Source organism: Gracilinanus agilis, chromosome 2 (genome assembly GCF_016433145.1).
Source record: "Gracilinanus agilis isolate LMUSP501 chromosome 2, AgileGrace, whole genome shotgun sequence".
Taxonomy (NCBI): domain Eukaryota; kingdom Metazoa; phylum Chordata; class Mammalia; order Didelphimorphia; family Didelphidae; genus Gracilinanus; species Gracilinanus agilis.
This window is the reverse complement of record NC_058131.1, coordinates 324,165,643-324,290,096: the sequence shown is the minus strand read 5'-3', so window position 1 is coordinate 324,290,096 and position 124,454 is coordinate 324,165,643. Positions and strand designations below refer to the sequence as shown.

At 36.8% G+C, this 124,454-nt stretch overlaps 1 protein-coding gene across 1 annotated transcript; it reads right to left on the bottom strand.

The window, feature by feature from the left end:
- Positions 1-2,845: 2,845 nt before the first annotated feature.
- MEGF9 (multiple EGF like domains 9) lies at positions 2,846-113,031 on the bottom strand. Its single transcript, XM_044661508.1, has 6 exons — positions 112,494-113,031; positions 44,902-45,109; positions 22,411-22,550; positions 7,827-7,970; positions 5,377-5,646; positions 2,846-3,297 (listed from the first exon to the last, which is right to left on the bottom strand). The coding sequence occupies exons 1-6, from the start codon at positions 113,029-113,031 to the stop codon at positions 2,846-2,848; spliced, it is 1,752 nt and encodes a 583-aa protein (XP_044517443.1).
- Positions 113,032-124,454: the final 11,423 nt, after the last annotated feature.

The following is a 124,454-nucleotide window of genomic DNA, read 5'->3' as shown; positions in this document are numbered from 1 at the left end:
TGTCAAATTATAAACTTTCAAGGCTTCTGACTTGATAAAAAAATTTCGTGCATACTATTGCAATTAGTGGGTTATGTTTTAATTAATTATTGCAATAAAGAATCATTTTTAAGAGCAAGGCTAGGAGATATTAAAAAATATGGAAAGATAATCCATTGGCTGGTGTTACCTATACAACAAGATGGTGTGGTGATGGTGGAGGGGGAATAATAGGGGAAACTGCTGATAAGCACATTCAGGTTTTTACAATTCCTTTTAAGGACTTTATTCCGGTATCCATATGCAGATAAAAGTCCTGACAGCCTGGATCACACTTTTATTTCTATTTCCTAACTGGTTTTATTCTATTTGGCAAACATGGAATTCCTCCCAGCATGTTTTGATTGAGTTGAGCATAAGCTGGCAAGGCTGACATCTTATTAATGTCACAAATAGAATCAACATCACTTTCAGCAGAGTCCAACAAAGACTGGAGCTGATTGATGACCCATTCTGCTAAAACAATGGAAAACCCTTATAGATGGCTTCATCTGTCTGTGCAATTTCCCTCTATTTCTGTTGGTCATGACTGAAGGTACTAATTGAATATCTGCTCTTCCCCACACAACCATTATCAGGTCACAAAGAGTAAGTAACCAGACTAGGTACCAGCTACACCACCAGCAAAGTCAAGAGACTGAGCTGGAAGTCGCTCTAGAGTGGCATCTTTGTGCTAGATTTGAACTAGCCTTTAACTCTGATCTCATTTAGAGAAACAAATCCACTTGAATTCCCTTTTGCCATACTGTTCATTCCATATTGCTTATTGATACCAATACTTGGAATCACAGAATTCCAGACCCAGAAGGGACATTACAAATCATGTAGCCTAATTGTCTTATCTTATAAATGGGCAAACGGGTTCACAGATGTTTAGTGACTTAGCAAAGTCATACAGCTAATTAGCAGCAGAGCAGGAACCAGGATGCAGGTCTGCCAACCCTTAGTCCAAGACCTTTTCATGTATACCCTGCTGCTGCTTCCTTTAGCTTTTGGTATTTCTTTTTTTTTTTTTAAATCAGCTTAATTGATGATTTTAACCTGTGTCCAAATGGCTTATGTGCAGGCAAAATTTCGCTTCCTTGTAATATGCTTTGAGACCTGGTTTCCAAGGATGCATTATATCTTAAAGTGGGGACAGTGCTTGGCCACCTTGCTGCATAGCTACTTCATGCTTATGGTCACTCTTGGAAGGTGTGTGAAGAAGGGATATATGTTTTAGTTACTGAGCACTGCAAATCCCTCTAGGCCCATTTAACCCCTCCACTATGGAGCATGAGAAGTAGAGAGCCTATGCAAATCGAATAGCTAGTTATATATCATCAGAAGCAGATCAAAATTGGCATGGTGATCCAACATTTGAGTAAGAAAAACATTTTTTGAGGGTGAGGATTAAAAGATAGACATTTTGTAGACAGGAAGAATAGGGGCCCCTGGTGATGTGACAATAACCCTTCATTTTTTTGAAATGAGGATTTCCTCATTTCCTTTGGAAGACTACCATTTACATTCAGGAGATTACTAGCAAAATGAAATTTATATATCAACTATCATTTTACATTCATCTATATGATGTAAAATTAGATACTTATGAAGGTGAGATAGTATTTCATTAAGTGAAGGGTGCCAAGATTTTGCATTCCAAGGTAGCCATTGACTTCAAAATCTACTGAACCTTATTTCTTGACTATATTTAATTATTCATATTCTTTTAAAATCAAAAGATGGGCAATTCTAAGGCTGAATTGCAGGAAGGAGGGACTGAAGGGTGAGAAGATAATAGAAAAGAAATACTCGACCTCTTAAAAATTGTCCTTGATGTCCATAGAGGGACTTAAAACGATCGATATTCACCAGAGTCCCAGCTCCAGCAATATTGCCATCTATTTTACAGTATTTTAACCAATTCTTGTATTTTCTTTTTACAATGCCACTAACTTCTGCTGTACAAATAAATTCTAGATGATAAAATATGACATGATTTTTTTTTACAAATAGTTACAAATGCAATGTTGATAAGATATGTTACAATATCTATATACACACTGTTTCTAAAAAGGCTGGGGCATTAACTAGGTCTAACTAGGTAACAAACTGAGACCCCAAAAGGGACCATCAGCTTCCTCCTTGTGACTACTACTTCACATTCTCTCTTCCAGCCCAAGAATCTCAACCTGCACTTTATTATATCACTAGGTGATAATTCACTAAGGAGAAACTTTCCAAGAATCTCTGTAGTATTCATTTGTCCCCAAATTCTAGAAACAAAAGAGAACTGCTTATTGCGATGCTTGTGGCTCATCAGTTTTTTCTCATTGCTATCTCTCAGAAAAGTAGAATGGAGAGAGATCCATCCCTGCCCCACCTTGAAAAGAAATGTGTGTTAGGAATGTATATGAAGACTTCCAACAGTCCTTTTCCTCCTAAACATACATCAATCATCCTATGGCAGACTGCTTGGTGGAAACTGGCTTCCCCAGGTGCTTCTCAGGAAGTTGGATACGAGATTCACTATAGAGTTTGGTCTTGCTACACACTCCTGCATGGCTGGGTACAAAAATATATTTTGCTTCAAGTCCTTAACAATGGTGAATTCAATAGATCTTCTTGGGGAAACAAAGGATGACAGGCTGAAGGCATTACAAATTTTTACCTGAAATTTTGGGATGTACTACACACCTTTGCTTTTTCAGCAAGCAAGGCCAGGTTCTGCCCCAGGTACCATTGCTGCTGCTGCTGCTGCTCCCTTTAGTAAGCACTGTGGCTTTAGCAACACTAGAGGAATTTGGTTCACTCTATTCAGGCTTTAAGCTTTGTAGTTATGTATGGGAGTTGTGAGCGTCAGCTGTCCATTGGGGGCCACCTCATTGCCATCATCTTCCAATAAGCCGGACACGTCAGCATTAGGGATGCTGTCATGGTAACTGCTAAAGCTGATGTTGTCCTCTTTCAGTTCAATGGTCCAAAAGGGGGCATTGAGTTTTCGGTTTTGATACTCTCTATATGTGTATACGGCCCCTACAAATCCCATGAGCAGGACCACCACAATGATGATGACTGTCAAAATGATGATGTTGAATTGAGTCCATGATACATCAGCTAATGCTGAGGTGCTATTTTCAGATGATCCTATTGAAAAGATAGGCTGCAGAGTGGTGGGGGTAAATGTACTATTTGCAACTGTAGTGAGTGGTGATGTAGACAAAGTAGCATTAGAAACCAAAGTGGCAGACCCTTCAGTCGTGGTAACAACAATTTCTGAAAATAAAGAGAGAAAATGAACAATAAAACACAATTAGCTAGCTCTGGAGAAGACTACAAACAATATCTAAAAGAGAGCTTAGGTTTCAAAAAAATAAGTATCATGATAAGGATGAGGGCCTAGAAACCTAGGGCAATTCAAGTGCCATATATGTGGCTGGCTTCTAGTGTGAACATATGTCCACCTAAATATATTCAAGAGAATTCCACAGTATCTTTCATCATTCCCTTGGGTGGAAGTGTAAATTCTTCCAAGTCAGTGAATATGCCATTATCAAGACCTAAAGCATAAGTTAAGGTAGGTAATGAGGGATGTATCTATACAGAGTTCCATGGTAAGCACTTGAACTCAAAAAATGCTAACATATCTAGAGGTTTTTCACAAAGGCAGTCTCAGATTTGTCACTTATTAGTTATACAAACTAGTAAAGTGATTTCAGTTCTCTGTACCTCAGTATCTGTCTCTGTAAAATGAAGATAATATTCATACTACATACCTCAGAGACTTGCTATAAGGATCAGAGGAAATATTAGAATTAAAAGTATTTTATAATCAAACTATGTAAATGTGGGCTATTGATCTAATAACACCTTGAGCATCCTTTCTGAAGACGTTATACGCCATCCATCAACTTATCTAAATTCTCTATGACTGTTTTTATTTTCTGCGGACAAAAAAAACCTCTTTTGTTACATGATAACAACAACAAAAAACCCTCATCTTCTGTCTTAGAACCAATACTAAGTATTAGTTTTAAGGTAGAAGAGCAGTAAGGTCTAGTTCAAGCTAAGTGACTTGCCCAGGATCACAACAGCTAGGAAGTGTCCAGAGGCCAAATTTGAACCAGAGCCTCTTGTCTCTAGACCTGGCCCTTTATTCACTGAGCCACCTTGCTGTCTTCTTTTCTTCCTTTTTTTTTTTTTTAAACCCTAACCCTCTCTTAGAATCAATACTAAGTACTGATTCAAAGGCAGAAGAGCATTAAGGGCAAGGCAATTGGCTAAGTGATTTGCCCAGGGTCTTACTGATAGAAAGTGTCTGAAGCCAACCAGATTTGAATCCAGGACTTTTTGTCTCCAGGAAGGCCCTCCATCCGCTGTGCCACCTTGCTGGCCCTGAGGATATCAATTATTACTATGGAAACGTAATAGAGGCCAGGTGGAAGTGTGAAACACATATTTTTATAAAAAACCCTTACTTTCCGCCTTGGAGTCAATACTGTGTATTGGCTCCAAGGCAGAAGAGTGGTAAGGGTGGGCAATGGGGGTCAAGTGACTTGCCCAGGGTCACACAGCTGGGAAGTGTCTGAGGCCAAATTTGAATCTAGGACCTCCCATCTCTAGGCCTGGCTCTCAATCCACTGAGCTACCCAGCTGCCCCCATGAAAACCATATAAAGGCTGTCTGGGTCCCAAAGTGAGTCTCAAATTTCCTGAATTTAAAATGGAGGTTTGGGATGGGTACAAACAAATTAGAAAAGAGAGAGACTTCCCCGGGGAATCATCTAACAAACTCCACTTTTAGAATCCATGAGTACAGAAATCTGAAAGGCTCATTTTGCTGCCACCAGTGCTCAGATAAACATTTAGAAAGTGGAAATAAAGTTTTCCCAAGATGGAAACAGCAGTCAAAGATGCACTCATTTTCTGGTTTTTCTTTTCCTTTTAAAGAAAGTCATATGGGTTAAAATTGGTTAGAGACTCTCTGAAGTCTAATCCTTTCTCTCTCTCTCTCTCTCTCTCTCTCTCTCTCTCTCTCTCTCTCTCTCTCTCTCTCACACACACACACACACACACACACACACACACACACACACACACACACACACCTCTTCAAATATATATATATATAAAAATATAATATGGGTAGTCAAAAGTCAAATCTGGAGATATGAAATCTTGTAGTAGCCCTGGCTGAATTGAGGTGGGAAGGGCTAGTGGTAACAGAAATGAGGGGAAAGTGTTCTTGGGGCTAGAGAGGAACTGTGGTTGATTTTGCTGTGAACAAGGCTGAGTGGGCTCCTCCAGTAGGTGTTGCTGGAGGGCTTATAAATTCTGTTCTTGGATGAGGGCTTACCTTTCTTGATACAGCTTCCCTTGTGGTCTCTGACATAGCCTTCCTGACAGTTCTCACAGTGAAAGCCAGTAGTATTGTGGAGGCAGTCAATACATTCACCGCTCTCTGGCTTGCAGATCTTCGGAGTTCTGATGGCATCCACATGTCCGAAACACTCACACTTCATACAGATACTGTCAGAATTGTAATAGCCATTTTCACAGGTATTGCAGTTTGGGCCTGTGTAACCAGCTTTGCATTGATCACATTTAGGCACCAACTCCCCTGAATCTAAAAAGGATTCAAAATATCAACATGCTTTAATGTGGGCCTATAGACAGGATACTGCTAATTCTGGAAAAAAAAAAATTTAAACCAATTTCTCCTACTTCCTACAGTTCAATACCAAGAGATATATAGTGCACAATGAATGAGATCAGCATTAATTCTAATGCACCTGAATTCTAGATCAGTTCTGCCAATAGCCATTTGATCTCAAGGCAATTCGGCCTCCTTCTTTGAATTTCAATTTCACAGAATTGCAGAGTTTGAGAGCTGCAAGGAACCTCAGCAGTTAACCTGTCCATCTCATATCCCAAAGGAAGTCCCACTACCACATACCAGACAAATAGACATCCAGCCTCTGTGAAGCTCTAAGGAGGGCAATAGATTCCCATCCAAGGGAGAACACATTCCACTTCTGAACTGCTCTAATTGTTAGGAAGTTCTTGTCATCAACTCCAATTTACTTCTTTGTAACTTCTACCCACTGTTCTTGGTTCTTCCTTCTGGGGACAAATGGAATAAGTCTAATTCCTCTTTGTAGATGACAGCTATCATGTCCCTCCCGCTCCTCTTTGCACCTTTTCTCTTTTTCAAGGTAACTGTGCCTAGCTTTTTTCCATTGATATTCTGACCCAAACTCAAGAACCTTTGTCATTTGGGTTGGACAATTCTAAATACTTTCCAGTTTATCAATGTTCTTCTTAAATGGTGGCACCCAGAACTGAAATGTTGTGTTATAAGCAGGAGTACCATGGGATTATCATCTTATTTCTGGAAGCCATGTCTCTATTACTGTGGTCTAAGACTACATTAGCTTTTTTGGCTACTACATATTATTGTTGACAAATGAGGAACCTGTACTAGGTAGTTTCTATAGGATCCATCCATTCAGCCAAAAAGCATTTCTTAAGCACTTACCTATGTGAGAAACAATGACACAAAGATTCTGACAGCTTACTTTGTTTTTTTTAAACCCTTACCTTCCATCTTAGAATTAATACTGTATATTGGTTCCCAGGCAGAAGAGTGGTAAGGGCTAGGCAATGGGGGTCAAGTGACTTGCCCAGTCACACAGCTAGGAAGTGTCTGAGGCCAGATTTGAACCTAGGACCTCCTGTCTCTGGGTCTACCTCTCAATTCACCTAGCTGTGCCAACAGTCTACTCTGAAACCTCTTGGATCTCAAACTTTTTATGCTGTAAGGTCCTTTCCAATTTGAACATTTTAGGATTCAGTTATTCTACTAGCTGCTTGGCTTCCAGAGAGTATAAGAGAAATCTGAGGTATCTATTTTGCTAGGAAAGGAATGATATATTATATATTATAATAGTTGATAAGAGTAGTGCTTAGCTTCACAAACCCTCTGCAGAAACTGTTACTGTTTATATTGAATATTTGCCAAACTACCTGTTCCTACTAGGCAATAAAATAAAGCTTTCAAAACTTTAAAGTAACTGACAACGTGTATGTGTAATCATGTTAAATAAGTTGGAGAGCATTCCATGGTTTACTTTGGCATAATAAAGAAATTAGGAAGGATATGGTAAGTTATCAAAGACTTCTTCATTCCAGCCAGGGAATGCTTCTAAGGCAGAACTCTAACATGGGGACCATTAGCCATTTTGCAGGGTTAATGATGTTACCCTTAGTAGTGTGAGAATATGGCCTAAATAAATGTCTTGATAAAATTATCCTGTTATGGTGAGTTAATTATTATATGAAGTCATACCTATCTATTCCACATCTGCATTAATTTTTATTTCTGAATATATTCATAGTCTTTTAGATTTAGAAATAATATACTTTAGAAGCTGTCTATTTTGTTCCTTTCATTTTGAAGACAAAAATTTAAAATGGCAAAGCAGTTTGTTCCACAGGCAGCTAAGCAATAGAAACAGACTCAACATGACTGTCCTAGGTTCAGACTCAGTATTCTTTTCCCATACTGGGCTGGCTTCCAACTGGCCCCCAAATAGCAAATAGTTTAGTTTTAATTTAAAGTTTAATCACCATTTAATAGTCAAACTTACTAGTTATCCAAGTTGGGCATATCACAATATTTGGCCCCCATTTTTCTTATTAGAAGATTAGACTAGATATAGTAGTATGTCAATGAATGGTTTTCTACTATAAATGTTTGACTGATCAAACCTTTCATTCCAATATAGATTTATGGAAAAGCCTTACGAATGGAACAATTGCCTGTAGATGTCACTGCTGAGCATGGGCACCGAAGACATTTATGAAAGGCAGTGGGACTCTTATAGAAACCATCTTTGCATCCTTCACAGTGGTCTCCTTTGCTGTTTCCTTGGCATTTCAAACAGGTACCTGAAAGAAATGATTTAAAATGCTTAGAGGTGTAGGTGCCTCTTGTTTGTTTTACTCAAAATAAAATTTAGTTATTCAATTTGACAAGCATTTATTAAATGTCTATTACGTGCTGGGGCAGCTGGGTAGCTCAGTGGATTGAGAGCCAGGCCTAGAGACGGGAGGTCCTAGGTTCAAATCCAGCCTCAGACACTTCCCAGCTGTGTGACCCTGGGCAAGTCACTTGATCCCCATTGCCTACCCTTACCACTCTTCCACCTATAAGTCAATACACAGAAGTTAAGGGTTTAAAATTTAAAAAAAAAAAAAAAAAAAAAAGTCTATTATGTGCTAATGCTGTGCTTTGTCCTGGGGATGGGAAGAGAATACACATTTTTATATTGCACTTAATTTACATAATTAATAAGTGTCTAAGGCCAGATCTGAATTTAGGTCTGTCTGATTCTAGACCCAGGGCTCTATCCACTGTGCCAAAGAAAAACTAAACAATCCCTATCTTTAAGGAGCTTATATTCTACTGTGATGGCAGTTAGGGAAGGATATGAATCATAAGATTATAGGATCACAGATGATAAATACAAAGTAATTCCAGCAATGAGAAAACACTGACAAAACCAAAGAGACTGAGAAAGAGATTTTGAAGGAAACATCAGGTAGTGAGAAAGGAGAACATTCTAGGAAGAGTTGACAGCTTGGGCAATTGCACAGGAGTAAAAGAAGAGTGAGCTTTTTCTTGTACGTATTTCCAAGAATTTATACTCATACATTGATAAAGATTAGCTGAACTTGACTGAATTCTAATGCTAGCCTACATAATCTTATTGTCCCTAAACATGGCGATTTACTGGTATAAATGAACCAATAAAATTAAAATTTTCTGAAAGAAAAGACATATATAGTATGATAATGAGATTAAATCTACCCTGCCCATCTTTAGATTTAATCACCAAAGGTGAAAGCATCTCTACTTAATTCAAAAGTTGGGAGCTCTGTAACCCAGGTGTGTTAGAATGATTGACAAATCAGAATTTACGGTCTCCTAGTCAGTCCTAAGAAAAGCATCTGTTGTGATTGGACATGTAAACTAAGAGGGAGGCACAGAAGTGATGCAAAAGAGGTCCCTTTTAAAAGAGAGTTCAGGAAGCTGAGAAGCTCTTCTGGTTCATGAATGGGACCTGGGACCCTGAGACCTTGGTGAGACTGTTCTTAATTCCCTCTCTTAGAACTACACGTGGTGAGTGAAGAAGGCTGACTCCTTTAACCTCCCAGGAGGTACTACCTCCGAGAGGCTCCCTTGATTGGGAGAAGCCCTTGTGGCTAAAACCCTTGTTAATTGACTTTAGGCTCTAGTTGGGCCTCTGGAGCCCTGTTGGAGTAAAGCCCAGACTTAAATACAAATCTCTTATTTTACCCTCTTCTCATCTCTCTACTTCCACTCTCTCCTATATTTTGTAAATAAACTTCCATAAAAGTCATTTTGACTTGAGGTTATTCTTTAATTGGGGATTGATAATTGTTCAATCCCCTGGCGACCAACCTATTAATATTTACCCAATAAAAAACCCCTTTTCACCCCTTACAATAGGTATACACTGAAAAAATAACACCAATTATGGATCACTCTCAGGTTGCACTTGAGCTAGATTGGGGAGAAAGTACAGACTACACATTCAGTTCAGTGAGAATGTATTTGCTTCTAGGGATCTACTTGTGTGTATGTGGTGGTGGTGGTGGTGGTGGTGGTGGTGATGGGAATCCAGACCTCAGCTATCATTGATGCAAGATCAACTGATGTGGAAACTCTTTCCACAAATGCAGCTTAGCAACTCACATGAAATTTGTTGTCTAGTCCAGTGATGGGCAAACTTTTTAAAGAGGGGGCCAAAGGAAAGGAAATTCTCATCTGTCAGTCTATTTCTAAGGCAACTCTTTTGAAGTTTCATTGTATTGTATCCTACTCGTTGTATTCATCATATTAGGAATAATGTCCCACTGCTGGATAGAACATTTCAGGGGGCCGCATCTGGACTGTGGGCTGTAGTTTGCCCATGACTGGTCTAGGGCACTGAGAGGCTAAATTACTTATCTGGTATACAAAGTGTCAGGGGGAGGGGGCAGAATAGAATTTAAGTCTTCCTAACTATAAGAATGATATCTATTTACTCTCTTTTTATTGCTTCTAAACAACAGTTAGAAAAAATGATTTTAGTTCTAATTCACACTTAATCTTAACTTTCAATTTTTTCTGTTATTTGGATAAGCAGAATGCATTACACTGTATAAATTTTTTTTCTCCAAATGATGGCCATGTGTGCAGGGGGTAGAAGAGGTGGGGCAGGATGAGTAAGGGGAGAAAAGTGGTCAAAGCCAGAGGTAAAATTTTGAGAAGGCCCTTTTGGAGGGTGGAGGGTAAGGGAGATGGGGGAGCATTGCTTTTCTCCTAATGAATAGTTGTACTATCCTCTCCCTGTCTTTGAATTCAAATAATGCAGAAACATTTAAAAAATATTTCCAGGGCAGCTGGGTAGCTCAGTGGATTGAAAGTCAGGCCTAGAGACCGGAGGTGCTAGGTTCAAATCTGGCCTCAGACACTTCCTAGCTGTGTGACCCTGGGCAAGTCACTTGACCCCCATTGCCCACCCTTACCACTCTTCCACCTATGAGCCAATACACAGAAGTTAAGGGTTTAAAAAAAAAAAAGAAAGAAAAAAATATTTCCATTATGATAAGTTGCTGGGCTACTAAGTCCAACGCAATCTGGCAAAGCCCAAAGGCTGGTGCTCAAATAATGAACCACTGGGAGAAGTTTCTATAACATCCCATCACTTTGGCATATCTTTTCTAGTCCTGTCTAGAAAAAGGCAGGCTAAGCAGCCCCCAAAAGACAATCCACAGAATATTAAGCCTAAAAAGTGACTTTAGAGATCATTTAGTCCAATCCTATCCTCATCTCCATTTTAATGGAAGGGGAACTGAAAAAAGGAGAGGGGGAATGATATCCTTTCAAATTTACATAATTAGCTAGTGATGGTCAAAATAAAAACCCAAGTCTCTCAATGACTAACTCAATGCAGTTTTTACTCCATTAGAACTTACAGTCAAGAAAGACCTTAAGAAAATAATTCCTCTAATTTCCTTCCTGGTTCTTTAAAATTTACAAAACTACATTCCTAGTATTGATACATGTATTTCCTTTACTTTATAGAGGCTCAGAGAGGTTAAATAATTTACTCTGAGTCATCCAGATAAGAAATGGTAGAGCTTGGACTTGAACATTCTGGCTCTAACTTTATTTATTTATACCACATTGTGCTTGTAATAAAATTTCCAGGGTAGAGGGCTGGGGTGAGGAGGGGAAGGAAGAGATATCTAAGCAGTTTGGTCATTCATTAATGGTCACAGTCCTTTAAGAGTTTGGCAGGAGAGCCATATTTGATACTTTAAAAAGATATGCATATGTATCCATAATAAATGCTTTACCTGAATAGTATATGGAATCCAATCAGGCTCTAAGTTATTTGAATTGCTTTATTTTTGTGTTGACTTGATAATAATGGGAGGGGTTGGGGGAGGTGGGAGGCACAGAGCCTTTGTAAATATCATAATGAAGTATCCATTCTACATCACAACTTTCCCCATTGCCATTTTGATATATCATGGTTTGGCATAAGACATTAAATGGTAATTTGGGGGGAGTTTTGCAGAAGTCACAAATGACACATAAAGGCCAGCAAATAACACAGAAAAAGTTTAGAAATTTAGAAATGCATAAAATGTATAGTACTGTATAATATCATATTTTAACTTTTTTTTTTTAAAACCCTTACCTTTTGTCTTAGACTCATTACTATGAAGAGTGGCAAGAGTAGGCAATGGGGGTAAGTGACTTTCCCAGAGTGACACAGCAAGGAAGTATATGAAGTCAAGTTTGAACCTAGGACCTTCCTGTCTTTTTAAGCCTGACTTTCAATCCACCGAGTCACTCAGCTGCCCCTCCCCCCATTTTTTACCTTTTAATACCATAAACAAACACAAAGTTAAAATAAGTAAAAAATTAAAGTACAAAAAGAATGCAAAAGCCAGCGGATGACATACAATGGTTGAAATGTTAACACTGACCTATATATAGCTTATGATGAAATACTTAACCTAAAATTTATAATAAGGTATTGCAAACACTTCATTAAAGGGGAAAAAAAATTCAGATTTCTTCTGTTACGGGGGGAGGCACAACATTTTACAGATTTTTCCAGATCATGAGGGTACCCCAAACCCCTGTGACATGGAAAGGATAGCTATACTTTTATTCAATAGATTAATTTCTGTCAAAATATTATAAAGAATAGTATCATATTGCTGTTTTGTTAGCATTATCCTTCATACCTTACAATCAGAACCCCATAAAAAAATATACCCTGTATATTTACATATGAAACAGTATAGTGAATATGTCAGAACTTAAAACCCAAGGTTTATAGGGAAATGATGTGTATTAAAGAGTGTGTTTGTTTGTAGTGGTTTTGTAATTTTGTTTGCTTTTTGGTCCAGGTCTACAGTTTCATGAATATTCATGAACAGGGGAACTCTTTCCCCTGAGGTAGGATGACAGCAGTTTTGTAGCTTATACTCTTATTGAGTTGTTTGGGAAACTGAGAGGTTCAGTGATTTGCTCAGGGGCACATAGCCAATATGTGCTAGAGGAAGGATCTCTATTTCACCAAGCTGCTTCTCTTTGTGGTGGTATTCGTTCTTAAATTCTATACTATCAATAAGTCTCACATTCTGTCTGTGAAAAATGAACAGATAATTCATGATAAGAGATTATTCTTTAGCACACAAAATTAGAGACCATCAAAGTTAGAACAGTTAATAGTTAAATGATCATAACTAATTTATACTAGAAAAAATTTTAATGGAAAAAATAGATGTATTATCTTTAAATAGTTGAACTATGTTATTATATGACACTCATATAAGTCCCATGTTTATAACACAATGTGAAATAAAAAAAAGTTAAAAAATCAAATAACGACAACTGTTTTTAACACTCAAACTCCCTTTGCCCATAAGGCTCATATGGTTCCTAATTCAGTAACTTTTTATTCATGGAAAATCACAGTATATACACAGCCTTTCCCTTCCTCTTGGCCTTATAAGGATGATATTAGGAAATAAGTCTTATTATATTAGTTTAGAGATAAGAAGTAGAGAAGCTGGCTTGAGGAAGAATTGCAGTTTCAAATGGAGCTGAGACTGTGTCAATTTCGAATGTTGACAGTTGTAATGGTTTTTCTCTGGTAGTTGGTCTCTGGAAGTTGGCAGAGTCACATACAGAGACTCTCATCTGTCTGAGGTAGAAGGAAAGGAGGGAAAAGACCAGAAGGAGCTTAGCGTTTTCTTTTTCCAACTTGGGAAACACTATTGACTATCTATTACTGTTTTTATAGATTGTTTTAACTCTGAGAAGACCAAAGAAAAACCTGGTGTTTGGTTTGGACTCTTGAGTCTGTTAAGGCTCAGAGTCCTAACTTGATTCTTGTTGAGACTCAATCCGCTAGCCTTTGCTATTTTTATAGGTGAAGTTAAGAATTATAAGGACAATAGTGGTAGTTTATTTAGAATAGTAAAAATTTGGATTAGTCAGATAAGGAAGGATTAGTGTAGCCTGTGAAAACTAGGGAGTTTTATTTGAGTGGAGTTAAAATCCCTTCAAGTTAGAAATCCTTTTATCCTTATATATTTTCAATAAATAGTTTATTTTTTATAACAAGAGTTTCTTTATTATCCTTATGCCTGGCCCTGATTGTCCTTGTGCCTGGTTCATTTATGAGCTTCACTTCACTGATAGAAACTGAAGATACTTTGCAAGCACAGCAAGCAGAGTATCTAAAATTAGTTTATAAATAAATAATCAATCCATTGCTTATATTATTTTACAGTCACCTTTTATTTTTACAGTTTGGCGAGCCAGATAGGAATCAAACCTTTTAAGCTTTTCTTTGGTTCTGTTCATATTTATGCTTATGATCTTCTACAAGTGCACTCAAGTGCTTCAAATCTCTTCTCATTTTCAGATTTAATAGCTTTATTTTTATCAGTGCAAGGTAGGAAATACTTCCAGCTTGTAGTGGTTGTTGGTCAAATCATTGGTAGTGGCATCTACCTTTGCTATAATCAGTTTTTTTTTAATGCTTGTATTTCATCTCCAATTCAGTGTACACAGATCTAGCTGCTTACAGTGTCTACACCTTGGGGCATAGAATTCAATGAGGATGTCTGACTTAGGGTCCACTGCTATGGAACACAATCATTACAAGTTTTCTGCTTTTTGGGGGGCCAGGCTGGGATTTGACAATTGACTTTAGTTTTCCTTTTTTAAATGCCAACATGAAGTCCTTGAGTATAAATCAGAATTAAATTCCTCTGGTTCCTATGGCATACTCCTTGCTACCCTTGGCAAAGATAGCTACATTGATATTTTTACCACTGTTGCTAAGTCACTTCAAAGGAGTAGTCACCAGCAATGGCAAAGGTGTATTCAGGGGAGTTCTTTTTGTTGTTGTTTCACTGTATCTAATTCTTTGAGATCCCATGAACCATACCATGCTAGGCCCTTCTATCCTCCACTATCTCTTGAAGTCTAAGCATAAGTTTACTGCTTCCATGTGTTAAGAGAGTTTTTATTAATTTCTCCTTTTTTATATTCAAAAGGAAAAGGAGCAATAATATTTTTCAATAAGGGCCCCCCTGCTGTGCAGGTTATTAGTTAGAGACCCCCTGATGTGCCGCTTGTCAGTTAGTGACAGTTAGAAGGGTGTGGCCAAGGGGAGTTAAGTCAGTTGTAGAGAACACTGGAAAGGGCTTTTTGTCTCTGGGTCTCCTGGGAAGAGGGTGTACTGCTAGCACTCTCTCTGGTTTGAGACAGAGAAACGAAAATAAGGGTTTAATAGCCTTATTGATTATTAATAACTTAAATAGATAGGTTATATTATTAGATAATGAGAGTAGGAGAGTAGGCAAGGGCTTCAGCCTAGCAGAAGATACTGCCCTTTGAAGCAGATAAGATTTAGGGTTTTTTGGAAAAATTTAGTTAGGATTGGGATCTGGGTTATAGCTACAAGCTATTGTGAAATTATTTTCACTTTCCTCCTTCCTATTTCCTAATAATAAACTAAGTGTTTTGCATTTAATAAACTGCGCACTGGCTTTTGTTCAAATCCCTCCCCCCCCCAAAAATTTAACCCTTCACACACATACTATCTATCTTATCCTCTGCTGCCCCTTCTCCTTTTGACTCCCTTAATCAAGTCCTTAGTAACTTTCCAAGAGCTTGTTTCTCCAGTACAGAATAGCAACTTTAGAGTCAAAACTGAAATCTATGGCATAGGGGACAACCATTAGAGGATATTTAGCATATCTCTTGGCATCACTAGAAGCTGTTGGATGACCAACTAATGACATAATATGCCTCACTACCTGATCCTTCAGTAGGTTTCCAAATGTCTAAAACATTGGATTTTTTGGGTTCATATTTAGAGTAAAATTTTTTTCAGTTGCATCATAACCAACTCTTTTCAGAAAACATTTAGGAATTTTCCAACTTCACTATTGAAAGCATGGTGGAATCTGTACTCATGTTGATCACCAAATGTTAGAATTGTAAGGGACCTTAGAAATCATCTAGTCTAATCCCTTCATCTTAACAGATGAGGAAACTGACTTAGAGGGGTAAAGTCATTTGTTCAAAAACACATATCTCCTTAGTAGGACAACTAGAACCAGAGCGCTCATCTATGAAAACTATTCCACACACACAGGTGTTTTTTTTTTTCATTTGCAATAGCTTATTATCTGTAGGGAAGTGTTGGAATAAGGCTAACCTGATTCAATTTCTTTTCCCAGAAACAATGCAAATATCAAAATTTTAGGAACCCTCCAGTGTGGCAACAAAGCATATTTAAAAACAAACAAGAAGCCTCAATTGGTTCTGTTCTTCCCATTAAATATACCACTCATTGGTCATCAGTCCGGATGTTCAGTGAGGTACTAATATTAACCCTTTCAGGTCACAAATGGGCCAACAAATGCAAAAACTGTCCATCTGTGATACGAAAGAGTTAATGTGCTTCCTGGAAACTGAATCTGCTACCAAAGAATTATGCAAAGCAAAAGAGAATTTAGCTCCCTGAATAAAGCTCTTGTTGCTTTTAGGAAGTCCAAAAAGAATAATTACTCATCAGTAATTCTTACTAATTAAATGGAAAGCTGTTATAAATTGCTGACAAATTTAACTTCCAGAGAAATGCAATTTTAACAATTTCAAGTAATCTTCTGACTTCTTCTGGAGTATTGTGTCCAGCGGAGCTATGTTTTATGAAGAACTTCAGCAAAATAGAACACATGACCTAAAGATGGTGACCAGATAGTGGGAGGATCGGAAACCAGAACAAGTGAGAATCAATTAAGGGAAAATCATAAATGAAGAAAGATTCATGGGTAGACATGCTTTCTTTTCTTTTCTTCTCTTTCTTTTTCTTTTTAAAATACAAATGATTGAAGGAAAAAGGACTTACTTGTTTTGCTTGACCCAGAGGGCAAAACTAGGACAAATTGCTAGAACAATAAGGAGGTAGATTTTATTTTATTTTTTAAAATTTTTATTTTGAATATTTCCCCATATTTCATGTTCTTTCCCTCTCCCCCAAACCCACTAACCCTCCTTAGTCAATGCACAATTCCACTGGGTTTTACATGCATCATTGCTCAAGACCGGACTAGAATTATCATTTAGTATCTACATCCCCCGTAATATCCCCATCGGCCCATGTGTTCAAGCAGTTGTCTTCCTTCTGTGGTTCTCAAGGAGGCAGATTTTAGCTCACTATGTCTAAAAATGAAAAGTGTCTTGGGAGTCAAGAGTCTACTTCTATTAGAGATGTTCAAGAAAAGATAATTTATTAGATATACTAGTAAGATTCTTGTTTCAGGCAGGAGAGGACAGAATGGGGTAGTGGAAAGTACAATGGCTTCAAAGATTTACTTCACTGGACATTTCAGTTAACTGCTCTGAAATGTGAAGGGGAAAGACTGCATGATCTCTAAGATCCATTTAAAACAAATCTGTGATTCTAATTATTAGGGGTAACTCAAATTGCCAGGAAGTTTTGCCAAGCAAAAGTTCCTAGAAAACATTCAGCTTCATTTCTATGTAATTCATGTATTATTAATTTGTATCATGTGAATTCTTTTACATACAAATGGATATAGTTTGATGAGTATCTTAAAGTATGTGAATATTACCCTATAAGTATGTTTGTGTTGTTAATGAAATGGTATCTTTTATTTCATATTAAATGGCAATTAGAAGCTTCAGAATAGCCAGTTCATGGTAATCTCAAGGTCAATTCATTCAAGTGTCTATGATAGAAAAGCAATGGAAATTTCAATATAATTTAACACTTGCTCTAGATTTTGAGAGTCTGTTTCAAAAAATTTAGTGATAGCATGCCATGGCCTAAAATTTGATAGAGGAAGCTCATCCAAGAGATATGAAAAGTTTTAAAGGGCAATATTCAGAAGAAAAAAGTACAAATTAATCTGATGGGGATAAAAGGAGAAGCTATCTTAAAAAGACCCAAGTCTTGGACCTTTAGTCAAGAAACTAATAGATAAACTTAGATGTGAAATACATGTATAAAAGATGGAAGCAAGGCCAACTTAAAAACTTTAGTGCAAGAGCTTATTAAAGCTCAGAATGAGCTGAAGTTGGTGATGGTTGAATGGTGAAGTTGGTTGAAGATCACAAAAAAGTTTTCTAAAGCTATACCTCATGCAACTAGTACTTAAGCTTTTTTTAAACTCTTTTTTATAGTACACTCAATTTCTGGAAATACCTCTTCTTCTTCTTCTAGATTAAACTCGTAACAAAGAAAAAAACAAATTAAGCCAAGACAAACCAAGTTTCAAACCCTTCTGAAACCATCCCAAATAGGTTGCCCAAGTGGACAGGATAATGACGAAATTGAAGACAGAACTACTCCAACTTTTAGTTTGCTAAAGAATTATTTTCAAAGTAGTGATAAAACAAAAATGATTAGTAAGGAGTTAAAACTCAAGATAAGTGAGGGAATGAGATGTTGTGGTGAAAAAGTCTCAATGAGTTTAAGTCAACAGATTCAGAAAAAACAGATCATAGGGATTAAAAAGGAGGTGTATTTCAGCTCTATCTCTGTTCCACCCCTCCCCCAAAGAGAAGGTCTTCCATACAGTTTTTAAAGTGAAAAAGAAGAGATATGGGACAGATAATAGTATTGTTCAAAAGATTCAGAAATTGTTAAATAATTTATGGAGAAAGAGAAGTACTCTCTGATAATCTTATAAAGGACCTCAGAGGCCATATAATCCAACCATCTAATTTACAGATTAGGACTTTTAGGCAGAGGAAAGTTTAAGTGCTATACACAAAGTTATAATGTCAATATTTGAACTAAATTGCCTCCAAGATTCTTTGGCTCTAATGATCAGTGAATGAGGACTGACATGCCAGAAAGCTTGAATCAGTGGAATAAAAATCTTCTTGATAATATATTTGACTAATTAGCAGTACTAAATAAAAAGAGAATAAAGTTGAGGTATAAAAGATATGCTTCTAGGTCTAGCGTGATCACTCTCTGACTATGTAAATAGGGGAAACTTATCAATGTCTTAGTTGTAAAATAGGAATATAATATCAGCTAGATGGTATTGTGAGGGGGCAGCTGGTAGCTCAGTGGATTGAGAGTCAGGCCTAGAGATGGGAGGTCCTAGATTCAAATTTGGCCTCAGACACTTCCCAGCTATGTGACCCTGGGCAAGTCACTTGACCCCCATTGCCCACCCTTACCACTCTTCCACCTATAGCCAATACACAGAAGTTAAGGGTTAAGAAAAAAATTAAAAATAAATTAAAAAAAAGAAAGACTAGGGCTTAAGTCTTAGTTACATATACCTATTAGCCCTGTAACTATGACCAAGTAGTTGAAACTCTATGAGCTATAGATTCCTTCCCTGTAAAATGGGGATTATACTTTTTACTCCATCAGAGGATACTATTAAAGACAAACTTTAAATATAAACTGAAGTTATTATTAATACTACAAACAATAATAATGCTTTTTGTATGTTCATATACCATTAGGCAAAATCCTAAACAACATTTGCTGCATTTAAATGTCTTTGTCCACTTCATCTCCCCACATTCACTGAATAAATAAATAAATAAACAAACAAATAAATAAATAGATGTTAGTGAGGGTGGGGCTGTTTCAGGTGGCTAAATGTATAGATAAAATGGGAATTGTGGTGTTAGCAGTTTTTATGGTGCTTCATAGAATCATAGTATCTCAGATCTTTTTTTTTTTTAACCAAAATTCCCCATTTTGACTTGTGATACCAATTTTTTCAAACAAAATATAATTTTAAAAATTTATTCCTGACTAGATTTGGCCCAACATTTTAGCCTATCCAGAAATATTTTGATTCTGACATCCAATATGCCATTCCTTCCTAACTTTGTGTCATATGTAAACTTGGTTAGTAGGTCATATATCTGAATCATTTATAAAACTTTTTTCTCTAAAAATTCATTAATTATTCCTTTAATAATGGATCCTAGAATTTTTGCCAGGAATCCAGCTCATTGCTTTCTACTGTGGACTCCATTTTTCTCCCTTAAAAAAAAAAAAAAAAGGACAATATTTACCCTTTTCAGATCTCCCACATCATGTATCAGAGATCATTCATAATAATTCTGCAACTGCATCTGCCATTTTTTTTTCCAATATCTGGGAGCTTCATAACTTTTTCCTTTTTGATGTGACATTAAATTCTTAAATGGAATTTTATCCATAATCTATAATCATGCCACCAATTTAACAAGTGAATATTGTTAAGATAGGTAAGATAAAATGGGATACATGAAAGTGTTATAAGTTCTGAGTGGGGAAGACATTAGGTAAGTCCAAGGCTGCAAATTTCTTTCCTCTGCTTTTTTAGCCTAGAATTGAAGTGTATAAACAAAGTTTTTTAACATGGTGACTGGCCACCAGGGGGCAGCCATAGCACATCCATAATGGAAAAAAATCGCAGTGATGGTGATGGGGAAAAAAAAAAAAATTTTTAGGTAAAGCTAGCAGGGTTGGGAAAAGTTCAAGTGTTACTTCATCTCTATCTTTTGGAAATTCTTTAATAAAAACCTAAACTGCACGGACTTCACCGGATAGTTGTAGGAAAAACAAATTCCTATTTCCGTAGGTGTGGTGTCTGTCTCCCTGATAGGACTATACTGGGAATTTTACAAGTAATTTCATATGGGAGAGATCTGCCATCTTGTTCATGATCTCCATGGTAGTGAGTTAGTAATATAACCTTTAATAAGGTTATTATTGTTATTGTAAATGTTATTGAAAGGAAAAAAATCAACTTCAGTTTGTAATCTAGACCCTAAAAGGTTCCCAAAGGGCAGCCTTAGATATATGTGTCTAATCCTTCCTTTACAAAACCAGAATATGAGAGCTAGAAGAGATATGGAACATAGAGCTCAAAACTATTTCATAATATTTCTTAACTAGATTATATATTGTGTATACATAAAACAATTCAGACATGTATACATGAAATTATTTAATACACAAAATTATTTATGTATGTATATATGTAATATATAACAAATATATACAACCAGCTATAATCTAGTTAAGAAATATTATGTGAACTGTAAGAAATGATTAGCAGACTAATTTTTTAAAAATGGGGAAAAAACTATGAGATAATGAAGAGTGAAGCTTATAGAACCAAGACAGCATTATATACAGCTACATATTTGACATTTGAAGAATAATTTGTTAATGTTCACCTCCAGAGAATGAAATGAGAAGTGGAGCATGAAAGACATTATATGTTTTGCTCAGTGAGTGATGCTTTCTGTGGTGTGAGGAAGTTTGGGAGGGGCTGAGTTAAAAAAAAGAAAAAAAGAAAAAAAGAAATATTAACTCATTGATTCATTTACCTTAAAAGGATACTTCCTAATAGACCATAGCCTCAGCACAAGAAATACTGGTAAATGTATTTTTAGTTGCCTTAAGAACCATATATTGTTTTAATCAATTTTAGTGAGATGAGGCAGAGGAGTAAAAGCAAAGGATTACATATTTGTATTTGTGTTTGTGAATTGCTTCTAAAATAAAAACAGTATTTTCCCTCCATACTGGTTTTATGTATATTCACTAATCTGCTCTCAACCTGATTTACAGTAATAGAGTACAGGACTATAGGTAGCAGGATTTGGCTAAAGTATAGGGGTCCTGCAACTTGGTAAAAGTATAATCTGCATTAACTACCCAAAACGTACTAGATAGGTGCATTGTTTTAATTATATAGTTAGCAATGCTTTTCATTTTTGAAAGGCCATTTTAAAGAAAGAATTTTCTGTTATTTTTGAAATGCCACTATCAATCTTCCCAATATTCCCATGGTAGTTATGCATATTATATGTGTTATTTTAACTAATAGGGATTAGGTATAAAATGACAATGCAAAATAAAAATCAAGAGTAGAGAATCTAACTTTTAGCCCTTATTAACATATTCATCAACAAATTTTTAATGAGCACTTACAGAGTCCTTGAGAGGCAGTATTATACAGTGGACAGAGACTAGCCCTGGGGGGTTAGGAAGATCTAGGGTCAGTTCCACCTCTGAGATATACTGGTTGTATAATCCTGGGACAGTCACTCACTCTCTCTGCCTCTCCTAGACAACTCTCAAAAATTCTAAATTGCAGAACATTTGTAGATTTGCATTGGTAGAGTTACCTACTCTAATGAAATCTGATACCCCACTCCCCTCCAATTACTCTATGGTACCCAAAGATTCTTACATTAACATAAGAAGAGGTCAAATAATCTCCTCTATCCATAAGGTAAAGCCCAAGAATCATGTAGGTCAAAGTTAGTAACTGCCAATATTATTTAAATGCCTCCTATGTACAAGATACTAAGTATTAAAAAGAGGGATAGAAATGAAGGCTAAGAGATTTCACTTGCCCTGCTCCTTAGAATCAGGCTGAGAAATACTATGAATGAAGTCATTGATTCAGTAATTAGGTACTTATAAAGTAAAAAGGCCTATGATGGGTACTGTGAATACAAATATGGAAAAACACCATAGTTCCTGCCCTCAAGCACTTTGCCTTTTGTCCTAAAATTGACACTAATTAGGCAATTGTGGGTGACTGACTTGCCCAGAGTCATCTAGCAAGAAATGACTAGGGCCACATTTGAACCCAGGACCTCACATTTCCCAACCTGGTCCCAGAGCCATCTAATGTTCCAAGAAGTTTATAATCTAATGACACAGAGAACAAAAAGCAAAAGATCACACCTTAGAAGGAATATAGGCTTTACCTGAGAAGGTATCACATATGACAGAATGATTATTGCATTGGCAGGGCTGACAGCCAGTCTCATTGAAGCCATAATACCCATCTTGGCAGTGGTCACATTTGGAACCTCCAACACCCACTTTACACTGGCACTTCCCAGAGCTGCAAAAAACAAACAAAAAGAGAAATTAAACAAAAGCTAACTCATGTCAAATATTTTTTACTGCCAAAGAGAGACCCATACCAGACAATGCCCTTAATGGAAATGAATTTAACTAGGAGTATTAGGAGTGATTTTCATGAACTGAGAGTATAGAAACTCAGTGACTAAACACATTCAGTTATTATGGTGCTGATCCCAATCATTGCTGACATTATCACCCTTTGCATTCTGGGATAGCTTAAAATGAATGGGCATGGAACACAAAGTGTCCATTTTCCAGAAACATTCCTTTTTTTTTAACCAAACTATAGTTTTGATAAGTAGTCATTTATTTCCTGGATTATCCTATATTTCATTAGAACTCACTTTTCAGGACTTGGAGAAATTCAAAAAACATCACCTGGTATCTATTCTATAACATATCTGACAAGAGAGAAAGAAGAAAGAGATTTCATATCTATTAATATGTTTAGATACAAATGAAAAAGCACCCTCTCATTGGAGTTTATATCAAAACACTATGTTATAGACTGTTATAACCATCAGAGATGGAAGATACTTTTTTTGGGGAAAAAAAAAAGACAGAACATTTCATGCTAGAGCTAGCAACGAACTATGGAATGTGAGCTGAATGTAAATGACTTACCATACTTTTTCTAACAGTTAACAAGTTTCAACTTTAATAGAAAGCAAAACTAACATACTTCAGAAGTTGGAGATGAATGGACAAAAGGAGTTAGATATGTTTAAATATGGATAAGAAAATGAATGTGTGTGATTTTATAATCATAGAACATGTGATTCTATTATCTTAATCAAATCAGTGTGATCCTATAAATCACAGAGCTGGCCAGAAGGGATTCAGTCCAATCACTTGGCCTTCAGGGAGAACTATTTAAACCCTAGATTTAAACCCATTTAAATCTAGATAGATAAGAGCTGGTCCTATTGAGGAAAACAAATCTAAACTTTTCCTTTGTAATTCATTCCAGTGAGACAGGATCTTCATTATTAGGTAACTAAATTTAGATTCTTAACACCTAAATTCATCCCTTGTTTTGTTTAGCCCTCAATAGAGATAGAGAAGTTAGTCACTATTCTCTTTATTTCTGTACTTATTAATGGAGAAGATGTGTTTCTGATGACACACTTATCAGTAACTTAATTAATGAGAAGTAGGTATGGTATAGTGAAACAATACAGGCCTTGGGAGTCAGAAGGACTAGATTTGAGACCCAGAGTTCAGTCATAATACTGTATGACCTTGGGCAATTCTCCTTACCTCTCATCTATAAAATAATGCCAACCCTGCCTTTCTTTCAGAGTTATGGTATGGTCTAAATGATATCATATATAAAGTACTTTATAAGGAAAATGCACACTATAAATATGAATTTGTTATTATTGTTATTGTCGGAGAATTAATACTAGCTCACATCTATAGAGAAGTTTGAGTTTACGAGATCTTTTCCTCAAAACACAAATAGTTATCATTACTGCATAGGGAGCAGAGGCGCGTATGCCAATAAGAGATTCCCTCCCTCCCTCCCTGTAGGGATAAAGTGGGATGTAATGACCTTCCCCTTTGGGAGAGGCTGACTACAAGTTCCTGGTCCTACTGGGGCATTCCCCCACTAAAGGACCCACATTGAAAAGGTAATACACCTGTTCCCAAAGTGCAATACTATGTTTTAACTCATTTTATTTGTAAAGAGGATTCAAATTGGCTTTGTGCATTCATTCATTCAACAAATATTAAGAGCCTGTGTATAGAAGGAGAGATATAAAGGTTACATAAAATATGGGTCCTCCCATCATGGACTTGTACAATATAGTTGGGGGATAAGACTTAAACATAGATAATTATAAAACATAATACAACATGACAATTGCATTAGAGAGGTATTAAAGTGCTTTGTGAGGTCTGAGGGAAAAGGTCATTACCAAGGTAGTGGGAGAAAGATTAGGGAAGGTTCCCCAAAGAAGGTAGCTTTTGAAATTAAAATATAGAGTGTAATCCAACTTTGCTGGTTCAAAAATCTGACAGCTTTTAGCCAAAGAGCATTCTGCAAAATTATCAACACAATCGTTATATATGTATGCCAGTCTGATTTGTGGATTAGATATTAAGAGCCTTACAGGGAGCCTTTTGCAATAGGAAAGCATGCAATTAGTGGCAGAAACAGCTAGCAAACTCTGGCTTTTAAGCTTAGGAAAAAACCATCTCTTCATTCACATAGATAAAAAATGTTGAAGGTGCATCTCGTTACAAACATTAACAGAGAAGGCTTGAGGATGATTAAAAGGCTGCTGGTGAAATTTTTTTTTTGACTGACAAAAATCTGACTGAAGACAAAATACAAAAAATTACTTTCTGGAATTGTGTTATATCTATTAAAAAAGAAGTCAACTGGCTATGTCATGTCTATAGTTCTTTGAGAGTATTGAAGCTGGTCATTCTAGCTTTCTACCAATGTGGTACAGACACTTCCTGACCAATACTCCATATATACGAATGGTCACTGCTACCCTGCCTCTGGACCCAATATCCCTTCTCAATTGCTACTGAAAAATGGGATTGGCCTCCTGTCCTGTCTCTATTCTCATCTCCAAAATTTCAGGTATCACAGCCCTCACACTAAACAACAAATGCTGACAGAATTAATCAGCTTTGCTGTCATGAGACCTGCCTAGTTCTCAATCCTCAACTTTTTTCACTTCCCTTAGGACATAGAAAAATTATTTGGGCTTTAGGCTCAAAGGGCTCAAGATTTTTAAGGGCTTTAATAGGATTCTGACTTATGAGCAGTTCAGGCTCACCAAGCTTCAGAGAAACACAGGATTTTGACTCAAAGTGAAGAACGAAAACAACAAAAATAACATAGTCATCTAGCAAAGTGAGGGAGCATCACATAGTGAGTATAGAGCTGGCCTCATACCCAGGAAGTCTTGGTTATGAGGTTCAGATGCATTTGGCTTCAGGTCCTGTTTCTGACACACTAGCTATATGGAAAAGGGCAAGTTATAAAAACTTTTGGTGTTCTGGGTAACTCTCTAAGATGATAAGTTCCAAAGAAGGTGCTAAACTGAATTGGTAGTGGAATCTCCAGAATCTATACTGATGAAATCATAAGTTCTTCCGCATCTTTATTTGTTTGACACTTTCAAGTTTGCAAAGAACTTTACATATTATATGTACTATTCCAGGCGTATTAAGGATTAAATGGCTCTTCAGGGACTGGTCTGAAAAGTTATTCAGCAACCAATTTACAAAAAATACGTTGGAGCAAACTTCCAAAAATTGGAAGCAACTACTCTTTTGCTAAGGACATTTTTCTATTTTGTCAGTGATTGATCAACTTTGGTGGAAAAATACCAATATAACAGAGTAAGATCTGTTCAATGAGTCAGTGCTTCGGATTGGCTTTTATCTATTCATGCCTGCTCTCTCAAAATAATTTTGAACATAATGTAGTACATGCTGAAGTAAATGTGAAGCTTTGACGTGTATATAAATGGGTCTCAAGAGGCAGTATTGTAATGGATAGAGGAACTATCCTTGAAGCCTGGGAGATCTGAATTTTAGTTCTACCTCAGACATTAGCTATGTGACCCTGAGTTCGGTGCTCTAGGCAACTCTAAATTGCAGAGAAGGTACCCAATTGCTTTAGTGGAGGGTGTTTTCCATCCCAAAAGATCTCTAAGTCAATGAAAATCACAGGTCTAATCTCCATCCTTATTTATTTTGGGTGTCATTCTCCTGAAAATGAATTAAATAAGACTTCCTCCCTAGGGCAACTTCCTCCTCTATAAAATGCAAGAATTAGGCCATCAAAGAATCATAGTTATGTCAGGACCCTAAGTGATTCTCTAGTCTCATCCAATCATGGATCATTTAACCTACACATCTTGTTTAAAAATAGTCATTTTAGCCTTTCAAGTCCTCTAGTGACAGAGAGCTCTATCTTTAAAGGCTGTTAGTTTCACCTTCAAACAGCTCCATTAAGACATTTTTCCTTACACTGAACCTAAATCTACCTTTCCACAATTTCCAACACAGCTTTTATTTTTTCCCTCTGAGATCAGGCCAAATAGATAACCTTCAGATCAGATCCCTTCAAATACTTGATAGCCCTTCAAATACTTGAAGTTAACTATCATGCCACATCTAAGCCATGTATTCTATAGCTCCAAATCACCATATCTGTCAAATGATCCTCATATGGTATGGTGTCTGGTCTATTTAACATCATTTTTACTCTGTTCTAGTTGTGTTCCAATTTTCTTCCTAAAATGTGATACCACATATATGATGGTGATGGAATACTATTGTGCTATAAGGAATGATGAACAGGATGATTTCACAGAAAACTTGAAAGACCTACGTGAATTGATGCAGAGTTTTCATAAGCAGAACCAGAACATTAAACATGGTAACTGAAACACTGTGGGATAAACTTACTACTAACAGCAAAACAATGATCCAGGACAATTCACTATCCACCTCCAGAGAAAGAACTGCTGGAGTAGGAATGCAGATGAAAACATATGATTTATCACTTGCTTATTTGGGTATATGTTTTGGGGTTTTGGTTTTATAAGGTTATTCACTTATAAAAATGAATAATATTGGAAACATATTTTGTGTGATAATACATGTAAAGCCCAGACTGAATTGCTTGTCAGCTCTAGGAGGAAGAAGGGAAACAATATGGATCACATAAGTTTGAAAAACTTAAAATGGAAATTGTTACCAAAACAATTAATCCAATTAATTAATTAATTAGAGTGCGGTGCCACAGACTATATTATGTTAGTTGTGGTAGACTACAAAGAGACCACAACCCCCCTTGTTCTGGACCTCATGCCTCTGTTAATGTGGTGCTTTATAAGTTATTTGGGTTAGTCTGGGCTCTGCTAATGCCTAGCACACTAGCAAACTATCCCAGCTCTTGTGCTTCAGTTTCCCCTTCTAAAAAGTAATAGAGTCAGACTAGATGACTCATGTTTCCTTCCAGTTCTAATATTCTATGTCTTATAGTCCTTTCCAACTTGAACATTCTATAATGCTATGGTTAAGTCCTTAGCATGACTATTTCATAGTTCTAGAAGTGTACTCTTGACTGGTATTTTTCATTTGCCATAAAAAGTTTTATTCAAATTATCTTTTAACTTTCAAATGAACATTTTAAAAATTATTTGACTCTGTCAAGATCAGTTATCAGAAGTCATCTTTGATATTATGGTATGTTCTTTCAGAACATGAATTTCAGTCAATAGATGGATTCCCTCTAAATATGTTTTAGACTACTCACTCTCAAAAGAGCAAAGAATGTTTAGCACAAAGGCCCAATGTTTTCAGTGATAAAGCTACCCTTTTTTCCAACCAAAGAAGCTTTGCTGATTACATAATGATTTCTGAAGTATGTGTTGTGCTAGTGGAGAGGACAATACTAAAAGCAGATCTAACACCAAAATGTCAAATCATGGAATTAAAATCCCTTTTTAGAGGAGAACAAGGCTCTAAAGAAAAAATATTTTGTATGAAATCACAGTTAAAAGAAAGGATATGAAATCAAATATTTGCTAACAATCCTTGATTTTGTATACTTCCCTAAATATCAAAGCTATTTAGAATCTGTGACCCAAACACATATATTATCTGGATTATGGTTAAGGTAAGGGATAAGAGTAGAGAGGATTGGTGCTTCAAAAATTATGGAATATTAGAACTTAAAGAGACCTTGCAACATAAAATGTTAGAAAAAGAAAGAAATTCAGAGATCATCTACTCAAAACAAATTGCCCTGAGGAAGAAAGAAACAAGCCTAGAAACAAAGTGACTTGTCTACATTAATAGAGGTAGGTAGGGGCAGAGCTTTACAAAGCACTTTGTAATTCACAATGCATTTTTTTCAATAATAACTGTATGAGGTTGATAATAATGCAAACATTATATCCAAATGAAAATAAGACTAAGTTAACTTTGATAGCCATGTTAATGACTTCCAGTTAATAAGAAACTGGAAACTATTCTAGGAAACAATTTAAATTACTGTTCTAATAAAAATGTCACACGTATTATGATATTAAGTGCATTTTCTAACTCATTAATATACTAACCAATATCCCCAAATCATCTTAGAGAATCAACAGTCTGAATCACAGGATTCTAGATTCTAGAGCTCAATGGGATCTTAGAAATCAGAGGAAAAAACAGTTAAAGCTTAGAGGGCCCTTAAAATGCATTTTATTTCATTTCAGAATTTTACCAGTGAGGTAACTTAAAACCCAGAGAGAGGTAAAGTGCTTTGGACTACATGACTAGTAATTTTCAAAGTAGGACTTGAATTAAAGTTTTGACTCCTTCCAATACTAACATTCTATCACTCCAAGGAAGGTGAAACAAAGGATCTGAATTATCGTAAAAATGAACTAGCTCCTGAATAACTGAAACTACATACACTGAATTCATCTTATGATTTTTCCACAATTCAGTGATCAAAGATTTTTTAAATCTATACACACAAATAATGAGTCAAAGTTATGTTAGTCATCAAGTCATAGCCAGAGTCTTCAATGAGCTGAACATCCAAAAAACAGATTCTATCTCAAATCTTTTGTTTCTTACTCTCAATTTTCTAGATTTCTGGCTTCTCATCAAGATCCAGTTCAATCCTCCCTCTCCAAGTATGAAACTGAAGGTCTTTTATTTCAAGCTTGTGGATTTTTATGAGCACAATTGGTCTGTTAACAGGACTTTTTTTGTGGCTTCATTGCATTTATATCACTGACCTTTGCTTCGAGGAGTGTTCAACAGTCTCTAATAGAGGCAGAGAATGAAAGGGGGTGTTGTAAAGGCTTTATTCTATAAAAGAAGTGACCACAGGCAAAGCTTTCTATTTGCTGAGTGATTTAATTCTTACACATGCAGAACTTGGCCCTGGGCCATGAGTAACATGTTGAGAAAGCACTACCAGTGCAGCTTTACAACAAACAGTCCCCATTCCCCTCCCCCCCCCACCCTCCCAGACTCCTTAAAAAAAGAAAAGAAAAGAAAAAAATCCTTTTCCTGTTATTTTAAATCTACCCAGGAAAAAAGTGAAGGGTGGTATCCAGACTGTTCAACTAGTTTATCAGCCTGTGTGTGTTTTTCCCTCTCTAGGCAGCTGTTGAAAAGGGCAAGCTCTCAAAGGAGAGGGATGCCCACTCAAATCAGTCACTTGAGTGCCTAGAGCAGAATTACAAAGGGAATACCCATCTCTGGGAATGGAACTCTGACTGTATTATGATTAAGAAAGTCACTGCCAGCTAGAGTAAGGAGGTACTAATGTTTTTCCTATTGAGAATCAATATGAACTTGTTTTAGTTTACCCTCTTGGGCAGTGAGTTTTCTAAAATCTTCCTCAGAAGTGTTTAGCATCAAGAAAGCTTTAGGAAAGTGGAAAGAATATTAGATTGTCAATCAAAATACCTAGTTACTAGTTACGGTTCTATCAGTAACTCAATGTGTGACCTTAGGTGAATCACTGCCCCCTCTTTGAGCTACTGTCCTCAACCAAAAAATGATGAAACTGGATTGGAAGCTGTTTAAGGTCCCTTCTTAGCTATCATATCCGCTATTCTAAGGTTCATCCCAGCCTAAACATATGATTGTAGAAGGTGTAGCAATCCTACTAAAAACACTTTACAATTTTAATAACACTAGTCTGCAAGGATTTGGGATGGCTGATTCCTTCCTGTGCCACCATTAAGCAAAATGAAAATTTGAAATTACTTAATTACAATATATTTCATTGAATGGGTCTTTAGGCAAGTATCTGATATACCAGGGAGTATTTCTTAGTGGATTTTTGTTTCTATTTTGTACTTCTATTTACAAATGATCCATATTTTACTAGAACTAGTTTTAAGAAGCACCAACTGAACATCAGGTGACTGTTTTAGAATTATCTATTTTTTGACTCTTCTCAAAGGACTTCACTAGACTGCTTTTTCTCCTAAAAGACAGGGAGTTCCAAATTTTGGTTAGGGAAGAAGTGAGATATCTTAGCAAAAAACCTTGTGATTCTCCTGGGTGTACAGGGATCACCACTGCTGCAAGACAAATTACAGACCTTTAGATAAGCATTCTAGAAAAGAGGGAGTGGGACAGACAAGCATGTATTAAGCATGTGACAAGCACTGTGCTAAATGCTTTACAAATATTTTTTCTCACTAGAACTCTGTAAAATAGATGCTATTATTATTCCCACTGAACAGTTGAGAAAACTGAGACAGAGAGAGAGGCTAAGTGACTAAGTGTCTGAAGACTTGAACCCAGGTCTTCTGACTCAAGGCCTGGCATTTACTGTATTTAAAAATTCCTCAAAATAATATCATACTTACAAATCTAAACATAGCACCACCTAGCTGTCCATTCCCTATTCCCAGAAAGCATTTGGGAATAGGAAATAGAATATTTGTTATAAATTGGAGGTCAGAAGTTAATATCTAGAAATGCTTCTTATGTTAAGCTTATTAAGAGAATAATAATGATGTTGATGATGTTTCTCAGGTACAATTCACTTATGGATTTTCAAAAACTGAAGCTCAGGAGAAAAGAAGTGACTAGTCCAAGGTCTCACCATTAATGACAGAGGTGGGACTAAAATGAAATTCTTGACACCTAGACCAGTATTGTTTCACTATTTTAATTTTATTATTGAAGTGACAGTGAAATTGTGTTTGGGGGGTGGGGGAACCTCAAAGCCTTCAATTCCTCATATTATTTATCACATTAGTACCTAGCCTTAACATTTACCTATGATGGGATCTTACTACAGTTAAAAATAAACAGGCCATAGAATAAAACAAACATCAAGTGAACCCAGAATCATTACAATATGCCTTGCATTAGCTCATGTTGTTCAGAGACTACAGTTTGCTTGTCAACTCTGGGCCACAAAAGATGTATCCATCCCTAGAGAGATATAGCTGACAGTCCATTAGTTCAATCATGATGGAATACTACAAGTTTTGCTCAATTTTTCTATTAAAATGGACACTGTCTCTTATTATATACATATATAGATTTTTTTTCAGTTTATGACTTTTAGAGATCAACTTCAGAGCACCTGCAGTACATAGCAGAAGAATCTGTCAAAGCAAGTCCTCTTTTAATATCTGAAAATATAGTTTGTAGAATAAGCTAAAAAACAAAAACTCATGAAATGATTGGGGAAAGGATAAGGAGGTGACAGAGAGAGAAAAGGAAAGAGAGAAGAGAGTGAGGAAAGAGAATAGGGGGACAGCCCTTACAAAGTACGAAGTCAGGACGTGGAGTATTGTGGGTGAAGAATAGCAGTGGCAGAATTAGTGGGTTGGTTTGTGTATAGGAGGGAGCAAAATGGACAAAGATCTGAAAGATAGGAAGGAGCCATGTTTTAAAGAACTTAGCTCCACATATATTACCAACAACCTCTATTGCATTACCCCAAAATTGGATATCATATATGTATCTCAAACTTAAGATGTCTCACAACTCATCTTTCCCTCTTCTTAATTTCCTAATTATTCTCCTAGTGACCGTGGCTCCTACTATGGGTGTCATCCTGGACTCCTCTCTTACACTCATTCCACATATCCAATGTGTTGCTGAGCCTTGTAATTTCTACCTTTTTTACATCTCTTAGACAGTCAATAAATATTTATTAAGCACCTACCTCATGCTGGCACTGTGCTAAGAGCTGGGGATAAAGCAAGAGGCAAAATGCAGTCCTCAGCCTCAGAGAACATACAATCTAACAGGGCAGTAGACAAACCAGGAAATACATACAAACAAGTTACATACAGGACAAATAGGAAATAAAGAGGCAGAAGACATTAGAATTAGAAGGAATTCGGGAAGCCTTCCTATAAACAAAGTGGGATTATAGTTGGAATTTGAAAAAGCCAAGGAAATCAGGAGGCAGAGTTGAGGAGAAAGAGTATTCCAGGGATGAGGGACAGCCAAAGAAAATGCCTGGGGCCAAGAGATGGAGAGTCTTGTTCATGGAACAACAAGGAGACCAGTGTCCCTGGATTAAAGAGTATATGACAGAGAGTAAATGTCAGAAGACTTAAAAGGCAGGGGTATGAGATTAGGTTATGAAGGAATTTGAACATCAAAAAGAGAATTTTGTATCTGATCCTGAAGATGATAGGAATTAACTGGAGTTTATTGAGTAGAGTGACATGGTCAAGCCCTGTGCTTTAGGAAAATCATTTCGGCAGTTGAATGGAGGATGAACAGAAGCAGAGAGGGACTTGAAGCAGCTAGATCAGGGGTCAGCAACCTTTTTGGCCGTGAGAGCCATAAACGCCACATTTTTTAAAATGTAATTTCATGAGAGCTGTACAGTGCTCACAGTGCGCACTCCTGTAACAGCGCTTGAAAAAAAATTGACTTTATGGCTCCTGCAGAAAGAGCCAGATATGGCTCGAGAGCCATACGTTGCTGACCCCTGAGCTAGACTGAAGATAAGTTATAATAAAGTGGGAACAACAGAGAGGGCAAGCTCTCTCCCTTGTTTTCTCTATTCACACAGCCACCATAATAATTTGGGTTTTCATCAGGTTATGCCTGGACATTGCAATAGCCATCTGGTTGGTCTCTCTGCCTCAAGTTTTCTCTCCTCTGCAATCCATCTTTCACTGAGCTAGCAAAATTATTTTCCTAAATTATAGGTTTGACCATGTTACATTCCCCTCCTACGTCCCCCTCCCCCACCAGTGGCTCCCTATTACCTCCAGGGTGAAATATAAAATCCTCTGTGTGGCTTTTAAAGCCCTTTACAACCTTTGAAGCCCTTGCGACCTTTCCAGTCTTCTCATATTTCCCCTCTACCTACTCAATGATCCAGTGACAGTGGTCTGGTTGCCCCTTGGATTTGACACTCCATTTTGTGACTGTGCCTTATCACTTGAATCCCCCCATTTCCAGAAAGCTCTCCCACTCCAGGATTCCTTCAAGTCTTAGCTTAAATACAATATTTTGCAATCACTGCCAGTGCCTTCTCTCTACTATGGCCTGTTTACACTGTATTTCTCTTGTATGTACATACCCATTTCTGTGTTTCCTCCCCCATGAGAAGATGAGCCTATAACTGCTGTGGATTGTAAAACTCGGACAACTTTATATTTCATTTTCTATTCAACTCCTACCTGACACATGTCTTTCCTCTATAGTTGATAGATTATCACCCAATATCTTCATGAAGTCTTCTAATGACAAGAAACTCTCTACTTAATGAGGCAGCCCATTCTGCTTTGGGACAATTCTAATCATTATGAAGGTCTTAGATCAGAATATAAAGCTATAAATCCATAGCCTGTTTTTGATATCTTTTTTATCTTCAATTCTGAAGGGGGCCTCTAAAACTGATATTGGTAGGCTCAGGCTAGAACAGAAGGACCCTTGTTCTTCAGAGAAAGCCCTAGCTCTTGCACTTCCATTAGAAAATCTAATCAGTGCTCCTTTTTCCAAGGGCAGCTGTGTTTTTCAGAACATGAAATATGTTACCTAGAGGGTGAAGCTGACCAAAAACACTGTTAAACCCTTCTACCTAATTCAGTGACTGAATTGTAACATTGAAGCATTTGGCCTTGGGTTTCCCCTGGTTTCCCATAAAAAAGTATAACTGTTTCAAGTCTTATAAGCCTCAAACACAAAGCTTAAAGAACTCACTTAAAGAGCTATTCATGCCATTATGATCACCAAGTATGGACAAAACACATTCTCTGATATAACCATTATACACATTCCAAAAATTGCTCCATTATAATACTGTACTTATAAAATCAATGTATTTCTAGGATGTTTCATGATAGATTAATATTTGAAAGTCAAAGTAGCTTCTCATATGAAGCATTTTGGATTTAGAGCCAAGAGACTTGGAGTTCAAATCTCACCTTTGCTACCTAGTAGTGATCTTAAAGTTTAAAAAGACTTTGGGGATTAGGGCATGTTATTAGCTATTTTCAAATGCCTAAAGGTCTGTGTGATAGAATGGTTAGACTTGTTCAGCTCAGTTTCATAGGGCAGAATTAGAACTAAGAGATTTAAAAAACAACAACTAGAAGGAACATGATTTAAGCCCCACATTTTGAGTCATCCAAAAATTAAATTAATTGCCTCAAAGTAGATGCTAAGCTCCCCAACACTGAAGGATCTTCAAGACTAGGCTAGATGGCTCCTTGCTGGGACAATACAGAAGAGATTCATGATTCAGATAGAGGTAAAAGTGAAATTATATCATGTTTAAAGCAGTGAGCCATCCTGAGAGAGGGTAAAGAGGCATCATATGCCAGGCCACACAAATTACCACTATCATCTTAACCAAACCCCTCTTGGAAATTGATAGAAACAGCCCAGGTTGTTGAAATCCATAGTCTTAGGAATAGGTTTTTGACATAGTGCTTGGAGCCATTATTCTGGGAAGCAGTTTCTGTGGCGATGTAACCTGTCAACTGCTCCTAAAGATGCTAAAGCCATAGCTACCGAAGATCCAGAAAAGAAGTTCTTGCCACCAAAGATTTTGGTACTGTCATGCATTAGAAATTTCTAATTAGAAATTAGATATTAGAAATGGGTATTATGAAGTGGAAATGACATTAAAGAGAAGGTATTATCTGCTTTGCTATTGCACCCTAAGGATCCTTCCATCTGATGCTGCAGAAACCCTTCCATATGTATTATGTCCATTAGAATGTGAGCTCCTTGAGAGCAGAAACTGTCATGTTTTTCTCTTTTCATGTATTTCTATATTCTGTTATCACCAGCAGAAAGAGTGCTTTGCACAGAAAAATGCTAAATAAATACTTCATTCATTCATTCATTTACATTCCTCACAACCCAACAAACTATGATTAAGACCCTTAAGCTTTCTGAGTATTCCCTAATTCTAAAAATGGGATTAATACCATCTTCTTTTCCTTCCTCATAAGTCAAATTGTGTAGTTCAAATAGACTAGCATATAGATGACGGGTATTATCTATACTTAATCCTGTTCTTTTTTTAAAAAAATTTTAAAAAGCATTTTTCTATGATTATATGATTCGTGTACTTTCCCTCCTCTTTCCCCCTCACTTCTCCCCCCTCCCAGAACCAGCAAGCAATTCCACCGAGTCACACTCAATACCTATTACTTTATCCTGTTTTTACAAGGTTTTTATTTCTTTCCCAAGATTTCTACATTTTGAAAGTTTCATTTAACATAGCTTGAAGATACTGTAATAAGCATTGGATTAGGATGACATCCATTAAAAAATGTTCTTAAATTTGTATGGGTCAGGACTACAGATAACGTTTGATGAAATATGTTACCCACTTCCTAAAGAAGGGGATGATAATCAGAAGGTACAAAATATGAGACATAAATTTTTGACATGGCAAATGTATTTGTTTTACTTGGCTATATTTTTTATACACTCACAAACACACATATTTAAAGAGATTTTGTTACGTTTAGGCAATTGAGGGCAATAGTTTGGTCTGGGATAATGTTCCTATTTCAAACTGTTGAATTCTCAATGATATTTTGAAGTCTGTACTTATAGTGTGGGGATTTGTCATCTGTTAGTTTGTGAATGATAGGGTTACATTTCTTTAACATTTTCAAAACATTTTTACATGCATTATCTCATTTGATTCTGACAATAATCCTGTGAGATAGGTGCTATTTTGATTGCCATTTTATAGATGAGGAAAACAGGCTAAGAAAGTTTAAGTGGCTTGCCCAGGATTACATAGCTAGTAAATACTTGAGGTGGAATTTGAATCTAGGACTTACTGACACTAAGTAAGTCTGGTAAAGTCTGGTACTCTATCTACAAAGCCTACTATTTGGGAAAATATGTAAAAGTAACCACAACAGCAGCAAATAAGTCTACAATATTAAGAAAATATTTGGCAGCCTTAACCTAGAAAACTCAAGTATCTCAGCAACTAATATTGTTGTAAAACCATAGCTAGTTATTCATACTTTTTCAGAATATGATACTATTAAAAAAAAGAGGACATTGGTTTTATTTTAAATTTTTAGAAAAGTTGTTGAATTTTATTTTTTCTATTACACACAGAAACAATTTATGACAATTATTTTCTGACATTTTGCAATTCAGGCTCTCTCCGCCCCCTGCCCCTCAAATTCCTGAGGCGGTAAATACTCTGATATAGGTTATATCAGTGCTTTCATGCAAGACATAGTTCCATAGTCCAAGGATATTGGTTTTAAATAACATTTAAAACTCTCATACTGAATGATGTGTCTGATTTCTTTCTTTCAAAAATATTTTTATTGATGCTATTTAGCTAAACTGCAGTCATTTCACTGCAGTTAACTCCCTTACAACAAAGAAAAATATTTATGCAAAAGCATCTGACAGAGTGATGTAATCTGATAATGTATACAATATTCTAAGTAAGCTCTCCAACTCTACCTGCCAGGATGAAGAAGGTCTATCATTCAAGATGTTCACTGCTTTTCCTGATTACTGAGGCTTCCCTTTCTTTCTTAGTAATCTTTTCATTTACATTGCATTGTGTATATATTGTTTTCTTAGTTCTTGTTTATTTTTTGCTCTATTGCAGTTCATGTAAGTCTTTCCACATTTTCTGAGCTCCTAAGATTTGTCAATTCTTCCTGTAAATTAATATTCTATTTCATACCCATCCTATATGATTTCTACTATTCCCCATTCATTAGAATGGGCACCCATGCTTTATTTCCAGTTCTTTACTACCAAGAAGAATTCTGCTGTGAATATTTTGGTATATATTTATTAGATCTTTAGTTTTGTCTCTGACTTTCTTAGGACATGTGCCCAGTCATGGATTTCTGGGTCAAAGGATAAGTAAAATTTGTGAAGAGTGAATCAAACTTTCTTTGTCTATCAATCAGCAACTTTTAACTTAATCAATCAAAAATTTAAGCACCCATACTTAACACTAAGTAAGAGAATTCATAGTCACTTAATAGAGTAAGCACACACCTCCAAAGTCTACTGCCACCCCTCTTAGGCAGTGCTAGGCAAATTGAAAGTCTGCAATTGGTTCCTGTAAAGTGGAGGAAGGGACAGGAAGTGACATGGAAAAAGGACTATAAAAAGTCCTGAACTTCGTGTCCAAGAAGCTTCACCTTTGGACTTCTTCTTTGGAGGACTTCACCTTTTGCACTTTCCCCTTTCCCTGAAAGGCAGCCACTGGGCTGGGGAGAACAGGGAGAAGAGAAAGAGCAAAACCCAAAACTACAAAGAGTTGCGTGGCTTGGTAGGTTATCAGAAAAACTGAGAATTACGTTTCCAATGTGGTTTGCCAAACTGTTATGATTAAAATGGATATAGACGGATGTAAATAGAAGTATTAATATTTTAATTAAGGCCATGTTGGGAAAATAAAGAAGACCACAGGCCTGCTAAGATCTAATTCAAATCCCCTGTCATTACCTTCTGCCCACCTGGCTTCCTTGTACCAAAGAGAGTACATCTAATGACCTCAGGAGTCTTATACTGTTCTTTTACATAATCACACTTTCTGTCTACCTGCATTACAAGAGGAATCATGGGAAATGTAGTTTCCAAGTCCCCTAAATGTCCACAGGAAGTTTGCCATATATCTAAATATTTAAAACTCAAATGAACCCCAAATAACCCTCAAAAGAACCCCCAAAATTCCAAATAACACAATCCTTACCTTCTACCTTAGAATCAATACTATGTACTGGTTCCAAGGCAGAATAGTGGTAAGGGGTAGGCAATGGGGATTAAGTGACTTGCACAGGGCCATACGGCTAGGAAGTATCTGAGGCCAGATTTGAACCTAGGACCTCACCTCTACGCCTGGCTCTCAATCCACTGAACCACTCAGCTTCCCCATCCAATTAGTTTTGTTACTCCTTTTATTTATGTGAAGAATATTTTGTAGTTGTATATTTAGTTTATTTAGTATATTTATATATATGGTTATATATTATAGTATATTCATATAAACTTTTTATGTTCTGGCAGGCTAATTCACAATTTATGGACCAGGAACAGCTTAATAACCTGAAGTACAAAATAGGAATCTTCAATACAGAACAATTTAGAGAATTTATTTACAAAACCACAAAAGAATAAGAGTGATGACTGCAATCACAGCAATAGCATTTCAGGCCAATGTTCACTAACATCAGTCAGAGATCTGGAGAAGAGTTTTCCTCTCTCTTCATTGAGGTGGCAATAGCAGATATCTAGTTAATAATTGGTAGACTGAATGGAAAGGTTATGCATTATAAAGGAGAAAGTGCTTTTAAGATAGAATATATTAGAAGAAAACACAGGCTTTCTGGATTTTTAACCATGCATCATTTAACCACGAAATGTGTTGCTTTTTCCTAACAAAAGCCAATAGGGCTCTTTACTTACTTTGGAGTCTGAAACTATAAACTTAGTCCAGTTTTGCCTTAAACTCATACTATGAGCTCAAGTTGGAAGGGGTCTTAGAACACAGAATTTAAAGTTAAGAAAGAACTTCTAGGGCGCCTGATCTAAACCACTAATTTTACATAGGTAACAAAAACAGGGAGTTGAAGCAATTTATTTGCCCCAAGTTGCAGCTAGGACCAGAACTCTTAATCTCTCAGCTTCCAGGCTAGTAACCTTTGTACTCTGTCTGGCTTGTCACAGTGCGTGATACATGTATTAGAAATATTTTCTTTGACCCAAATGGAATGAATAATGAGATTATTTTGTTTATAGTTTTCAAATTATTATGGATATTTTTTTAAAAAATGAAACCTACATGTTGTTATATTGGTAATATTATCTTAATTGAAAATTAGACATATGTATAGGTCTTTAAAGAACTTTTTTTTTAAAAGTTTGATAAGGCAGCAACCTGTGTACCTTTGCACCATTTTCCTTGAATAAAAGGTAAAGTAAGATTTGTTAGTACTGGTGGATAACATCCTATAGAAAAAGGGGGAAAAAAGGTACTTGAATGAAATACTTGTTTTTGGTGTTAAATTTTTAATGGATGTTGGAGCTGAACTAGGCCTGAGATGTGATCTAATTAAGCTCTTTCCAGTTCACATGAAACAATTCTATGACATCTCTGAAAATTCATTCAACCTCTGCTTGACTACTTCAAGTAATAAGGAATTTATTATTTTATCAAGCAGCCCATTTCAGTTTTAGACAGCTAATGACTCATGATAAACTCACATAATTAAAAGTTTAGCAAGAGATGAGTAGTGAGAACACGAGATGGCAATCGATGACCTTTAGGGTTAATATTGGAGGAGGAAAGTGAAGGGGGCAGCAGCATGAAAAAGTACTGAGTAGTAGAGGGTTTATAGGTCTCAAAGAGGGGAAAGAACAAATTTATGAAGGCATAGGGAGAAATAAAAAGATAGGCAGTTTAGGTGAGGTAGAGTGATGACAGTTTCTAGTAAGGGCAATAGAACTTTTGTGGGTAATGGTGAGATCTAGTGGCTGAGGGAAAAATTAAGGAAGACAATAATACAATAATATGCAATAAACATCTATTAAGTGCCAACTATGTGCCAGGCATTGTGCTTAATCACTGAGGTTACAAATAAGAAAATTAAAAGACAGTCCCTGCCTTCAAGGAGCTTACAATCTAACAAAGGTAGACAACATGCAAAAAGAAACTGTAGAACTGAAGGGGTGAGGTAGAGAGGAGGAGGTAGAAGAGGATATCCAGTATAGGACCATGATAATAGTAAAGTCAAAACCAAGAAGCACAGCTGGTGAGAAATAAAGGACAAGCTAGATATCTGACCCCTCTTTAAATGGAGACTTTGAGAGGTGTTTTTTTGATCCATCCTCCAGTTCTCCAATCAGAGGGCAGATGCAGCTGAGGGTTCTGATGAAGAAAAGCTCATGAAATCTCTATGATGATAAGTTTCCTTAGCCAGAGAGAGGACAGGACAGGAGATGCAGATAGGTGAACAAAACCAAGCAATATAGCTGGTGGAAAGTAAAGGTCATATGGTTTAGTTTGCTAAGGAATTGGGAGGATAGGAAGTTTGAGGAAATATCAATGTGAATATTAAAGTCTCCTAGTATAAGGGTGAGGGTGGTAGAGAGAATTGGAAAAAAAGAGAAAACTGGTAAATCAGGTGCTTAACCTTGAGAAAGATGGGACTGTTTCTTTCCAATAAGCTCAAAACATTCTAAAGACAATATCTCTGGGAGGTTGTTTCATGTTAGGATTTTTAAAGCCTGTCTTGTAGAGGGAGAAACTGAGGCATAAAGATTGACTATGATGTGTAATTACTTGAAGGAAATGAAAAAACCCAGACTGTGTATTTAAGGTGTCTAGACTCTATAAGGAAAGAGAGAATACATAATAGGACGTATGTAAGTATAATACAAAATAGAATAAGAGAGATTAGCAGAACAGAGGTATCTCTATCATCTTAGGGCAGGAAGATCAGATAAAATTTCATGGGGGACATGGCATTTGAGCTGGGTCTTAAAGGAAGAGTAGATTCAATAGGCAGAATAAATCTATGACAGTGTACTAGAAAATGGGAATAAATCCAAAGCACTAATCCACTAAATTAAATCTAATTAAAATTCCAATTTAAATAAAGTATTAGGCCTAATTCTGTTCTTTTCCTTTTACTCATGCTGTTCAATCCCTAAAAGTTAGCTATTATATTGAAACCTATCTATGAGCCACTTCAGGTCCCTTCCAACATTTAAGTGTATAGCTGAGGCAGCTAGGTAGTTTAGTGGATAGAGGAGCCAGGCCTGGAGACAGGAAGTCTTGGATTCAAAACTGGCCTCAGACTCCCTAGCTGTGTGACCCTGGGCCAGTCATTAAAATCCCATTGATGAGCCTTTAACACTCTTCTGCCTTTGAATCAAAACATAGTATTGATTCGAAGATGGAAGGTAAGGGTTAAAAAGAAAGAATATAGTTTAGGATAAACTATGCCTCAGATTTTATGAGAAAGCCAGTTTACCATTTAAATCAGGAAAAGGGTTAAGTCATCAAAAAATAAGTTTCCTGAACTCCAACAATATGTTAACAACATATAACAAAAGTCTTACAAACAAGCCTAAGTTTTCAACACAGCAGATTTCTTTTCAGTGATTTCTTTCAGCAAAGTTCAGAAAAGTCATCACCAAACCACAAGGGGAAAGGACTCTCAAAGTTAGAAATCAGTGGCTTAATTTGTCTCTCCCAGAGGATCTAGTTTCTAACCAAGATGAGGAAGAACAGTAGCAAATAGAAGGATTGGAAATGGAAACAACAGATAGTAGTTTGATGCTAAATGAATTGCATCCATGCTCCCATTTTTGTGAGTTTGTCTAACAATTTCATGGTATAGTCAAAAGAGCCAAAAGTCAATGAGATAGAAGACCTGTACTTCAATTTGCCACTTGCTGTGTGACAGGGGACTCACAACCACTCTCAACTTCATTTTCATGATCTATAAAATGGGGCTAGTAATCCTTAGTTATCTATAATGCTATCCTAGAAGACTCACCACAATAAGTAGCTATAGGAATCACATGCCTCAGTTTGCTAGAGTAGCAGTCCAGGTTCTTGACTGATGGAAATCACGGAGGCCAAGAGGTATGACATAAGGGGACTGAGCTGTGGATCTGGGGGAAGGGCTTAATTGCATGAAGCTCACAAGTTCGTTCTCGTTCTCTCTCTCTCTCTCTCTCTCTCTCTCTCTCTCTCTCTCACACACACACACACACACACACACACACACACACACCTTTAATCATCCTGGCAGTGCTAATCTATGTAGCCATCTCTGGCAAGGGGCCATGTGGCCCAGGTTCTTTTTAAGTTAGAAAGGCTGGAAACCTTATTTCTCCCCCTTTTTTCTCTTTACTAATACTTATAAATATAGCATAAAGTCTCCAAGATTAATTTTAATTCAAAACATGCCAAATTACATGTAGATAGGCAGATAGACAGACAAGATAGATATAGGTAAATATTCTAAGTTATTTTAGATAAGAACTACTTTAGAATCTCAGAGTTGGAATGGACCTCAGAGGCCATACCTAAGCAGGAATCCCCTCTACCACATCTCAACAAGTAGTTATCCAAACTCTTGCTTTTAATTTTTTGAAAGCTATTAGGAAGTTTTTCATCATATTCAGCCAAAATTCACCTTTTTAAAACTTTAGCCCTTCGCTTCCAGTTCTGTCCTCTAAAGATAAGTACAAAAATTATCCCTTTTCTGTATGTCAGCTTTTTACACAGCTGAAGATCAGATCACCCTTATCTCCTACATTGTCTCTTTTCCAACCCAAATAACCCTTTGTTGTATAGCATGATTTCTAGGCTCAAATAAGCAATTCAATAGAATGCAAACTCCTTCAGAGCAATGTTGGATTTTGAATATACTACATATCACCAAATGTAGTAAAAGTAAAAAGGGTATTTTATGTTAAACATGCAGAGAGCCCCTGCATAGCAAGCCTAATGAAGAATTTCCTTTCCGGCTTCCCATCCGCACCCTCTGTCATTTCTTAAACCAAAACCCATGTAAAAGAAGTAGTCATTTCAATGCTGCTCTGACCCTCTAGGGTTTCATTGTCCTTTGAGTGCCTACTAGCTTCAATTCTAGCCACTGACCTCTGCATTTCAAAGCAAACAAGCTGCAAAATGATGGAGAGATCCTGTATTCCACATATCAAGCTCACACTATTGCATTTGTAGGAAAGTTTGTTAAAGAAGTAGTGATGAATTTGCCTTCGTCTTCCTTTAAAGTCATAAATTCATGGACCATCAGGACTAGAAGGGAATTCTGGGAACATTTAGTCCAACTTCATTTTTTTTTTTAAACCCTTAACTTCTGAGTATTGGCTCCTAGGTGGAAGAGTGGTAAGGGTGGGCAATGGGGGTCAAATGACTTGCCCAGGGTCACACAGCTGGGAAGTGTCTGAGGCCAGATTTGAACCTAGGACCTCCCTTCTCTAGGCCTGACTCTCAACCAACTTCATTTTAATAGGCAGGAAGACCGGGACTCAGAAAGATGAAATGACACTTGTCGGAGATCACATAGTCAATTATTGGCAAAGCTGAGACTAGAACTCAGATCACCTAACATTTAAACAAGTTATTCTTTCTGCACAATGCATTTATAAAGTGGCTGGCAAGGGTTAGAGGCATAGTCTCTGGCTGGAGAATAGAGGGATAAAAGTCAAATTTAAGGGGGCAGCTGGGTAGCTCAGTGGAGTGAGAGTCAGGTCTAGAGACAGGAGGTCCTAGGTTCAAACCCGGCCTCAGCCACTTCCCAGCTGTGTGACCCTGGGCAAGTCACTTGACCCCCATTGCCCACCCTTACCACTCTTCCACCTATGAGACAATACACCGAAGTACAAGGGTTTGAAAAAAAAAAGTCAAATTTAAACATAAGCCCACATTTACACAGCATCTTAATTAAGTCTTTTTCTCATAACATATATAGAGAAACTAGTGGATAAATGTATTGTTGCCATTTTATAGGTGAGGAAACTGGCTCAAAGAGCCAGTGACTTGCCCAGAATAAATTAAGTTAGGAACTGAATCCAGATTTTTGTCTAATTTCAAGTAGAGTGCTCCTTCTTTCAAGTTTCATTCATACTGTATTTTAAATAAGAAGAGCACTGGAACTACTTTCTGGGGTATTTGTAACTAGAAGTCAAAGGGGCCAAGTTCTTATACCAGTTCTGCTAAAATTGATTTGTTATTTGCCCATGAGCAAAATACCTAACTTTTTAAAAAAAAAAATTTTTTTTTAATTTTAAACCCTTAACTTCTGTGTATTGACTTAAAGGTGGAAGAGTGGTAAGGGTAGGCAATGAGGGTCAAGTGACTTGCCCAGGGTCACACAGCTGGGAAGTGTCTGAGGCTGGATTTGAACCTAGGACCTCCCGTCTCTAGGCCTGGCTCTCAATCCACTGAGCTACCCAGCTGCCCCCTAATACCTAACTTTTTTGAACTTTAATTTCTTAGTCTACAAAATGGAGATAATATTTTCATTACCTATCTCATAGGTGTGCTGTGAAGATCAAATGAGATAAAAGATGCAAAAGCATTTTAGTAATGTCAAATAGCCATCATTACACATTAAGTAGTTAATAGAAAGAAAAATAGTAACAGGGGAACTTTGATTAAATTAAGTAGATTATAGACCAAATGTGGGGTCTTCATTACTATGTCTCACATTGGATGTAAAACAAACTTTCTTCTCCCTGTGAATAGTAAGATTCCATATGGAAAATCAGCTAAGACCCATTCCAAGAGATCTCACTTTTCTGGGAAGAAGAGACTCCTTTCCCCCAAAGTTACACCTTCATCTGCTTACCTGTTACAAGTTGGGCTGATAGAGCCATGGGGTTTGCAGTCACAAGACTGGCAGAGCCCTCGAATGTTGGTACTGGATGGATAAAAGCCCTCCTCGCAGAAATCACAGTGAAGCCCTTTGTATCCTGGAAGACACTCACACTGCCCTGTAGTTTGATTGCATCGATTTCCATCTTGGCTTCCAACTTTACTACAGTTACACATGTGTTCTGCAATAAAAGAAGGAAAAAGTTTTCATCAAGGATCTACTGCTTTCTACATATGGCTTTATAACAGGGTTGTGAGAAGATTTTAACTTCAACCTCTTATGAACTCTCATCCTTTGGGCCCTGTGTGTATTTGCACTTTTTGTTTCTTTGGAATAGAAATACCAGAAACAGAGCCTTCATTTCTTTCTGTCACAGGCAGTTCTCTTTACAGTAAGTGATGAACTGAGTTTACTCAGTAACTCCAATGCACAGTTACATAAATGTCCACAAATGGTTAATTAGAGTAACTGTAGCAGGACACAGAAGATGATAATGTAGTCACATTTACAGTGTGTTTTATGACTTACTGAGCACTTTGTCCACATCTACCCTATGATAAAGGTAGTAAAAGTAGTCTCGTCTGCATTTTACAGAAAGGGAAAATGATGTGCAGAGAGAAAAATTGAACTATTCGAATAACTTGCCACCTACTTGGTAAATGATACAGATAGGATTCAAATCCAGCTCTTCTGCCTCCCAGTTTAATGCTTTTTTATAGTATAATCACAGCTACTCTTACAAAATATCTCCACTTAAAGTCAGAAAATGTAGCTATTAAATTTCTAGTTAACAGTTTAACATTTTCTGTGCACAAGAAATACAAAAGATAGTTCAGTATTCAAGGATTAGTATATCACAAGCTAAAATCCTCTATTGCCTTATGTTAGAGTGAAGGTAGCCGTTAAGTTCTCAAAGGCTATGCCAGTAGAATGTAGGTCCTGGCAGCACCTACCATACATGAATGAATCCAGTGAAGAACTACTATTCTGTCACTCAAGCACCAATTTAGCCATGTTCAAAGATATTCATCACTGAGCTGGTCACAAGATGATAATTTTTTTTTTTTTGTGACAGCACTTTTTACAGACCATTAACTAAGTATCCAAACAAATGAAGTGACATATCTCTGAAATATATATCACAAGCAATAAACCTCTAGTAAGGTATTCAGGTTCATCTTGAATAATATTTAAAGATTACCCAGACTACCTAGAGATGGGAGGTCTTAGGTTCCAATCTGGCCTCACACACTTCCTAGCTGTGTGACCCTGGGCAAATCACTTAACCCCCATTGCCTAGCCCTTACCACTTGACTCCAAGACGGAAGGTAAGGGTTTAAAAAAAATTAACCAGACTAATCTGGGACACTAGCATTGACCATATAAAACATGTGAATCTTTTGTAAAGCAAACCTTTTATTTGGAAGCATTTTAATGCAAACATCTGTAGAGTTAAAACATTTCCAATTTGAAAGTATTCATTCATTTCAGTAGAATACAATTGGTAAGGGAAAAGGGGGACAAGGAAGATTTGATAGTCAGGATTCTTTGGGGCTATTTTTGCAAATACATCGGCCCTTTGTGTCAAGAGCATTTCCAAGGGTCATTAGTGCAGTTAGGTATACACAAGTATTTTAAAAGACTTGTTACTAAAACCAGGGGTAGACAGGCTTCAACCCAACAGATACAGGCAGTGGGACAGAATTGAAAAAGACATTATTTAATGCTCATGATATGCTTAAGAGTCAGAAAATTTGGATTTGAGTCTATGCTCTGTCACTGAGTAGTTGTAAACAAGTCTTTCAACCTCCATGAGCTTTAGTTTCCTCTTTTGAAAAATAAAGATAATAACATTCATGCTACCTATGGCTTTATGATTCTATGTGAGATAGTGTAAAGTTTATTCCAAGCCTGTGTCTGAGCTAGACCACCAACTTCCTTCCACAATGAGGATTATTATGGCTATGATTACAATACCTACATATGGCATTTCTTTGTGAGAGCTCCCTTTTTCAAAGTTTTCATTGCAATCTTTTTTTGAATCTGTGGCTTTCTAGATAAAACCATATTTATTGACATGGAAATCTGCCAAAGGTAGTTTTGTGGCAAGACTCTCACTCCAAAGAATGAAAACAGCTCTGAAAAGGACACTTTTTATTTCTTCTGGAAATTGGCAGAAGCACCCCATACATTCAAGTTCCTTGTGCTTGACCAATTTTACCACACGTTAAATTAACAACTGGACTGCCTGTGGGTAAGCCTATTTCAAATGACAAAGACCATCAGACCCTATAATCAGTATGGAGTATTTTATTCCATTATTGTACCAATGATGCACTTCCATCTGGGAAACTGAATCATTTTCCCAAGTGGGCAAGATAAGATTAAGAACTGTTCTCCTCCGCCCATTGCACCAAAAATAAAAAAATTAAAAATAAAACTAAGTGAGCTTAGGTGCTCACTTAAGTGAAGGTAAAACAACAATACAAAACACCCAGACATTCAAAGCTAATGGATAAACCTTCAGTAGTAGCCAACACTATAACTATTTAGTAAAATTCAAAACTAAAGCCTACTAATACATTTTCCCTTTTCATAGTGTGTAGAGGTCAGAATGGGCCATCAAGCAAGACTCTTTCCTTATAATCTTGATATAGCCTGGAAAATGAGGGTTATAGTGGGAGAAAAAACATGGAATAAGAGTAATTAGTCATGTTAAACTTGATAAAAAGCATGACATCAAGTTCATCTGTATTCTCCTTTTAGTACAAGAATAACCACTTTGAAGGCTGTGAAGAAAAAGGTGATGATGTATTGCTTTACATTCAAAAGATCTTATTGCAACAGAAGCATAACATCATAAATCATTTTCCTGCTTTCCACATAGGCTGAGTATTTGCTCAAGGCCAAGATGCTTCCAGCAGCTTTCAGCAACTGGAGGAGTCCTAATCTGATGTATTTTCAGGAGAAAAAAAATCTGTTGAAAAGTTACTGTTGATGAGACACAGAAACTGCTTCACTTATGTAGGGTTATGCCAGAAAACCCAACTATATTGAGGGCAAGAGAATGGGAGTAAATTTGAAAAACAGCCTAGGAAGAAAAGCCAAGAACTCCAGAGTCAGCAATGCAAATACAATTTCAGAGGTTGCAATATCTATATGTACCGTACACTGAGCATCTAAAATGAGAAAAAATTTATTCTGTTCATTACTTTGACAGTTTTAGACAAATCCTAGGAAACAGTTCTGTGTCTTACAGAAATTCAAAGGGAGTATCAATTTATGAGAGAAGTAACATCTAATACAAGGAGCTCCATATTCATATATATAATAAATCATATATTTATAATATAACACATTACATTAATTATTGTTTTATTATAGCATAATTATTAATGGTAATATAATAAAATATAATAAATTAAAATATATGAATAAAATATGAATTCTTATATATGGATATATATAAATAATGAAACTATGTGTATACATATATACTGTTTTACAAATTGAGACAATGTGATGAAGAGTACAGGTTTAAAAACTAAGCTCAAATCTTGACTATGATATTTATCAGCTGTCTAATTATATAGCCTGTGTGATCACTTACTGTTTTGAAACTAGTTTTTTATCTGTAAAATAGGTATAACTGTCACAGTAGAGGGATGAGTAAAGTGAACTGAAAATTTTTATGCACTATGAAAATAGGTTATTACAATAGAGTAAGGTTTCAGAGATGGTTAAAAAAAAATGAGTCAACTCTTGGCATACGTCTGCCTTAAGAAGAAATGAGGTCATGGGCAGATACTTAAGAAAGGAAGGTAAGTAATCTGGAAGAAGGACAAGATGTACAAGAGTAGTCAGAGGCAAAGATCCCTATTCCACCTTTAAAATCTCCCAAGACAGATATAGTCACTGCCAATTTTGTTGGCAACTTCAACATGAGATGCACCTTGTTAATTATCTAAGCCAAACTAGTGTTAGCTGAGATAATGCAAATCACAGTGCATAATGTGGCAGAATGGATATTTATTAGATTCCAAAGTGGAGCCAGATCATTACAGGATTTTAGAAAAGGAAGGGACCATTTAGACTACTCTGCTTAGTTTTTCCCATTAGAAAAGCAAGGTCAAGGGAACATAGGGGACTCCTTCAAGAGAAGAACACAGGTCTGATTCAGTTTTCTTTCCTTTATACTATGAAGCCTCAGTGATCCTTAACTACCTATTGGAATTTAACTGACTAACTCCTAAGTAGGCAGCACCCATATATTCCCTATGTGGTGTTGACCTTGGGATACAGAAAACCTACTGGTACAGAACAAGGAATGGATTAAGAGACAAAAGACCTGGATTTTTACTCTACTTACATAGTTAATTAATTATGTGACCTTGGATAACTCACTTCATGTATGTAATCAAGAAAAATTAAAAGCATCAATTAAGTGCTTACTTCATAGGTACCAAGCACTGTAGTAAGTGTTGGGGACACAATTAAAAGAAAAAAGTAGCAGAGCAAAATGTAAACTTAGCTCTTATGACTTAAAACTTGAATGCTCTTTACACTCTCCCATATGGCTTCTACTTGATTTGACAGATATCCTCAAATGACCTATTTCAATTTTTCCCCAATTATATATTAAGAATGGCAATAATGCAGTACCCCCACTTTAGGACCTGTAGTATAAGATAGAAAGAAACTTTTATCTGATTGAAGAGAGAGAAGGAACAATAATATTGGCTTTTTAATCAGACTGATCCTTATACTGCAAAAGAGAACAAAGTTGACTGTGGCATGATGGATGGCATGTCACTAATGTAAATCTAAGAAGTGGAATAAGATGGGGAAAAAGGACACCTGAAAGCTAATTACACTATCAGGAATGAAACACTTAAAAGCTCATTTGCTTGCCTGACAGAAAAAGCAGCATACTCGTCCATCACTCCAACCATACTTTTTCTCCCAAGACCCAATAAATCTAAGGGAATCCCTATGGAGCAATGAACAGTATAAAGAGTAAATACAGCGGCTAAAAGAGGAGCATCTTCAAATATAATGAAAGGAATCCTTGGCAACCTATTTACTTAGCATATGAAAGGCAGTGTGAGGTGAGGAGGAGGAGGGAGGAGAGAGAATAGATTTATAAACCTTTTTTTCCTAGGACATTTTACTGGTTTTCTTCTTTGGGAAAAGGGTAATCATATTATGAACTTTTATTTGTAATGGTGTATAAAATGTTTAAATTAAGTTATTTTTATACTGGTTCCAGGCCTTTACTTTGCATTTATTCAAATAGTTATTAACCAACTATTATACGCAATTTGAGAGGCATCATGTCACAGAGAGTCAAGTCAAGAAAATGTGGATTGAAAACCTGTCTCTGACACATACTAAATAAAAAACCTTAAGCAAGTCACTGAATTTTTCTCAGTGCTCTAGTTACTCCCTGAGATTTATGTTGAAAAATAGTTGCTGATCTAAAATGAGAGGGAATTCCTTATCTAGATCACAGGTTGGGTTTTATATAGTTGATCTTCAACATTCATATGTTTAACTTTCATGATTTCAAGAATTCATGTAATTTTATTAGTGACTTAATTTTCACTTTTGCATTAGAAATCATACATGTACACAGCTATGATCAATAGAGGGGAAAAAATGAGAAACCACATATATGCACAAGATTGTGGAACAACTGGTATTCTACTAGATGCTTTACTGGTATTATACGCCCTACTATTATTGTAAAGAGCCCCCTGTGCATTCATTGCATATTTTCACTGTTTGCCTTTAGGTATTACAATTCTGCCCCTAGAGGATAGTACAAGTCCTTTAGGCTTTAAGTCCATGATGTGGGTTAGTAAGAAAATAAAGGTGTTAGATAAACTTCATGCTGGAATGTCTGTAGCTGCTGTCAGCTGTGAGTTTGGTGTTAAAGAATTGATGATTCATTATATCCACAAAAAGGAGGAAAGTTAAGTGTTCAAGAATCTGCTCCAGGGGGTAGCTGGGTAGCTCAGTGGATTGAGAGTCAGGCCTAGAGACAAGAGGTCCTAGGTTCAAATCTGGCCTCAGACACTTCCCCAGCTGTGTGACCCTGGGCAAGTCACTTGACCCATCCTTACCACTCTTCCACCAAGGAGCCAATACACAGAAGTTAAGGGTTAAAAAAAAAAAAAAAAAAAGAATCTGCTCCATAAATTGCTAAAGTAGCCTCTCACGTGTAGGTTGAAGGAACAATGCCCTCACACTGTCATCTAACTCAGTGGAAGGTAAAACTTAGATTAAAAAAATTTTTAGTTTTAAGAATTTTATTTGTTGCGTAGTATTTATAACACTATAGAATTCATGTGTTATGAAAAATGGTGGTCTGAAATCAATGTTTTTTTTTAATTGAGATAGCACAATTAGCAGAATTTGAAAGAATTATTACTGGGAAAGATTATTTGTGTCACCAGTTTTGTTGTGTGTGTATTTTATGGGTTATTTCATGTATGGAAAAGTACATATTATTAAATTTAATATTTTGTTGTGAAGAATTATATGCAGAAAAGTGTATTTTCAGCAATTTCAAGTGAAAGATTATAGTTTTTAGTGGTCATGGGAACCTCATTTCACTATTTCCCAAAGGTCCAATGTATCAACATCCACATTTTTGACTTTCATGTCATTTTCTAAGAACCTGGGGATTGACTTTGTGTGTGTGTGAACATACATATATACACACACAGTACTAGTTACTGGTAGAGAGGTAAATACAAGATTAGACATAATTTCCTGCCCTGACGAATGGTATAATCTGTTGGGGGTAAGAGAAATATACAGATAATGATCATAATGGATATGTACAAAGAGTGATGTGAAAATTCCAGGAGGAAGATATCTATCTTTTAGCTGGAGAAAAGAGAAACGGGCAAGGTTTCATTAAGTGGTTGGCACCTAAGTTAGGCCCTGAAAGAGTGGGTGGGGAAACAATGATAGCAACATGTAAGAGATCATTTCAGGAATAGTCCACAGCATTCAAAAAGACATGTTGAAAAACTGAGACTTGAGAAGAAGAGGACAATTTGGTATAGAGGCTATACTATAGGAGGAAAAGCACAAGATTTGTGTCACAGAGAACTAGGTTTGAATTCTCATTCTATTTCCTACTTAAAAGAAAGTCATTTTCTCCTTCCGGGTTTCTGTAAAATGATGAAAGGGGAAGAGAAGTAGGATTGGGAGAATGGGCACAAGCAAGTTTAATTAAATGATATCTAAGGCCTCTTCAGACTCTCAGTCTGGTGGTCTTATTATCTTGTGATCAGCTCTATTTAGCCAGACCTTTAAGGGGGATGTTATAGGATAAATCTGTAAAGACCAGACTTCCCAAATGCAAAGTTTAAACCACTATACTATCATATTTCAACAAGAATAGTTACATCTGACTTAAAACCTAACTTTTTTTTTAATTAACCCCTTACCTTCTGTCTTGGAGTCAATACTTGGATCCAAGGCAGAAGAGTGGTAAGGGCTAGGCAATGGGGGTCAAGTGACTTGCTCAGGGTCACATAGCTGGGAAGTGTCTGAGGCCAGATTTGAACCTAGGACCTCCCGTCTCTAGGCCTGGCTCTCAATCCACTGAGCTATCCAGCTGCCCCTTAAAACCTAACATTCTCAATTAATAAATCTTCCCCCCAATGTCTCAACTTAGCCTTAGAAGGCTAGCCCTATGGGCCCTAAACCAATTGGACAAATGACAATGGTTATAAGGCCACAGCCACAGTAGTGTCTAGATAAAGGGGACAGAGGTCAAACTATTGGCTCAGACCTTTCCATTTATTGTACACACAATGCAAATGCTGTAAATGTGCAAAATGAAAAGAAGCAAAATACCAAACTGCATTAAATGGCAATTTTGTTAGATGAGATTCTTAGGCTTTACCAGAGGAAAACTGAACCTTGACATTGGTCAATTTTTTTAAAGGCAGTAGCCAACAAACCAATATAAATGCATGATTTGTGATTCAATCTTTTTTAATCAGGACATATTTAATGACTACACTGATAATTCTAAGTGGAGCTAAAGATATTTTAGGATTTGATTCAATTCAATATATACATTGTTTCTACTTGATCTAAGGATTTTTAAAGTTTAACTCTGTGGAAAGAGTTTTTAATTCAAAGGAATTGGGCTTAAATACTTGCTCTGACACTTCCTACCTGGTAGGACACTGAACAAGTCTCTTCTCATTTAGAAAATGAATGGTTTTGGTAACCCTTGGGTTTCCTTTCTAGCTCAAAATCTATGCTCTTATGAATAAAATAAATGAATCACAGAACATAAAAATTAGGAAAGACTTAGAACTTAAAACATCAAAATCCAGACTATAGAATGTTAATGCTGGAAGGACCCTTAGAGATGGCCTACCCTATATTTTTTCAATGTTTTAAATATATTTATTGCATTTTATTTTTCAAGAATTCACTCTTCAGGGGCAGCTGGGTGGCTCAGTCGATTGAGAGCCAGGCCCAGAGATGGGAGGTCCTAGGTTCAAATCTGGTCTCAGATACTTCCCAGCTGTGTGACTCTGGGCAAATCACTTAACCCCCCATTGCCTAGCCCTTAACACTCTTCTGCCTATTGGTAAGGGTTTAAAAAAAAAATTCACTCTTCAAAACTTGAGAATATATTAAATTTGTGCTTCCTTCTCAGTCCCAGTTTATAACAGAAAACTTGAGATGATATGCAGTTAAGTGTATGGCCTAGTCTAACCTGTTAATTTTATGATTGAGTAAAATAAAGGTCAGAAAGAGTAAAAGCATTTGCTCATTGGCACACAGCTATTTAGTGATAGAGTTGGGGCTACAACTTAGGTATCCTTAATCCTGGTCCAGGGCTCTTTCTAACTACATGGGGTTCTCTTTTATACTTAAAATTTGCTATGTGTGAGGTTAAAAACATAATAAAAAGTATTATAAAAAGTTATAAGTTAAGGATTTTTTTAAATGCTCAAAATTACCTTTGCAGTTTTTTGTAAAAATATGGCAAAAAAAATTTTCCTTCCAAGAATTTTGACACAGAAAATTACATTTTACTTCAAAGTAGCACTTTTGGAAGGTGTTTTTTTTTAAGAGCATTTTTGTTAGATAGGTAATACAAATACTAACCCATTTTACAGCTGAGGAAACTGACAGAGGGAAAGTGACTTGCCCCCAGTATCACATGGGCTAGTTAGTGGAGGAAGAACAACTCAAACCTGTATCTCCTAACTGTTTCATCCAAGTCCACTGTTCTTTTCACAGAAGCATGGCTATCTTTGACTTTATAATCATAAGTCCAACAAAGCAGTCTTTCTTCACAAACTCAATATAGAAGCTAGAAAAATAATATACTCTCCTGATTTTAAGATGGTGTGAAAAAGACAAACTGATTAGCAGACTGAAGAGAAGAGAACTAGGCATTATGTAACAACTTCTGCCTATATGTCAAAAGATGAAAAGGCCTACATGACACTAGTCTGGCTGCTAGCCTGATTTCCTGTGTATGGAACATTTATTTTCAAATGTACATTTTATTAGGCCTATAATTCATCCATTCATGTTTACAATGGAGGAATCTTAGAAAAGTCCTAATTTTAGGGAAAAGAAATTATCAACAGGGAGTTTTATATTTTTATAAGGTTCTTGCTCTAGCATAAAAGTGAAGCTCAAATTACATTTCACATTTATGAAAAGCCAGGGTTGCCTCTCACAAATCTTACCATAGCTGGGAAATTCAGAAGTAAAGCCGTTCAGTTTCTGGAGGTGAACCAGACTTGTCAAAGGATGTGGAAATTTATAAGCTGAAACTTTCTTTTCTTTTTTTTTTTTAACCCCTTACCTTTCATCTTGGAGTCAATACTGTGTATTGGCTCCAAGGCAGAAGACTGGTAAGGGTAGGCAAGGGGGTTGGGGGGAGAGGGTCAAGTGACTTGCCCAGGGTCACACAGCTGGGAAGTGTCTGAGGCCAAATTTGAACCTAGGACCTCCTGTCTCTAGGACTGGCTCTCAATCCACTGAGCTACCCAACTGCCCCACAAGCTGAAACTTTCAAAGAAAAGCTTGATCCTGAAAATAAAAACTCATCCATACAAAAAAGTTCCAAATACACATTCATGAAATGCCTTTTATTCATTTTACAGTCATGTCATGAAAACAAAGGGGTTTAGTCCAAGCTTTTCTGTAAAAAGTTTTGATCACACTTGAAGTAGTAGGTCGGCTGCCCAAGAGTTAGTTCAAACACTAGAACACAGACTTTGCAGCTAAAAGGGACTTTAGAAAGAGAAAAGCAAAATGTAGAGTATGCAGGATGGTGACTGAAAAGAACACTGACTAGAAGTCAGTAGATCAGGACTTGTATATATATCAGCTTTGGTTGGCACTTACTCATTGTAGGACCTTAAGTAATGAACTTAATCTTTCTAAGCTTGTTTCTTCCTCTATAAAATGAAAATAGGAATACCAGGCCTACCTAATTCAAAAGGTTGTTGGTGATAAAGCTACAGAAATGTGAGCTCTTTATTTTGGCCTGAATTGTGATTTCATGGTGAAGGGAATTCCCTATGAGGAAATCCTTTCTATAAAGAGGATTAACAACTGTTCTGACAACTTGAGAATTGTCTGGGCACAGAGGGGTGATGTGACTTTTCTATTATTTGTTTTGAATTAAGGGGAGGTGCCATTTAAAAGTATCTGACAAATTTCCTGTGGACATGTGGGGGGACCTTGGAACTACATTTCCCGTGGTCCAACGGGTTTCCTGTTTTAGATGACTCTTCAAGGTGAGGGACAGCTTTAAATATTGGGAAGTGGCTTGGAACTTTCTCTTGGTTTCCTGAGTGGCTGGCTGGCTTAAGAGAGAGACAGGATGGGCACTGGCGGTAAATTTAAAAGATAGTCAAGCACGGTCATATATATTTCACAAACATGGCCATGGCAATTAAAATATTAGTTTCTCTTATTTTATCAGTCTTTATCATTTTAATCGTAACACTATCTTAATAATGCCAGGATATGTCAGTGAGGGGACTTAAATTCAAATCTTCCTGATTCTAAGGCCAGTTTTCCATCTACTAAACAACAGTCTTTCATTTTTATTTGTCTCTATTATTATCATCCAAAAGAATTATAAGGCTCTAGTCCAAGCTCTTTATTTTATAAAGATGAGAAAAATAATATCTAGAGAAGAGTAACTTGTCTAAAGTGATAAAGAGAATAAGATAACTGCCACCAAGATTAGAACTCAGGTCTTTTTAGATTCTCAAATCAATGCTATTGATGCTATAACAGGCTGCCAATAGCTAGAAGAGGCCTTATAGAGCCTATGGTCAAGACAAGCCAAGAAGTATTTAAATGCTTATGATGTGTGAGGCACTATATTAAACACTAGATATAGCCTCACTCCTTTATTTCCCTGATAAGGAAACTGAGGTGTAAGAAGCTAAGTGTAGAATTCAGCTCTCTTGATTTCTCTTCTTCTTTCCACTCTACACTGCTTCATTCCCTACCTTTTTAGTCAGTAAATAATACTGCCTCCAACTCTTCCCCAGTCTGCCTCTTTAAAGGCTGGGCTTCATTTTATTCAAAATGTTTAAACCACACATGAATAATTCAGGTACATGAATAATTCAAGTGACACCTTCTTTGCAACATTTACAGAGGACTTAACAAGGAAGGATAGAGTATGTCAACATCAACACTGAAGAAACATTCAAAGCAACATGCTTGGTAACCTAAAAGAGAAAAATGAAATCACAGAACTTTAGAGCAGTCAGGTATCTCTGGTATCACCAGTCTAATCGACTCATTTTACAGATGAAGAAACTAAAGCTCAGTGGAATGAGTTCCCCCATTCAAAGTCACAAAGCTAGTCAGTGGCACAGCTTAAAAGACATAAAAGAATACAGAATGCTTGCCAATCTGGTTGTTTACTATGATAAAATAGCTTTCCTGCATGCTAACTGCTCCCTGCTTCTGGGGATAGGCTTCACTGAAACAAAGATCAATCATAAGAGCCAGAAGAGATCCCCCAAAATAAGCCTCTCAATTTATAAATGAGGAAACTAAGGCCATAAAGGGAAAATTAATTGTCTACAGGCATACATATTAGAAATTTATTGTCTTCCATTAAGAAATATTTATTTTATTATTTTTCTTTTTTTTTTAAAACCCTTACAGTTCATCTTAAAATCAATACTGTATTTTGGTTCCAAGACAGAAGAGTAGTAAGGGATGGGCAATGGGGGTCAAGTGACTTGCCCAGGTTCACACAGCCAGGAAGTGTCTGAGGCCATATTTGAACCTAGGTCTTCCTATCTCAAGGCCTGGCTGTCAATCCACTGAGCTACCCAGCTGACCCCCTAGAAATATTTATTTTGAAAAGAAAACTTATTTAGAGGAACTTTTGCCAAGTATACAGAAATGAGACCTAAGATTGTGCCATGAATTTACTGTGGCTATGAAAATCACTATTGGGGGCAGCTGGGTAGCTCAGTGGATTGAGAGTCAGGCCTAGAGACAGGAGGTCCTAGGTTCAAATCTGGCCTCAGATACTTCCCAGCTGTGTGACCCTGGGCAAGTCACTTGACCCTCACTGTCCACCCTTACCACTCTTCCACCTAGGAGCCAATACACAAATGTTAAGGGTTAAAAAAAAAAATCACTTTTGCTCTCTGGGCCTCAGTTTTATCATCTGTAAAATATAAAACTTTGAAAAGTTAGTTTTAAGAACCTTTCTGACTCCGACATTCTGTATTTCAATGGCTTATTTAGTTTTAAACTTTCATATTTTATATTCCTATTATCATTTTAAATTCTAAGACCCTTTTCCAGATCCAATATGTTTTAAGATCTCTTTTAGTTCTAACATGCTAAGACTATGTGACTGATCTCCTTACCCTGTTTCAGACACTAGCTACTATGGAAAAATCTATTCCCCAGGTGGCCTGGGGAATAGTTCACAGGATCAAAGAGAAGGAACCTGCAAATAAAAAAAATCATATGGGGGTAGGAGGGGGTGGCGATAAGGGGGGTGGTGGTGGGGCAGCTAGGCAGTTTAGTGGATAGAGAGCCAGGCCTCAAGAATCCTAGCTTACTAGGGCTAAGCCTTCCCAGCACCCTGGGGAAGTCACTTAATTCCAAACTCCAATTGCCTAGCTCTTACCACTCTTCTGTCTTAGAACTGATACTAAGTATAAATTATTAGACAGAAAGTGTTAAAAGAAAATTATACAGGTAAAGTTAAGTATTGAATAGAGCATTACTTTAACTCCACAGCAAAATCTTTATATCCTGTTATTACAGTGTACATTCAGATATTTTTCATGATATTCTAATAAGATCTAATAAGGAGCAATGTCCTTCTTCTTTGAGATTTTTAATAAACCTCTTCTACTATACAACAGAACTAGGCTCTTGCCAGTGTCTTCCTCAGAAATAAAGATAGATGTTCCTGCATGTTGCTTCTTAACAAGAGAAAGGAATAAGTACCTTATAGATGGAACAGGATCTGTTTAGTTGCCCAATAAAAATGAAATAAAATTATTATTGATGAGAGACTTGTACACTGGACATAAGGCCATCTCCTAGTACAAAGTTAAAGTACTTTTTAAGAAAAGGGAGGTTATTATTATTGTTGCAATAACTAACTAGTTTCCTCTGCCAACTATCAAATTTGATTTGGAATTATTATGCTATATATATTAAACAAATGCTAATTGGTACTTTTCAGAAAAGAATATACAAAAGATAAGTGATAACTGTTCTCTATGAACCAATACTACAAATGCCCAGAAGTGGTCAAGTTACTTGATTGTGAAAACAGAGTTAATCAGAAGAAATAGATTCGGGGGCAGCTGGGGAGCTCAGTGGATTGAGAGCCAGGCCTAGAGACAGGAGGTCCTAGGTTCAAATCCGACCTCAGACACTTCCCAGCTATGTGACCCTGGGCAAGTCACTTGACCCCCATTGCCCACCTTTACCACTCTTCCACCAAGGAGCCAATACACAGAAGTTAAGAGTTTAAAAATTTAAAAAAAAAAAAAAAGATGAAGAAGAAATAGAATCACTGAATCATATTAAAATATTAGAACTGGAGGAAGCTTTAAAAGATAGATTGTTAGAATAGAGAATTCTAGAACTGAAAGCGTCTTTAGAGAACATCTAGATCAATTCCCTCACATTATGGAGAGAAAACTCAGGTTGAGAGAAGTGAAAAAACAATTAAGATTGCAAAACTAGTAAATTATAAAGCCAGGTTTCTTGAATCTTAGTTCAGGGCATTTCTATCAAGGCCAGAATTTTTTATCACTGTTTTGAGAAATCCATTTTGTGACTTTAAGAAGTCCATCAGTTATTAAGCAAATTATTATTACTCTCACAAATACTATCTATTACACTTCTGTACAATCCTAGGATAATTTAACTAATGATTTCAAGAAACTGATCACCCAGGATTTTATTCCTAACTACATCCTGGCAAATAACATGCCCTTTAGATTTCAGTTCCCTTTGGTTTTCAATAGCTCTGTTATATAAGGATGCAAGGAATTTAGTGTAATGCTTTTCATTTTGTTTCACGAGTTTACATGGTAGAAAAAAACCATCATCTAACTGTCATTCTTCTTCTAATGAGCCTCCTCATATTCATCTAGGCTTCTTATGTCAACATGGCTATAAAGAAATAATTAAATGTGCCTTCTGTGAGGCTAGTAAGCATTATTTCTAGTCTTAATTGGCCTTATCCTGTTATATATAAAAAGGCTTTCAAAACCATTCAAAGAATCTCAGAATTGGAAGGGAATTAGAAGCCTAACATTAATTTGAACAGAAAGTGCCCTTAAAATAAATGATATATGATCAATCAGCCTTCAGTTAAAGACCTCTAATGAAGGGGAACTCACTGCTTCCAGAGACACCATATTACACAGTTAGAAGTCTTTCCTTACACTAACCCTAAATCTGTCTTTTCACAACTTTGATCCAATACTCTTAGTTTTGTACCCTGGGACCAAAAAGAACCATTTTAATTACTCTTCCACTTGACAGCACTTCAAAAATTTGAACACGGTCTTCTGCTCCCAGAAGTTGTCTCTTCTCTAAGTTAAGCATGTTGAATCCCTTCAGCAAATCCTTATGTGATATTTTAAGTCCCTTTACCATTCTAGTTATCCTCAGAATGTTCTCCAGCTTATCAATGCCCCCTTTCCCCCAACCTGGTATCTGGGATGAAACAGAAGACTATAAAAGTCTGAACCAGTCAGAGAACAGCATGGTTATCACATCTTCATGGTCCTAGATACTATGAATCTCTCTTAGTCTAAGATTACCTCTTCTACTTATATCATACTACTGATTCTTATTTACCTTGATGTCCAATAAAACTCCCAGATATTTTTCAGAAAATATTCTATGTACCACTACACTTCCTCATCTTTTATTTGGGAAATTGATTTTTGGAAACCAAGTACATGACTTTACACTTATTCCTATTATGTTTCATTTTGAGAGGGAAGGGAAGAGAAAAAGATAGAGCCTACTATATTCTAAGCATTATGTTAAGTACTTTACAAATATTATCTCCTTTGATCCTAACAACAGCCCTGTGAGGTAGGTAGATACTGTTATTGTCTCCATTTTACAGTTGAAGAGAATGAGGCAAATAGGGGTTAAATGACCTGTAAATATCTGAATCTGGATTTGAACTCACATCTTCTTGACTCCAGGTCTGGCATTCTATCTATTGTGCCACTAAGCTACAAAGTATAGTAGATAGAGAAATGACCTTCAAATAAAGGAAATATGGGTTCAGGTCTTGCTCCTTTGAAACATTTATCTATAACCAGGGGTAAGTCATGCCTCTCAATGCCCCAGAAAACTCTCTATAATTCATAAAAGGGCCATTCTGCATTGATGAAGGGAATTATTACTTTAGAGTTTCCCATGTCAATGAAATCATAGGCCTAGACTAGACCAAAAAAAGAAAGAACAAGTTTACTCTTGTTTGATGCCACCTATAGTCTAGCTAGTCAATGCCCTTCTGGATTCAGATTCTGTTATCCAGTATATTAACTATTTCTAGATTTGGTTTATTTTCAAATGTGCTAAATGTACTATTTATGTCTTTATCCACCATAAAAAAAAAAAAGTGCCCAGAGTCAAGTGCGGATCTCTAGATTACTACACTGTCTCACAGTTCCTTCCAGATTGACACCAAACCATTCATGACTAATATGTGGGTCCAGTCATTCAATCAGTTCCAAAACTACTTAACTGTATTGTTCTCTAGTCCTCATCTCTACTGGCCCACAACAACAGCAAGAAACTGTCAAATTCTTTTCTGAAATCTAAGTAAACTACATCTATAGCTTTCCTCTGATCTACAACTCAAGTAATCATGCCAAAAAAGGAACTGAATTTAGGGTTCCATATTGTATTATTGGGATCATTGTGGTAATGACCATGATCACATTCTGGTGTAATAATTCTACTTTTGAGTAAATACCCAGAGGAAATAACAGAAAAGAAAAAAAATATTTTGGAATATAGTACTGACCTCAAAATGAAAGAGCTGGAATGGACAAGGATATTTTAATATCATTGATTTCCTTTGTAATTCTCTACATATTACTTTATGAATTTAAAAACATTCTGAGAACATTTTCAGCTTAAATGAATGTCAAAGGGATCCACAGCACACAAAATGGTTAGGAAACCATGACTGTGAAATGGTTAGAATAGACCAAGGTCCATTCCAAACTTAGCAGTCTATGGTTCTAGGAAAAATCTTAGTAATAACATGGGCTATAGTAGTTGGGGTTTCATAGAAATGGGATTTCATGGAGAAGGTGAAACATGAGCTTAGCCTTAAATGCTGAGTAGGATTTGAAGAGGTAAAGAAACTCTCCTACTTCTTCAGGATATGAATTCATCTAGACCTTTTACAACCCTAGAAACCATTACCCTACTGTATATACATCAATCCAGTCACAAATGAATTGTCATAATGTAAAATAATATAGCTTTGAAAAGTATTCAGTAAGGCTATAATTTAACATACAAAAATCTGCCTTTCTCCTTTGCTGTTAAACTATAGCAGCAGATTCATGTGTAAGTCATACAATGTCCCATAACAACCTACAGAAGACAAAATTGAAACTATACCTACTAATGTTATATGTTGTCTAATCAGTCACAAAATTTATTTTTTTCAATCAACAAAATTATTTTGGCCAAATTGTAAGTAATATAATCATACGAAATAACTTTTCACACTGAAACAAAGAAGTAACTCAGTAGTAGAGGTTTGTATTCCTGACAAAATAATATTGCAAGCTTCCTTTAGTCTTTATGCAATAGGAGTTAATAAAAAAATCATATCTATTTATTTAGCAATTTAAAACAAATTTGGGGAAGGCCTGTTTTTCATAGAGTAATGAAATCTCAGAGATGGAAGAAACTTTAGAATACAGAAAGTTAGAGTATGACCATGATCCATTCCCATTCACATAGCACTTTTAGAAGCTTCCAAAGCACATTCCTACAACTTTGGGACACAGCTAGGAAAAATATTCTCTCACTATTTTATAGATGAGGAAACAGACTCAGAATGGTTATGGTAAACCTGTTCATAGGAAGTATTTAAGGCCCAACATGGGGAAATTAAATGCCCAAGGTAACATATTAGGTTTATCCAATGATAAATCTCTAGGCAGAAGTAGAAAAGAGCATTATGATAAAATAAGTGAAGATGATCTTTTATTTTTAAGAAATGTTTTTTAAAAAAATTAAAGACCAGCAAAGCCAATCACAGGACCCCACAGTTATTTAATCTAGGCTTCTGCCTTAGGCCAAGAATTTGTCTCATCCTTCTTTAGACAAATGGGTACCTATTGTACTTTGAAAATTTTGTAAGCAAGCTTTTGTAAGAAGAGGTTATAAAGAGCAGCTGGGTTTGTGCTGGTTAAGTTTCTACCAACTCTTCCCTGTGCCTATAGGGTCACTGCTCAGATCTTATCTAAAGTATTATTAAATATTCTATACTGTCAATTTGACCATCTGATAATGAGAGTTCTAATACTTGTCAAGCCAGTAACTGGGAAATGAAACATATGCTAAATATATCATGTATGCACCTACTTCTAAAGATAAAAAAGATGTTAATCCAACTTCAACAAAAACTTAACGGCTAGGGCAACTAGGTGACTCAGTGGATAGGAAGCCAGATTTGGAGACAGGAGGTTCTGGGTTCAAATTTTAACTTAGACACTTGGTAGCTCTGTGACCCTGGGAAAATCATTTAACCCCAATTGCCTAGCCCTTTCTTCTCTTCTGCCTTGGAATTACTACTTAGTATCAATTCTAAGACAAAAAGTAAGGACTTTACAAACAAATTTAAATAGCTCCATCAGGGGGCAGCTGGGTGGCTCAGTGGATTGAGAGTCAGGCCCGGAGATTGAGAGGTCCTACATTCAAATCTGACCTTAAGACTCTTCCTAGCTGTGTGACCCTGGGCAAGTCACTTGACCCCCATTGCCTAGCCTTTAGCATTCTTCTACCTTGATAGTTATTCTAAGATGGAAGATAAAGCCCTTAAAAAAAATAAATGAATGAATAAATAAATAAATAGTTCCATCACTTCCATGAGTGGACAAATTCAAATTGTGTTTCTATTTATTTTGTTAAATATTTTCTAATTACATTTTAATCTAGTCTGGTCCACACTTGGGAGAGTTGTGGGCCACATATGGTCCAATGTGTTTGATACCTTTGACTTAGATCATACTGTACCTATAACCTATTATTAAAAGTGGCTAATTCTGTATGTATAAAAGTAGAGAAAAATCATACTTTAATAACCATCCTCCTTCCAAATCTTCATTTTTTTTTGTACTTTCCCATTTGGTATTATATTTAAATGGTAGTTAGGTGGTACAGTGGAAAAGAACACTGGCCTTACTTAGAGTAAGGAAGCTATGAGTTCAAATCCAGCCCCAGACTCTTATTGGCTATGTGATCTCCCTGAGCAAGCCACTTTAAATTCTATTTGCCTCAGTTTATTCATCTGTAAAATGACAATAAAAATAATACCTATCTCACAGGGCTATTGTGAGAATCAAGTGAGATAAAATGTATACTACAATGTTTGGCACATAGTAGGCAAATAATAGATTTTTATTTCCTTTCTTCTTTCCATTCAGTTATACAGTGGTTTGTTCTTCTTTTCATTTATATTACTAGTCACTGCATACTTGTTTTCCTGGTTCAGCACAATAATAGTCCATTAAATTCATACAACAACTTTTTCTCCAATCATTGAACATCTACTTCGTTTCTAGTTCTTTGCTACTATGCAAAATTGCTAGTATAAATTGTAATGCAGGATTGATGCAAGATCTCTCCCTAACTGCCAGGATTGCCCTGGGTGGTTTTGCAAATGCAAGAGATCTTGCATCAACCCTGCACTACAAAATATGTTGGTGTAAATAAGACCTGTCTAGCAGAAGGATCTCTGGGTCAAGTAATATGGACATTTTAGTAAGCTGGAACAATCTTTCATGTGGTTGTTTAATGAATTGCAATTCTTCTGAGGGCTGTTTAATTCATACCCTTTGACTACATCAATTGGAGCATCATTCTTTGGCGCATATATATATATATATATATGTATATATATATATATATGTATGTATGCATTAATTTGTTATATATCTTAGATAAGCAAACCTTATCAGACATACAATGTTTGTGCTGATTCCCTCTCACTGACTTTTTTGCATCTTATTCTAACTGCATTCATTCTGTTAGTAGAAAAAGCCTTTCAATTTTATGCAATCTAAATAAATCTGTTGTACATTTTGTGATGTCTTCTCATCTTTCTTCGGTTAAGAACTCTCTCAGAATAGAACTTCCAAATCTCATATTATAATGAAGCTATAAGATCAATAGACCTGACTAGATAAGGAAGAATAAGAAACAATTTAACTCAATAACCCATTGGTCCAATAAACTCCAAAACATAAATTCCATATGAAAGAACTCACAAATATCAAGAATTGTTGAAAAGCAGTCTGGCATAAATTAAGTTTAGGCTAACATCTTAGACCATATGCCACAATAAACTCAAAAACCAAAATGAAAATATTAAATATCAAACTAGAAAAAAATTGCAGATAAACCAGATCTAATTATTTAAGGCCTATGAGTCAAGTTCTTAACCAAACAAGACAAAGAAGTGATAATAAAAGATAAATTTTAAAATTCTAATTACATAGAATTAAAAGGTTTTCACAGGAACAAAATTAATGCAACTACAATAGGAAGTTTAACTGGGAAAAAATGTCTATCAAATATTTCTGACAAAGGTCAGAACTATAGGCAAGAAATAGAGACCAGAACCTGTGATTCTTCCTTAATCTGTTCCACTTTTGGTTTTTTCACCATCAGGTAGTTTTAATATAATCAGAAGTCTGGACATGTTATTCTCCTTTGTTCCTATTCCCTTTGAGATTCTAGTCCTTTTGTTATCTCCAAATGAATTTTTGTAATTTTTTCTGAAATTTCTAATGTGACTTTTAATTTGATTTCTTATAATACAAGCAGATTATTACAGTGGAAAAAGAACTAGATTTGGAATGAGAGGACCTCTTTCCAAACTTTTCTTCTATTTAATGTCTGACCATGGGTAAGTCAGTTAACCTCTCTAGCCCTCAGTTTCCTCAGTGGTAAAATGAATGGATTAAACTAGATGACTCTAAGGTTCTTTTCTAACTATAAATTCTATGATTGTATGATTTTACAAAATGCTTTTCTTATAATAACAATAAAAGATCAAAGATCAGTTTGTATGTTCAAATGTTAAATCAAACATTCTATGATTCTCCTCCTTCCTAATGAAAAAGTCATTCTCCATTCTGCTAAACAGGAAAATCAAAGCAGATATTCAGGAAATTACTTCTAGCAAAAGAACAGTTCTTTGTACCTTTTAGTAAATGCATGAAGAAAAATGGAAGCTTAAATTAGTTTTCTCTTAATTTCTCCTTGAATAAAAACTATTCCTTTGGCTTTGAAGGTACACTTAAAATAAATATTAAATTAATAATTTCCTATTTATCTTGTATCTTGCTTTACATATACTTGTTTGAATGTTGTATTATCCATAAGGTATCTGAGCTCAACTGGGATGAAGTGGTTTTGACCCCTCCCTTGTATTTACATATGAAGAAGACTAGAAAGATAGAAATAAAAGTAGCTTATTATATATTATAACTAGACAGTTTCAAGAACATACTTTCACATCCATTTTCTCATAATACTAACTTCAACCTTGTGAAATAGGTAGAACAAATATTATTAGTTCCATTTTACAAACGAATAGACTGAGGCTCAGAAAGATTAAGGGGCTTATTCATGGCCAAATAATTATTAAGTTGGGAAGCCATGACTCTTACCTAAGACCTTTGATCCCAAGTTCAATACTCTTTCCACTATACTACTGACCCTTTCAGTCCTACATTAAGGTGCTGAATGGCTAAGATACAGAGTAGGGTAGAAGTAGCATCCTAAACAGTTTAAGGGACATGTAGATTGTAAATTGTCCTTTAGACAGAGATTTCATTCATATCTTGGAATAGAGTCTTTAGAATAATGATAACTAACATGTTAGCCTTCTGGTATACCTTAATTAAGTGATCTATATAATAAAAGAACTTTGATATGAAGAGATGTCTCAACTCTGAAAATTTTTATTTGGAAATTTATCCTAAGCTATGCAACTAAGGAATGACCAGCAAGGAATAGTTGCTCACAATCTACACTCATCAGAGCCATTCAGAATAAAAGAAAAGCATGTGACTTACTCAGACTCTACTTACTTTCCAATTCAGAAACTTAAGTTATTTAATATAGAGAAGTAAAATTGTACTCAAAGGAATAATGAACTGGAGGAATTCCATGTGAACTGGAACTACTTCCAGGAATTGATGCAGAGTGAAAGGAGCAGAACCAGGAGAACATTGTACACAAAGACGGATATACTGTGGTACAACTGAATGTAATGGACTTCTGTACTAACAGCAATGCAATGATCCAGGACAATTCTGAGGGACTTTTTTTTTAAAAACCCTTATCTTCCATCTTGGAGTCAATACTGTGTATTGGCTCCAAGGCAGAAGAGTGGTAAGGGTAGGCAAAGGGGGTCAAGTGACTTGCCCAGGATCACACAGCTGGGAAGTGTCTGAGGCCATATTTGAACCTAGGACTTTCTGTCTCTAGACCTGGCTCTCAATCCACTGAGCTACCTAGTTGCCCCCCTGAGGGAATTTTGGGAAAGAACTTATCCACTTTCAGAGGAAGAATCGTGGTAGTAGAAATACAGAAGAAAAATAACTGCTTGATCACATGGGTCAATGGGGATATGACTGGGGATGTACACTCTAATCAAGCACCCTAGTGCAAATATCAGTAATATGGAAATATGTCTTGATCAATGACACATGTAAAACCCAGTGAAATTGCCCATTGGCTATGAGAGGGGGATGGAGGAGGGCAGGGAAAGAACATGAATCTTGTAACCATGGAAAAATATTCTAAATTAATTAATTAAATAAGATTTTAAAACATAGAGAAGTAAAGAAGTGGCCTGACATTCCTTTGCAGAAAGCAATGAATTTGGACTACTAAACTTGTTAAGGAAAAAGATGTTTTAGTTGTATTTGTAATCCTTCCCAGCAACTTTTTTCCGTGGTTACATGATTCATGTTCTTGCTCTCTCCCCCACCTTTCCAACTCCCCTGTAGGACACACATTTCTACTGGTTTCTTCATGTGTCATCGATCAAGACTTATTTCCATATTATTAATAATTGTTCTACGGTGGTCATTAAGAGTCTACATCCCAAATCATATCTACATCAACTCATGTGTTCACGCAGTTGTTTTTTTTCTGTGTTTCCACTCCTGTAGTTCTTTGGATATGGATAGTGTTCTTTTCCATAAATCCCCCAGAATTGTCCTGGGTCATTGCATTGCTGCTAGTACAGAAGTCCATTATATTCGATTTTACCTTTCATTCTGCATCAATTCCTGGAGGTCTTTCCAGTTCACATGGAGTTCCTCCAGTTTATTATTCCTTTGAGCACAATAGTATTCCATCACCAACAGATACCACAATTTGTTCAGCCATTCCCCAATTGATGGGCATTTAGCATATAGTGAGCAGGCAGTGTGTAAAGTTGAGTAAGTTCTGGACTAGAAGTCAGAGAACCTAGGTTCTAATGCCAGCTGTATCACTTTCACTCTCTTACTCAAAGTTTCTTTCTCTCTAAAATTAGATGGTAGGACTAAATTTCCTTCCTTCCTTCATTTCCTCCATTCCTCCCTCCCTTCCTTTCTTCCTCTAAATTATTTGTAAGGTCTCTCCCAGTTCTGAGATTATAGGATCCTACAGTTCTAGGATTCTAGTATTATGATAATAGAAACCACTCCCTAAGTTTGTCCTACCCTGCACCCAATTTTTGCTTGCGAATGTTGTGGGAGGTACGGGGCACAGAGGATAAAAGGTGTAGGGCAGAGCTCTCTCTCTCTGGAGGTTGGGCTTTTGCGGGCTAAGTGGCTTAGTGGGCTTCAGATTTTGGCTTAGGGTATTTTTTCTATATAGGTGAGATTTTCTGTTCCCTTCCTACATTTCTTTTTTTTTTCTATATCTCCATTTTTAAAATTAAAATTACATTGTTAAAAAGCTACTAGAGACTCCTAACTTGAGAGTTAATTTTATAACAGACACCAAAATATTTTATTAATATTACATTTAATAATTTTACTTTCATTTATTACAGTATGTACTTAACATGTTGAATGAATGTATGCATTAATGAATCAACCTTATAGTGTCCATTTCACAAATTCTTTAAATAATTATTCTTTAAAATAATCTTTAACTTAACAACTTTTTCTTTTAGAAGATCTAATAATTTTGCCTTTTTCTCTACCACAGCATCTTACAAAAAAATACTAACTGTCCAAGACAGTCCCTAAACAAATTTTCATTCTTTATTTTACAAACAAATACGTTTTAAAAAACAAACCTGGGGGCAGCTAAGTGGCTCAGTGGATTGAGTCAGGCCCAGAAATGGGAGGTTCTAGGTTCAAATCTGGCCTCAGACACTTCCTAGCTGTGTGACCCTGGGCAAGTCACTTAACCCCCACTGCTTAGCACTTACTGTTTTTCTGCCTTAGAACCAATACACAGTATTGATTCTAAAATAGAAGGTAAAGGCTTAAAAAAAAACAACACCTAGTCCTCATTAAATGTAGTTTCTTCCTTAAAACTATTTGATTTGTAAGCAAGAATGCATTAAGTCAAATGATTACAAGACAACATAGTTGTGTTGGCTGCTGAACAGGTCTCTGAATCTCTGGTGGTGTGATGAAGAACTCTGTATTTTATTCTGGCAAATGAATCCTTCATCTAATCACAATGAAACCAAAGACACACCCACGTGATTCAATATTTGTCATCTGTTAATTGTTAAAATGCATTTCTCAAGACTAAACGCATATTGCTAGTTGGTGTTTTGGTTCCAGCTAAAAGTGATTTATCTCAGGTCAGTTAGGTAGCCCAATGGATAGAACACCAAGTCTAGAGTACCCTACATAGTGATTTAATGAGCTCAAGCTTCTTCCTAAAACATAAGCATTTTAAAAATATAGATTACTTTTGCTGATGATACATGGCTACAAAGCATGGAATACTATAATATCTGAAAAATTAAAGTGTCAGTTCAACCAAAGTCAACAGAGGGAGATAATAGATTGTAATAAAATTATAAGTGAAAAACTATGGGCATATAAGACGTTGTCAAAGACATTAGAAAAGGCAGGCTAAGAGAGAGGGATAATTGAGAAACAGCTCTGCTCAGATAATATCAGGGCATCTAGAGAAAGGCCCCTAGCATGGTAGGTGAATCAACCTGCTCAGATAATATCAGGACATCTAGAGAAAGGCCCCTAGCATGGTAGGTGAATCAACCTACTCCATACCCTAAGAAGAGACTTTTGGTAGAACATGGGTAGGAGTCAGAGGATGAGTAAGTAAATCATGATCAGTCTAATTCAGCGATGGGCAAACTATGGCCTGCAGACCAGATACAGTCCCCTAAGATATTCTATCCAGCCACTCGACACTATTCCTAATCAGAGGAATACAATGAGTAGGATACAATACAATGAAACTTCGAAAGAGTTGCCTTAGAAACAGACTGACATGAGCATTTCCTTTCCTTTGGCCCCCCATTTTAAAAAGTTTGCCCATCAGGGGCAGCTGGGTAGCTCAGAGGATTGAGAGTCAGGCCTAGAAATGGGAGGTCCTAGGTTTGAATCCGGCCTCAGACACTTCCTAGCTGTGTGACCCTGGGCAAATCACTTGACCCCCATTGCCCACCCTTACCACTCTTCCACCAAGGAGCCGATACACAGAAGTTAAGGGTTAAAATTAAAAAAAAAAAAAAAAAAAAAAAAAAGATTGCCCATTACTGGTCTAATTGGAAGGACCATCCACTTAAGATGAGATGACAGCCCTATCTAAGTACTAAAGTTAACATTCAATACACATAAAAGCTTGCTTCTGTTTTTAACTTGGGATCTGTGAACTTTTTAAAAAAATCCTTACCTTCTTCTGTTTTTAACTTGGGATCTGTGAACTTTTAAAAAAAAATCCTTACCTTCTGTCTCAGAATTCATACTAAGTATCAGTAAGGGCTAGGCAATTGGGTTTAAGTGACTTGCCCAGGGTCACATTTCTAAGATGTGTCTGAGGCTAGATTTGAACCTAAGACCTCCCATCTCAAGGTCTGACTCTATCTGCTGAACTACCAAGCTGCCCCCAATTTTTTTTTTAAATATTTTTATAACCATACATATTCAATATTTGGTTTCCTTTGTAATCTTATGTATTCTAAAGGAGTTTGTGACTCAAAAAAAGATTAAGAATCTGTGATGTAAGGGGAAACTGGGTAGCACAGTAGATAGAGCACCAGACTTGGAGACAGGAGGACCTGAGTTCAAATATGACGTCATACCTAGAATATAACCTATATGACCCTAGGCAAGTCACTTAGCCCTAATTATCTAGATCTTACCACTCTTCTACCTTAAAATTGGTACTTAGTATTGATTCTTAAAAAAGAAGGCAAGGGTTTTAAAAAAGTATCTGTGATCTAGATGGTTTGGAGACAATGACTAAGCTCCACTTATGCATTGATCTAATAATTAAAGAGTGTTGGTTTTCTAGGAGGCAGCATGATGAAGATTCACTGGACTGAGGACTCAGAAAAAATACATTCAAGTAATTAAGGAGCTTTCCTGTGGTTAAAATGGCTCTAAACACTAACTAGTTAGTGCCCAAGTCGCTATTCCTTCCCAGGCCTCAGATTCCTGCTATACCATAGACTAGATGAGCTTCTAAGGTCTCTTCTACCTACAGCTTTCTAGTGTAAAGAGCACTTATTGTTTTTGGAGTTGAAAAATTTCAGTCTTGTTTCTGAGACTTAACCAGCAGGACAAAAATGTTAACAGTTGGGGGCAGCTGGGTAGCTCAAGTCAGGCCTAGAGAGGGGAGGTCCTAGGTTCAAATCTGGCCTCAGACACTTCCCAGCTGTGTGATCCTGGGCAAGTCACTTGAACCCCATTGCCCACCCTTACTACTCTTCGACCAAGGAGCCAATACACAGAAGTTAAGGGTTTTAAAAAAATGTTACTAGTCATATTTCCTCATATCCAACTTCTCAGTGTTGTGGGGTGGGAAGGATATATTTTAAAAATGGTTTTTTGGTCAAGGCCTGGGGTTTCATTCACACAGAAAACTCCAAATGAGGAACTCTCATCAAAAGTGGAAATGAGAAACTGTTCTGCAACTACTTCTGGTCTTTGGTAGTTGTCTGAGGCCATTGAGAAATGAATTTTTTTTCAGTCACAGAACCAGGATGTGTCAGAGGAAGAACTCAAATTTAGGTATAACTGATTGTGAAACATGTACTATTCTCTACCTCATGAATTCAAAGTATTACTATTATTATTCTATTCTAAGTTCTAACATTTTGTGATTTTATAATTCTAATTGAGCTTAATCAGATTCTACAATTGTTTGAATGCCCAGAAATTTGGAAAGTTTATACTTGTTAGATTATACTGTTCATACTACTTATAAAGTAAGGAAAAGGAGAAAGGCACAAGGGTTACTCCCACTAACCTTTCAAAGAACCAAGGTTGACTTTGTTGAGGAAAAAAATATGTTTTGGTCAAGGGACATGAATAAGCAATTTTCACATGAAGAAATAAAAACTACTATCAAAAAGCACATGAAAAAGTGTTCCATCCTGATTAGAGAAATGCAAATAAGAACAACTCTCAGGTACCACCTTCCACCTAGCAGACTGGCCAATATGGCAGCAAAGGAAAGTGATAAATGTTGGAGGGGATATGGCAAAATTGGGACACTAATACACTGCTGGTGCATATGTGAATTGATCCAACCATTCTGGAGGGCAATTTGGAACTATGCCCGAAAGGGCTTTAAAAGAATGCCTGCCCTTTGATCCAGCTAGACCACTTCTGGGTTTAAACTCCAAAGAGATAATAAGGAAAAAGACTTGTACAAAAATATTTATAGCCATGCTCTTGGTGGTGGAAAAAACTGGAAAACTAGGGGGTGTCCATCATTTGGGGAATGGCTGAACAAACTGTGGCATTTGATGGTGATGGAATACTATTGTGCTGAAATGCTGAAAGGAATGATGATCTAGATTCTAGAGGATTTCTATGTGGACTGGAAAGAACTCCTGGAATTGATGCAGAGTGAAAGGAGCAGATCCAGAAGAACATTCTACTCAGAGACTGATACACTGTGGTACAACTGAACATAACAAACTTCTCTACTAGCAGCAATGCAAGAATCCAGAGCAAGGCTGAGGGACTTATGAGAAAGAAAATTAGCCACATTCAGAGGAAGAATTGTGATAGGAGAAACATAGAAGAAAAACAACTGCTTGAACACATGGGCTGATGGGGATATTATTGGGGATGTAGACACTAAACGATAACTCTAGCCCAACTATCAATAATATGGAATTAGGTCTTGATACATGTAAAACCCAATGAAAGTGTGTAGGCTAAGGGGGCTTAGGGGAAATTGGTGGAGAGGGGAAGAATATGAAATCTATAACTATGGGAAAATATTCAAAATTAAAATTTTAAAAAATCAAATCCAAGGTTGTAGAACAAGTAAAAAACTTAAAAAAAAAAAAAACCTTAAAAAAAAAAAAAGAGTTTCTCAAATAGTTACAGACAACTTTCTGGGTTCTTCTATCAATCATAAACTGTTCTTTGTGGCACTATCAGAGAAAGAATGTTAGATGAAATGAATGAACCTACTATGTGATTTCTTATTAACATAATTATTAACATAAGTTTGGTTCATAAGATTTAGAGCTAGAAGTGCTTTGGTAATTGTGTAGTCTGATGTCCTAATTTTACAGAGGAGGAAACTGAAACTTAAAAAGAGCAAATGACTTGTCCAAAGTCACATAGGTAGTCAAGTGGCAGAGGTAAGACTTAAACCAAGATCTGCTAACTGCTCTTAAATGATGACTTTCTCTTCGTAAAATAGAATATAGAGTACCGTAGAGCTCAGCTTATTTGCTCCTCTATTTTACAGATAAAGAAATTAAGAGATCTTGAAATTAAAGAACTTATCCGAAGTGTCACAACTACTTTGCTCCTAAGCCCAGATAAGAACCTGGTTCTTCTCACTTCCAACCATAAAATTAAAAAAAAAAAAAAAAAAAAAAAAAAAAAGCTTCATGAATTTGCATGCCATTCATGTTAAGAGGCCTTGTTATTTCTGTCACTCTCCAATACCTAAGCCCTGCTAGCTTGCATCATTTTTGTTTTGATATTTCCTGTTAACTCAATTCAATAGATACTTATTAAACACCCACCATGTGGAAGGCATTGGGGGAAACAAAAACAAAAAAGAAGTGGAGGTCAGTTAAGAATCGATTTCTTTGAAGGAGAGGTATGATTCAATCTAATCACAAGAAATTTTCCCTGAAAGAAGGAAAGAGATTTTATTCTAACTACTTCCTTGAATAGGGTTTCTTTACAGGGGCTAAGAGGTACTAGAATGGTGACACTATTCTGCATGTATAGAATACACAATCAGTTTAAGATTTAAAATGAGGGGGGCAGCTGGGTAGCTCAGTGGATTGAGAGCCAGGCCTAGAGACAGGAGGTCCTAGGTTCAAATTTGGCCTCAGACACTTCCCAGCTGTGTGACCTTGGGCAAGTCACTTGACTCCCATTGCCTACCCTTACCATTCTTCTGCCTTGTATTGACTCCAAGACAGAAGGTAAGGGTTTTACAAAATAAAAATAAATAAAATAATAAAATAAAATGAGTCCCGTTTTATTGACACACACAATTGAAAAAAATTTTTTTAAACCAAATAACTAATAAGAATTATTTTAGTTTTTTGGGGGAGGTAGCATGGTATCATGGAAAAGGCACTGGCTTTGAAGTCAGAAGGCAATGGCATGACCAATTCTATGCATAAGAATGAATATTCTGACAGCAGGAAGAAGAAGGAGAGATCAGAAGGGGAAAGAGTAAAAGAAAGAAGACCTATTAGGCTATTCATATAGTCCAAGTAGATGGCAATGAGGCAGAAGTCTATCTAGGGTTCCTCAGTTAAGAAAACCAAAAGAAAAAATATTTCATCTATGCAAAGGACCACTCCCAAAGGTATCCTTCATCACCAGTATCATTCTTATCAGTTGCTGAATAGACACTGTACAAAACAGGGTACAACATAAGAATTTGTTTTGCTTGTCTCAACATATTTGTAATGGGTTTTGTTTTTCTTGTTTCCTCTATGGTGTAAGAGGGAAAGGGGGTTTATGATTGGATATATTAATATTTAAAGATGTGGTCGCCAAGAAATTGAATAAAAATAAATTCCTAAAATGATTTTAGTAATTTATTTACAAAATATAGGAGAGAGTGGATGAGAAGTAGAGAAATGAGAAGAGGATAGACTAAGAGATCTTACTTAATAAACTAGATTTGTATTCAATTCTGGGCTTTACTCCAGCAGGGCTTCAGAGGCCTGGTCAGAGAGCCTAGAAGGCTTCTCCTGATCAAGGGAGCCTCCTGGAGATTAGTACCTCCAGGGAAATTAAGGTAGTCAGTCAGCCTTTTTCACTCACCACCTGTAGTTCTAAGGGAAAGATTTAAGAACAGTCTCACCTAGGTCTCAGAGTCCCAGGTCCAGCCCTCCTCCAGGTCCAAGACATGAACAAGAAGAGTTCTTTCAAGTCCAAGACAGGAACCAGAAGAGAGAAGCTGTACTAACTGAACTCTCTTTTAAAGGGGCTTCTTTTGCGTTACTTCCTGTGCTTTCCTCCTAGTTTATGTGTCCAATAACAACAGATGCTTTTCTTAGGATTGCCCAAGAGGCAGTCAGTAAATTCTGAATCGTCACTCATTCTAGCACATGTGGGTCACAGACCTCCCAACTTGTGAGTTAAGTGGAGCTGTTTACACTTTTGGTGATTAGATTTGAGAATAGGCAAGGTAGATTTAATCTCATTATCAAATGGGAAAAGGTGGATCTTAAATAAAATAAAATTAAAAAAACAAACAAACCTAGTACAGTATTAATGGGATTGGAGAAAAAGGGGCATATGAGAGATGCTGTAGTGCAGTGATGGGCAAACTACAGCCTGCAGGCCAGATGTGGCCCCCTGAAATGTTCTATCTGCCCTCCTGACATTATTCCTAATCTGACAAATACATGAGTAGGATACAATACAATGAAACTTCAAAAGAGTTGCCTTAGGAGCAGACTGACAGATAAGCATTTCCTTTCCTTTGGCCCCATCTTTAAAAAGTTTGCCCATCACTACTGTAGTACTCTACAAAGGACAAAGGACATGGTGACTGATTAGATAATAAAAGAGATTTGAGAAAGAGAAGAATATGAGATAATTCTAAGGTTTCAAATATGGCAAGTTTATCTGTTTCCCAGAAGATAGAAAAATTACACAAAACCAAATAGATCTCCTGAAACGGTTTCATAAAGTGTTACCATACTAGTATTATCATATATTTTTGAGCATATAAAGAGAAGCCTACGCTTGACTTTCTTGGTTATTATGGTCTTCTTTAGGAGAGTACCTTCATTTCAATATTATATCCAAATGTCTGAGAAGAATATGCATCCTTTTCATTCCCTAAACTTATTATTTCTATTCATTTTAACAACTGTTTTAAAGCTCTGACATGCTTGTGTACTTGTGTTATATAAAAAATGAGGTGGCTGAGAAAATGAGGGCAGACAATGAAAGCAGTTTGGCAAAAGAGTCTGTCCACTCAGATGTTTTCCAAAGTAGAAGTCTATCCAGGGCATCCTCAATTAGGGAAACCAAAGGAAAAAATGCCTCATCTATACAACTGTATTACCAAAGGCATCCTTTATCAACGATGTCATTTCTATGTGAAATGGCTACTGTAACAAAATATTAAGAGAAATTATGAGGGCAGGGGGCTTAAACACTGAAGTAATAATGTAATTGGTATTTGAGGCTCTCCACAAGCACCCCCCTATTTTTCCAAACTTATGTTACATCAATGAATTTCCAGTTAAAGAACTTAAGAGAAAAGGTTGGACTGTTGGGAAAGTTGTTTGCTTTTGTTGTATTGGTGAATCTAACACCTCAAAATAACTTTCCTACCCATGGCAACCTGTAGAAGAAATGGTACTCATCAATAAGTAATGTATTGTAATGCAAGTGTACTGATAGTTTGGTTTGCAGGAAAGAACACTGGCTTTGGAAGTCAGAAGACCTGGATTTTAGTCTTAGCTTTGGCACTTACTTTTTGGGTGACCTTAGGCAAGTCTCATAAGCTCCCTGATCTGTTTCCCTAGTTGTGGAATAAAGAGCGAGAGAAGTTCCTATATATTCTTTCAATTCTAATATTCTATGATTCCATGAAAAAGAATCTTTGACTGTGGAATATTTAAGTCCATGATATAAAATAGCATTACTGAAGGTGATATTTTTATAAGAATGTTGATTGAAAGGGTAATGTTAGGTCAAATGAATAATTAAGACCATTAGATATAATGACTGTCATTTAGTTAGGTAAATCTTCCCTGGCTCCTTCTTCCTTCAGGATACATTTTTTAAAAATTCTTACCTTGTCTTAGAATTAATATTGTGTATTGGTCCCAAGGCAGAAAAGAGGTAAGGACTAAGCAATGGGGATTAGTGACTTGCTTAGAGTCACACAGCTAAGAAGTGTCTTAAGCCAGATTTGAACCCAGGATTTCCACTGTCTCATTCCACTGAACTACTTAGCTGTCCCAAACCCAGGATAAACATTCTTAAAGATGACTTATTTAGGCAATGTGATATTTTTGACTGGCAATGCTACCTCTGCAATGAGGCACCCACAATTTTTGTTACCAGGATTTAGTAAATTGAGTTCAGCAACAACTGACATACATTTCTCATGTTGAACTTTCCTAGAGAAAAAAATTCCCTTTAAATTACGTGAAACATTACTTATTTTGACCCAGCTAAGAAAGAAAAATAGAAGCATGATGATTTGATGGTAAAGTAGGGAAATGTCAGAATTGTAAGGAAAATAATACGGCAATGTATTCCCAATGGAAGCAACCTTAAATATATATACTTATACCTACATTTACAAGATAGTACTCATAAAGAACACCAGTTTTTCCTACAGGTTACCAAAAGTAGAGCAATTATTTTGAAGAGTCTGATCCATAGGCAAAGTTCATCTAATCTAATGGTAAAGTTCATCTAGTCTAATCCCCTTATTTTGTTTTAATAAATTATGTTACAAAGGATACTAAACATCAATATAGTTAAATTTGCTTTGCACATAATTGCATTTAAATAAATGAATATCAATACATAAAACATCATAACTTATCAGTTACATAGGCTAAACCTTCCTTGAATTTCTTTTTCTACTCGTTCCTATTCATTTTTCCTACTATTGTCACCTACGTGGCACAGTGTAGGGAGTGGTGGGTCTGAAATCAGGAAGGCTCATTCCCCACCCCAGAGTTCAAATCTGACCTCAGATACTTACCAGTTGTGTGATCCTCAGCAAGTCACTTAATTCTACCTTAGTTTTCTCATCTGTTAAATGAGCTGGAAATAGCCAGCTATCTTAAGTATCTTTGTCAAGAAAACTTCAAATGGGGTCATAAAGAATTGGAAATGACTGAAAATGACTAAACAATAACAAACACCTTGGTTAATGAGCACATTGTTTGGGTTATTTGTCTTTGCTTCCATATTTCTTCTTGTTACTTATCATATTAGTCGCATTGTAGCACATTAACAGATCAGAATTAATTTAACTTATCACTGGACATTATACGGTTATTATAAATATCTTTAGATTGCTACTTTTAAAAAATAACATTGGGGTATATTCCCAACAATGGTATTATTGGGTCAAAAGGTATGATTTTTCTACTTTTTGCCATATGTTGCAAAGTTACTTATCTTTTTTTTTAATCCATATCTTCTGTCTTAGAATCGATATTAAATATCGATTCTAAGACAGAAGAGTGTTAAGGGCTGGGCAATTGAGGTAAAGTGACTTGTCTAGTGTCATAAAACTAAGAAGCATCTGAGGTCAAATTTGAACTCAGGTCCTCATAACTACCTAGCTGCCCATTGCAAGGTTGCTTTTCAAAAAAATTCCACTAATTTTCAGTTCCGCCAGCAATAAGAACATGTTCCTGTTCTTCCACAATCTTATTGGCAATGAGCTTTTAAAAAATTATTTGGGTCAATTTGATGAGTACAAGAAGGTACCTCAAAACCTTTAATTTACATGTTCTTGATTATAGGGAGCATATCTTTTCAAGTGATTAACAATATGGGATTCCTCTTCTATGTATTTTTGTTGCTTTATGTTATTTAATATGAATACCATAGATCATAACATTTGAACTGTCACTAATTTTAACAATAGAAATTTGTGTGCTATCAACAAGCCAAGCAGTCTATTTAATAACACAAGAAAGAAAAGCATACCTTCCTTTGTTGTATTATCTTAAAGTCTACAAGACTTTTAAGCAAATCAATGACAAGGCAGATTTAAAGGGACAGAAAATTGCCTTTGAATATCTTTGTTAGAAATAATCATATTATGTGATTCTTAAAATACATTAAGAGTTGCACTAGATCACCTTTAAGGACCTCTTCCAGCTTTCACATTCCATGTTCTAAGGGTCTTTCTTGCTCTATCATTTGGTGCTATGACATTCTACTATTATGTGTATGACTATTCTCAGAATCTGCTCCAGATGGTATTTTGTAAAGAGACCTATATTTAAAAGTACTGGCTCTGCTACTTAACTGAGTGATTGTGGACAAGTCACTTTATTTCCCTCTTCTCTAAAAAATTAACAAATGGTGAAAGGACATGAAAAAGCAGTTTTCAGATGAAGAAATCAATAATCATGAAAAAAAAATTCTAAATCCCTCTTAATTAGAGAAATACAAATTATAAAATGAGGACCACAATACTTGAATGGTTATGAAGATCAAACATATAAATAGAAATAAAATGAATATAAAATGCTTTGCAACTATGTTAAATAACTATTAGTTCTTATTAAACTATTATTCCTTATTTATATGTGTTAATATATGCATATTTTAAAATTCAATTTTATTTTCAGTTCTAATTTTGTCCCTCCTACTCCACCTCTCACACCCATTAAGAAAGCAGGAAAAACAAAACCTACTACAAATATGTATGGCTTCTCCACACAGATCTAGAAAATGCACCACCCTGAATACTAATGGTGAAATTTAGGAAGTTACATTTTAGTCATTTCTCTAGCCCATCTCAATACAGGGAGATGGTCAAGCAAAGAATATAAACCCTACTGAGCACTCTAGCTGTATACACTAGGAAAAAAGGAAGACCTAAAGCCAAACTAGGGCAACCTCAGACCCTCAGGCCACTGTGACTGACAGGTACCAACAGGCATCTTTCTTACACACTACCCAGTTCTTGTCGGAAATCCAGGAGGAACTTGTGCAAGGAAGTGGGATCTCCTACTAGGGGAAGCCCTGGGCTCCCTATATGGTAAGAGGAGGAAGTTAAAAAACCAGTAGCAACATGGTATAGTTCATTCCTCAGGGGCAAAGCAAGGGCCTTACTTCTTACATCTATTCTAGTCTATACAAGAATAACCATGGTAGAAATCCCATGCAGAGGAGCCTGCAATTCTTTCAGTTCATTGTTTTGCTGAAAAAATAATGTTTTCCAGCTGACTGATAGGGGCTGGATCAGGTAGCAGTCTACTCTTGCTCAGGCCCAAACCCACATCAGGAATATGCAGAGTTCAGACTAAGGAGGTAGCTATCAACTCTATCCTGATCAGATTACTTTGGGAGCACTGAAAGCTTGTTAAATGCCTAAGAGAGTAGCAATAGGTCCAACCTAGACTTTTCCTCCAGAAATCCCAGCAGGGCTTACTTTAACATTAAGTCCAAAGTTGGGAAGTGGCTGGAAGAATGGGCAAACAACCACCACCACCCACCATAATGAGTTATTATGATGGCAGAAACATTCAATACACTAATGCATAAGAGGATAAATCTTATAAGCATAAGCCTTTAAGGGAAAAAAAACATCTTAGCGACAAATTCAACTATAATCCCTGGAATAGATGAGGAAACAAGATGAGGAAACAATTTTTAAAGAGTTAAAAAAATCTGTAAATGGAAGAGCTATAGAAGAAAGAATTGGAAAAGAAATTAACAGCTTGGCACAAAAAATATACAAACTTGCCCAAGCAACGAACTCTCTGAAAATCTAAATGAACAAAATAGAAGCCAATAACTCCATAAAGCAACAACAAAAAAATTTTAAAAAATCAAAAGGGTAAAAAAAAAAATAGAAGAAAACTTAAGCTATCTCATAGCAAAAACAAATGACCTGGGAACCAGATCAAGAAAAAAAAAATTAAGAACCAATGGAGTGTATGAAAGGACCAAAAAAGTGCCTAGACATCCTATTTCAAGAAGTCTTAATTAAAGCTGCCCAGATCTCTTAGATTTAGAGGATAGAGTGGAAAAAGAATCAATAGTCACCTCATGAACAAACCCCCCAAATGAGAACTCCCAGAAACATTCTAGCCAAAACCCAGAACTTCCAGGTCAAAGAAAAAAGTATTGCAAGCAACCAGAAAGAAATAATTAATATGTTGAAGAACCATAATTAGGTTCACATACAATTTAGCAGTCACTACTACAAAAGAGAGAACTAGAAATATTCAGGAAATTCAAGGATATACAAAACTCAGTATCACAGAAGACAAAGGTTTTAGAGCCATGAATACTAAGTAAGCCAGGAAACATTAAATATATGACTACAGGGATGGGCGAGGGGAAAAAATGAACTTTTAATGCAACAGAAGACTTCCAAGCATTCCTGAAAAAAAGACCAGAGCTGGGGAGAAACTTTGAAGTTCAAACACAAGAGTAAAGAGAAACTCAAAACTGTATATATGAATAATGATAAAGGACTAAATAAAGATAAGCTGTTTATATTCAAACAGGAGGAGATGGTGCATGTGTCCCCTCTGATTCCTATTATCATCAAGAGTTCAGGGCAGGAATCCACTTAGATAAGCCCTGGGGGTGATTCTATTATGTCTTGATTTTAAGAAAAGAATAGAGAGGAGAAAAGGAATACTTAAGGGGCAGAAGGAAAGGAGAAGGAAGGTTAGGAAAAATTATCTCACATAATCAAGATGCATAGGTAGACATCAATACAAACAAAGAAGGGCTGGGTGGGGAAAGTGGCTGACTTTCACAATCATTTTAACTGCTCAAAAGGGGTTAAATATACACACAGCTGAGACCAGAAATAAACTTCACTCAGGAAAATAGGAGAGAAGGGAATGGGAAGGAGAAAGAGGAAAGACTAAAGGAAGGATTCGTTCTAAACAAAACAAAACTGAAGACTATATAAAAATATTTGTAGCTCTTTTTGAGGCAGCAAATAATGGGAATCTGAGAGAATATGAAAAGAACTCAAAGTGGGGAGTAGCTGCACAAGTTAGTTTTGGAATATAAATGGTAATGATATATATTATTATGATGGATTCTTAACAGCACATGGACTAACTAGGATTAGAGAGGACCAATGATGAAAATTTGCTCCTTGTCTTCTGAGAAGTGAAGAAAGAATGTAAAATAAGAATTTTTTTTAAGCACCAAGGCCAATATGGAAATTTGTTATGATTGACTATATGTTTGTAATAGGAGGAAAAATATGTATAATGAAACAAAAAAATCCTGAATTAAGAATGTTCAGAAAAAAAACCCTCTGAATCCATCATTTCTCTTTCTCTCTGGAGATGAAGAGCTTGTTTCATCATGAATGGCTGTTTCCATTATAGTGATCAGAGTTCCTAAGTCTTTCAAAGTTGGTTGTCTCTACAATCTTGTTGGTATCACATGAATTATTCTCCTGATTCTGCTCACTTCATTTTGAATCAGTTCGTTCAAGGTTTCCCAGGGTTTTTTTTTTTTTAAACCATTCCCTTCATTGTTTCTTTTTCTTTTTCTTTTTTTTTTTTTAAACCCTTAACTTCTGTGTATTGGCTCCTTGGTGGAAGAGTGGTGAGGGTGGGCAATGGGGGTCAAGTGACTTGCCCAGGGTCACACAGCTAGGAAGTGTCTGAGGCCGGATTTGAACCTAGGACCTCCCCTCTCTAGGTCTGACTCTCAATCCACTGAGCTACCCAGCTGCCCCCTCCCTTCATTGTTTCTAAAGCATAATAGAATTCCATATACTATATGTTTGGCCATTCCCCTACTGATAGATACTCCCTCAGTTTCCAATTCTTTGCCACCATAAAAAAGAGTTACTATAAATATTTTTGCACACCTATAGGTCCTTTCACTCTTTCTTTGATCTCTTTAGCATATATATGTATATATATATATATATATATACACACACATATATATACACACACATATATATAGCCATACGTGTTAATATACACATATAAAGAAAATGACAATAAATATGGATGGTAATGATTTTTTTAAATGTTCTTCACAAATTGCGCGTCTTATCTTTCCAAACTGTTATCACGGCCTCAGACACTTCCCAGCTGTGTGACCCTGGGCAAGTCACTTGTGTAAAAGTGAAATATACTTGACCCCCATTGCCTACCCTTACCACTCTTCCACCTATGAGCCAATACACAGAAGTTAAGGGTTTAAAAAAAAAAACACAAAAAAAAAACTGTTATCAAATGGCCACTCCGCATGCCTCTGAAAATAAATATTCTAGTGTTAAACACAACCACTAGATGATCCCTGTAGATGTCATTCCATCTCCCTCTTCAGACCTTTGCACAAAACTGTCCCCTATGTGTGGAATGCTTTCTCATACTTTCTTTTGTCCCATTACAATGAAGTTATCCTTGGTTTTAAGAACAGGTTTTGGGTTTAAGACACACCATTACCTGAATTACTTTTCTTAGTTTCTTAGTTTCAGTACTCCAAGTTGAACTATGTACAGTTAGCATTTCTGAATGTTTTTTCTAGTATTTCATTTTGTCAAACAGAGTTTAGATGTAAAGACCAAAATCTGTTGTTTGATCCTGTATATAATCCCTAAATATTTTATACTTCCCTAATGTACTTACTATAGTACAATTAGCATTATATTTATGTATGCATTTTTTATCTTTCCTTCAATACATAAATATGGATACCTTTTATTTATATTTTTATCTCTATGTCTAGCCCACTGCTTCCCACAAACAGGTGCTCAATAATTGTTTTCTTATTGAACATATATAAAGGGATGGAAAAACATTTTAGACTAGGCCTTCCTAGTAAAGCACAATGATGAAGACTAATTTATGCTATAATTCTAAGGAAATTACAGGTTCAGGTGATTTCAAGACAAAAAAAGGAACTAAAAACTTGAATAGAAAAACTGAGAAGCTACAATTTTACATATGTTAAGAAAAAAAAAAAAGCAATATGCACAGGCTACCAGGGGATTGAGGGATAAGAGCACAATTACTTGTTGACTTTACCAACTGTATTTCTGAATCAGTGACTTTACATGAAGTGGTAGTAAAGAAACAAAGAGAGAGTGGTCTGAATAAACTACTGGCAAAAAAAAAAAAAAAAAAAAAGCTGTTGCTAACAAGAGATTAGATTTAGATAACAGAATCCATGCCCAGAGAAGTGATTTTACTAATGTTCTATCAGAGTGGTAACCCCAACCCAAATTTTCTCCTTCCCAGGCTAGGGTTCTTCTCACAACCACACTTCCTCTAAAATTAGCCCTTCATGTGTGAGTTTATGATTGGCAGGATGTGAACACGGGATTTGAACAAAGATATCTCTTTGCAGAAGGAATACACTTATATGAAACTCCAAGTCTGAGGAAAAAAAATTTTTTCCCAACAATAACCTAGAATAAGTTCTTAACTTGAGAACTTAAAAAATATTTTTCATAATTGTATTTCAATACAATTGGTTTCATTTGTAATTCTCTATGCTTTATATTATGCATTTAAACATTTTATTCTGTGAAGCCATTCACAGGCTTTACAATACTGCCAAATTAGGAAGGGTTTCATGACATAAAAAAGAATTAGGAACCCCTGGTTTAGGTCTTTAGAACTGCATTCATATCCAGTCTCAAAAAGACTGATTAAGCTGCCAAAAATTCAATGTAAAACTGCACAGCTAATATAAAAGACTGCACCAAATCACTAATAACCAGAGAAACAAAAATCAAAATAACTATCAAATGTCACCTCATACTCAACAAATTGACAAAGATGACAAAAGATGGAAATAATCAAAGTTGGAGAGATTGTGGAAAAGCAGATACTTCGATACACTAAGGATGTGAAGTTGTATTTTGATCCAAGAATTCTGGATGACAATTTTAAAATATGCTTAAAAAGAGTTCGAAATGTCCATATATTTTGCTTCAGTGGTTTAACCCCAACATTCCATATACACTATAATAATTTTAGCAGGACTATTTATAGTGGCAAAGAATTGGAAATGAAGTAGGTGTCCATTGACTACAGAATGGCTAAACAAATTGTGGTACATAATGGAATAAAAATATACCATTAGAAATAATGAATATGAAAGATTCAGGGAAGCATGAGAAGTCATATATGAATAAATCTAAAGTTAAGCAGAAATAGGAAAACATATACACTGACTTAAACAATGTAAATGGAAAGAACAACAGTATGCAAACTGTATACTATATAATTATAATGACCAAGTTTCCATGGGTGGGGGAAGAGGGGGAGGGTGAAGGGGAAAGTAGGAGCATGAATCATGTAACCATGTTAAAAATGAATATTAATAAATGTTTAAAAATTTAAAAAAAAATAATGACCAAGTTTAATCCCAGAGAAAAGATAAAAGAATATATCACATTGTACAAAAATGTACCTTTGTTGACTGACTCCTGGCAGGTTAAGACATGGAGGAAGCCAACCCCAGTAAAGTCCAAAAAATGAACTATAAAGAATGAATCAATATTAACATTTAACAGATGCACTAAGTAGTAGAGTATATAAATACTTAAAAGAAACATTAATCCATTGGGGGAGGGAGAAATAGAAATAAAACTAAAATACTAGAAGACAGACAATAAAATATTATAGACACCATGCTAAGTGCTTTACAAATATTTCATTTGATCCTCACAACAACAAGGTAGGTGCTATTCTCATTCCCATTTTATAGATGAGGAAACTAAGGCAGACAAAGTCGTCTTTCTGTGATTTCACTTGATGCCCATCAGATTGCAAGAATGACTAAGGAAAAATGACAACTGTTGAATGGACTATGGGAAAATAGGTACACTAAGGCACAATTGGTAGAACTATTGATTGAGCCATTCTAAAAAGTAATTTAGAATAATACTAAAAAAAAAAATAACTAGTTTATATCCTGTTTGACTACCAAGACTACTAAGCCTATCCCTATTTCCCCATTCAAAGAGAACAAAGAAAGAAAAAAATGTACAAAAATATTTATAGCAGTTAAATTTTGTTAAAGCAAGGAACTAGAGTGAAATGAGCAGAACCAGGAAAATATTGCATGTAGTAATAGCAATATCGTGGAATGATCAAATGTGATAGATCTAGCTTCTAACAGCAATGCAATGATCCAGGACAATTCTGAGGGACTTATGAAAAAAAAGAGAGAACTGTTAGAGTAGGAATGAAGATAAAAGTATATGATTTATCACTTGGTTATTTGGGTATATGTTTGGGATTTTGGTTTTATAAGATTATTCACTTACGAAAATGAATAATATGTGTGGTAATATATGTATAACCCAGATTGAATTGCTTACCAGCTCTGGGGGGGAGGGAAGAAGGGAGAGAAATAATTTGGATCATATAACTTCAGAAAACTTGTGTGAAAATGTATTTTAAAAAATGTTAAGTAATTTTTAAAAAAGAGAAAAAAGCAAATAACTATAAACGAAGAAGGTACTCATCAACTGGAGAATGACTGACCATATTATAGTGTGTGTGTATACATGTATACAGTCATTCTCCATGTATATATATGTATACACACACATATGCATGTACGCACACACATAGGTACACTGGATTGTAATGACACTATTAAGAAATGACAAGGAGATAATTTATGAGAAACCTGGGAAGACTTGAACAGAAAAATCTACCTAGTAATGACAATTTTGCAAAAAGAAACAACTTCGAAAGACTTAAGAACTTTGATCAATGTTTCAAGTACAATCCTCCTTTTCTATTCTATTTTGTATGCACAAATGTTCATTTTATTTAGTGTTTGATAAGTTAAGAATTAAAAAGTAATTTTTTTCAAAAGAAAGAATGCATTTCTTTCCCTTATTTGCAGAAGTAAGACTGTGAAACATTGCATAAATATCAGACTTGGTCAATATATTTGTTAGTTTTATTCAACTGTTTTTTCTCCTTTCTTTTTTATTATTCACTTTGAGGAATGGCTCTTATTAGGAGAGTGGGGAAAAAATATAATAGGGATAGAGGATGCTATTAAAAACAAAATATTAATTTTTACAATCTTCTCAGGGTTGGCCTCTGAGGAAATACTTCCACCTCTAGTATGAACAACAAAAACTTCCATTTACGTTGTTTTAGTCATCGTATAAATTGTTTGCCTACTTCTGCTTAACTTTACATCAATTCATATAGAAAGACTTTTCATACTTTTCTGAATCCTTCATAGTCATTGTTTCTGACAGTGCATTAACAGTCCATCATATTCATATACCACAATTAGAACTTTGCTAAGAGCTAGAGGAGATACATAGACAATGTTCCTGTCCTCAAGAAATATATAGTGCAGTAGCAGAGTTCAAAAAGCTGCTAAGTATGATATATAATATTTTAGAAGTACAATAGAAAGCATTTTGCTTTATATCTATTAGATCTGAGAAGGAGGTTATCAACAACCAAAAGAATAAAAGCAAACAGAATGGAAGATGCAGATACTACACTGTGTATAAAGGATGGTAAAGAATTTAACATTGGGGAAGAAGAATGTTCTAGACAGCAAGAGCAACCCAAAGAAGAACAGAACACAGAGTATGTGGGGGGAGTAGAGAACAGCTCAGTGTGACTGGAGTACAGAGTTTAAGGAGGGGCCTGGAAAAGCAGTATAATGCCTATATCAATCTTTAAAATTCAGGGCGAGGAGTATAAACTTGGTTGGCAAAAGGGAAACCACTGAAGATTTCTGAATAGGGGAGTGACACTTGAGATCCATAAGACCATGAAGGAAACTGAGGTGGAAGATAAACCAGTTATTCCTTCTACATCATGACTTTTCTGATCACAATTTTGATATATCTAGAGTCAGTACAAGAAATTAAATGGGGAATTTTATGGAAACTGTAGACAAGTGAAGACCAGAGGACACAGAAAAGGTTTATGAACTCAGAAATGCATAGTTAACCCAAAATTTACAATAAGGTTATGTAAATATCCCATAAAAGAAAAAAAATTCAAACTTCTCTGTTATGACTTTCCAGATTGAGGGGGCACCATGCCCTTAAACCCCTGCTTTGTGGAAGTATTAGAGTACTGGGAGGGGGGGAATAAACATACAATTACTGAAACTAGAAAAAAGGCAGCATTGAGAATAAGCAGATACAATGTAGTAGAGGAAACAATTTTGATTAGTAACACTAGGTCTTATGTACCAATTTATTTCAGTAACTTCCTTCCAGTTTGAGTTAATTAACCTGACCATCAGCCAGGTACTGATGACCATTTGTTTCTTCAGAAAATTGCTATTCGGTGGTTTCAGTAGTGTCCAATTCTTTGTGACCTCTTTTGGAGTTTTCTTGGCAGAAATACTAGAGTGGTTTGCCATTTCCTTTTCCAGCTCATTTTACAGACTGAAGAAAGTGAGGCAAACAGGGTTAGTGACTTGCCAAGGATCACAGGGCTAATAAGTGTCTGAGGCTAGATTTGAATTTAGGATTCCAGGCTCATCATTCTATCCACAGTGCCACCTAGCTGCCATTATCCAGAAAAGCTATCCATTAACACACAAAAAAACTGAACTAAATTTAGATATGAGGATCTAGAATAATTTGATAATAATAAAAACAATGACTAAAAGTTGGCTTATATTGCTACAATGCTTCAAGGTTACAAAGCACACACAGTGTTTAACAAAGTGGCTTTGAGAATTTTTTTTTTTTTGGCTCAAGTCATTTCACAAATTTTTACCTCAATTTCTTCATCATCTGTTCCAAGGGCCTCAATTTCTTCATCTATTCAAAGGAAATAATGCTATTGCCCTAGGCTGTGTTGTATGTTGTTAAAAACAAATGAAAAAACAAGAAAGACTGAAGATTTGCCTGAACAAACACCCTTTACTTCAAGCATAGATAAAGATTCAGCATATACTTGAGAAAGGCTTCAAGCATGACAAAGTAACAATGTTAAAACTGAAAGTGGATCTCAGAAATCTTACAGTCTTATAGGCCCCTTATTTTATAGATAAGTGAACTAAGACCCAGAAAACCAATCACCCAGCAAACCTACAGTCAGCAATGCACCCAGCAAATCTACAGCACAAGAACCCAGATTTCATGAGACCCAGAACTGGAATATTCTTTCCATTATACCACAATGCTTTCACCAAGCTGAGAAAGAAGAGGAGGGAAAGCAATTGGGTAATGGCATGGGTAGCTCTAAGACAAGATTCCCAACTATTCTTGATACTCTCCATGGAGTGAGCTTTGAAAAAAGAAAACCAAGTACCTAAATGTTTTACAGGGGGGACAGAGGATTGCTATTACAATAAAACATACCTTGCACCATTTCTTGTTGCAATAAAAGAGATCACTAATTTCCTATGAAAAAGAATGTGGAAAAGAACATTTTTCTGTAATCAAATGTATAAAAACAAGTCAACCATTTTTATTTAAATCTTGTCGTTTTTGTTTGTTTAAAGTGGGAAGAATGACTATATTACCAAGATGACTATAAATCACTGACAACATTTTTTAGTTGGAAAAATTAGGCCATGAAGGCTGAATTTGGGAATGGTTATGCTCAGGTGGAATCAAATCAGCAATCCATAGGAAGGGAATGTCAGAGTTGGAAAGGATGAAAGAAAATAAACTGTTAAATAGTACTATGGTGTAGTGGAATGAATGCTGACTCTAAAGTCTTCTGACTTGACCTGGGTTCAAGCGCCAGCAGTACCACTTACTACTATGTGACCGTAAACATTTGACTTCATCTTGCAGAGCCTTTGTTTTCTCATCTGTGAAATGGGAATAATGCTACTTCCACTATATATAAATATGTATATATGTTTCTGTAAATACCCTATAAAAGAAAAACAAATCAAACTTCCTCTCTGTTATAACTTTCCAGATTGAGGGGGCACCATGCCCCTAAACCCCTGCTTTGTGGAAGAGATACCTGTAAAACTGATAGAAAATTAAAAGTATGATGCCTGTTGCAGGCAAGGGGTGGGGAACAAACATACAATGACTGAAACTGGAAAAAAGGCAGCATTAAGAATAAAAATATCCACTCACAAGGTTATGCTATAAAAAGGTGTATGTTACAAAATCATGAACTATTTATTATTCAACTGAAGCACTTCCTTGTCCAGGAAGGGGGAAAATAATTTCAGAGTAGGAAGAGAAATTAGAATATATAATATCACAGATGAAACAAACAATACAACATAATGTCAGAGTTGGAAAGGACCTCAGACCTCAGAATGGTGGCTATCAGAAGAAAGAATGTTACCATATTGGAATGGGAAGGTACCTTAGAGAACATCTAAATCCAACTCAACTCATTTTAGAGGTATGGAAACTGAGGCAAAGTGAATTTTTAAAAAATCATACAGTAAGGCAATGGCAGAAGCAGAACTGGAATTTTACTCTCCAGACTTACACACTAGTGCTCTAAACTCTATTAACAATGATATGTTAAAACTGTTTTTTGGCCTAGGTTCAGAGCAATCCAATTTTTTCTTGGTCCAGATGGCCCCTGGGAGGCCAAGGCAGCCCTGGAGGCAATCCAGGCATTTGCTAGCAACATCATATGATGGCAGATGTCAGTGTTCCATCTGTCCATAAATTAGCACTGCCAATAGTGTCCTATGTGTTCGTTTAAAGAATATACCAAAGTGTGATACAATGGAAAGAGCAGCATATGTGGGCCAGAAGACCTAGGGTCTAGTACTAGCTTTATCACTATCTAATGAGTAAGTTAAGACAACTCACTCATTCTATTTCCCCACATGTAAAATGGAAGTACTTGGATTTACCAGATGATCTCTGGATCGTTTTTGATTCTAAAATTCAATGAGTCTATTTGGTTCTTATATAAAAGGAAATTGACCTTCCATCTTTTGCAATACCAAATAAGTCACCCAGGGATGAAGATGAGACAACTACCATTGAAAACTTCGCATACTGAACGTCTACATCCTGGCAAATTTACAACGCAGCTTCTACCTATATCTCTTAAGTTGTATAAATCACTTTCATAATAAGGCAATCATCTCTATCTTGTGAATTTTTCAGAGAAAAAATAAAGAGCCCTTTAAAAAAAAAGAATCAGGGAATTATACATACATTTTCCACCAGTGAGCTTTACAAGTAAAACATAAAGAACTTTTTCTTCAATTTCAAAGGTAGTGAAGCTTCTCTGTAGTCTGCTTCTCTGACACAATCTATAGAATATGGCATTATAATTGTGTACAGGAGGAGTTGCACTGTATTACAGATGCTTAAAATGCCAACCCTTTCCAATAGCTGGTCTGAGCCTCTGCAGAGTGGACCCAGTGTGCTAAGAAATCTTCTAACCTTTCAGTGTGACCCAAATCAAATGAGGATTATCTCAATCCAGTTGCAAAATACAACAGTAATGGTATTGCCCTGATCAGGGCTAAAAGGAGTTTTATTTTCTGAATGTTAAGCAAAAGCTCCAGGGAACTCTCTCAAATAGCCATTGTACGTCTCTGGCAGTCATACATTCCCTTGTGATCTTCTTAGGGGTATCAGTACTTGGTTATAGATAGCCTGTTAAAATGGTAAAAAAGTGGGATTGTGGAAAGAATCAAACACAGAAGCCCATTCTTTAATAACATATGTGTCACTAAATTCACAGGAGAGAAAGTCAGAGTTGGAAAGGGTTGAAAAAATATAAACTGTCAAAAGTATTATGGTAGAATGGGGTGAATACTGAATCTAAAGTTAGAAAAACTGGGTTTAGGTCTTAGCACTACCACTTACTAGTTATATAACCATAAACACTTAACTTTGTCATATTTTCTCATCTATAAAATGAGAATAACATTTTTTAATGAAATACTATAAAAGCCCAAACTCAACAAATAGAAAAACCCATGATATTATGTATGGATGACAATAACAATCAAGAAGCAATATTGTTTACCATTATTAAGCCCCTTTATATAAGCCTTGCCATCTAGCCATTGTCATTGCTTCATTCCCCCCCTAATTGGACCTTTAGAGACCATGTCCTGGAGGAGCTTAGCTTTCCCAACTCCCACCCTGGGTTTGCACTATACTTATTGGTGAGTATACATACTCAAAGAACTATTGGTTTGGTTTTCTCTCCTTGCCAAATAACAGGAAGAGAAGATGAATTTTTATTCACTGAAAAAATAAAATTAAGTATTACATACCAATATCATTGTGTTTTTCCTCAATTGAAAGGCAAATATTACAACTTTGCTTCTTTTTTTTTTAAACCCTTAACTTCTGTGTATTGGCTCCTAGGTGAAAGAGTGATAAGGGTGGGCAATGGGGGTCAAATGACTTGCCCAGGGTCACACAGCTGGGAAGTGTCTGAGGCCAGATTTGAACCTAGGACCTCCTGTCCCTAGGCCTGACTGTCAATCCACTGAGCTACCCAGCTGCCCCCTACAATTTTGCTTCTTTTGGAAACTTCTGCTGATCTGACTACACAAATAACAGACTGATTTTGATGGAAAAAACAGGAACTGTTTTTTTTTTTAATCCTTTAGGTATAGATAAAGCCTTCATAGATCATGGATTTAGAATTTGAAAAGACCTTAAGAGCCATCTAGTTCAATCCCCTCACTTAAAGAAACTGGCCTCATCTCCCCCAAATTAGAGATCTGCCAAAGGTCACAGTGATAGCAACTGAAGAATTAGGATTTCAACTGACGTATGATTCCAAAATCAGTGCTATTTCCATTGCACCTCATTGTGCACCTATTTGGTGAGGGAAGGGTAAATTGTATAATTGTTTTTACATGTAACTGAAAAAAACAAATCAATTACTTTTTTAAAAGAAATTAAAATCCTATGAAAAGTAGCACTATAATTTTCTATAGAGTATATACAAATGTTAGTAACACTACATCATTAAAAGAATGCATGCTACATTAAGACAACTGAGGGGATAATGTGAATTCATTTAGTTGTTTGGCCTTTTGTTTGTTTTTTAAAGATCAAAACTATTTGGTTATATTATAATATTAAACTATGTAACAAGTATCAATAAAGGAAAATTCTTAGACCTTTTGTTTGAAAAAACTCAAAGTAACCTACATATTTTAGTTACTACTTATTGATCATTAGAATATAAACATTGCAAATGGGGATTGTTTCACTCTTTAACTCTGTATCTGCAAACAGTCTGGCACAAGGTAGGAGTGGAATAAACACTTGTTGAGTGACTCATAGAATCATGGAAGAAGATACTATAGAAAAGAGAATGTTGGAAATGGAAGGGTTCATGGAACATCAAATGTTAGAATTCGAATAAATAAATATTTAATAACCCATCTCCTTATACCTAAATCACTAGAGATAAAGAGTAAAAAGGAGAAATATAAAATATTAGACTGAAAAGGACTCTGGGGATCACCTACTTTATAGTTGTGAAAACCTGGCCTTCTAACTCCCAGGCCAATGCTTTTTATATTAACCAACATCCTGAGAAGCTGAAGAACAAATTATAATCATAATCTCTGTTTTACAGATAGGGAAACTAGTAATCACAGAAGTTATAAGACTTGTCCTAAATCATATGTAATTCAGATCTTCTAATTCCATTACACTGGTTAACTGAACCACATTGTCCTGTATTTTTGGGAAACTATAAGCATCCAACTAATTTTAAAAGCAAAACCAGTTAAACAGGATAGTTTTGTAGTTGGTACACCAACAGTTCAGTATAATAACACCCAACAGTTAGTGGGCTCTGTTTTCAGAACATTTTATAGGTATTCATTAACCTGCCCAGCATAACAGGAAGGTGAAGTTATATACTAAACTCTCTTTTGGACAGGAGTGAGTCAAAGTACAGAGACAGATAGAAACTTATAAAATGATAAATAAGACTGAAACAGAAGTTCCAAATGGCTATTTCTATTCTATTCTATTCTATTTGAAGCTTACAGAAATGCAGCATTTTAGAGGTCATCTAGTCTAAACCATACCAAAAGAGAAATCCCCTTTTGCAACCTCCCTGACAAGATTGTCCAATCTCTGCTAAAATATCAGACGAGTATTACACTCCATTTAGTGGCATACCTCAAATGAGCCTATATCTCCTAGTTTTTGCTTCTTTATGTTGATACTCATATCACTGAAAAGTTATTTCTGTTGTCACAGCTTTTCCAGAGTCTTATATGATTTTAAGTTATAAGCAGGAGACACTCTGAGGAGAGTCTAAAACACATTTATTCTGCCTAGCCAAATGTCCTTTTTTTTTTTTTTAAACTGCAAAAAATAAAGAGTGGAGTGGGGAAGGGACAGGAAGATTTTATATTCTCTATATTTCTGAATATAGGTTGTGCCACTGTGGAGATAGCTACAGAAATCATCTTTGAGAGTTTACCTATTCCTTTTTCAGGGGCATGAAAGATATAGGAACATAAAACCTAAAAGCTGGAAAAGATTTCAGTGATAATCTAATTCAACCACTTCCCCATGCTACAGATTAGGACTGTTTGTATATATAGATTAGAAATGAAGGTGGTCAAGTCATGTAGCAAGAGTGTGGAAGAAAGAATATAGTCTTTGGAGGGGCAGCTAAGTGGCTCAGTGGATTGAGAGCCAACCCCAGAAATGGGAGGACCTGGGTTCAAATTTGACCCCATACACTTCCTAGCTGTGTGACCCGGGGCAAGTCACTTAACCTCCATTCATTGCCTAGTCCTTACAATACACAAAGTACTGATTCTAAGATAGGGGGTAAAGGTTTAAATACATACACACACACAGTCTTGTAACCATAAAATATTAAAACAATAAAAAAGAATGTTTCTGGCAAAATTAATAAAATAATAAAATAAAAGCAAGTATTAACTAGAATAAAACGTCATAGAGGGAATACACCAAAGGAAAGATGCCAATCATAAGCAGCTAGATGATGCAATGGACAAAATGCTAAATCTTCAAGATGATCTGAGTTCAAATTTGACCTCAGATACTTACTAGCTATGTGATGTTGGGCAAATTTTTAACTTCTACTTGCCTTGATTTCCTCAAATGTAAAATAGGGGTACATAATACCCCCAACCTTAGGCAGTTGTTTTGAGGCTCAAAGGAGATATTATTTGTAAAGCTTTAGTACAGCATCTGGCAAATAGTAGGCCTTTAATAAATGCTTATTCTTTTCCTCTTCCAGTGATATATCATTAATCTATCAAAGCAATAAGTCATGAAGGAATTTTAATCTATACTAGTAGAAGGAGAATCTATACTAATAATTATCATGGATCTAGCAAAGTGTAGAAATATCCTGTTTCTAAACAGTATCCACAGCAAACAGATGGAATTTGAAATTAATTGCTTTCTTTCCAATTGATTGTCCTACTTTCCTATGTATAGAACTCTCACCTTTGAGTTAAAAATGTTGGCTTTTTTTTTTTAAATTTCAATTTTTGAACTTATTCATCAATAAACATTTTCAATGACATATAAGAGGCCTGAAAAGGATAGAAAAATAGGACTTATTGTGAAACTGAATCTACCACATATAATTAATTTGTTACCAGCTTTTACATGGTAATTCATGTCTATGTTCACTTCTGAATGTCCTTTGTTCTTTTTTATGTGTTTTTGTATTTCACTGATTTACTTGTTTATCTTCTCTTCTTTTTCATCACTATCATTACCCTCCTTGATAAAATCCCCCCACCCCAAAAAGGCCCTCCCTTGTAACAAATAAGTCAAAAACAATTTTGTTATATTGGTCATGTCTGACAATGTTTATCTAATTCTATATCTACAGTCTATGACACCTCTACCAAAAGGTGATAGCAAGCACACTTCATCAGTTGTCTGTATTCACAATTAGTCATTTTATTGATCAAAGTTTTCTAAGTAAAAGTTACAGAGTTCAGATTTTAGCAAGCTAGCTCAATGTCAAAAGCTTCCTAATAATTATAACTTTGCAAAAATGAAACAGTCTGCCCCAAATTAGTTTCCTATTACTAGAAGGAAAACATGTAGAAGCTACAAGCCCCTCAATGATGCTTTCTATGAAGTCTGTGACACTGCTATTGAAGGATAGTTTCATACTTCAGGTGAATATTGGACTAGAAAATTTTACTTTCCAAAATGTCTATGTTCTAATATTATATCTTCTAAGGTCCCTTTTGGGTCTAAGATTCCGTGATGATTTTCCTCATACAAATCAAGAAAAAGCACTAGATATGGAAAAAAAAAGAAAAGAAAAAGAAAAAAGCAGGGAGGGGGGGGATCAGATCCAAAGAGATCCCTGGTGATTTGTTGATTTCTAAGAAGCATGCATGACTAAAACAAAAGAAAATTCTGACAGTTTCCAACTTCAGTTAGCTAAAGGTTCTAAAATGTTCCAAATGGAGTTATTTGTTAACACTCTTTAGCCAGGTTGAAAAAAGTCTCACTCATATTCTTTCTCCTGGGGCTAGGCAGGGCGCACTTCATTTCCCCAATTGTGTAAATTCTTTCTTCACTCATAGTTTAACTGGAAAAACTTATATTATCTTTAAACATACATACACACACAGAGCTCCAACTGATTCAATTTAACAAACATTTATTGCATACCTACTATGTACATAATACTATTCTAATACTAGGGAGAACACAAACATAAACAAGCTAGTCTCTGCTTTGATGGATTTTACCATAACATATTGAAAATATGACATATAAACAAATAGAAATGTAATTTTTATAAGAATTAGAAAGGTTGGGGGCAGCTGGGTGGCTGGATTGAGAGCGAGGCCTAGAGATGGGAGGTCCTGGGTTCAAATCTGCCCTCAGACACTTCCCTAGCTGTGTGAGACCCTGGGCAAGTCACTTAAACCCTTACCACTCTTCTGCCTTGGAACCAATACACAGCATCAATTCTAAGAGAGAAAGTAAGGGTTTCAAAAAAAAGAATTAGAAGGGTCCTAAGAAGGCCACTTATACTAACCCATATCTGACAATGAATTTCCTTTTAGGCAGTCAGCCTTGATCAATCAGTCTAGCCTTCATAGGAGAAATCTACTTAAAATCTTTGGAGGCAGCCCATTCCATTTTCATATATCTCTAATTGTTAGGAAGTTATCTTTAAATCAAGCCTAAACTTGCCTCTATGTAACTTCCACCCACTGTTCATATAGTTCTGCCCTCTGGGGCCAAGCAAAACAAGTCAAACTTTTCCATATCACAGCTTTTCGAATACCTGAAGCCAGTTTCACCCCGCCCCCATCCCAAGTCTTCTCTTCTCCAAGTTAAAACAACCCCAGTTCCTTTTAACTGATTCTTGTATGGGATGAGCCTAAGACCTTTCACCATCTTGTTCACCCTCTTCTGGACACTTTTCAGTTAATGAATCCTTCCTGAAACATGAGGTCTAAAACTAAACGTAATATATCAAGGTACAATGAACTATCACTTCCTATTTTCAGGACTCTATGTGTCTTTTAGCATAGCTTAAGCTCACTTTACCTTTCTTATGATGTATTATTACCTCATTCCAACCTGGCAATCTACTGAAATTCCCAGGTCTATTACACAAACTGTTATCTAGCCATGCCTCCTACATCTTCTAACTGCAAAAATGATTTTTTTCAAAATACAGAGTAGCATTTTACATTTTTTAAAATAAATTTCATCTTACTCAAACTATTCTCTTCTAGCCTGTCAAGTTTTTTTTTATACTAACTTTGTCATTCCACAAGTTGGCTGGTCCTTCTAGTATTCTGTCATTGATAAGTTAGATACTCATTACATGTGGAAATAAGTTTATCCAAGTCACTAATAAGAACATTAAGCAGCATAGGGAGGGGATAGGGAGAAAAATCAAGGAAGGCTTTATAGATCACAAGATTCGAAAGACTCACAGAGATCATATAGTCCTAACTTCATTATAGATGAGGAAATAAAGTGCATTTGAGGTAGACCTTAAAGAATGAATAGCATTTCAATAAGTAGAGTTTGGAAAGGAGAGCAATTTAGGTATAGGGAATCATATGATCAAAGAAAGGTGATAAGGAATGAATGCACAAGATATACATACACATGAGGATTAGCAAATAGTTTGATTTGGGTGGCAGGTAGAGTAAATGAGGCAGATATGTGAGATAAAGTTGAAGAGGTAAGGTAGTCAGACTTATTGAGGGCTTCAAATATTAGGCTAAGGAGAGTTTGTACTCCAAGTAGGTCTAATGACAAAACACAGAATGACACCAGTTAGGAGGGAGAAGGTTTCTATATCAATTAGCAATAAATAATCAAATGGCTTCTGATGCCAAACCTTCCCATTTTTTCCACTGACTTTAAGCATAACAAAGTATTTATACCAAGCTAGAAATTTGATTTTACTTCTCTGATTTATTTCTGTTGTGGCACTATCATCCTTCCAGTTATCCAAGTTGGAAGTCTCAGAATCATCTTCAATTCTTTTCTCTCCCTCAGTGTCTATAATTCTAAGTAATTCTACACCTACAACATTTCTCACATTCATCTCCTTATTTCTACTCAATTGCCATTACCTGGGTCAGGCTCTCAATCACCTCTTACCTAGACTATATTGTAAAAGTCTCCTAACTGGTCCTACGGCCTCCAGTCACTCAATTCTCTTCCAATCCATCCTTTACACAATTGCCAAAATAATCTAAGGCACAGGACTGACCACGGCATTGTCTGACTCAAAAATAGTAACTCCTTAGACAGACATTTAAAGCCTTCCATAATCTGGTTCCAACCTACCTTCTGAACTTATTCCCCAAATTTGACATGTCCTTTCCTGCTGCTATCTATACATTCACACAAACCATCACCCATAACAGAAAACTACTTTTACCTCACTTCTCTCTTCATCTTCCTATAAAGCTCAAGTCAGGAATCACCTCTCAAGAGGCCTTCCTTGACCCCTATCTACCCTAGAACTGAAAATGTTCTTCCATATTGTCACAGGGTACTTTATTCAAACAGCTCTTTTGCCCTCCTAATATTTATGTTTATCTGTACACATATTTCATTCTCTTCCTCAGTAGAAAATAATCTCCTTGAGAGAAATAACTAAGGCATTACTTATCTTCACATTTCTGGAGCCTAGCACAGTGCCTTGTACTTAGTAAATATTCACCAAACTATAATCTATTTATTAACTTTAAAGGGTAGGAATGGTAGTGTGATATAGCAGAAAGACTATTCTAATAAAGGTCTCCCAACAACTCTAATCAACACTCAGTCAGGAGACCTTCATTTATGTCCAAGCTCTTCTAGTGACCCACCATGTAACCATGGGCAAGCCTCTTCACTATTTGGGCCCTGGTTTCTTCCTCTTTAAAATGAGGAAGTTGGGCAAATTAATTTCAAAGGTCATTTCCAATTATATATCTAACACTGTTTAAAGATCACTTCTAGCTTTGAGATTCCATAGAATTTTTTCAATTAAAATGATATGAAATAGAAAATTCACCTCCATTTTAATCACTTTTTAAAATTCACAGATAAGATGTACTAATAGTTCATTTTTTTAAAAAATAGGCATTGCTCCTGGACATGATAGTTTATAAATTTGTCTGTTATGGAGAATAAACAAACAACTTCAAAGAGAATGAATTGCTGCTGAATCGATGTCAGAAATTAAAGTTGATGCTTAAGGTAAAAGAAGCAGCATGGAGTAGCCTAAAGAAAGGTCAAGTGGTTTGGATTAATCTTAGCATAGATTTAACATCTTTTTAAAGAATTTTAGAACTAAAGGAGTCTTGAATAACATACTCATGGAATAATAGGATCACCATGAAGAGGGATTCCATGGCATCTCCAAAGAGACTGAATGAAAGAAAATTTATTAAGCGTTCACAATGTTCACGGATATAATGAGAAAAGCCAAACTGCTCTGACTGAGCTCACACTGTAATAGGAAGAACCAAATGATTTAGGAGGTTTTTGCTACAAGTCGGATAGAAGATGATATCAGTTCTTATGTAGAACCATAGGACAATGTCAAGTTGAGAAATTTCTTTTCTGGATCTTCATGATCTATGGCTGCTGAGTGAGTGGGGGGTTTTAACACCTGTATTTGTATGTTGAAAAGGATTGCAACCATGAACAATGGTTGTAGGGTCAGGATGAAAGTGCATATGCACCATTGTTCACCAGATTCTCCAGTTAAAAGGCCCTGCCAAAGATAAGAGAAGACTTCAGAGACCATTTAGGCCAAAATTTCACCTAATTTAGGCATCCATTCTATAGCACTCTGGACAGATGATCAACTAGCTTCTACTTGAACAATCCTAGGAACAGTAAACTCACTTTTAATAAGGAATCCTATGCCATTTGAGGGCAGTACGATCATAATGGGAAAGAGTATCTAATCCTACTTTACAAACAAGGAGGCTGTGATTTGCCCAAGGTGGCTCCGGGTAATACGCAGCAGCCCCAGGAGTTGAACCCCAGTTCCCTAATTCCAAATCTGGTGCTCTTTCCATAGCATACAAGGAGACTGAGAGCCAAGGAAGTCAAGTGGCTTGCCCAAAGTCACCCAGGAAATGCTAGAACCAGGATGAGAATTTAGGTTTGCTGATTCTTAATTCCAGGGTTTTTCTTACTACACTCAGATATTTTACTCTGTGAAGGTTTACAGCCATCGTTGCTGTTTTTTCTCTAATAAAGACAAGTTTTGTGACTTTATCATGAGAGGAGATTATACAATAACAAAAATGCCTTATCATTAAAGTAGGCTATACTCCAAGGAGTTCTCCCTACCTCTGTCAAAACCTGTGTTCTCACTTGTGTGCATAATCATTCCCATGAGTTGAAAATAAAAGAAAGTACAGGGATTGTTCTAGATTTTACTGGGAAATTAGTGCACTGCCAGATTAAGTTATTTTTTTTCAAGGGTACTTAGTAAGCCACAACTTAAAACCAGACAAGAGCAGCACAAGTAGGTCCTTTTTATCAATAGCAATATGTTTGCTTGGATAAGAACTCACAAAAGGCTAAGAGAAGATAAGCAACAAATCTCAACTAGTACTTGGTCTGTAAATTTTACTTTAAACCATACTTATGGAGGGAACCTTCATTTCCCACTAGGCTGTACTCCACTGGCCTTCTCAATCATGACAGAAACTTCTTCATTCTGAAAGATCGTATCTGCACTAGGACTCAGTAAGTACTCTCTGCTCCTTGAGTCTTTCTCCCTAACTGGAATCCGCCTCCCAGAACTGCCATTGAAGAAAAGCATCCAAACAGGATATTTCTTCATTTCCCATCAGGCTGCATTCCTCTGGACTTCATCATGCCTCCATACCATGTACCTTCTCCAACTACTCTTGCTTTTTTGGCTTCTTATTCTGTGTTGTCTTCTCCATTAGACTGTAAGCTCCTTGAGGCAGCTCAGAAGCATAGTGGATAGAGTGTTAGGCCTGGAGGTGGGAGAACTTGGGTTCAAATCAGACCTCAGACACAGGGCAAATCACTAAACCACAACTGCCTAGACCTTCTTGCTCTTCTACCTTGGGATATTTAGAATTGATTCTAAGACAAAAGGTGAGGGTTAAAAAAAATGTAAGCTCCTTGAGAGCAAGAACTTTCTTTTTGCTTTTATTTATACTCCTAGCATTTAGCAAAGTGCCTGGCACATAGTACCAGCTTAATAAAGGTTTGTTTGACTGACTGACTTCCAGTGAAGAAATTACATCTACCAATGCAGACCTACAACTACTGTACAAGGTATAATCTTAGAAGAAATGCCTAAATGACATGCCAGCATGTGTGATAAGCAGGCTTAAACACAAATCTTTTTGATTCCAAGACTGGCTCTCAATTTCCTTACCTTGCACATAGTAAGTACATGTTTGTTGAATTATTAAATACTTAAAATGCAAATATAATATAATAATTCATGTACATGTATATCCCTAATATTCTTATGTTAGAAGAAAGAAGTAATTATTGTGTCAGAACACAAAATAATGTTCATTAATTTCTGAAATTCTCATTCCTGTTTACTAAAGAATTCATTCAAACAACCTCAGCAATAGCAAAATGAAACTGGTATCTCCTAAAACTTCTTTCCTCCAGCAACTCATCCTAAAGTAGTTAGTTATCTGCCACAGTCATAAGCTAGTTTGAGGATGACTTGCAATATAATACTTATACATAGTATTTCCTCTATTTTTCTATTTAAAAATCACGGGGAGAAAAAAGGGTCAGACAACTTCTTTAGCCCCAAGTCACACTTCTTTACAGGACTAGTCAATGAGATACTGATAGCCTGTACCCTTAGCCCAGGGAAGGTAAGAAAGAAATAAGATAAAGAGTAAGAGGCAACTGGAAAAGTATATGGAAGTCTCCAGCTTTTTTTTTTAGTAGAAAACCCAACTCGATTTTAGGCTAGGCAAAGGTACCCAGGGAGTTCAATAGCAGGGTCAGGGGTACTCATTGAATGAGACTGAACAAAGGTGGGCAAGGGGCCATGCCAGTTTCCCAGTACTCAGAAACAGATAGTCTTACATACTCCATATACAATCTCCAAACAGATAAACTAAATGCTAAACTTTTTTTTAGAAAGGAAACCAGCTAAACGTAATTTTCACCTCATATCTGTAAATTAGCAGGCATTAAAAAATGAAAATCATCAATGGTGGAGATGTTGTAGGAAGGCAAGCATATGAATTCTCCTTTAGTAGAATTGTAAATTGATTCAGATATTCTAGAAAACTACTTGGAATGATATTAGAAAAGTCATGAAACTATTCATACCCTTTGACCTAGTGATCCTTCAACTAGATATATACCTCAAGTAAGTTAAAGTTGGATGAAAGTTTAATATATAACAAGATATTAATAACAGCACTTTTTGTGGTATCAAAAAACTAAAGAAAACAAAAACTAAAAAACCCCTAAAAACAAAAGTGAGTGCCTAAAAATTAAGGAATGGCTGAACAAACTGTAGCATAAGAATATAATGGAATGATTGCTCTTTGAGAAATGACCAATATGATGAATCTATAAAAACATTTGATAAGAGCTATGCGAATTCAGGCAGAAAAAGTAAAACAGAACCAGGAGACAATATCCAAAACTATAATAAAGTAAATAACAAAATAAAAGGAAGCCACGCTCAGATTAAATGTAATATCTAAGCTTGCTCCTAGAGAACAATGACATAATACACTTTCCTCTTCTCCACAGAAAAGCAGTAGACTACACAGATAGAATGTTATGTATGTTGTCAGATAGAATCACAATACTATTTTCTTAGCCATTTTTCATTTTTTCAAGAGAGAATTCAATAGGGGATTGGGGAAGGGAACAACAACAAATAACAGTGGTATTTTTTAAAGAGTATCAATGAAAAAAATAGGCTTTAGTCCTAAAAAAAAAAAAAAAAGTTGTTTGCTTTTAAGGGTCAATGAAGTATCAAAATATGTTTGGTAAAAGGAGTTTAAGGGTGGGGAACAGGGTATGAGTATAAAAGGGAAGTTTTTTTTTTTGAGTATAAAAGGGAACATACTGCCACCAAACTGAACTGAGGCAACACAATAAAAATAAAATAGCAAGTTAAGAACAAAGAAATTCCTGAACTAGGATATTTCATTCCCAAGAAATAATAAGGTTTTGCATGAAGTCACCTATGTCCTAGGCATTAACAAGAAGTAGGAAGACCACTGGGGATTTAAGAGTAAGAAGATCAGGGTTCAAATCCAAGCTTTACTATCTGCATGACCTTGGGCAAGTAATTTAACTTCTCTGAATTAACCCCTGCTTCAACATTAATAAATACAGTAACAAAATATAGTTCCAATTATAAGGTACTGGCTTTAACTTTTATACTACCCCCAAAGTACATGATTTTAATATTTAAAAAATAAACATAACAAACTGTAAAAGCCTTGTCTGCCTTTAGAATGTAAAGCACACAGGCAAGATGCTACATGGCAGTGATGGCAAACCTTTTAGAGACTGAGTACCCAAACTGCACCCTCACACCAAATGTGAGCCCCCACCCCCTTAACCCAGACAGGAGAGGGAGGAAGCATTCCCATTGGGCTCCTTGGCAGAGGGGCAAGTGAAGTGAAAAATGTCCTCAGGCATGTGCCAAGAGGTTCGCCATATATCCAGTAGAGTGGATCAATCAATATTACATGGTTATCCAGGTAAGCTCATTTCCAAATTGCTTAGTTTATTTTTAAACAAGAAATTTTATAATTTAAACAACGGGAGTACTTTTTACCATTTTAACTTAAACATTTTCTGTATGTGATTTCATATCCACCTAATAATAAGAATAGCCTCCAACATACATAGAAGTAATGAGTCAACTTATAGTCAGATTTTTTTTTTTAACTCTGTTAGGAAAGCACTTTCTTAATTCTTCCCCTAAAATATACTCAAGGGGGCAGCTGGGAGGCTCAGTAGATTGAGAGTCAGGCTTAGAGATGGGAGGTCCTAGGTTCAAATCTGGCCTCAGACACTTCCTAGCTGTGTGATCCTGGGCAAGTCACTTGACCCCCACTGCCTACTCTTACCACTCTTCTGCCTTGGAGCCAATACACAGTATCGATTCCAAGATGAAAGAAAGGGTTTAAAAAAAAAAAAAGAAATTAGGTGACCACTGAAGAGATTTGTATTCAGATAAATGTTGGACTCCTGAGGTTCCTTCCAACTCTAAGATCCTATGATTCATTCTACAAATATTTAATAAGACAAAAGGTGTGTGTAGAACACTGTGTTAGGTGTTGAGGGAGCAACAAAGTTTAAATAAACATGGTTCTTGTTCTCATGGAGCTTACAGTCCAAGAAGCAGGGAAGGTACAAACACAGTCATAAAATATTACCCAATGAACACTGTTTGAGACTGTCTCTATTTTGCCCATGTTGGAAGTTTACCAGCCAATTATTGCCTTTATAACCAGTGCACCCCTCTTACATAGCTTGGGGGGCCCCTGGCTTCCACAAGGTTTACCACATTGGTGCCAGCCTTTGCAGACGTTTGATAATCATTAACCCTTTGACAGATCTTAACTCCTTAATTCAATCAATCCACCAGCCTCAGCCTCCCTCAGTAGCAGGGCTTATAGGTGTGTAAGACAATGGGCACAATAAGCACATTAGAGGTGCAAAACAAAATTATATGAGTCCTGAACAAGAAATTAATTGTTTACTGAGCAATCAGGGAATTCACTAGTCAAAGTAAGGAAGGAAGACATTTTAGGCATAGAAAACAGCATGAACAAAGCTCATTTGGGAGTTTCAACTTTACTTAGTAGGCAATCATGAACTATTAAAAACTTCTGACTTAAATAGTGACATAACTAGATCTATGCCTAAGAAAAATGTATTCTGTATTACTGTGCTGAAAGGAATAATGAACTGGAGGAATTCCATGTGAACTGGAAAGACTTCCAGGAATTGATGTAGATCAAAAGGAGCAGAACATTATACACAGAGACTGATACATTATGGCACAATCAAATGCAATAGACTTATCTACTAGCAGCAATGCAATGACCCAGGACAGTCCAGAAGAACTTATGAGAAATAATGCTATCCACATCCAGAGAAACAACTGTGTAAACAGAAATGCAGAAGAAAAACGTATGATCAACTATGTTGGATATGATTAGGGTTTTGATGTTAAAAGATCACTCTACTGAAAATATGAATAACATGGAAGTAGGTTTTGAACAGTAATATATGTATAATCCAGTGGAACTGCTTGTTAGCTTTGGGAGGGGGGAGAAAAGGGCAGGGCAGAATCATAAATCATGTAACCATAGAAAATTTTTCTAAATAAAAAAAGGGAAAAAGTGTATTCTGGGAACAGTATTCAGGTAGGGTAGTGGGGGTGAAGAGCAGAGAAGGAGTTAAAGGGAGAAGAGGAAAAGGCAGAAGATAGAGAAAAGGAATGAAGAGTTTTAATAGTACATGTGGGTGATAATAAGGGTCTACAATAGGATGGCTGGAGTAAAAACAGAAAGAAGGGAAATTCAAGAGATATTTCAAACTTGACAGGTCTTATAACTGCTTGGATATGAGAATAAGGGAGAGAGAAGAGATATTACCAAAGTTATTAACATAGAAGACAGAAATAGGTTTAGTAGGGAAAGATAAGAAGACATTAGAAGAGAAAATTATAGAACTAGAAACTAGAAAGACCCAGAAATCATCCAGTTCAACTATCAACAGATGAAGAAACCAAAACCAAAAAATACTTAATGTGCCCAAGGTCACATAGCTAGTTAAGAGCAGAGGTAGGACCAGAACCCTAGTATTCTGGATGCCTACTCTAGCCTTCTTTCTACTACATCATGCTTTCTACTACATCTCAGCAACATGTATGGTCTAATAAGGGGTAGTTAATATTTGCCTAATAAAAGGTATTAATTACCCACAAACTGAATATATTCAAGACCAAAAAACATTCAGCTTTCCATGTTCAACGCTTTAGAACCTTTCACTTTTCTAGAAAAATATTCTTGAAAGAATGAGATATAAAAAATAGTATATTATCAGTTAGAGAGAATAATTTGCTACCTTAAATGAAGGAAAATATATAGAATTAGACAAAAATGGGGGGAAAAGGGAAAAGATAGATCTAAAGTAGGAATGAGTTAGAAGGGAAGACAAGATATAGACAGAAGCATAAGAAAAAGAATATGGAAAAAGATTTCACTTCTTACTTCAGTTTGGCTTGTGGCTTTTGAATCAAATTAACCCTATGCATTATTGATACTACACCATATGCATAGTGATAAGAAAAATCATTCATTTTGGAAACTTTTTTTTCCACTGTAATTCTAATAAACTACTGCATGCCATCCTATATTCTTTATCTTTTCTATTTTAAAAAACTCTATCTAAAGTGGTCAGAGCAATAGAAGCAATTAGCCCAAGTAAGAAAAAGAAAAATCAAAAGCTGCAGTTGAAAAAGATCAAGTCACTACAGCAAAGGAGCATATCTATAAAACTATATTTTATATGTAAAAAATATAATAATTCAGGATCGACAAAAAAAAATTTTTGTTTCGTAGATAAACAAAAGGTTAATGGCAATGAAACAGACTCGAGGAATGCTAAAGCTGGAAGGAAATTTAGAATAGAGAATGCTAGAATACATAAAAAAGAGAGATATTAAAGGATCAGGGATTAGAAAGGAGACGGTCCATGATTCAAGGACTATTTTACCTTTATTCTTTTCATTCTCAGCTCCTAGCATAGAATTGTGTATAAAAATGTGTGCTGAATTTTGAATTAAAGGTAGTCTAATCCTTCCATTTGATAAAAGAGAAAATGAGATCCAGAAATGGTGATATGCACATGAATAAAAGTTTATAATATGTTAAAAAAATGATATTAACTGGTATTCCTATTTTCAGGTAAGATTTTATGATTTTATTTTAATTCTACCTCTGTTAAAACTAGTCAGTACAAAATTTACTAACAGCAAGTTCTGCAATAGATAGAGCATGTAGATCAGTAAAATAGACAAAATGATATCTTCCTTTCCTTTTTTACTAAGGTGCCAGGAGATGAGTTAATAGCTATGACAGATTCTGAGATTAAATTAGTAAGCATTTTATTTCTACTAATCTTAAGGAAAATCAAGGCTAAAGGCCTAGTTATAGTCTTCCTGTATATTTGTAGTACATTGTGGACTACCCACAAAACCTCTTCGGGACATGATTCGTCAAACTTAAGACTGTAGCTTCTTAAGGCTACTTATACTACTCTTATATCCGGTCAGGAGATTGAAGTATTTCAAGAGTTGTGTACACCTGTGCAAGTGATAGGACAAAGAAAATAGCTATGAAAGGACACAGAACCTAACCCTGAGTAAGGGTAAAACAAATGATATTTTCACTCATCACAGATCACAATAAAAGGATAACCAAAAATAGCCATGCATTTGTTCAGCATTAAGATCTACAAAATATCCCCAAACAGAAAGGAATTGGTAGGAGTAATTATTTCATAGAGGGTCTAAAGTTGAAAAACACTAGAGATTTAAAAGATTAAATTCTAAGAGTCACTATTGTTTTTCATACAAATTTTCTACTCTTTTGCATATAGCAATTTGTTTACATGAGAACTGGCAGGGACCTTAGAAGACAGAATGCTCTTTATCTCTTTGTTTCCTAGAGCCTTAATGTATTTAAGTTATTAAAAGCTGATGACCTCTTCTAAAGCTCAGCCACAGTGAGACTCAAAAGCAAAGTTGCAGGGAATTTTTGGATAAAAGTGGCCTTTCTAGCTGAGGTAAAAGGACCTGCATTTTTAGATCTTTTCTTTCACTATCCGAATGTTTCTGTCATACTATGCTCATATGACACTATTTGGCCTAGGTTTCCAAACTCCTAAAGTCTAATCCCAGCTAAGACACTGATTCCTTTCTTTGTAACTCAAGTCACAGATAAACAATTTTAATGACTTTGGTCTAAATCATGGTCTGCAAATAATCTTGGAACTATAGTACTTGAAGGGACTTTGACAGCTTACTACTTTCTAACCTGCATTTCTATTCCTCCTAAATTCATATTGTTTTTATCTATGAAGTCAAGCTGCTCTAAGAGAACAAAATAACCTGTTCTGACTTGCCCTCAGATTTCTGTCTATAGAAAAATCTCCCATGTTCACAGAATTCAAGCATTCTTAATTGCATCAGTATCTTCTTGCTCTGACCTGGATGGTACCCTAGTGATTATTATTGTCCTCTAGTATCAAAGCCTCCTACTTCCCCTTCTCAAATGTACAAACTAGTCTGATGTTTTGCTCTGGTAGGAGGGGAATGGTGTCTGCTGGATGGGCAATTAGATTCAGTTTGCAGAGAAGTGTCCCAGAAAATAAAAAGGAGGCCGTCATTGAGGAGCTATAGACTTAGGAAAGAGAGTCTCATTGATACAAGTGGAGCCTTAAAACCTTACCTAGGGACAGTTTTGTAAAAATATTACCAATGGCACTGAGCCCCAGCAAGAATAAATACCAGCCTTCGCCATCTTCCCAGAACCCAGGGAAACAAACATTGCAACTCAAACTATCTTCCTTGAGTTGAATCAAAGATTTCTCTTCAAGCAAGGGCAGGCAACTGTTGTCCTATTAGAAGCAGACCACTAAGCAATCTCTGGTTTTCTACCTAGGAAAAGTCAGTACCTGATTAGATTATTTTCTAGTTGAAACTAAGTCAGTTAATCAGATTCAAGTTTTTTTCCCCATTAAAAGTTAATTACATGTACATATTCAAGCATGAATTACACAGAAATTCAGTCTCTAAAGCAGAGGAAGGCTACTAGAGATTTGTGATGTGTAATTTAGGTAACTTCATGACCTGTAATGGTCATGCTATATCCAAAAACTTTGTAATTTTTTTAATGGCTTGATTAAAATGAATTCTTCTTTGGAATTTCAAATCTTGGGTCTTCATTTATCCACTAATAGTTTATATATTTTACAGAGTACTTTACTAGAAAATATTTTCACAAGTGTAATAGAAAGAGAACTAAACTGAGAAGCTACTAGGGTTCACATTTTAACTATATTATTTACTTTAATCTCTCTCTGGGCCTCAAATTCTTCATCTGTAAAATGGGGGTATTGAATTCAATGATAAAGGTAGATCAGCTTTAAATACTATAATAATAAACTTATTATACCATAGTGTATAAAGCACAGAATTTGGAGTAAAAAAGACCTGAGTTCAAATCCTTATGAGAATACTTACTAGTTCTAGGTCCCTAGGCAAATCACTTAACTAACCTCTTTTAGTCTCACTCTCCTACAGGGAGGATTAAATGATATTGCATATATAAGATGTTTTGCAAACCTTAAAACCCCATATAAATGTTAACTGTTAGGTAGTTCAAGAATAAGTGTCCCCTTTTGTAACAGAGGAAACAAAGGTTCAGAAAAAGCAAATTGACTTGTCCACTATTAAACAGTAATTGACAGAATCTAGCTTGGAACAGGTACTTCTGAGACCAAAATGTTTAGATTTGGTAGCTGATAACAGTTAAGGCATTTTATTTATGTAGTGCTTTATAGTTAGTTGCAAGGTGCTTTCCAAGCCTAGTGATCTGAATTCTACTAATGGAGAAGTGTTAAATCAATCAGGTTTTTCAGATGAATATCAATTCATACATACCCAGGATCAAAGTTGGCCCATTTACACAAAAATGTCATCCATCTCTAAGAACTTTGAAATTCAAAAGAACAAACTATCCACACAAACTTAAGCTTCTTTATAATTTTCCCTTTTTGAGTATAGCAAACTGGAAGAGGAAAATCATTCTCAATCATGAATAAAAATTTATAATCCTTTTTAGATTAATGCCCCCCCAAATATAAAACAAGACCCTTTATCCTGCCATATGCCACTTATAAACACTGATTAAAAAAACCTCATAAAAGGAAAAAGTATGAACACAAACCGGTTTCTACAGAAAACCAGAGTCCAAGAACTAGGACAGAGAACCATTACTATGACTGTAGCTTTCAAAAGGGTCCTAACTACCAAAGAAAAGAATTGTACAGCTGCACTAGCAGTTAAGAGGTTCAGAAAAGTCTTGCTTAAAGTGATCTTGGACAATAATTTTAGTCTAAACAATAACTTTAGAAATTTAGACAATTTCAGTCTCACCTTTGGACCTAAAGCACCAATTCGATTCTTGATTTCAGATCCCACTTCTGAAACTCACTACTTGCATGGACCTTGGGCAAATCCTTAACTTTCCTGTGCCTCAGTGTCATCGTCTGTAACTTAAGGGGGATGGCCTAAATGATAATACCTTTCAGATTTCAATCTATGATGCTATGATCTTAAAATATGTCTTAAAGATTTCTAGAATATCTACTTTAGCTATCATAAGAAAATCTATTTTAAAATGTGGTCATGGGGGGCAGCTGGGTAGCTCAGTGGATTGAGAGCCAGGCCTAGAGAGGGGAGGTCCTAGGTTCAAATCTGGCCTCAGACACTTCCCAGCTGTGTGACCCTGGGCAAGTCATTTGACCCCCACTGCCTACGCCTAGGAGCCAATACACAGTATTGATTCCAAGAAGGAAAGTAAGGGTTTAAACAAAAAAACAAAAACAAAAAAACACAAAAAACGTGGTCTCAGAAAATTGGTGATATATGTAAATCACTTTACAAATGCAGAACTAAAAATATGAACTACTATTATCAATAACAAAATCTAAACAACCAAGTTTTTAGAAAAATGTGGATTCCTGCTTAGATTTCCAATAAGCCAAATGGCAAATTAGATAAACATGTGGTTGGATAGGCAAGTGGGAGGAAAAGAAAGAATGTAAAATATTTTTAACCTATTTTTTAAAAGTGTGTTTAGGGGCAGCTGGGTAGCTCAGTGGATTGAGAGCCAGGCCTAGAAAGGGGAGATCCTAGGTTCAAATGTGGCCTCAGACAATTCCCAGCGGTGTGACCCTGGGCAAGTCACTTAACCCCCATTGTCTAGCCTTTACCACTCTTCTGCCTTGGAGCCAATACACAGTATTGACTCCAAGATGGAAGGTAAGGGTTTAAAAAAAAAAAAAGTGTGTTCAACTTAGATACTGTACTGTAATTTCCCCTATAATCAGCACACCTATCCCACGAGATAGCCATGTCAATTGTCAACCTGGATCCCCATAGTTTTTATTCTGTGGAAGGTCTCTACCCTGTTTGTAAATGAGATTCTCGGTGTTTTTTCCACCTGTCACAAGCAGATCCAAAGTTTAGATAAACAAAAAGAGGAATAAGCAAGCTGAGGGCTTTGAAAGTCCTGAATACACAACTTTTCACCAATGGGGCAAAGGGGTCTTCTATAATCATTTCTCTTTCTAGAAAAGAGACAGCCCTAACTCAGCCAAGACTCATGAACCAAAAGTTTGTCCGGATTCAGCGTCTGAAACAAAAGCGTATGAACTACCGATAGGAATAAATGTCCTGGATCGTTCACGTCCTCACCAAGGAGTGAGTGGCCCAGAAAGAACAAAACTATTCCCTAGGCCCTCGAGTTTCCAAATCATTACCACCTTAAAAAGCCCTTAGGGCAATCGATAATAAATGTCCCTTAAAAAAAAACAAACCAACCAAGACCTTTTACCACGGCCAAAAGATGTTACTTCTTTATGGTCCTCCTACATCATCTCTTTTTTTTTGAGGGACTGGAAAAAATATGGGGAGGATTGGGGGGATCATCTTCTCCCTGTTTTCCCTGAGGCCGTTAGGAGTGGGGTTGAAGGCAACCCCCAGATAATCTCGGGGTGAAGGGCCGAGGGGAGCTCCGAAACAGCTTCGGAGAGGGTACCTGGGTAAAAATGTGGGGTGACACCTGACTTAGCCAGAGCTGGGAGGCCAGGAGCTTCCTCCCCCACAGAGGGGGAGGGGGAGAGGAGGGAAGGGTGGAGTAGGGTGGGGCGGGGCGGCTACTCACCTCTGGGCGTGGGGCTGGCTTGATTTCCCAGCTGGTCCGCAGGTGGGGTGGGCGAGGGGTCGCTCCAGAGCACAGACGGGGTCAAGGTCAGGGTCGCTGTGGGGGTCGCAGCCACGGTCGGGGTCGTCGTAGTCAGAATCAAAGTCTCAGTCGGGGTCAAGACCTGAGGGGCTCTGGCCAGGGTGCTGCTGGAGCCCGTGGGGACGGCCTCTGTCCTACTAGGCGTGGGCTCCGGCTCCAGCTCGGGGGTCCCCTCTGCCGCGGGGCTGACTGCGGAGCTAACTGGAATGGGGGCGTGACTGACCGGCTCCTCCACCTGCTCCGCAGCACCCGGGTCCTGGTCACCGTCACCGCCGGCGTCTGCGGCTCGGGAGGGGGGAGCTGAGGGGGCGCGGTCCCGTCCGCCCGCAGCGGTCGGGACTGTCCCGGCGGCAAAGGCGGCAGGGGAGGCGGAGGCTGAGGCGGGGACCGAGGCGGCGACGGCGGCCACGCAGCAGCAGAGCAGGGCGATGCCCCCCAGGATGGGCAGGCTCCTCATGGCGCGCGCGGCAGCGGCGGCCCCGGCCGGTCATTCATTCAGTCAGGCGGTCACTCGCGCGCTCGCGCTGGAGTTAAGCGCGGCGTCCGGCCCCGAGCCCAGCCGAGACGACTCCAGGCGAGAGACCGGAATGGAGAAGGAGACGAAGACGCCGCCACCCGCAGCCGCACCATCCCTGCCTCCCGCCCTCCGCCTCCTTCTGACAGGCGGCCGGCCGGGCCGGCGGGCGGGCGGGCCCGGGAGGAGGACGACGTAACGGACGGCTCCGCCCCCTCCACGGAATCGACGACCTCTCTCGACCAACCCTGAGCCACTCCAGTCCACGTGACGACGCTGCTTCCCGACCTCTTTGTGCCGGGACGACCAATCAAAGGAGACCGGGAGCGGGGGGAGAAGAAGGGGGAGAGCGTCGGGAAGGGGGAGGGAGGCGCGAGCTCGAGCTCTAGCATCCTCGGCCAGCGGTGGTTGCGGCTGCATTGTTCGCTGAGCGAGGCGAGCGAGCTAGCGGGGCGCGAGCTCCCTCCCTTTCTGCCGGGTGTACGGGCTGCAAACAAAGGATGCACCCCCAAGTCCGTTCTTTTCTAACCCCTGGTGCAGGCAGTGTATTATAATGTCCCTTGTTCCTTTAAACTAGCCAGCCTGGCCTAACCTAGGGACTGTCAAGTGTTTTTCTCTTCCCACACACACCCCCTTTCGTTATTCCACGCTGAAACAATGGGGTGGGGGGTGGGGAGCGCTGGGTCAGCAGCCCCAGCTGCTGTTTGCCTCCCAAAGGGCGGTCGTTCGATCCCTGCAGTATCCCCGAACACACTAGCAGCTCGAGGAAGCAGAGAATATACCAAAGGCAAGAGATGGAAATGCAGCCACTTCTGGGGAGGCAAGGCATGTCCCAGTTTTGGATGGATGGGAGCTCAAAGCCCTGGCTAATTTCATTAAACCAAAAGCAGTTATCAAATGACCCAGGGAATTAACCACCTCAAAATGATAAAACCACAATTCCGTTTTCAAGCTATTTATATAGTGTTTTTCTCACAACAACCTTAGGAGATAGTACAAGTATGATTATCATCCCTATTTAGCAGATGAGGAAACTGAGGCTCAAAGAAGTGTAAGGGCTTGTTCAAAGCCACATAGCTAGAATCGTAGCAGGATTTGAATCCAGGCTTCATTCCATTGCTCTTTCTTGTATCCTACCGTGCCTTGCAAATAATACCAGGTTTTCTAGGAGGGGTCAAGTCCTTTGAACTCATTAAAGGAAGAGCCCTGGATTTGGAATCAAAGAACCAGGATTCCAGGCTCTGCATTTAGTATCTGTATTTCAATGTATCAAAGTATCAGTATTCTAGTATTTCAATGGACCTCAGTTTCCTCTTATGTAAAATAAGAAAGCTGACCTAGATGATTTCCAAGGTTCCTTTCAAGTCTAAATCCCATCATCCTATGAAATGCTTGAAGAGGCATTCTGGCCAGGAGGTCTATTCTCAACCCAAAGTCCCTACCCCCACCCCCCCACTCCATTTTAGTTATACCATAGATAGAACCGGGGCAGCTGGGTGGCTCAGTGGATTGAGAGCCAGGCCTAGAGACTGGAGGTCCTAGGTTCAAGTCCAGCCTCGGACATTTCCAGCTGTGTGACCTTGGGCAAGTCACTTGACCCCTATCGCCCACCCTTACCACTCCTGGGCTAAGGACGGTCCCTAGCCCGGATGAAAAAGGAGGAGGGTTGGGTGTGGGGCTAGCAACCCCACCCTGTAAAAACTACATCTGCTAAAGAAACTGCAACCTAAAGTAGGGGCAGCTGGGCTAGCTCAGTGGATTGAGAGCCAGGCCTAGAGACGAAAGGTCCTAGGTTCAAATCCGGGCTCAGACACTTCCCAGCTGGGTGACCCTGAGCTACCCATTGCCTACTGGTTGTGGCCCTATGCTCCTAGAATGGAGTCCCAGGATTAAAAAAAAAAAAAAAAATAGAACCTGGTGATATCAATTCCCTGTTCCTAATATTCAGAAGTTCAGAAGCCCCTGCTCTCCAGTCATAGTGCATATATAAAGGGATAAAGGAGAAAAAGAGTTATTTTACCCCCTTAAGACCTGCCTTCATATTCCAATGAGAATTTTTTTTTAATTTTAAGAAAGAAGACTCTCCTTTGAGGCTGTGTTCTGTGTCCAGGACAAATCCCATGCCTATTTTGCTTCATGTAGCTAACAATATAGAATGGAAAATATAAATGATATACTAGAAGTTGGGAGACCCAGGTTCTAATCTTGACTGCCAGGAACTGCATGATACAAGTCACTCCCCTTCTCTGGTCTTCAGTTCTTTCTTCTGTAAAAGAAAAGGATTGGATGAGATAATCTCTAAGAGACCTTATAGCTCTTAACAATCTATAAACCATTCATGCTCTACTGCCTAACTTCACCTAATAGTATTATATGTATTTAATAATAAAGATGTTTGAGGTGTTCCAATTGTAAAAGCTCATGACATCTGGGCTCTCCTGGCTCCACCACTCACTCAGTCTGTGACCTTGGGCACATCAATTCATCACTTTTGTGAAATGTTTCCCAATTAGTTAAATGGAACCAACATCTCCATCTTCTTTACAGACTTATTGTCTGGATAAATTAGATCATATCTGTGGCAGGTGCTGAGCTCTTGTAAGAAGGGCAGAATAGCATCTCTACATGTTTCCATTCAAAACCAAAGCCTATCGGGGCAGCTGGGTAGCTCAGTGGAGTGAGAGTCAGGCCTAGAGACAGGAGGTCCTAGGTTCAAACCCGGCCTCAGCCACTTCCCAGCTGTGTGACCCTGGGCAAGTCACTTGACCCCCATTGCCCACCCTTACCAATCTTCCACCTATGAGACAATACACCGAAGTACAAGGGTTTAAAAAAAAAAAAAAAGTAAAAAAAAAAACCAAAGCCTATCTTCAGAAGAAAAAAAATAAAATTTCTCATAAGGTGTTGCTTTACTTTATTTTTTGAGGCTTAATCATTTCATTAGTTCATTTAACATTTACTGGATATCTACTGTGCAGCATATCACCAGTCATACTAGATCTTGTGCAATATACAGAGCTGAATGAGCTAATGGCCTCTGCCTTCATGGAACTTTCAGTTCAGTAAGAGATGAAACATATTAAATAATTATACAAAGTAGAATCTAATAAATAGAAGAAAGGAATCAAGTTAAGAAGTGTTTATTAAGCACTTACTATATGCCAGGCATTGTTCTAAGTGCCAAAGATACAAATACAAGCAAAAAGACAGTTTCTACCCTAGGCTCCAGGAGTTTGTATTCTAATGGAGAAAGTCAACACATAAAGGAGCAGGTGGGGCATGGTGGTAAAGTATAGATATTTAGAAGTAGAGCTGGGAGAGAAATGAAGGATAGCTAACCTGGACCCTTTCTCAAAATAGGGATTCTGGGAAGAGCTCATCAATTGGAGGAGTTCATTCAAGAGGGATATTCCAATGTTAGAAGACCACCAAGTATGAGGGAACTTTCAGAGTGAGAAGGCAGCTGAGGTATGGTGGTGAAGTAGAAAGTCCTGTGAGAATTTGCCAATCTTTGGTAGGAACAATGAAAGTAGGCTGGAATACATTATCATTGGAACTAGACCTTGAAGGAAGGGGTAGAATTTCAACCCACATAGATGCAGAGGGAGAGCATTCTAAATGCAAAGGGCAATAAGAGCATAAGATATTGAAAAATGAAAACCCTTATCTTTTCTCTTAGAACTATTATTGAATATTGGTAGTGTTGTAAGGTTTATTTAGTAATTTATTTAGCAATAGTGTTGGACCTAGCAGGAAGAGCTAGAGGATTCCAAGATGGAATGAAGGAGCAGGAAGTGGGCTTGTGCTCTGGGAGAGACTCCATTAATGGTGGGCACAAACTGTTGCTAGCCCTGGGAGATCTCAGAGTTAAGGAAACCCGGCATCAAGATTCCCTGGGATCCTGAGTGGTGGAGGCTTTCAACAAGTGGACAAGACCTGCAGAGCTGCACCAAGTGGAGAAGGAGTTTGGAATCTGGTGGACAGCATCTCAAGCTCATTCTCTCTACCTGGGTACCTTGGATCACCTTGGCTCTTGGCATCCTGTGATCATCTTTGGGTTACTGTGAGAACCCCCAAAGCCACCCTCAGGCCCTTTAGCTGTGCTGGCCAAACTTGGCTGGACCCAGGTTTGAAGCAGCCTTCTCAGTGACTCCAGTACTGTTCCTTTGGGCCCTGCCTGGCTTAGGTCAATTGAATTAGAATAGTCAAGTCCTCCCCTTGCCCCAGTGGTTTGCCCTTTAGGTTTTCAAGTGTAGAATTCCTTATCCCATCTTTTATTTAGTTACTCTTAATTAAACTGTTAAAACCTTTACCTTTGCCTGCTGGTTCCATAGACCCTGGCCTAGGGTGAGCTGGGTGACAGTTGGGGCCAACTGCCATTCTTGACAGTTACCAGCTTAGCAGTGAACCCTGGTCTCCCTATCCTGGTTGGCCCTGTCTCTCCTTCAACCCAGTGTGTGTACCCACAAACCATTTAGGTCACATTTTAACATCCCTGGTGCCCCATCTTTTACAGTTGTAAGAGCTAGGCAATTGGGGTTAAGTAACATGTCCAGGATTTGAACCCGGAACCCTCCTATCTCCAGGCCTGGCTCTCTATCCTCTGAGCCACTAGCTGCCCCATCATAATAAGATGCTGAATAGAAATGGGGAAAAGTGAGAAGTAGTAAGGAATAATAAAAAGAGCACTGAATTTTGAGTCAAAAGACCTAGATTCCATTCCTGGTTTTCTGCCTGTGTGATTTTGAGCTAGTTATTTCATTTTGAGAGGTCTCAATTTTCTCATTTGTAAACTGAGGGGTTAGGGAAAAAAATCATCTCAAAAGTCCTACCTACCTCTAAAATTTCTATGACCTCTGGCCCTGTTTGTGTTCCAGAAACAACAAACAGTCTACTTGGTACAAGCATGAAGCCATTGGGATTATCGCAGTATCTGCTTTGCTTTCAGCCTGGCTTCAGAAGCCATCATTGAATCAAATGACCCTTATGGAGAAAGGCTCCACCATTCCCAGCACTGTCTCCAACCACAGACTATGTCCCAGATGTACAGCCAAAGTCCTGGGAATATCAGCACCCTATTTCCCAGCTCTCTAGCCAAAGACACTAACTTCTTATCACTGGAGGCCATGAAGCTATCGAATGGTTCAACATCAGAAACAGATATGGTTTTACCAATTGAAATGACATTAAGAAGATGCTAAATCACCATTTGTTTTGCTGCTGCACCTTAAGGACCATAATGCCTTTCCAACTATTTGCAAATGGAAACCTTTTATATATTTTTTTCTCCCCTAATTAGCAAGTAGATTTTCAATTTTCCATTTTCATCCCCAGCACTTAGTACATGGTAAGCCCTTAATAAATACTTTTTCATTGATTCATTCATTTGGTAGTATCATTAAAGGATTTTCAGCAAAGAAGTTATGAAGGGTAATATATAGAATTATTAATCTGATGGTGATATATAAGATGCATTGAGGTAAGAAGAGGCCACTTTAATGGTCAAGGTAAAGGTAATGAGAAACCAGCCTGGGGTGGTGGCAGCGGGAATGGAAAGAAGCTAATTATTATGTGTTAGTATAAGACAGACCATGAGCCCTGGAGGTACATGTCAGCACAGGAAAGTTTTGGCTGAGCCTATTCCCTACTGAAATATAAGCCATGTGAAATTAAATCATAGTATGAAGTTGAACATATAAAGCAACTAAGTAATGACCCAATTCTATTATAAATACTAGCTCCTATTCATATAGTGCTTGATGGTTTACAAAGTTCTTTCCTCATATCAGCCCTATGATGTAGGTTCTATGAGTTTTATTGTTCCCATTTTATAGGTTCAGACACTAAGGTTCAGAGATGTAAAATGTCCCTCAAAATATAATGACCCCATGTGATAAAAAGCCTGATGTAAGAGTTAGCAAGGTGGGCATTAATCACATCATCCAGGACCAGAATTATAGCATAAAAGAGTCTTGCTATACTTATGAAATTAAAAATAAATTTAGTACATAAAGAGTACTAATGACTTTAATGAATACAGACACATATAGAGCTCTTCTTTTAAGTGATTTGCCTCAATAAAGTGAAGTGTACAAAGCCAAAATTCACGAATTGAGACTTATTCTTCACTTCTTTAGTTTTCAGGTAGTCAGTAGTTATCATCATCATCTTCATATTATCCTGAAAATAAAATGTCATATATGTGTCATACTTTTCACACCACTTTCCTCAAAACATATGCCCCAGTGCAGTGCTAGGGACTGAGTGAAAGATATGTAAATTAGGAGGCAAAGCTCCTGCCCTCAAAGAAAAAAGAAAGGGAGCAAGCATTTATTAAACACCTGTTATGTGCCAGGTATTGTGCTAAGTACTTTAAAAATAATTTTTCATTTGATTTTTCACAACTCTGGGAGGTGCTATTATAATCCCCATTTTACAGTTAAGGAAACTGAGGCAGGCAGCAGTTAAGTGACTTGTTCAACATCATATAGCAATTTATAAGTCTGAGGTGAGATTTGAACTTTGGTCTTCCTGGCTTCCTGGCTTCTGGCCTAGTACAGAGATGGTAAACCTATGACACATGTGTCAGCACTGACGCACATAGCCATTTTTGATGACATGCGGCTGCATACAGAGAAGTATGGGGCCACATGCCGAGGATGAAACATTTGCTGTAGTGTAGTGTAGACACTCTGTGTACTATAGATGACAATTCTTCCTATATTAATTTACCTATTTTTGGTTTATTAAATACAGTTATATATTACAATTATACATTTTTGTTATTTAAACTAGAAATATCGTGAAATTATGGTTTTTTTTCTCGAAGTGGCACACCACTCGTTTTTTGGCAAATTTTGACACACCAAGCTCAAAAGGTATGATGGGCACATCACTGGCCTAGTACTCAGTCTACTACACCAGCTAGAAATGTAAAGAGCTTAAAGCAGAGGAAACAAAATTAGAGAATGAAAAGGTTCTTTTGACTCTAAGTGCAATGTGTGTCAATCCAGGATTGATTCAATTCAGGAAATGTTTTGTAAACATCTGTGCGTGGAATAATGCTGGCAGAATTTACAAAAACAACAAAAAAAATCAGAAACTTTTAGAGCAGGAAGGAGAGCAGTGAGATTCCCAAGACTTTTAAGTTTTGAAGAGGGCAGTGATTGACCACAGAAAAGTCATCTTTAGGCATGGCTTGTACTAAATGATTTCTGAGTTCTCATCCAACTCTAAAATCCTTTGATTTATCCACTGAGCATGTATTAAGACCTTAATATGAGCAGAGCATTGGGCTAGGTGAGGAAAAGTTTAGATAAGATATTGCCCCTGCCCTCATGGAACTTATATTCCAGGACAGTGATAAGATATAAACACAGAAGGCCATAATATAGAACGTTCTATGTTAAGGTACTGGAAAGTAGAAAAGAAAAGTGCTATGTGTAGTTGAAGGGGGAAATCAAGAAGGATTTCCAATATGGCTTAATAGCTAAGATTCCTGCTTTTCATCTAAGTAATCCAGGTTTGACACCCAATATGGGAAGTATTTTTGGACAAAAATTAAGTGATATAGTGGGTAAATGCTAGATTTGAGCCCAGGAAGACCCAAGTTCAAATTCTGCCTCAGAGACTTAATAGTAGTGTGACCCTGAACAAAGTCATTGAACATAGGCAGCTAAATGGAGCACTGGACCTGGAATCAGGGAGACTTAAATTCATATTTGTTCACAGACACTTACTATAGGGAAAGTCGCTTAACCTCTGCTGGCCTTAATTTCTTCAACTATAAAATTGGGATGATAACAGTATTTACAAATAAGACAATATTTGTAAAGCATTTAGCACAGTGGTACTTAACAAGGTCTTGTTCCCTTCTCCCCCTCTTAGCCTCAGTTTTCTCATCTGAAATAAAGGGTTTGGATGGTCTCCAAGGTAACTTTCAGCTCTAATTCTCTTTAATTTTATGACTTTCTTCAGGAAATGCCACTTGAGTTGGGCTTTAACAGACTGGTTGAAAATCAGCAGTGAAGGAGAGGTCATTTCTTGTCAAAAGAACACTATAAATAAAGGCACAGAGATGGGAATGTGTAGGTCGTGTTCAACGAAAATAAATTTACTTTGTCTGGAAGATGGAATATTCTGTGAAGAATATGAGACAATGTTGAAAGGTTGTGTGACATTAGATTGTCACCTACTTTTAAAGTTGGAAGATCATTTAGAGATCTAGTTCACTTTTTTCATCTTACAGGTGAGGAAATTGAGACAGAGAAAAGCAGTCAATAAACTTTTTTTTCTCTTTCAACTTTTATTCTGAGAAGCAGTTCAGAGGTCAATCAATCAATGAACACGCATTTTAATACCATACATGTATTATGTTTCAATGAAAATTTTTAACTGCTTGCTACATGTTAAGTATTGTGCTAAGAGCTAAGGATACAAAGAAAGGCAAAAAATAGTCCTTGTCTTCAAGGAGCTCACGTTCTAGTAGGAAAGATTATGTGCAAACAAGCCATATACAGGATAAATTGGCAATAATCAGCAGAGGTAAGGCACTAGCATTAGGAAGAATTAGGGAAGGCTTCCTTTACAAAGGTAAGATTTCAGCTGAGACTTGAAGGAAACCAGGGAAGCCCAGTGTGATAGTGAGTGATAGAGTCCAAGGCTAGAACTCAGTTCTCCTAATTGACCTGAATTCTTTCTATTACACCCTATTGCTTGCCTCCTTCTTTTCTTCCTTTCTCCCCCTCCTTCCTTCTTTCTTTCCTTTCTTCCCTCCTTTCCCTCTCTCCTTCCTTCATCCTTCTCTTTCCTTCTCCCTGTCTCTCTGTCTCTCTCTTTCTTTGAGATCGAGTCTCCCTAATTCACCCAGGATGAAAATATAGCAGCCCCTCATAGGCCCATTCCCACTGCTGATAAGCATAGAAGTGTTGACCTACTGTGTTTTTAACCTGGGTTTATTTGCCCCTCCTTAAGCAGTCTGGTGGTCCTTCTGTTCTCTACAGCTTACCACATTGGTGTCAGACTTATGATCAGCTCAGCCCAACACAGATCAGAACTCCAGAGCCCAAGTGATCCACAAACCTCATCTTCCTCAGGAGCAGGGATCACAGTCCTGGGCTACTATATTCAGCACCATATTTCTTTTTTATGTGGATAGCTTTATACCATAGATTTATTTAAAACTGACCAAATGTCTTCCTCACAGTTTCATCGTTTCATCTTTGAGCCTACCTGACTATCTGAGATTTTGCCGTGCAAAGGGCATTATATTATTCTTTTTCATCAAGTGACGTAGTCCTTAGCTGCTCTCCCCATCCACATGCTTCCCTGGTTAATATTTACCCCTTAATCTTCATGATATTTGCAAAATGCTGGATCAGCTGTGGGCATGCTTCAACAGAGGTTCTCTGCTGAGTAAGAAAAGCTGATACAGCTCTGGTACAGGGTGTGCAGTGAATATCCTTTATGCCCGGTGTTGACCAAAGGGCCATAGGGAAAAATCTGGGTTGGCACTCAAATCTAGATTCTGAAATCACAGAGCAGAGCACAGGACTAAATGAACTTCTGTAAGTCAAGGGGACCAGACCCCCACCTCTGGTCAGGTAGGCTTCCTGACTTGTAATCCCAAGTAACTAACCCATAAAGTCCAGAGAGGGGCTATAAAATGCTGAAAAGCTTTTAGATGTAAATAAGGCTCATATTTTCAACAGCTACTAGATCACAGAATATAGAATATAAAGGCTAGAAATGACTTTACAGCATGGATACTAGAAAGTAGGATCATAGGATTTTCTAAGGAACTTTAAAGAGCATTTAGTTTGAACCCTTAGTTCTACAGATTAGATCCAGAGAAGAGAAATTACTTAGGATCACAGTATCCGTAGGATTAAGACCTGAAACATATGAATGATTATCTAGTTCAATACTTTTGTTTTACTCATGAGAAAACTGGGGTCCAAAGAAGTAAATTGACCCACAGTTAGTTAAATTTAAATAGAAATTAAGGCCATTAAACTATACATATGGATCCCAGTGGACCACATATTGACTTGGAAATTTACTTATTAATATTATCTATGTTTTATTGTATTTTAATTTTGTTAAATATTTCCCAACTTAATTTGGTAATGGCTAAACTTAGGAGCAATGTCTTTGACATCTCTGATGATGATAATAATAATAATAATAAATAGCATAACCAAACCCACCTCTTTTGAATTCGCATTCACAAAGTGATATAATTAGTAAATGGCAGAACTATGACCCAAACCTGTGCTTTCTGATTCCTCATTTGGTACATTTTCTTTTTTTCTTTTTCTTTTCTCTCTCTTTTTTAAAGCCCTTACCTTTTGTCTTAGTATCAATTTTAAGGCAGAACAGTGGCAAGGGCTAAGCAATCATGGTTAAGTGTAGTTTAGTGTGCCCAAAGGTCACATAGCTGAGAAGTGTCTGTTGTCAGATTTTAACTCAGGTCCTCTGTACTTGTCCAGGCCTGGTACCTGCTTTACTCCCAAGGTGCCCTCTCATACATTTTATTTTTTAAAATCCTTATTTTCTGCCTTAGAATTGATACCAAGTATCAGTTCCAAGGCTGAAGAATGGTAAAAGCAAGACAATTGGGGTTAAGTGACTTGACCAGGGTAACACAGCTAGGAAGTATCTGAAGTTGGATTTGAACTCAGGACCTCCCATATCTCTGGGCCTGATTCTCTTTCCATTGAGTCACCCAGCTACCTTGCTCCTGGCACACTTTATACTACGCCATATTACCCCTTTCATTGTTCCCTCAAATCTTATTAAATTACAAATAGTTTCTGAATAATTAGGAACAATGCTTCCAACACTTTATCCACTTTAAAAATAGATATGACCCATAAGAGAGATTAGAATAGAAACATTAGTCCCTGGCATATCAAAAATGAGATAGGTATTTATGATTGGTAACCTAGATAATGGGGTCATCCTTTAGTCTCTCTGGCAGGAAATCCTTGGCTCTGGCAGAACTGTTCCACACATTATCCCCATGTTTGTTCCCATAGTTCCTCCTACCTGGAAAGTCTACATTCCTCCTCTCTCTTTATCAAAATCTTCCTTTCCCTCAAAAGTCAGCTCAATTCCCACTTCCTCCAAGAAACTGTCTCTTCTAATCTCCTATAGCACTGTCTTCATGATTCATTTATCATTTGCCAACTTTTATTACTAAATTATTATTACATATTATTACTTCTAAATGTATATGAACTAGGGGCACTTAGGTGGCTCAGTAGATTGAGAGTCAGATCTAGAGATGGGAGGTTCTGGGTTCAAATTTGGCCTCAGATACTTCCTAGCTGTGTGACCCTGGGTAAGTCACTTAACCCCCATTG

Bases quoted from the DNA above. Each gene is read 5' to 3' on its own strand.
- MEGF9 (XM_044661508.1), bottom strand. From the start codon at position 113,031: ATGAGGAGCCTGCCCATCCTGGGGGGCATCGCCCTGCTCTGCTGCTGC. The intron at 22,551-44,901 runs GTAAGCAGATGA...TGTTTTTTGCAG, and splicing joins ATCAGCCCAACTTGTAACAG to CTCTGGGAAGTGCCAGTGTA. The intron at 5,647-7,826 runs GTAAGGCTTTTC...AATCCTTTTTAG, and splicing joins TACAGGCAATTGTTCCATTC to ATTCAGGGGAGTTGGTGCCT.